We start from the raw sequence: 103,208 nt of genomic DNA, 5'->3' as shown, positions 1-103,208 counted from the left end.
AACAGCAAGCTTGGCCAAGGTACATCTGGAACATGAGGACCTGCCCCCACCCGTTCCTTCTGCTTCTAGGCTGATTGCTACAACTGCACCATCAAGAACTTAAGTCCAAAATTCAGCCTCACGAGATTTAAGAGGCGACTGTTAAGAACCTAAAGGCAGAGGGGCCCTGGCCTGTGGCAGCCAGAAGAGATATTTAAGCCTTCCATCTCTGTTCTATGCTGCTAACTGAAATTAGACTTTCTGCACTCAAATCAGCATTTTAAGGAAAACAGACATCCTTTAAAAATGTGTGTGTGCCCCACTGCTTTAAAATGCTAATAAAAGCATGGGGTGCCCAAATTGAATTTACAAAACTGCAAGGTTAAGCCATGAAATCTTCACGCATACAAAAGCTGAGTTCTGTTGTCCACTGTAGACAGCAGTGGCATTACAGGAAAAAAATGGACTAGTTGGATATAGATTGGATAAGATACCAACTAACAGTGCCATCCCAAGCAGAGTTGTGCATGTGTAAAATGCTGTCAAGTTACAACCAACTTACGGTGGGTGACACCATATGGTTTTCAAGGTAAGAGATGAACGGAGGTGGTTTACCATTGCCTTTTTCTGTGTACCATCCCCAAACTTTGTTGGCATCTCCCATCCAAGTACTAACCAGGTCTGACCCTGCTTAGCTTCCAACTTCTGATGGGATTGTATTAACTTGGCCCATCCAGGTTATGGCAAGTAGAGTTCAATGGCCTTTAGAAAGAAGAGTGTAACTGCTTAGGATGGTACAGTTAAGTTCCCTTGCATTGGCAGAGCCCCCTAAGCTACAAGGATCTATAATGGGTTGTGTGATGAACAAGGGAGTATGCCCTCCCTGGCTACAGCCAATCACCTTTAAAGAAGGGAGTGGAGAGAGTCTGAATGTAAAAAAAGAAGAACTGGAGGGGGGGGGGACAGGAGAAGTTGGATGGGAGAGGGGTAACCTGAAGTCCAGTAAGGAGGACTTCAGGATAAAATGGAGGAGAGGAGAACAACGTAAGTGGCTTCGGGGAGAGAGAGGTGGGGCACAACTAAAGTGAATAAACAGGTGTTTGATAATTAAGGGCTTGGGTGGTGTTCCTTTTAAAAACAGTTAAAAGAAAAAAAAATCTAGCTATTGACAAGAATTGACCATTTAAAGATATTGCCAAGATTGCCAAGTTCTTGGTTACATTTAAGAACTGAAGAGGGTGGGGGAGAACCCAATCACTCTTACCAGGTAAATAAATTTGTTTTATATGTTATCTTCAGTATTATGCAGTGTGCGTTGTTGATGTTGTTTATATCCCGCCCTGCCCGCAAGCGGGCTCAGGGCGGGTTACAACAGAAGATGAAATACACAAGATAAAATCACAATAAATTAACACAGCTTTCTAATAAAACCCCTGCTCAGCGTATAAAAAACATATAACATCTGACGGAGGTGGAGGTGCGGCTTAACCATGCGTGGTCGCTCATACGTTACTGGGGCAGCAGTCCTGTGAATCTAATATCCGTCTCTGTGAGAATTGGTTTGTCCAGAGAATATATCTTTACCACATCTCTAGAATTTATAAAGGGAGGGTATGGTTGGTGAAGTGGGACACCCCAGTTTGACCCTGAGGGGTTTAAGAAAGAAGTATTTTTCAAGTGAAGGGCTTTGAATTTGGTGTGGGTGATGCCTCTGATGAAGTCGTAATGTTAAGCCAGCAAAATACATATACATTCCCATCAATGAAGCCCCAAACTGTTGCTCCTCTCACCGGCACAGTTTCCACAGCCAGATAGGATACTGATGAACTCTGCAGTCAATTGTAGCACAACTTGCATCCTCTTGTTACTGCAGGTCTTTGGTCTAATTCAGTACGGAAATATTTTTTCCCCTATCAGCGTTGCACAATCTGTGTGTCAATAAGGACTGGGATGAAGTCATAGGTTCATCATTTGCACATCAGAGCCCTAAGTCATTGAGCAGAGGCTATGATGCTCCATTGCCTGTAGTGATCTATACATGCTGGAAAAGTTGTGCATGGCCATGTCCTACAAGATATGTGCAAGAACTGATGAGCATGCACACTGTAGAGTCAAGACACAACTACATCCATCCATTCAGAAAGATGATCCAAAGATGGATCTGAAGAATGGCAATTTTACACCCTGATGCTAACATTTTTTAAATGTTTTATTCCATAAAAGCAAAACGGGGATTTACTGGGGGCAGACACCAGAAAATCAGGCCTTGATAAGCCAGGTATGATTGGATTACACAGAATTGATACACATAGGGAAAGGTGAAGAATAACTCATGTGGCATGTGACTCCCAACGGAGAACTGCATGAGATTTTGAGGACTGCTGCCCTCATCAGTGTCTGTCTCTGGTGACAAGGGTCCCTTTGGCGAGCATTACTGATGCAGACTTCTGCAAAGAATTAATTCACAGAATTTGCACAACATCCCTGGTACTGAAGCACCTAGTCCAAACTGTTATAAATGGTGGCAGTAACAGCTCTTAAAAAGCTGCTTTCCTTCAGCATCACCAAACAAATTTGCATGTCATTTGCCATGTCAAATATACACTTAAGCCTCCTGAAGTGGGGTTTTTTTTTGGCAGCAGAGGGGATGAGGTATAGACGCACAGATCCATAACATGCATTGCAGCATAAGGAAACTGAAGATGGGTCAAACAGATCAGATCTGATGTTTAAAAAGCAGAGGCTTATCCTAGGCATCCATTGCTCTAATGCAAGGATCACAAACATACCAAACTCCACCAGCAAAGAAAAAGAGCCAGAATTTAGATGACCCTCAGGCAAGGAATTGTCCATGGCCCCTTTTAACCTGGAGGAACATCTGAACTAGCCAGTTCAGGAAGAGTGGAGCTATGGTTGCCAACCTCCAAGTGGTGGCTGGAGATCTCTTGGAATTGCAACTGGTCTCTAGGCAACAGGGATCAGTTCCCCTGGAGAAAATGACTGCTTCAGAGGGTGGGATCTATGGCATTAGACCCTGCTGAGGTACTTCCTCTCATAAACCCTGCCCTCTAGGCACCACCATCAAAATCAATAGGAATTTCATAAACTGGAGCTGGCAACCTTAAGGGGAGCCCATTCTAGACTCCAACATCTATAGGATCCAGGAAGACTAAGCACCTACTAAACAGAAATTGGGGATAACATCGACAGAAAACATTCCTGAACTTAGATCTGGCCAAAGCCAAGAATTTTAATAAATACCCCTTGACCCATGCCTGAGCGTTTCCTACATCACAGTACCATCTGATCAGAAGTCAACCTAAGAAAGTGGTGCACTGTACTTGTAGCATGGCTTCTCTTTTTCCCGAGCTCTGCTCCTGAAGCTGAGATCCTGACTTAATGCTTCCAGAATCATTGCGTCTACCAATGCACCAGGAAATGGGGGGAAAGGAGTTCTACTATTAAAAATGCTCAGGAGGTTACTGGTACAACAACTAGCTGCCTTCATACTTGATAAAAGGGTAAAGGTAGTCCCCTGTTCAAGCACCGAGTCATTACTGACCCATGGGGGAACATCACGACGTTTTCTTGGCAGACTTTTTACGGGGTAGTTTACCACTGCCTTCACCAGTCATCTACACTTCACCCCCAGGAAACTGGGTACTCCTTTTACCAACCTCAGAAGGATGGAAGGCTGAGTCAACCTTGAGCTGGATATTTGAACCCAGCTTCCGCCAGGATTGAACTCAGGTCGACTCGTGAGCAGAGCTTGGGCCGCAGTACTGCGGCTTACCACTCTGCGCCACGGGCTCTTATCATACTTGATACCATGTGGCTCATGTCTTAGTTTCAGGGCTAGACATGTGCTTTTGCCTGCCCGGATATATAAAGATGGGGGAATACAAAGGGTCGTGCAAGCTGAAAATTCTTTCACAGGGGTTTTGATCTTCTTGGGAGCTTTGGCAAAGTGAGATTACACATTCTGAGGTCTGCTTGGGATCAGTTGTCAACTTTATGGTCTCAGCAAATGCCTGACCTAACCACTCTTTGAGGCTACAACCTGCCAACAGGGAAGTAGGCTACATACTGACAGATCTTAAAGTCTTTGTGGAATGCTCACTGTGCAATGCTACTTCTTACAAAACGGAAAGGAAGTCATGCTGTTTTGCATGCGGCTACCTGTGGTCTACAGCTGTTACAAATTGAAGAGTGTCAGGGCCGGAGGTGGCTGAACCCAAATCTGCGCCTGGAGTGTGAGGTTTTAAACTTGAGGGTGAATTGCTGGGGTTGGGGCTTGAGCTTTGAAATGCAGAAAGTTCTGCTTTGTTAACTAGTTACAGGTAGACGGCTGGCTTCTCATATTTATACCTGAGAGCCCAGGGTAAGGTCATCTCTTGGATTTAAGGTTGCCATCAGGTCTGGAGAAAAATGCCCTGTCCCTCTAATACATGGAAATGGGCTATTGGAGCTTTTCATAGCCTGGAGGTAATTAACCTCACCTGGAATTTGCTGCAGATCAGTTAAACAAAGTTTAAAAGCTGATTTGTTCCAGGGTGGAAAAAGCATGTAGAAGTCTTCAGTGGTAAGTGAAAACACTTTTGATCAAATATATTTGTAAGCTGCTTTGAAGCCCAAAATGGTGGCAAGGTTGGATCCAAATCTTTAAAATAAATAAAGGAGTCTCCAGAAAGAGAAGTGGGACTTAAGCAAGACAAAGCTGCATTTTTTTTCTTTTGCTTCCCGGTGTAGGGATTTTAAAGTGAGGTGGGTTCAGTGTGAAGAGAAGTGCCAGGCAGCAAGACTTTTGTACGCGCAGAAATGGAAAGTGCAAGAAATACCAGCTATAGAAGATTGGATTTACAAATTGTTGTACATGGCAGAAATGGACAAAATGACAAGAAAACTGAAAGATCTTGATCCAGGAGAATATATTGCAGACTGGGGGAAATTGAAACAGTATCTAGAAAAAAAATGGGATGTGAAAGGAGGACTGTGGCAGTTTGAGAATTATTAACGCGTGATTTTATAAAGGGGAGAGAGAAGTAACTTTACCATTAATGGGGAAATTTAGTTATTAATCAATCTAAGCTAATATTAGTATTAAGAAGAATGTATTAAAATAGATAGGTTAAACAGGGAGACGTAGATTGGATATATTAGTAAATAGGAGATATAGAAGAATTTGAATATGCTTAGAAAAATTATAGTTAAGAGTAATTTAAATAATAAGATGGGCTAAGGGTTGGAAAGCTGTTGGAAGTCTATAAGGAGGGGGGAAAGGGTGGGGGTTGATATAATTTAGGTAAGATGGGGAATTTGTGTAATATTTTATGTACTCACCAATAATTTTTTTTTTAAAAAAAGAGAAGTGCCAGGCAGCCCCCCTCCCCCATAAAACAGCAGCCTGTTACAGCAGAACAGTCCAAAGAATGAAATATATGGAGAGGGCGGTAGAGCTGATACCGAGGAAGCAATGTCAGTCCTCGCTGATGTGCTGAAGATTCTTGGAGTTTACCCTGTTTTTATTTATTCTTTTAATCTGTTTCCCATTAAAAATGCATCATTGAGGAAATTAAGGGAAGGTCATTCATTAGGCAGGAATGGGAGGCTCCTGCCTAGAGAACAAGTAAAGATGAGGGTTTTTTTTAAGGAAGTCTTTTACATAAACAAGACATCCCCCCCCCCCCCAAGTAGCTTGTTTCCCCATTTGTCTTTGTTGGGCTGGAAGTAAAAGTGAGCCAGGGACGAAGAATTGGGGGGGGGGGGGCATTCTCTGATTTTGGTTCTGGTGGAGTAATTGCACTGCCTGCCAACTCTTAATCCAGAAATGATGCTCTAGTAGTTGGTGAAGCATTTCAGCAAATCTATAGAGCACACTCACAGAATCTTGTGGCAATTAAAATCACAACTTTAAAGCTAAGTACGGCTTTAAGACGCTTTGCTGAGATGGGCCAGGATTATTCATAGTGTTGTTGCTATGCAAAACAGGGCGGTGATCTTACTTTAAATCTTATAAAAGGGATTCAGTGAGTCTCTTTACACAAGACTTTTGACATGTGTTCTTCACATGTCAAGAGACACAATGTTAGCTGGGATTCAACAATGTTCCCTCTAAGCTTTGCAGTGCTGTGTGCTAAAAATCAACTTTGTGAGCCAAAACAACAACTTTCATTAAAGTTTTGAGTGCACCTCCTTTAAAAAAAAATTACAATCAAATTGTTTTGATTACAATCAAAACAATTTAACAATAAAAGCCTTTAGGTGAAAGGGCCACAAAAATCAGAGTATACTTCTGTATAAAAATGGATATGTCCATGCTGATTACAAAGGGGTAGTTGTATTAGTCTGTTGCTACAAAATAAAGTGGACACGCAATGGCACCTTAAAGACTAGCACATTTATTTCAAAATGAGCTTTTGTGAGTCAATGCTTACTTCTTCAGCCTCCTGCGCCAAGGCCAAGTTAAATGATGCCTTCACCATGGTGGTGGCGGAGGTGCTACCTCCTCTCCTGCGCTCTCTGGGGCTGAGGGGATCTTAGCGATTTCAGGCTGCATGGGTCAGGCCAGACCCAATCACTCAGCTCTGCTCTGTTCCCCAGTTAGAGAGCCAGCAGTGGCTGGAGGCACTCTCTGGCACCACTCTGGGGGCCAAACCAGCCACAGGCAGGAAGGGAGAAGTTGGATGAGGTTCCATCCCTGCTCCATCGCTATAGGGCCCACCTGCAGATGCTGGCTGACTGGGAGGACGGGGCCACCTGAGGGTTAGTTTCTGTGAGCTACATCTGAGAAGCTGTGAGCGGAGGAGTCAGAAGCTGTGAGCGATTGCTCACGTGCTCACATTAGCGGGAACACTGGCTGGGAAGCGTAGTTTTAAATGACAGAGCTGGCGGAGATTGCTCCAGAGGGGATGGCCCTCTGCTGCCTCTGGCATGCTGGACTGTCTACCTTTCTGGAGCCTTTGCCCTGCTGAGGCTTGGTTAATTCAAAGTTTTAAGCAGTGAGGGTGACAGAGCAAAGGTTCCAGAAGGGGAGACAGTCCAGCATGCCTGAGGTGGCAGAGGGCTGTAAAAGAATCTGTCCCCTCCGGAGTGATCTCCACCAGCTCTGTCTTTTAAAACTATGCTTCCTGACTAACATTGCATCTCCTGGCACTTGATGACCACGCGTCCTGGCATTTCGTGTACAAAGACTCTGTAACTAGCATTGATTGCTAGATGATGTTTGTTGAAGTGTGCATTGGTAGCTGGTGGATACTAACTAGTGGACCTGCCCCACCTACTTAGGCAGCAGATGGAAGAAAAACAGTTTGGAGGTTGGTACATAATCACTGAATGACTCCAAAGCCTGAGTTTCTGTTTCTGGCTTGCAAAAGATACTTGTCAGGTGTGTGGGAGGGGACACTATGGATCTGCTGTTGCTTTTGAGGAACTCATGTTGTCTTTAAAACGTCTGTTTGGTTCAGCTCCCCCATGTTCAATTTGTAATGTCTGTTTAGTTACCATTTAGAGTAATAAAAAAATATTGTCTCCAGTACACTTTCCTCACAAGGAAACTGACCCCATCAGCATTTCTAGAGACTGTGAAGCTGAGATGTAAAAAACAAACGATGTACTTAAACATGAGCATGCTATTAAGAGCTTTGTTGACCTAAAGGCCTGTAGCCACTGGAGGGAAGCTTCCGGCAGCTCTAGGCAAAGATAAAGTGGTCCAAGCAGGTCAGCTGGGCTCTGTCCCTTGTTTCTCTCCCTGTTGGTTCCATGTGTAAATGACCTTTCTGTAGATAGAGCTGTGGGTTTTTTTGTCTGATTACTGTGATGTGGTCTACCACTATGTGACACACCTTTGGACACACAATTGCTGCTGCTGTCTCCTTATAAATTAACCTTTTTGTTTCTGGTCAGGACAGGAGGAAGCCACAAGAGACATAGGGCCAAGCTACAAGTGACGAATGACACTTGAACGGCAAGTGAACAGTCTCACATGCATTCCTCCCTGTTCACTTGCACTCCACTTGATCAAATGTGAACAAGGAGGAATACATGTGAGTCTGTTCACTTGCCATTCAAGTGTTTTTTTGTCACTTGTAGCTTGGCCCTTAGGGATGCTTTTTGAGGGAAGAAACTTCCTTTGGGTGAGATAGACTCGGCTAAGCTAGTCTTTGGATGACCTCCCTGACTGTCTTTCCTTGGAATCATGCGGGAGAATAGTCAGACACTGCAAGGAAAGAGTTCCAGCTTGCAGACTTAGCATGCCGAAGTGGGGACCCCCCTCTCACAAAGACTGAGTTAAAGGTACAGAGTCAACAAGGAAGGGGGAAAAGAAAATGAAATAGAATCAAAAGCATTATCCGACTATATAATTCTCTTAGCGTCTTTCTGACGACGCACATTGACCTTGGTGCGCCTGCACGGGTGCACCAGGAAAAAGTGCGCCGTGGAACACCGCCTCTGGAGGGCACCGCTGGTGGTGGATGGCCCAGCGAGTCTGCCCAGCCCTCTGCAGCCAGGCTACGTAGCTCAGCTGGAGGAGGAGGGTGGCGCAGGAAAAGTGACGCGCCTGCAAGCCCCGGTGGAGCCCGGGCGATGGGGCAAAGTGCCTGGCGCCCTCTCAGCCTTACCAGAGCTGTGCTGCTCCGCTCTTGGCGGGGCCGGGGCAACGTGGCGGAGGCAAAGCACCCGGCACCCTCTCAGCCCCACTGGAGCCATGCCGCGCTGCTCTCGGTGGAGCCAGGATGCGTTGTGCCCCAGCTCCAGGGGGGTTCACAGGGCTACAGGCACATCACTCCCCTGCGTCTCAGCCCTCCCCAGACCCCTCCTGACTCTCAGCCCTCCCCAGACCCCCCTTGCCCCTCTACCTGCCAATCCTCCCCAGACCCCTCCTTCCTCTCAGCCCCCCAGCCCCCCCTTGCCCCTCCACCTGCCAACCCTCCCCAGACCCCTCCTGCCTGAGCCCTCCCCAGACCCCACTTGCCCCCTACCTGCCAATCCTCCCCAGACCCTTCCTGTGTCTCAGCCCTCCCCAGACCCCCCTTGCCCCTCCACCTGCCAACCCTCCCCAGACCCCACTTGCCCTTCCCCCTGCCAACCCTCCCCAGACCCCTCCTGCCTCTGAGCTCTCCCCAGACCCCCTTGCCCCTCCACATGCCAATCCTCACCAGACCCCTCCTGCCTTTCAGCTCTCCCCAGACCCCCCTTGTCCCTACCTGCCAATCCTCCCCAGACCCCTCCTGCCTCTCAGATCTCCCCAGACCCCCCTTGCCCCTCCATCTGCCAACCCTCCCCAGACCACCCCCCCATGCCAGGCCTCCCCAGCCCCAGCTTTCTAGAGCCGGTTGTATTTATTTGCACAATGGGCTTTGTTTCTAGTCTTGTCTATAAAGCTTTAATTCATAAGGTAGACAAGGACTGACCCATACTTTTCTATCTTTGATTTGAGACAGCTGGCAAGGGCAAAATGCTACTTTTTACAGAGTGTAGGGACCCAAGGAAAGGGGGCTGGTCAGGACTCATGTCCAATCAATTCTCGGGGTGTATATGTGGAGAGAAAGTCTGTTTCCTGAGTTGTGGTGGTCTAGTGTAAGCCCCCCCCCCAGTTGTGCTGTGGGATGAAACTGTGAATCTACCTTTGGGCAGAACCCATGCAAAATGGAGGGTCTGCCTATGGCTCACCAGTGACCCCCCCCCCCTTGCCAAGCACTGTGAGACCAGAGCAGTTAACATATCTGGGAGTTCCAGGAAAGGTAGAAAGGGTGTGAACCTCTTTATCATATAGAGAGAAAATTACTGCCATCCTTGGCAGGCAGGAGTAATTAGTGCACCATGGGGAGGCAGAGACATTGGTTCTCTCTTAGAAAAGAAGCAATGCTTAGCCCAGTTAATTAAATTGCCGCTTAGACTGGAAGATTGTGCTCAGTTTTCACTCTTACATGCTGGTTAGTGAGAAGGGGGAGGCTGGGTTTGGAGCAATGAAGGGGAGGGGGTGGCCATTTAAAGAACAAACTTAAAAATAAAAAAGCGCCATGAGAGGTGTCTGTACTGGTGGCCAGAGAAATTATGCTTGGTCCCACTTTAAAATATAATTATAAAGGTATATATCTGATCAAAGCATTAGTTAGTCTGAAGGAATTCAGGGACTGCAGAAATGCACTGAAAAAGCGTCAGAATAATTCTGCTGGCCAAACCTTTGACTTCTGGCCCCACCAGGCTCAACCCTTGATTCTTGCTGGAGATTGAGAAGACTCCAAGGGTACCTTCCCACCCTCTTTTCCAAAACACCTCCAATTTCATAATTTGTTAGTGTCTTGAACTTGTGTGATTGTGTCAATGCACATAACAATTGTTTCTTATTGCATTCTGGAAAATCGTCCCCAGATAGGTTGAACCTAGATGCGGCAAGTCTTCAGTATGGCATGTGCAGGCATTTTCGAGAAAGATGCTTTGTAAGCCATGGTATTTTTCTTTTAAGAAGTTTGATATAAGACATTTTATGACAGCTTATTTAGTTGAGGAAATAGCTCCAACCAGGGCTTTTTTTCTGGGAAAAGAGATGGTGGAACTCAGTGGTGGAACTCAGGACTGCACAATGACATCACTTTGGGTCAGCTGGAACAAGGGGGGGAGTTTTTTAAAGTTTAAATCACCCTTGGCGAAAATGGTCACATGGCTGGTGGCCCCACCCCCTGATCTCCAGACAGAGGGGAGTTTAGATTGCCCTCCAACTCCCCTCTGTCTGGAGATCAGGGGGCGGGGCCACCGGCCATGTGACCATTTTCAAGACCATTTCAACTCCGTTCTACCGCGCTCCCACTGAAAAAAAGCCCTGGCTCCAACCAGTCTGCACCCAGGGAGCCAAAGATCATGGAGCATGAGCAGTTAAGAAAATGGTGGTATCAGCTGTCAAGGTATCCTCCTTAGTCAACAGCCAGAGAGATGAGCTTTGGAGACTGATTTGAGGGAACTGCGAATTTCTTTATTGGCCCTAGTCGACAAGAAAGCACCCAGCACTGAGCAAGAGCAGGATGAGTCACTGCACAGGGGACGAAGAGGCCCTGCTTATCCTCAGGTCAATACTTTGGACTTACCCTTTCCCACCCACTATTGAGGATTTGTCTCTGTTCCAATGGTCCTTCCTGGAGGGTGCTGAAGACGTGCAGTTATGAAGTTTGCTATGTTCATACCAAGTGTGTCTTAATTACACATGTGTTGGTAAGCTGTCATGTTTCAAATTTATGTTACCAAAACAGGAAGGGTTAAATCTGTGCTTAGTTGTCGTGGCCGTTTCTTACACGCCCAGGGTAATGCCGACCACCACTTTGGGGTCAGGAAGCAATTTTCTGCCGGCTAGTTTGGCCAGGGATCCTGGAAGTTTTTTGTCATCTTCAGGACATAGAGCAAGGATCAGTGGGGGTGTGGTGGAGATAGTTGTGAATTTCCTGCATTGTGCAGGGGGTTGGACTAGATGACCCCTGGAGGTACCTTCCAACTCTAAGATTCTATGATACTGTATTGTATTTTTTCTTCTTTGAAGCAGCTTTATAGTTGCCCAGCAAGCCGCAAAGGATGCTGTCCTTTCTTAACTTGAACTGTTCCAAGTTCTCCACTTGGAGGAATTTAGGAGAAGGAATTATTGAGACAGGGGTCTGCGGGGTTAGAGAAGCACCTTCCCAAGCCATCTGTCTTGAATGCCAGGGTAAAATAAAGAAAGAGATGGCCTTGACCAGGTGCATATGACCTAACTCTTCTGACTGGCCAGGAACAGCCAGTTCCCTTGTATCTATTCCTGCTAACTCGCTGTTCTTGAGCATGGTTTGGAACATCTTGCTAAACTTTTTTTAGTGAGCCTTACTAGATCTGTCATTCTTCAGGGTTGAACTCCCTCCCAGGCATGTACAGAAGTTAAAATTCTGAGATGTATCTTGTCTCTAAAGTGCACACATGTAAAACATTTTGTCTACCATTTCACACCCCAATGAGGCTAATTTTGAACTGTTGTTAACAGATTGCAGACAATTATGGTTTTCCCCCTTAGCGTGTCTTTAATCTAAGGAACAAAGACTTTCTGAGCTTCAGAGCCTTCCATAATGTGTAAGTGATAGAGCGGAAGAGGAGTTCAGGCTATAGGCCTTGGCAGGAGAATAAGGAGACACAAACATGCACCTATTTCCATCTGAGAAGTGTGGAGAGGGGTGCATGTGCAGAATGACACGTTCTTACCACTGAATAGCCCAGGGCTAAATGATTTGCATCCCACTGCGCTTAATGCACCTGCCATGTAGAGCGGCCCCTGCGGATTTGATGAATTTCCCTAATTACAGAAAGTGTATAGAGAGAAACTTTTCTCCCATTCCTATAATAGTTGAACTTTCAGTAACCCTCTGAAACTGAGATACAGTTGACTCAAGACAGACAAAAGGATGTACCACTTCATACAATGAGTAGCTGACTTGTGGAACTAACTACCACAAGTGACTGCTGCTGGATTAGATGCACTTAAAAGGGGGGGTGGATTTATGGAGGAGAGGCCCATTATCGGCTATGAGAGCTGAACGGGGTCTCCAGATCCAAAGGCGTTCTTCCTTTGACTTTCAGGTGCTGGGGAGCAGTCAGCAGATTAGAGTTTCAGGTGGGTAGCCATGTTGCTCTGTAGTAGAACAGCAAGATTTGGTTCCAGTAGCACCTTAAAGTCCAACTAGATTTCCAGGGTATGAGCTTCTGAGAGCCAGAGCTCCCAAAAGGCTCTCAAAAGCTCATACCCTGGAAATCTAGTTGGTTGTTAAGGTGCTACTGGACCTGAATTTTTCTCAAGCTAGGGTTGTTGCCTATAGATCTTGTGGGCTTCCTTGTGGCATCTGACTGACCACTGTTGGAAGCAGAATATTGGATTAGACTGACCAATAGTTTCATCCCACACCTCTACTTTTATGTTCTTGCACTACCTGCTTAGGACAATAAAGAGGGATGATGGTGCTGAAGTGCCTGGCAGGCCTCCTTATATACACACAGTAGCCGAAGTTTGGTTCACAGAGAGAGGCAATACAAATCTGAGCAACAAACCAAATGCTTGAAGATCTGTGCATGTTCTTCCAGTGCATGTTGTGCTAAATAGCAGCTGTGAGGAGAGGATTTGGATCAGGGCTGCAACACGAAGGAGGGGGGTTAATACTGCCCCGTGCCATTTTTTTTCAGCTTCAAATGGCCTCCCAGAGTTGCTGTTGGCCTTGGTGGGAAAAATATGGAGGCAAAATAAGGGAACCTATGTGTTTACCTCTGGGGTAAACAGCAGGTCGAGCCAGACCATATGAGGTTGGGAAACGGCATGGGAGGAATGAAACTCACCCCCATCTCACTGCTATAAGCCACCCTCTCACTTCCCTGTGGCTGCTGTGTAGCAATACAAACCCTGCTGGAGATCTGTTCACAGATCTTTCCAGCATCTTGTACGCTTTGACCCTGAAACACACGAGCACAAAAGGGGGCCCTGGAAATATACAAGCCCTCGTACACCTGCCTATCAAAATGACAGGCCTTCGCTAATGCAGATCAGAAACAGTTGGATTACTACGATCACCATGTAAAATTGTTAAAAAAGCACAGCAGGTTGGATTGTTTAATAAAAATGGGGGAAAAAACACTCTGAGCTTTGTATTTAGAAACAAGCATATGATTTATTCCTTTTATTAGAAATGATGGTGAGCAATTCCCTCTGCCGACTGCAACCATAGAACATATTTGCTCTGTCAGGAACATTTTAAGCAGAACCAAGATTTAAAAATAAATCAAAACAAAACCCCTACCAGCTTACATATTCAATTAATCTTGGGGATGTACATATTATTTTAAACATCTTGGTAATTGCTTCAGCTGGGTCTCTGTCATCATAGCGTAGGCACTCTGTCTTCCTGTTTGAAAGACAATGGGATGAAGAAGGAGGCAGGAATGGTGACAAATGTTTGGAGACTGGCAGACATGAAGAAAAGGTGCCCAGTGCGGAAGTCCATGGTGGTCTTCTTGAGCAGGGACGGTCAGTATTCCCAGGATAGTCATGGGAGCACACTGTTTTCCAGAAAGCAGACCAGGTAGTGTTTTGGGCCATACAAACCTATGTTTTTATGTGAGTTCTCACTCTTCCTACAAAAGTCAGTACCTGTTAGTGGAAGGGCTTCACTGTAATAATAATAATAGTAACAACATTTGATTTATGTACCACCCTTCAGGACAACTTAACACCCAATCAGAGAGGCTTACAAAGTGTGTTGTTATTATCCTCACAACAATCACCCTGTGAAGTGGGTGGGGCTGAGAGAGCTCTGAGAGAACTGCGACGGACCCAAGGTCACCCAGCTGGCTTCAAGCAAAGGAGTGAGGAATCAAACCCAGCTCTCCAGATTAGAGTCCTGCTGCTCTTAACCACTACACCAAACTGGCTGTAATGAAACAATCAGGCCTAATTGGTCATTCCATACAAAGTCTAAAAATGGGTAATGCAGAATTGTGGAAGTGCTGCTTCCTATAGCTCAAAAAGCCTTTTCCTTAATAGTGAAACTATGGGTAAACATCTGACCATGCCCTTGATCAGAATTTGACAAAGTTGGCAGTAGCCAGGTTCAATATTTTTGGGAACCTCACCCATCCTTATGGCAGCCAGTTGGCCATCCTGGGTCTAGTTGACAGTAAGGGCCTGAAAGACATGTGTACAAATCCCCCATACGGCCCCCCACAAAAAACAATCCCCTAAATCCAGTTTACATGTAGTAACAGGTTCTTCACACATGGATCCACCAGGGAAGGTGTGTTAAGTAAAGGGGATCAAAGACTGCATCCAGCAAGCCAAGCACTTATTTTGTTATGTTATATATAGTCCTCTTGTTTCACTGAGACTCAAAGGCAGATTTTCCTGAACAAGATGTTCATTTGGCAACCTACACAGCTAGGATCTCTTTATTCATGCAAGCTTTTGGCTGCATCTGCCAGTGGATTGGAGCCCCTGAGCAATTCACCTTCAGCCTTCCCCATTGGTAAAAATGAGGCCCAATGGAGAATGTTAATTTGGGTTTATAACATAAATGGTCAATTTTTTAATGGTTAGTTGGGCCTGAGGCTGGAAATCTGGAGAGCAATGTACCTACACAAGGTACTCCACAGGATGTTACAATTTTCTACAGGCTTTAGGATCCAATCCAGAAGCAAACACCCACCTGCAGAGTTCTCCTGTAGTACTTAAATCCATTAGGCAGAAGTCTTTTATAGCCACAAGTTCCAAGGTGGGCTTAAGGGCCTGACAAAATACACCCTGGTCATTCAGAGGCCAACTGTCCCTCTCTGGCTAAAGATTCTCAAAGATGACTGAGCAGAAAGGACTTGGATTCCCTTCTCCAACAGCCATGCAAGGTGCACTGGATGGCCAAAGAATGTAGAAAATCCAAATGCTCTCTTATCCCTCCTCCATGAGTTAAAAAATATAATACATTAGAAATATGACCCCTTGCTCTTTAATGACGATCTCACCCCCATCTAAAACAGGCTGCATCGTGTTAAAGGTCAAGCTGGCCCTGCAGTTGCAAATGTGGGTTGCTGGATGCAAGTTTCGCCCCCTTAAACTTGATCTGTGCGCAGAACCTGGTTGTGGCATATGGACTGCTGCTCTACTTGGATCAGAGCATTTGTGTTGACAGGTTTTAGGCTGACATAAACAGCCCAAAATAGATCTCATGGTTTTTGTTTTACTGTGGATGTTCTCAACAACTGCACAAAGGCAACTTTCTGAAAGGATATTGGTCAATGCCAGCTGTCACCATGTGGGGGCATATTTGCCTCCTAAAACTGATGATTACTCATGGGATAACCGTGCTGGAAAGGAATATGAGAAGAAGGCCAAGAGAACGTTCAGTCCAACATCCCGCCCGCCCCCCCTCCCGGCAAATGTTCTGCAGAAAGGTCTGCACAGTGCAGTACACACCATGTCTTGAGATCTGGCCCTTTTTGTACTACCTGTTTGTGTATGTATGAGAGAGAAACTGGTTCACACGTGCATGTCCTACGCTTGAGCCTGCATGTATACTGACTTTACTGCACACAATAATAAAATTGTTTATATATAAACAATAGCTTAAATTTCCACGTGCTTCAAGTACGTAATTTCAGTAATCAATTCTAAGGTCGTTCACATTCAGAATGACAACCAAATATGTGAACAGAATCCACTGAAAAGCACTCAGGGGTTCAGGCGACTGAACTTCTATCTGTGTTGCTGATATCTGGGATCAGCTGTTTATATGAGGAAGTCATTGCTTGATGTTTGCAGTTATCAAGTGATGTTCATACATGTGTGAATCAACCCTTAGTGCCTGTCACACCATCAGCCTATGAATAGGCTTTCAGATATAAATACCACAGACTGAAGTAGAACTTTGATTCCACACATGTTGGATAATGCACTTCCAATCCTCTTTATAGATCATTTGGAACAGATTTTTTTGTGTGCGGAACAAAAAATCCACCTCAAACGATTGATAATGTGCATTGAAAGTGCATTATCCAACGTGTGCAGAATCAGCCATTATAATTGTCTGACATGCAATCCTTTTAAATGTGGCTAGTTCAGCTGCTGGTCATCAAGGGTAGATACGCACATTCGTCCCTTAATTTCTGCATGTTTCCTTACTGTATACCTGTTGACGAGCAGTTGTATTTGTGAACAGACCTAACTGAAAATCATGTCTGATGAAATGTGAGTGTTTTATCTGAGTATTAATATATCAGTGGCAGCCCATCCACATCATTTTACATGGCAGTCATCAGGGTACTGACATGCATGTATGAACTAGACATACGTATAACTAATAAACTGCAGAGAAATCAGACTGGCTCAATCAGGCATGAATGAATCACCCCTCTGTGTCTGCTAAGTCCTCATCACAAATGTACAATTTGTCCAAACAGAAGGTTCTCACTGACTTTCCTCCTCCTTTATCAGAGTTTTAGGGTTATAATTTTTTTTAATTGAAGAATTTGCATCATTCACACGGCCCATTTGTCAATTTCACCCAACCTGGCTTCTACAGGGCCCCCTCTCAAGCCTCCTTCACTTTGAGAACTTGATAATCAGATTTCTCTCAGGTTGCATGGGGGTATGTGTGCTACTGTGCAAATCCAGCACTTATTAAGGGGGGGGGAATTCAGGAGAAAGCAGGTGTGTGTAGGGGTGGGGGAGTGGAAACATGAAGACTGGTCCGGGACTGTGAAGCACAGAACCCAAAGCCCAAAACGATTGCTGGTCCAGATGTGCTTTCAAATTGCATGGCCTCTGAGAAAGGCATCCACTCTGCAATATGATCCTTCCTCTCCCCTCACATCCGCCCCAAGAAGAAAAGGGCAAAGAAAAGTGGGAAACACTTTGCAAGGGCAGAAAACTGGGCTTTATGCAGGTGGATAATGTAATAATAGGAAGTTTGTTCTCCAGCTCATAAAGCCATGTATAACCCACCAAGATCTATTTCCAGTAATACTTACAGTGCACACCAAGAATATCTATGCTACACCCTTAACTTAGTTTAATTGTCTTTCTCTCTCCTCAGGAAAATGTAATTCTTTGAGGGGGGCTGGGCTAAGGATCTCTACCAAAAGAAGTCTCAACACTCTCACTAAATAACAATTCCCTGGATCCTTTAGGAGAAGCACATCATGACATCTCAGTAGGTCTAAAATACAGGAAAGTCTGTGGTATAGATATGCCCAAATGATAAAAGCCTAAATTGTATTTCCTTGCTGTTCTTGAAAAACAACCAAAAACACTACCAGCAGAAAGTGCTGGTCAAGGCAGACCTTTCCTTCTTTCCCCTTCCTTCAGTAGCCCTCCATGAGTGCAAAACACTCAATGCCAGGAGGTAGGAGATCTGTGTGGCCAAAAAGCCATGTAACTCAGAGCCAAGCTACAAGTGATGAATTACACTTGCCTGGCAAGTGAACAGACTCACGTGTATTCCTCTCTGTTCGCTTGCCATTCACTTGCTTGATCAAGTGGAGAGCAAGTGAACGGCAAGTGAACAGGGAGGAATACACGTGAGTCTGTTCACTTGCCAGGCAAGTGTAATTCGTCACTTGTAGCTTGGCTCTATGATGGCTGCACTAAAGGAGGGGCAAGCAGGCAAAATCCCCTCTCCCTGCCTTTTATGCTGGTGCAGCCTCTTGTGCTGCAGATGGAAGAAGCTGGAAGAGGAGGTTTTGCCCACTTTCCCCTCCCCTGCCTAATGCTCCATGGTTTCCTGACCGGGCAGGTCCCCTCCCTGGTATCATCTTTCTGGCACTCACAGAGGATGCCAGGGGCAGAGAGGAAAGAACCATCTCTGCCAGCATCTTCTGACAGCAACCCAATGTTAGGTGCACTTATGCATATTTAAATAAATATGCATAAGTCCATCTAACTTTGTGCAGGAGAATAGCTTATGAGCACCTTTGGTCCATTAACAGGCTGACAGCCCAGTCATCAGAATAGACTGTGCTGACAGAAGGGGTGGGGGTGGGGGGCATAATTCTGTCAAGTACTAGAAGAGTAACTACCAAAAAAGCTCCTAATGTGGTTCTGGGGTTAAAATAGAGCAAAAGAAGATAACAGAGAAACAGTTAGCAGAGGCAGAGAACAGATCTTACCTCTCTGATGAGAATACAGCCAGACCCACCAGTGATCCCTTCCCACATCTTCAAAAAGGACATGCAGGAAGTGACAAAGGGTTATCAACATGAGCAGAATCTTTAAAAAAATGTTTAAAATATACCCCTGGAGTATATTGTTAATGGAAAGAAAGTTTGGGGATAGTAAAAGTCTCTTTGATCTAGTCATAGAATAATAAGAACCAACAGCTTACAAGTTAAAAGCTGGGCAAATTCGAATTAGAAATAAGGCACAGTATTTTTTTTTAAAAAAAAACAGAACAGGGAAAATGGCTAACCATTGGAACAGGCTACCCAGGAAAGAGATGAATTCTCCATCACTCAAAAATCTGTCCAAGGGACACTCTAGCCAGATACATGATACTGAGCTTGGTGAAAGGAAAATCTGCATTTTTCAAAGATGGTGGGCCTGATGATTTCAGCGGTGCCCTCTGACCTTTATATACAGTATGGTGACATCATGAGGAGATGGTACAGGGCACGACAAAGATGGAGGCTCTTTCGTCTCCTGGAACATTCTGGCCCAGCGTCCCCTTGAGGAGGAGTAGAATTCCTCCACACCTGATGTGGCCTGCCTTGGAATATTCACATGTAAGGTTTCCAATGGTGATATGAACAGCCACCGAGAGTGCACCAGAGGAGTGCTTCCTCCAGGCAATCCACCCTTTCCCGGTGCCTTCTATCCGAACAACCCCACATCCATGTAACGCAGGCTCTGATAAGCCCCTCCCTCCTGGACGGGGTGAGAAAAAGTGCATAGATGCCAGACAGAGCCTGCAAAGAGGAGGTCGGACGACGATACAAACAGTGAGTGATTTGTGTCCAGCCCTTGTTGTGTTGATGTCCATGCAACGCCCGAATCTTGGATAGAAAATCCCGACGCGTGTGTATTGCTTAACTGATTATTCGGTTTATCATAAATATATATATATATTATATATATAATATATTTTTATATATTTCGTAGGATTCTAATATCCGATTATAAAAGCACACAGTATTGCATCACTCAGATTGAGAGGTTTGGTGGGGACGGGGGGAGATCTCCATGCACTTTTACATGCTTTTAAAGTTTAGTTTAAAAATTCCACCATGCGGATTCTGGTGACTCCCCTAGCTGGGCTGAGTTGGATCTTCCCCAGGGAAACCATGCTATCTGCTGAGAAGACAGCTGCATCTCTAGCAAGAGGGGGGACCCCCTTGGAGATAGGAGGAAGGGGAAGTGAATTTATGGGGGTGTGCAGGAGTTTTGCCATGGAGGAATTACGATTTCCCCCTCCCCCACCCCTGACCCTCATGGCTATAGGTATTTATAGATATTTATAGTTTTTTTTCCTCTGTTTGTTCTTCAAGGAAGTCCATCTGTCCATCCATCCATCCATTTGCCCAGGCTACTTCATCCCACTTCTCAGCACCTGGTTGGCAGCAATCAACATGACGCTGATGATGAATGCAATGGCGAACGCACAAATGAGGCTTTTCCGGACACACGTCTGTCTGATCTGCTGGTTTGAACAAGCTGAGGAGGACGGTAGAAAGGTAGAAGGGGGTGCATGAGTTGGGAGGTGGTTTGGGGTTCGTGGGGTGAAATGAAGTGACAAACAAAGAGAAAGTAGAGGTTAGTGCTATAACTTTGGGCTAAATGTCTGGGAAGGTATGATGGAACTACTCAGGGGTCATTTTGTAGAAAAATAGCTGCAGGAACTCATTAGCATAACTCATTAGCATATGCCACGCCCCCCGACCTCACCTATCCTGGCTGTTTTGGACCCAATCCTGGCCATTCAGGGCCAAAATTGGGCCCAAAATGACAAAAAGGGGCTGAAAATGGCCAAAAAGGGGCCCAGAATGGTCAGAATTGGGCAGCTGATGAGCAGGAGAATGATCCACCACCTGTAAGAGGCCTGATCCTGGTGGTTTGGGGCCCAATCCTGGCTGTTTTAGGCCCAATCCTGGCCATTTTGGGCCCAATCCAGGCCAAAACGGGCCCAAAATGCCCAAAAGCCAGGTGGGCGGGACCACCTGACATGTGACCTCTTTGGAGAACTACCGGAACTGCGTTCCTGCATGTTCCCCCTCAAAATGAGCCCTGCATCTACTTTCCAACTATAGAGTGGTCATTCTTTGAAGTCCCCAACCTTGAGAACAGCTGCAGTTTTAGCTAGGAAGACTTTTCAGCACATGGCAGCCTCTTCCATAAACACTTGGATACATTTGAACAAGACAATATACAAACTATTAGAAACAGCTACTGTTTGGTTAGTATGGATGTTGTTTTCTTAAATTGCCAGACAAAGGCAGCCGATGGCACTGTCTTCAAATGCTCTTTTTGCTTTCCCACCCACAATCAGAAAAGCTAGAATAAGCCATGTAGAACTGTTGAAAATGCACAATAAGATCAGACAAATTGCCACTTTGCAGAAAGCAGCACTTCTTGTATGGAATTCGGGTCACTTTTGCACAGCGCTTAGTTTTTAGTGCACAGGGCATTTGCCACACTGTTCGCGCTTTGAAAGATACAATTTTAGCAAAAGAAGCTTAATTGGGATGCCAGAAAATGCTTGTGCCAGGCAAGTGCCCACGGTATGCCTGATATGGTGGCATACCCACTGGCAGAATCTGCTTTTGGTGAGATGCTCAGTGTCCATTGCCTGTGAAAGATGCAACTCCTGGGATTTCCTTTCTACTGTTTATTGACTGCCAAAACCACCGTTCAGTGGCATGGCATATCAAGCAGCACTTTCTCTGCCTGGCTCCATGCGGCCTCCTCTGGCATTAACATTCAAAGCAAACCATAGCCTAAATAGAACTGCCACTTTCATAATTAAGCAGCAAGAGACAGAGAGAGAGAGAACAAGAATGTTGGAACAAATAGCTTTTGTTGCCATCGTGGCCGTGCCGGGGCCAGGGTTATTTTTGCACGGAAGAAATACAACATTTGTCCCTACTGTCACTGTTTCACGTGACACACCACAACTAACTACCTTTTCTGCTCCCATCCCTGTCTCTGCATCCAACTGGGTCTGACGCAAATTCTTAGGTAGTCAGTCCCTTTAAAGCAGACAACTGGTTTCCCCTTTCACACTGCCCTTAGAATCAACCACAATGAACTGGTGAGAAGATGAGTTATGCTCTCAAATACAGGGCCAGCGCGCCCATTGAGGCAGGTCTGGCCCCTGCCTCGAGCGCTGAGGCACCGAAGGAGGCGCCGGGGGTGGAGGCGTGCGCCACGGAGCTGGCGTGCCTGGCCCGCAGCTGCTGCAGCTGGCCAGCCCTGCACCACCACTGCCGCCACCAACACACCAACACACGCCCCCGGCTGGGCGCAGCAACCAGGTGTCCGGGGCAGCGTGCAGAACCTCCCCTATGATCCGCCGCGCCCACACACAGTGACATCATCACACAGTCTGGGGGAGCGCACGTAGGGGCAGCTGCGGGCGCCAGAAACGCTGGCGCCGCCCCAGCTCACATAGTTTATGATCTTCTGTCTACAAAACTCCCTCTTCTTGTCAGTCCCATCTTTACTCACTTTAACAGCTTTCAGGCACCAGGAAAAAACATTTTTAAAAAATTGCTTAGCTTTTTGGGTCTTTTGAAAGAAGCTAATAAACTGGACATGTTACTGCTGTTTGTTTTTTGTCAATATATTTTAGAGTGTGTAAGTAATTTCATAACTAGGTTTTGCTGATATAGTTAGATTTTGATGATATATTATTGCAAGCCAATTTGAGGACTTATGTCAAAAGGCAGGATACAATTTTTTAATGCAAAGGAATACATAAGAGAAGGAGAAGGCAATAAGAGAGAGATTGTTCACAATCTAGCCAAGTGAATATTAGGTACATTTCAGCCAAAATATTTGTAGGTTGTATATATTTATTTATTTATATGCTGCCTCTTCAGGGACCTGCTTGAGGAGGCTCACAAAATGAATGACCAAAATCATAAAACATTAAAATTAACTGACATTAAAAACAGCCAATAAAACCCACAGGCATAAAACATGTGGCAGCTTAAATGATCCCCCTAACAGTCCTCAGGCTAGAAGCAGATCGTAAAAACAACTGAAGAGATCAAGCCCTAGTTATAAAAGCCTGGGCAAAAAGAACTGTTGTGGCGTGGCACGCCCCCCCCCCCCCCCGCCAAAAGTAGCGTAGAATCCAGGCAAGGCTCTGTTGTTTTAAATGTCAGAGTATGTATTTATTTAGGATATTTCTTTGTTGCCTCTTCAGAGTCTTCACTTTCTTCCATGAAGTCAATAGGACCTAAAATTAACTTCTTCTATATTGGGTCCATTGTCCTTATCCAACAATAATGCACTGAAGAAAGAGACTCATCAGATCAGGACCAATACCGGACATTTAGGTTTTCTAGACGGAGGCCTAACTTGCTATTTCCCCTCTTGGTGCAGCATTTCCCACAAGTTTCTACCGTTTCTGAACATGTTTTCAGGCGTGTAGCCATGCTGGTCTGTAGTAGAAGAACAAGATGCAAGTCTAGCAGCACCTTAGAGACCAAAGAGGTTTTTAGGGGTTAAGCTTTGAAAAGTCGTCAGATCTTGATCTGCACTTGAATCTTGCTCTGACTCTTGAAAACTTCCTTTCATGCCTGGATTTCTTTTGCTACTTCCAAGCCTTGAACTCAATCGCTAGACTTATCTATACCGCTGTACTTATCTATACTATGTGTGTTTGGTTTTTTAACTGGGGAATTTTTTAATTTTTATTTTGTAAGCTGCCTCAGGCAGGTTTCCTGAAGAATGCATAACATTTTTCTAAATAAATAATAAATAAATAAGGGAGGTAGATTCTTGTTGACTGTTGTGTACCCTGAGCCTGCTTGCGGGGGGCAGGGGGGGGCGGGATATAAATATGAAATAATAAATATAAATATGAAATAATAATACCCAGTGGAGGGTCTCTGTTTGGCACAAATACATAATTTCCCCTCTACGGATGGTCTGGCTTTATCAAGAACACACCATCTCCACAGTTTAGTGGTTGCACCCAGGCTTTTACATACATAGGTTTGGATCCTGCCTAAAGTTTTCTTAGCCTGTAGTCACTTTTTGGGGGAAGTTGTCATGCGGGCATAGTGAGAATGTGCCCAACAGCTCTCACAGCTCTGAATCCAGTGAGATGGAACAAAGGTTCACTTACTTTCCACATCCACCGGACACTCCTCCGTGGTCCCCATGTGGCTCTCCTCTTCGGTCATGATAATGTTCTCGATGTCTTTCATGGAAAGGTGTTCACAGAATGTGTCATAAAGCAACCGCTTCAGCTCATCCACTGTCAGCTTTTGCATGTCACACTGCAAAGGAGGAAGAGCCATTGGGGGGGTCAGGTGGTTTAATGTCATTATTTAGGGATTCAACTGAGCTGGGGTGCACATGCTCATATTCACTTAGTTCTGAACATACCAGCAGCACAGCACTAAGACCAATGTTCAGAAGTCACAGTGCTGTGGTTCCCCGACTGGGGACATGAACTGCAGCATTGTGGCTGCTGCTTACAATTTCCCTTTTATCTCTCTTCTGCCAGAGACAGGAAGAGAAAGGGACAGCAATGGAACATGGGCTAACATACTGTGGCATACTCATGGCTTTCTCCTCCTCCAGTGGCCAGAAACAGAGGACACCTCCCCACCGTAAGTTAAAATAATAGGCTTGTGGTGTGTTTTGCTATTTTTTTCTGTCCCACTCTTATCTTTTGTACCGCTTAAAACCCCACAAGCCAGAAGTGCTAGCAGAATAAAGGCTGTGCGTGAGCACTAAGTCCCATGAGTGCTATGCCTAATATTTCACATGGGCTGTTTCCACACGGCTTACCTTTTGCTGGAACACAGTGTGTTCTTGTGCAAAATCACGCAATAACAGCGTGTTCTCACGCGAAATCGCACGACAACAGCGTCTTCTTGGTGCAATTTTGCGCATGAAGACGCTGTGTTCCGGCAAAAGGTATGCCGTGTGGAAATGGCCATGCTAAGGTTGCTGAGGTTAATTTTCAACCCTAAGAATTATATTTTTACAATATATCTTTGACTCAAACAAAAAAAACTCCTTTGACTTTTTAGAGGAATCCAGCCAATGGAGGCCTTGCCAGTTTTCACACTGCCTACTGGCCAAGGAACATCGCACAAAGCTCCCGGAATGACAGCGTCTTCCTGGCATGATTTCGCCAGGAAGACTGCAGTTCTCGTGCAAAATCGTGCCAGGAAGACGCTGTGGTTCCGGGAGCTTGGCACGATGTTCTGTGGCCGGTAAGCAGTGTGAAAACGGCCCTTCAGTAACGTGTAATTGGAAGACAGAGAATTTGGGCAGTAATTCTCAGTATGAGAACAGGAACGTTTTAACAAGTGTGCTATTTCATTTGTGAAATGTCATAGGTTATATAATTATTCCAGAGTTCTCACAGATTGAACCGTTACTCTCTTTTTGAAGTAATGAGATTTAAGAACCTAACAAGAGCCCTGCTGGATCAGGCCAGCAGGCCACCTAGTTCAGCATCCTGTCTCACACAGTAGTCAACTGGTTACTCTCTTATTGCTTCAGCCACCTCCCATATTTCTTTTTCCTCCCTCTGTACCTTTAGCATGCATATCTCTTTTATTTTATTGCATACCATTTCTATATCAAAGTGGTTCACAACACAGAGAACAGTGACAATAATAAAAACATAATCAAAGCATAATTAAACACCAAGAAACAGAATGCAGAAAAGTTCCAACCCTTACATTAATTTATGTTTTGGATTTATATCTGGCTGTTTGGATATAAAGTCCTTAAAGAAGCTTTCACCATTTCTAAAATATCGTGTTAAATATTATGCTCTTCCACATCTGCCCGTTCCCAACATATCAGCCTCTTCTGATGGGTGTTGAATGACAGTTTCTGGGAGGTGTTCTCTCCGTCTCATCCTTGAAGTCTAGAGAACTTTATTGTTTTGAAAGCCAGGCAGGAAGGAGCCACATGCTGCTCTGACTCAGATGCTAGTCGGAATCTTTAGATTTTAAATTGAATTAATTTAACTGTTAAGCTTGAAAAAATAGATCTTATTTTCTTGCAACCACAAGAAGAAGAAAAGTTAGACGGCAAGTGAATATCCTGAGGTGAAAATCCCATGATGTTAGAGCAGCCACTGAAAAGGCTCTGTAGATGCCAATCAATTGACATATTAAGTAATAAAAAGCAAGATTTTGATAGGAAAATTCATGATGGGCCATATTTAGGCTTAGACACCATTTAGAACAGGGCTCAGCAATCTGTCAAAGGGCCCAGGGCTTTTTTTCAGCGGGAACGCGGTGGAACGGAGTTCCGGCACCTCTTAAAAATGGTCACATGGCCGGTGGCCCTGCCCCCTGATGTCCAGACAGAGGGGAGTTTAGATTGCCTTCGGCACGGAGGGCAATCTAAACTCCCCTCTGTCTGGACATCAGGGGGCAGGGCCACCGGCCATGTGACCATTTTTGCCGAGGGCAATTTAAACTTTAAAAAACTCCCCCCTTGTTCCAGCGGACCCAAAGTGATGTCATTGTGCGGTCTTGAGTAGAGATGGGCAAGATCCAAAAAAAATTAACGATCCAGCTGATCGTGGATCGGTGCCGGTGACAATCCCGAATTAACGATCCACACTGATCATCTCCCATTCCTAAACCGTGGATCGTGGATTGTGGAGGCCAAAACGGGCCACGCTGCTATTCCCAGCTATGTGGGAAGGTGGGTGGTGGTGGTGGCCGCTGGGCCTGGCGGGCATGGGGAGGTGGCGACGAGCTACCTCCCCTCAGGTCCCATTCAGCAACACAGGTCTGTGTTTGGCCATCAGAGCTGCCTATCAGGGTTTGCAGGGATGAGATTGGAGCGCCCATGGCTACAGAACACCCCCTTCCCCCTCCCTCCCCTGGGTGTCTTCTCCCAACTTGTGACTGCTTTGCTGCTCCGTGGTTGGAAGGAAGCCCTGCTGATCAAGGAAAGCTTGGCTTCCACTCAGGTTTCCAGGGCAACAGAAGGAGGGCAAACAGAGCTCAGGCTTTCCCCTGGCTCCATTGCCAGGGGAATAGATTGCTGGCGCCTGAGTGTCTGGATCCCCAATCTGAGTCCAAACACAACAATCCAGGCCTCTCCCGATTGCTGGATCATTGGCCGTGGACAATCACGATCCGCCGGGTCACAATCGCGCAATCACCATTATCGTGGGGTTTTTTTCAATCATAATGCGGATCGTGCCCATCTCTAGTCTTGAGTTCCACCATTGAGTTCCACCACCTCTTTTCCCAGAAAAAAAGCCCTGAAAGAGCCTATGTCAAAATTTAGAGCAAGAGATCAACAACAAGCCAGTATAAGAACCCCCATTTGCATTACTGAAACTATACAAATTAATATTACTGATAATTGACACATCCCTTATTACTAAACTGTAAAGTATCTGTATTCCAAGCACTGGTTGTTGTGAGTCCATTATGAGGAATCTGGCACACATAAGGTCTTACAATTTGTAACAAATATATATTGGAGCACCCTCTGTGATTGGCCATTTTCACACATCTTACCGGCTCCAGTACATCGTGCAAAGCTCCCGCAAGGACAGCGTCTTCCAGGTGTGATTTTGCGTGAGAACTGGGAAATCGCGCCAGGAAGATGCTGTCCTTGCGGAAGCTTTGCGCAACGTACCAGAGCTGGTAAGATGTGTGAAAACGGCCATTGTTTTAGTGCACTGGCAAAAATCTGTCCATGGTTTGCACTTAGATTACTGGCAATTGTTCATCTTTCTCTTTTTCCTTTCGGTAAATGATTTCTAAAAAACACTTTAGTCCCATCAAAATCTTTGCCTGCCATTATCATTCCCTTCATAGACTGGCTATTCTACCAACCCAACAATCCCTCCAATATGCCTTAACTTAAAGATATGATTTTTATTTTAACTTAAAGATATGATTTTTATTTTTGAAGAAACATATTTAGTTCCAAGTCACATTTTGGTCTGGAGTTGTGGTTCCCGAAGTGGACAATACTGCAGTGGGATTACCTGGGGGGATGCTAAGAGGCAAGGAGGTTGTGGGAGGCACTGGAGGGACCAGGCTACAGCCTAGAGCTAAACACCTTCCTTACTTCACTTTTCTACCTCTGCATGGTGCTGAAATCTGGTGTAAACTTTCGGAATTGTTAGTCAACACAGCACCAAAGCTCTCCTCAGACCACTATACCACATTTTGAGAAACTGTTGTCACTGTGTGTGTTTTTGTCTCTTTGTAATTTTTAAGTTTCAATTGTATCTTAAATTGTACCTTAAATTGTGGTAAGTCCTTAACATAATAGAATTTAATCATTAAATTATTTGTTTCAGAATAGAAATGGCAGAAGCAGAAAAATCAAAGAAATGTAGACAGTATTGTTTGGAATATCTGAAGTATAGATTTATCCCAGCATCAATCAGTGAATTAATTGAATGACTTAGGACTTAAAAGTTTTAATTGGATTTTGAATAAATGTGCAGTTAACGCACACGGCTTTGAATTTTATTGTTATTATCTTAGTGGGTTGAGCAAACCGCTATTTTCGATTATGCTTTTTATAGGGTAGGGTACATAGTATTGGGGGTGAGTTTATGGAACCCAGGAGGCCTGAAAAAATTTGGGAACCACTATGTACACAAGCTCATTTAATGGTTTGCAACAATAGGCACAATCAATCGCTTCACGGCCTTTTGGCTAAGATCAAGAGTAATAGTCACAATCTAGAACCCGAGAGCTGGTTAGACAGAAATATAGATGTATGTTTGAGGAATTATCACGCATAGTGGAAAATACAGGATGGAGATACAATTGTTTTGCCCCTCTTCCCTCGATACTGGCCCTGCTTGTCCCCTACACATCCACTGCAAAATCTATACAAGAGCCAGACCTTTAGACTGCTGGAGAAGGATCTGGGCCTCCTTACCTTCCAGAACACAGTGTCAAAGTCAGTGCCATGGAACTTCTCAGGGATGCCGGAAGCTGAAAGCTTGGGGCCAAGTAACGTCACAAACTCTTCAAAGTCCACCTGTCCATCCCCTGGAAATTAATTGACACCACCAACAGTGAAAGTGAGTCAGGGATGCAATATAGATAAAAGCATCGCAGGAAGTTTTTAGTGCCATTCTAAAGCAGCGTTATACTTTTCTAAGCCTGTAGCATGCTTAGAAGGGAGAGACTCTGCTAAGGCCAGCACTGTTCATTACGGAAATAGTTATGGTTTATTTTGTGAAGCATTGTGTGGAAACTATGTACCTGACTTACTAATTAGTAACAGACTGTTAATCATAGTCAGTTCTTAAATAAATCTTTATTTACCCAAGTAATTGGAAAAGTTGTATTTTTATTTCTTTATTCAAAATATTCATATCTTGCCTTTTCTGTTTAGCCCAAGGTAGCTTGCAAACTTGATTATGGGCCAAACCGCACAGTTAAAATACAATACTGATCCATTCTAAAAAAAAAATCCACAAAGCTTGCAAAGAAAGCAACATCAAATTGATCGCCTGTCAACAGAAGTTAATAAACTTGGCAGCTTAAAATCTGCCCCATATGAGAAAGCCTGCTGGAAAAGAACAGCCTTAACAGGCCGTGCAAAAAAAACTATCATTGCTGGTGCTTTCTGAACTGCCTCAGGTAATCCATTTCATAATACAAGGGCAGCAAGTGAAGAATCAGGAATGGACAGAGACAGAATGCAATTTGAGCAATTCATTTACTGGAAAGACTTATAGTTTCTTGAACATCATTCTGCGGCAACTGGCATGGATATTCTATACAAACTGGGGGTATTAAGCTTTAATTGAACGACTGGTTAGATTATCGATTAAGACTTTTTTGATTGATTGAAAAGGAAACCTTCAGTAAATTGGGCACAATGAAAAATGATAGCACATTTTGAAAAAACAAACCCACGTGCTTACAAAAGCCATACAGGGCAAGCATCGTCTTAGAAGAGGAATTCCTTCTTTCACACATAGAGGGAGGGAATGCCTCTTCTGAAATGATGCCTGCTTGGGACATTTTTCATTCAGAACTATTGTTATTATTATGCAAATATATGTAGATTTCATAGCTTTTCATAAGATGTTTGCAATTGGGTGAAAGTCCTAAAAAAATTATAATGGATAATGGAAGTAATGAAAGGTACACCGCCTTTCTTCATGAAAATCAAGGTGGTGCACATGGTACTCTTGGGAGTTCTCCCATTCAGGTGTGACCAGCCCCTACACCTGCCCCCCTTCAGCAAGGTTGCTGTAAAAGACCCTGGGACCCAAACTTGTGTATGCCACAATTCTGCATGAGCACAGAAAAACCACATAATGTAATTTATGATGCAGAATTTACTTCCCTAAGAACATCCCCTTTCATTTCAAAAAGGACAAGCCTTTATAGTTGCAAAGGTATGCTTGAAAGTGTATGGAAATACCACCTAAAATGGGGAATTTCAGCACTCCTTGACATGTCCATGGCTAACAGAACCAGAATATGTTAAGCAAAATAGTAAACAGCAGAATCAATTATGAAAGATAAACTACAAATATGGAAACAACCTTAACTTGCATAATTTATACAGGCAGCAGAATTGGCGCACAGAATCTGGATTCCCTTGGATAAAATTTTGTTTTAATATTTGATTATTTCTTTTATTAAAGTATATTTAATTTTTATTTAATATCTCCGGATGAAGAGCAGGTTCTAAATGAACTGGCTTTGTTTTATATTTCAATTCTTCTGCCTTTCCAACCACATATCGGGCCACTTTGGGTGAATTTTTAGGCAATGGATGGTAAGGAATTGGGAGCACGTGCTTTGAGCCAACATCCTCTGAATATCTGGCAGCCAAGTGCAAATTTACTCATGACTGGCTGGTAGGACCAGAGGTGGACAAGTATGCAAGATCCTTGGCCCCCATGGTGTGCAATAACCTATATGTTCATCCCAATCAGCTCTTGTTGGGTAATCTGAAATATAATAATAATATATAATATTTGATTTATATGCCACCCTTCAGGACAACTTAACACTCGCTCAGAGCAGCTTACAAAGTATGTTGTTATTATCCCCACAACAATCACCCCGTGAGGTGGATGGGGCTGAGAGAGCTCTAAAAGAGTTAAGATTGACCGAAGGTCACCACCAGCTGGCTTCAAGCAGAGGAGTTGGGAATCAAACCCGGTTCTCCAGATTAGAATCCTGCCGCTCTTAGCCACTACACCAAACTGGAGTAACTATAGTTACTTATGTATTTAAGTACATTTTTATCTCACCTTTCCTCCAAAGAGCTCAAGGCAGTGTACATCATTCTCCTGTCCTCTATTTTATCCCTACAATAACCTTATGAGGTAGGTTAGGCTGTGAGAACTTGACCGGCCAAGGACACCAAGCAAGCATCGTATCAGGGTGGGGATTTTTAAAAATTAACTATTTATTTATTTCATTTATATAGTCTGGCTTTCTTGCTGAGACTCAAGGTGGATTACAGAATTAGAAAACAATGCAGTAAAACAGTATAATCCATCCAATAAACAATACAAAGAGACATTAAAACTACAATCCTACTCCAATCTCCCATACATTCTAATCACTACACCACGCTGGTTCAAGTCTTTTCCTCTGGAAGGCATTTGTTGATAATTATTATATTGGATTAGGGGAAACAGCTTCAGCAGAAATAATGTTCAGACAAGTCCCAGCATCTTTAGAAATTCAACACTGATTGGATCAAGGATCTCCTTGCTGCTCTAGCCTATAAAAAGGTTTCAGGATGGTAAGGCACTGGGTGGGTCCTTTAAAAGAAATAAGCATGTGTTTGGGCACACAGACAGCCACAGATGTTCACAACCTGGCATTCTAGCAAATGCCTCCCCCCTGCATCACTCCTCAAAGGAATAAGGTTTCAGAAGTTAAAGAGCCCATTAGGGGAACGAGCTCGCAGATTACCATTTGGGAAGGAAGTCAATAACCTGGGAAATGAGATGGGGCTGCGGCCTCCCTCTGGGAATCTTATATCTACCCTGGTGATCCGGCAAGCATATCAGATGAGCCAGCATGGCCTCTGGATAATTATTAGGGGATGTCGGAGTTAATTATCTCTGTTATATGGATTGCTTTGCTCATTTGTCAGCGAGGCTTGCCCAGAGGCAGCTGCAGCAACTGAATATGCAACATGCTGTCAGCCTCCTGGTTCAGGTTAGAGTTCAGCGGGGCTCAACCACTACTCCTACACCTATTAACTCTCCCAGTTTGAGTGGGAGACCTACAATGGCAAAGCTGATGGCCTCCATTGAAATCGAATCAGATTTGCAGCTCCACCTTCATTTGGATTTCGGTTTTTTTTAAAGGAATCAATGAACAGGGTCTCCTGAAGTAGTAGATGTCATGCTCTCAGTTTCCAAAGCCTGAACTCTGCCATGGCTCAGTGGCAGAGCATCCGCTTTACATTCCTAAGGTTCCAGGTTCAGTCCTTGGCATTGCCAGCTGAAGACATCAAGTAATAAGTAATATGAAAAACCTCTGTGCCTGGGATCCTGGAGAGCTGCTGCCAGTCAGAGTAGTCAGTACTGACTTTGAGAGACCAGTGGCTGGACTCATTATAAGGCACATGCTCTTTAGGAGTAAATCACCAGGAGTCTGTCTCAGGGATTTTGCAGACACCAAACTGGCTTGAGGCCCACCTAAAGCAGTCTGTGAGCCACTTGCAGGATGCTTTGATGCTTCACTAGTTCCCTGGAGAACACAGGTTCAGATTCCACAAGAGAGGAACCACCATCCACAGCTATGCCATCTTACTAGCCGCCTGACCTCTGCTCCTCCCAACAGAGAGCTGGAGGCCACCTGGCAACAGTGTTCGTCTCCAAGTTAGGGCTCTGCCCTTTTGAATTCCAGATAGCTTTGATTCATGGGGCTCAGGCACTCAACAGATCTGCATTTGGTAGGATCATTTGCCAGGAACTATCCCAATTCTTCCACAGTTCCTGCCCCTAATAGCTACAGTTTGCTATTGGCTTCTCACGGTTAGATGATTCCTGCTCAAATCTCTTCCTGGGCCTTTCTCATTTTCTTATAGGATCACAACCTGGCAAGAACTGAACACTTTTGCTTGCTGGATCAAAGCAGAGGGTTGCAAGTCATCCAAGCTCCGATAAATGGCTTTGCAAGATATTAACCTGTTTGCTATATAACTTTGCTAAACCTGAGTCTGCTAGATTGCCCACATCTCAGATCTTTTGAACTGATCTCAATGTAACTGCTTAGCTCAAAGCATTACAGTTTGGATCATCTTAGACTTTTTGGGTTAGGGCCAAACAACATGGGTTTTTAAAGAGTTGGGTCCAGGAAGCCCAAAGGTATACTTGAACTCCAGTTCAACCACAGCCACACAGTAGCTGCAGGGAATGGCTTCTAAGGGAAGGGCTTCCAAAATAAAGGAGAGCCCAAACAGGCTTGGAATGCCACTGTTGGGGGAGGAACAGCTCCTGCCTTCTCTCTCAAGTTGTTTTCCCATGTGGAAACAGCGTGGGGGGATATTTCCAAAGTTTTGCTGTTCCACATGGAGTATTCTATGGATACGGAACAGCAAAAACGGAGAAATAACTTCCCCTCTCTTAAAAAAAACACTAACGTGTAGTGTGACCCTTAGTGCATGCAAAGGAATAGGTCCCCAATGAATGCAAACATCAACAGGCTTCCTTAGTTTTATTTTGATCATGGGTCAAGTTGCAAGGATAGAGGATGAATACTTTCAGATCTAAGGGAGGAGCTTATGGCTGCAATCCTAATGAACGTTCCTGGGATTAACCTCATTGAATAAAATAGCACTTACTTCTGAGAAGGCCTGCTTAAGATTTCTTCCTGAATCTTATACATATAGATTTTCAAAAGATCAGTTATCACTGAAACCAGTTTGGGAGGCAGGGAGGGAATCTGAGTTCCTTTAACCTGAATTTGCTTTATTTTTCTAAAATGACCACTTTCCAACAATCTCAATTATGGTAGACTTTCTTCCTTCTGGTTTCAAAGTTTTAACATAAAGCAAGACATAAAGGTAACAGAAGCAGCAGCCAGGTATCCTTTGATCATGCCTGGATCCAGGGCTTTTTTCTGGGAAAAGGGGTGGTGGAACTCAGTGGGTTGCCAGCACAGGGGGCAACTCTTGGCGGGTGGTGGTGCCCCTGGTACCACATGTGCGCACGCAAAGTGCACACATGCTCCCAGGGCCAATGATGTCACCTTGGGTCAGCTGGAACAAGGGGGGAGTTTTTAAAAGTTTAAATCACCCTTGGAAAAATGGTCACATGGCTGGTGGCCCCACCCCCTGATCTCCAGACAGAAGGGAGTTTAGATTGCCCTCTGAGCAGAGAGCTATCTAAACTCCCCTCTGTCTGGAGATCAGGGGGTGGGGCTACCAGCCATGTGACCATTTTGAAGAGGTTCCGGAACTCTGTTCCACCGCGTTCCAGCTGGAAAAAAGCCCTGCCTGGATCTGACTGCAGCTTGTCTCTTCCCAGCCACCAAATGCAATCGCTTAAGCCAGAAGGAGATGAGGCAGCAGCCAGGCACAATTGCATGGTGCCTGAACCAAGGCTTCACTAATGGTTTATTTTAATTGGTATTTATAATAGGTTTTAATTGCTGTCAACTGCTTTGAGAGCCAATCCTTTAGGATAAAGTGGGGGGACAGGCAGAGTAAATACACAGCAGAACAGAAGAAATTAAGAGCTGTGGCAAATGGTACATGCATAGAGCGCTGTGCAACATTTGAAAATTTAAAAAAACAAACTAATTACCTCACAAACCAGGTAATTCAAACCTCCCAAACTGAAAATGTGTGGGTTAAGGAGAATTTCAGAACAATCCCTAATTTAAAAATCCCTTCCCGTCACCACCTCCATCTTGCAAGCTTCTGAGCCGAGACCTGTGTTACCTGCTACTGTCCCTCCCCTGCTCTGCTGTGGGCCCAGGACCCAAGTCTGGTAGGCCTCCACTTTGGCTCCAGGACCAGCCTTCCCATTGCCCCCACCCCAAGTGTCCCCGCAGAGGAAAAAAGCCCTTCTGAACAATCCCACTAAGATAAATCTATGATCTGTATTTATTGATCCATCACCTTTTTTATAGAGCTGGGATAAGATTCTCAAAGGCAAATATTAATTTTAGTTGGGCACATCAAATCCTACTATATCAGAGGCAAGCCGTATTGGTGACAACTCACTTTTTATCCTCATGCAGGCACATTGCCGATGACTCTGGCCTCAAGGCTGCTGCAAAATGCCTGCTTGCCACTGGGGGGCAGGGGGGCGGTCCGCCAAATTGACGGCCCAAGCACTCCTCCCCACATCATCCCTCAGCGCCCTCCTGCTCTGGCCTCCAGGACACTGTGAATCACCCACTTGCAGCCGGGAGGGGGCCCGCTGAATCAGTTTTCTAGAGCCCGTTGTATTTTTTCACACAACGGGCGTTGTTTCTAATCTGTAATAACTCTGGCAACAGTTCTGAAGGAACATTAGCACTGGATGCAAGAGGGCAGGAAGGCACCCTGGTTAGGAGAAAAAAAGGATGGAGGAGCAGAGGGAGGGAGGTAGGAGAAGTAGAGGTACAATGCTTCCTTATTGCGCATCCGTACTACTGCCCCAAGGTTAGGGGAGGAATGCAGTTTGGGATGCAGTTAGGGTAGATGGCTTCTCCAGATATGCTCCGCTGTGGCAACTCTACTTATCCATGGCAAGCATTCTGAAGGCACCACCTTGCAAATGAATAAGGTTGACAGCTGCCCATGACCAAGCGCTCTGTGCTGTGAGTCCCACCAAGTAGATCAGCCTGCTTGACAAGGTCAGGAAGGCTCCCACACTCCTATCGTTCTGCAGAATGTAAAAAATGGAATTATTTAGAAGGGCATTTTTATAAAGTGGATACAGTTAACGTTAGTGGAATTTAAGGCAGTCATCACTGTCTAGATTACACGGAGTTTATTGCATTCTTTTCTAACTCTGTAAAGCAGCATTATTACATTGTTTATTGTATGCAATATAATGTTTCACTGGGTTGTTCTCCAATCTTGTAATTCCTGCTTTATTGTCTGAACTAAAGTCTCTCTACACAAGACGTCTTACACGGGGATGCTCAAGTGACTTACTCTCTGTGTGGTCTTATATTCAAGGGTACTCTGTCTTCCTAGCAGTGCATATGTATCCACAATGGGAGAATAATTGTAAGATTTCCCCCTTGAGTATCCCCATGTAAGATGTCTTGTGTAGAGAGATTCCTAGAGAGTGTTTTTAGTGAAATGTTCCCTAATTTTGTTTATAATAATTTTGGAGTAATCGTTGGTTGTATGTCTACACGCTTCTTACTGCATTGTTTTTACTTGTAATCTGCCTTGACTTTCAATGAGAAAGGGGACTATTAATTAAATAAATAACTAAAGATTTGGAAGCCCTCCTGAACAACTCCATTGAAATGAATTGGAGAAGCATAAGAAGATGTACACCTGTGTGGAAACAGACTTAAGGAAAGAAGTACTCTTTTTCTATGGAACATCCCTCTGTTCACTAGGAGAACCATTTTAAAAAAAATAACAGAAGTTGTCACATATTACAGCAGAAATCAGCTTGTTCCTAAAAATTCTGTTCAAAATGCGAATTTGTAATGTTAAATATTCTTTGCATGCTTGAATGTTTGCAGAATTACTGGACATCTGTATTATGTGATATTGGACAAGTTCCAGCATGTTGGCATTTAATATCTGACAACATTTGATGTCCCCATTGGTATTTAAGAAGGATCAGGCAAACCTCCGCCCCAAGTAATAACATTGACTAGAGAGACATGGCTTCCAGCAAGTGTAGAAGCGTTTCTGAACCAGACCCAGAATTGATTGATTCTGCCAGATTCTAGTTCCAGAAGAAATATAAAAAGGAGAAGATCCTCAGTCTCGGAGATGTAATACGGGGAGTTGGACTAGGATCTAGGAGACGCAGGTTCGAATCCCCACTCTGCCATAGAAGCTTGCTGGGTGACCTTGGGAAGTTACTCTCAGCCTAATCTACCTCAAAGGGCTGCTGTGGTGAGGATAAAATAGAGGAGAGGAGAATAGTCCTTTGGGTCCTCATTGGGGAGAAAAGTGGAATATAAACATCTAAATAAACCAGGAGAACAACCGACTAACCAACCAATGAACAGTCTACTAACAAAATAATGTTGATTATTCATGAACTGACTTCTGGGGCAGAAGTTATATAACAGCTACAGTTAATATGTTAGAAGATACACATCCATATTGATAGATATGCCACTGGAATCCATTTCTTTCTCTGGTTTGGAATTCGTCACATTTTCAGGGAGATGGAGCTGCTTCTCGGTTTTTGATATTCTGCATCTTGATGATCTGCAATTTTTTCCCACAGTAGTTTGATGAAGACATATGAAACAAGAATCTACCCAGGGTCTCATAATTATATTGTCAGTCATATTATCATTATATTCATAGTTGAGATTCTGATTGTATTTGTACTTGATGATAATTGTATTTGATGATGATGTCCTTTTGCATTTAATCAACATTATCATTAATACACCATTTTATGGTCCTTTGGTTGGCTGCTTGTTTGCTCAAGTTCTGGGTCCATTCTGGATGTACATGAATGATGAGTGTTGTATGGCTTGGGATGTGCCTCCTGTGCATGGTCTTTGGTGTATGTTGGGTGGAGATAATACTGTCAACTGCACATCATGCTGCATGCATCAGAGCAGACAAAGGAAGACTTGAGCTGGGGGTATCCTTGGGCTCTATTAAGCCTTTTCTCATTTGCTGAGATGCCATTGGCACATAAAGACTGTATGAACTTCCTTGGTACACAGAAATATAGTAAAGTGATAGGTGTCTCTATGCATGTCTACTCTGCCGAAGCCCATGTGGAGTTTTGGCAGAACAACATGGATCCATTCGACTCTTCACCAAAATGGCTTTTCAGTGAATTTTGAACATTTACACATTTATTCAATATTCAGTATTTACTGTTAGCATTAGCTCTGTTTTATCTGAATTGCAGTATTTGGATTCCAATTTTATTCAAGCTTTACCCAGTTTTATGAATGGCTGTTATTAACCCAGAGGATGATGTTCTTTGGTCATGAAGTCTAAGAGAGCAGTGATGGTTTAAGCAGCGCTATTTCTTCCCATTAACATAAATCTCTATAGAATGTTGGAATGCACCACTGGTTTTTTATGGTTTGGCATAAATTATAACAGGGTCCCCGTCACAGTTTTGGTGTCTCTAGCATAATGCATTCAGGACTTTTAAACAAGAATATTTTCTCTTGGTTCTTTTTCACTTTGTTTCTGATGAGAGCAGGGCACTTAAAAGTGCATCTATGCTGCAGACTTAAACTGATCTAACATTTTCACTCCCCAGGGAATCCTGGAAATTGTAGCTTTTGCACTAAGACCAATGATTTCTCATACTAAGGCTAAAGATTTCTCACAGAGAACCCTCAGTATCCTCCTCAAGCTACAATTTCCAGAATGCTTTGCAGGAAAACCACGATAATTAATTAGTTTGTAGCCTAAAGCAAAAAGGGAAGAGTTTGTTAAATGTTTGTGAGAATATGCCCCCCCAACAAAAAATTTGACTGATGAAGGATGCTGTTTTCATTCTCAACACATATTTTCATTTTCTAGCTACCAGTTCACCCTCCTTAGAACTGCAGCCCACAGCAGAAAATGCAGATGTTACAAACCCTGATGCACACAATGAAACTTGACTCCATGGGTACAATGCTGGGGACCCCCCTGGTTTATACTCATACTGTATGCATGGCTGACTGAGAGCTGGCATCATGTAGTGGTTAAGCCTGCGAGTGGGGAAAGTCCTGAATTCAAGTCCTGCCTCAGCCACAAAGGTTGCTATTGTGCTGGGAGTAAGCAGCAATGAAGAAAATGGGACCAACTTCCAAACAGATCTGTTTAGGATTGCTCCCACACTCTCTAAGTGGCCTTATAGCAAAAACTTAATGGAGAGAAAGGGATGTGTTTTGCACATATCTAATGCTCACCTATGGTATAGATTTATGTGAGGATTACTGAGATAATATACACAGAGTGCTCCCACTGAGCACCAACAAACATTCTGTAGATTCTGTATTATTTTTAATGTTACAGGTTGGAGGTCTGCAAGGAATCTCCTCCACTAGTTTTCTCTACGGTCTCATGGGCTTGAGACTGATTTCTCCTCCCCTCCTTTTCCCTGTTTGACTCTCAGCCACTCTCAATATTTTATGCCTCCTGGGGCATGCTCAGTCCTCACCAGATAGGCTTTTTTTAAAAAAGTTGAAGTGTCTTTTCCTTTGGTTAATTTACAAAGTTTGCATTTTCCTACCTATCTGGGAGAACCTCAAGCATGTTGATAATAATTTCCTTGTCTTTGGGTTTTGCTACTTTTGGGATTGTGGCTGCTTTACTGTTAAATATAAAGACAATAATGATAACTTCTGTTGTTGTTGCTGCTCCTAATCGTTATTATTGATGTCTCTTAGGGTTGGTAACCTCTCATTGTGTCTGTGAAGGGAGAAATCCCTTCTTTCCTTTGGAAAGTGAAACCAAAGACAGCCTTTCCCCCCCAAGCAAAGTGCCCTTCCGGGCTTTCCTCCAGTAGGAGGTTGTTCAGAAAACTCTAAGGTTGCTGCTAACAGTCCTGGAGAAAAATGTCCTGTTCCTTTAATAGAGGCTTAATGTGTGAAATTGCAGCCGAAGCTTTTCATGGCATGGAGGTAAAGAGCATCACCTACTAAATAACACCCCATTAAGCCTCTGTAAAAGGAACAAGACAGTTTTTTCCTCCAGGCAGCTAGCAACTATTGAAGACCCAACTAGATACTACTGCCTTTGCATCTGCAAGGAATGCCCAGTCAGAAGCAGCTGCCTTTTATCCCTGCAACAAGTCTGGTTAGGCAAAACACAGAGCAACTGGCCCAAGACTACCTAGTGACCTTCATGACTGAGTAGGGGCTGGAACCACACTAAAGTGCCTTGTAGAATATGTAGCAGTCCGGATGACTTAAGCAAGTAAGCCAGGTTGCAAAAGGAGGCAAAACGCATCAAGTCAGAATCACAAACCACTCTGACCTGCCATGGAACAAGGGGAATCTAGGACAATTTGAAGACAAAAGGAAAAGGAGCGCCCAGAGCCTTACCATCCATGTCCAGTCTCTGGATGATGACTTCCAGTTCTACCTCATTAGGCATGTAGCCAAGGGACCTCATTGCCGTGCCTAGCTCCTGCTTGGAGATGAAGCCATTGCCATCCCGGTCGAAGACTTTGAATGCCTCACGGATTTCTGGGAGGAGAAAGAAGAGGGGCTCGTTTAGGCAACTGGGGCTTGGTACTCTTGATCCATGACAAGCCAGCGACTTTATTCTGGAATTAGCTTCTTTGGCATAAACCAGGGCCCTAACAGAGGCAGAACCAGTTTTGCAGATGATGGCGTGCGGAAAGTATTTGTTTTGCCAGCCTCCCGCACAGGCCTAAGAGGTGTTTGCTTATGTCAATGCCAAGAGAAGGGAAAGTGGGCATGTGCTTATTTTAGCTGCTTTGGGGGAACAACAGGGTTTGCCTGATCTAGGGAGGCGGAAGGGATGTGTGATAAAGACGCCTCCCTAGATCCCAACTGTCTCTGTTTCCTCCCTAGGGAAATCCATCTGTTCTCTTCTATCTTTGTCTTCCAACAGCAGGTGAAGATTGTTTGGTTTGGCACCCTGTCACTGACTTCCTTCCTATTTATGCATTTTGTTTAATTGTTGTTTTCAGGGTTTTTTCTGGGAAAAGAGGTGGTGGAACTCAGTGGGTTGCCCTTGGAGAAAATGGTCACATGGCTGTTGGCCCTACCCCCTGATCTCCAGACAGAGGGGAGTTCAGATTGCCCTCCGCGCCGCAGCGGTGCGGAGGGCAATCTAAACTCCCCTCTGTCTGGAGATCAGGGGGCGGGGCCAACAGCCATGTGACCATTTTCAAGAGGTTCTGGAACTCTGTTCCACTGCGTTCCTGCTGAAAAAAAGCCCTGGTTGTTTTACCTGTTATATAGCGGGTTTTAATGTTTTTGATCGATCACTGCCATGAGGATCTGAAGTTGGGTGGCAAGGTAGCATAAAAACCTTTTAAATAAAAGAGTAAAATATTTACCAGGCATAATCCCAGTGTTCTGGTACCCATCCCTGACAAAATCTTTGTCCCTGACAAAGTCTCTACTTCGTGTTTTAGGGAGATTGTAGAATGCCCATACATTAGCTTCCCTCTTCTCTCTCCAATAACTACCACGTACAGACAGGGAATCTTGCTAAATACGTCTGAGTCAGCTATTCCATGATATGTACTTCTAAATCTAGTGTGAGATTAAACATTCATACGGGGGTGAGGGTTAGCAAGAAAACTGTTATAGCTAATGTACTTACATTCTGCAGAAACTAATGTAAAACAGGCAGTTGCAGAATAAATGAGTGCAACAGACAGCGGAAAAGAAAGAACCTTAACACTGGGCTGGAGAGGGGAGCTCAGGGTGTGAAAATACTAGTTGTGTCATATGTAAACACGAATATTTCTGTTTTCGTTCTGAAACAAGTCTCTCTATGAATGATCTCAAGTACTAATATAAATGCCATCTATCACTGTTACAAGGGAAACATGACTAACTCCAACACTGCTGTTCTTTCTCTTCTAAGTTACTGCTAAATATGTTATATATTCTTCGTTTTAATGTTAATGTATTATTGTACATTTTAAAATTTTATTCTTAGCCACCTTATGGGCCTTTTTGGCCAAATGGCAGCATACCCCCCCCCCAATAAATAAATAAAACAAGTTCATGAAATTAAGGGCAGAGATTCTGAACCTTTGAATCCCTAGGTCTTTGCTAGAGAGACCACCTGCAAAAGCTACAAAATAAAGAATAATTTAAGAGATCATAAAACAATGGTGCCTAACATGTGTCAGAAGTGGTGGCTAGAGATCTCCTGAAATTACAACTGATCTCCAGGCCACAGAGATCAGTTCTCCTGGAGAAAATGGCTGCTTTGTAGGTTGGACTCTATGGCATTATACCCCTTGAAGTTCCTCCCATCCCCAAACCTACCACTCTCCGGGCTCCAACCCCCAAATCTCCAGAAATTTTCCAACCTGGAGCTGGCAAGGCAACCCTATTGCCCATACACTTGCTTTTTAAAATGGGGGGGGGGGGAATGCCTGGAACCTCACATCTGAAGAACAGCTATATGTCCTAAATTATGTTTGCAATATCCCTTTGTTCTTCTGCATACATCATTGTTCATTATGTAAGTCTTCCTCCCCTTAAGGCATAAACTGTGAAACATCTCTGTGATAGTTATACCTGTCTATCCGTGTTCCAGAGAGAAGTAAGAACAAGCACACCCTGTTTTCAACCTGGCTTTTATTGGTTAATTGGGTAAGTTCACATGGTTAACAGAAGATGCAATAATGTATATATACCATCTAATTCTTTGTTCCCTGTGTTAATGTCTTTGGCTATAAAACAGGAGGTAATTGCCTTTGAAGCCTCTTGGACATGGGCCGTTTCCACACGGCTTACCTTGTCCCGGAAAACAGCGAAATCGCACGAGAAGACGCTGTTATCGTGTCTTCTCGCGCGATAACAGCGTCTTCTTGCGCGATTTCGCACGATAACGTCTTCTCGCGAGATTTCGTGCGAGATTTCGTTGTTTTCTGGAACAAGGTAAGCTGTGTGGAAACGGCCATGGACTGGACTTTCCCCACAGCAAAAAGCTCTGCTGAGATTGCTCAGTTCGTAAAATGACTTTTTCCTTTGTAAATCAGATGCCCTGTATCTTCTTGATGTAGAGAAACAAACCAAAACAAAGACAAACCAAGGGGGAGTTCAGGATCCTGGAAATCGGGTGGGTGGGGGTGGGTGGGGAAAGGCTGCAAAAAAACTGCTGGTAGGAAAAAAAATTGAGAAAATCTTGACTGCAAGTCTTCTCAGATCTCCAGCTACAGCCAAATATCTGTCTTGGGGCAAAAGTCTGCCACCTATTGAGTACCTCACATCTGTAAGACCCCCAAATCCTTTACAATATAGCCGTATCTAAAAGTAAAGTGGTTGGCCCAAGTGCCAATCACAGACAACAACCCACACATAAAGCAAGGGTCTCCACATACTCGGGAGACTACCCAAGCATGCAGGAAAAAATACGACTTTGTAAATTCATTTAAAAAGTCAACCCCTTCCTCAAACAACTGGCCTAATGCCGGCTGAATATGCTTCAATAGCACATGTTGAGAGCAGCTGAGAATAAGCTAAAGCAGGGACAGAGGAGATTAGGTAACGCTGGAAAAGGAAATATTGGGGAGAGGCTAAAATGGGACCTCCAAATTGTTCACCCCCTTCTGCGATTCCTTATCCCCCTTTACTTCAATATTAATTCATTTTGGTTTTGCTCTGAACGCCCATCGCTGAAATGACGGCCATTAATTGTCCTGGGTTCAATGCTGTTGGAAAGCAGGTGTTGAAAGCTTGTACCATTTTGGAATGATAAATTAGCTCAATAAAAAAGAACCAATTTCATTTCCTTTTGTTCCTCTCTTATGATTGGATCAGACCCAGCAGTCCGTTTATGTAGCAGATGCGTCTGGTGGTTGACAAGGAGGTTGTTAAGGTGATGCCCATCCCCTATTTTTGTTCCTGGCATCTGGTAAACATCAGTTTTAAATTTATAGGCAGTAAATCTTGTTGCTCTCAATTTCTGTCCAGGAAACTGGCATGAGATCGAGTCAGATGTCAGAAACAAAATTTTCACCTCTCTGTTAGAAAGCAGCTTAATTATACAAAGCCATCCAAGAAAAGTGACAATCTAGGACATATATTCATTTCCATTCTGTCCTATTCTGCAAGTTCTAGACAATTTGGAGCATTTTAAGAGACCTGAGTTTTCACCTATCCCATTCCACCTGAAGGAAAATTAATTCTGATACTTTACCTTCCTTTTTCAGTCTTCAGCCTCTCTCTCTTACAGACACAGAAACTGAAAAAAAAGTCACCAGGTCCTTTTTTTCTCCCCTACCCATATGGATCAGTCAGCACTCCAAAATGGTGTCAGTCTTAGGCTTGATTCACACATACATAAGAATGAAGTGAGAATAAGGAAGAACCCCACCCACATTGGGGTAGAAGGGGTAGGGGGTGGATTCCAGTTTAGAATGTTTCTTTTGCATCATCATCATCAAACAACAACAACTACAAACAGAAACTAGAACATCAGCAATAAATGTCTTCCTCTATTCGTCTTTTTGCTCACTGTGCAAGTTTTCTAATGGTGGAGAGTTTTTGATACAGAAAAACCTTTCAAAAATGGGATCCTGCAATCTGAGGTAGTACAGTCCATTCAATGACCTCCTTCTCCTTTAACCAGGCTTAAAACAGAGGTGGGACTGTATGTATGTATGTATGTATGTATGTATGTATATATTATTTATTTATTTATTTATTACATTTCTAGATCGCCGTCCCCGTCAGACGGGCTCAGGGTGGTGTATCAACATACAATTTATAACATATAGTTTAAAACAATAAAAACATTATAAATAAACATATATTTTAAAAATGACTTCTCTACTTGATTTTTTATAAGAACCCCCCCCCCTCATCTGGCATTCAACCAGGTCAGAGAAAACCCATTCATGCGGATGGAAAACTGGCCAGCTGGCACCCCTGGATACCTCAGCTATATCCCATTACCTCGAGTCCTTGCTACCCTGGCTTGCATCCCATAGTTTCCTTAAGCTAGTCCTTCCCCTGCTGATTAGCTGTATGGACTACTAGGTGGCCTTGTGCCTCCTGCTACTTCTTCCAAATGACTGTCCTATGAATTTGATGACGAACAATGCCTTTTATCACTAATGGCCTATATATATTTTTTTATCCCTTCTCCCTCCCCCCCGCTCGCCCGCCCCTTGGTTAGCTCCTCTCAGTGTCTTTATTCCATTCCTTATTTGATCGGCTTGATGCTAGAGAGGACAACAGGGAGCTCAACCAACATAGTCAAGGAGACAAATTGGCCATCAAAGATTATGCAATATAGCTATTTTAGTGTAGCTTTTATCCTAATGTGGAATTACATAATGTCGTCTTTGCAGTGTGGGATCTTTCAGCATGTTTGCAAAATTGTCACCTGAACACCATTTTGTTCAGAAGCTGATTGAGGGAAGGCAGCAGGCCAGGTGCAGTGGCAGTGCTGCTGTTTCTTGTCAGCTCCCTGTTTAAAGTTTCTGCAATAAATCACAATCGGCCACTGAATGTTGCTGAGGAGGGGTGGGAAGAGGAGGCCATCAGAGACATGCTGCAGTAACACCAGCCAGAACAGCCTCTTTTTTTTTTCTTGTATAGCTCTTCTGAACAGATGCAATCTATCTGAAGCAAGAACTTGGAATTTCAGCCTTAAAAGTACCCTTAAAATTTCAGTTATTCTTAATCAGTTTCTCTTCTAGTTCTAAAGCCATGAGAAGGTGCCAGGTGAGGGGCTGTAAGCCTACTCTACACATTGAAATATTTATACCATGCAATTATTCTGATCCAAACTACCCTTTTGCATCCCCTAACATACAATAACTTCCTTCTCATCCTTTCAGGGGTTTTTTCTGGCTGGACCTGTGTTTGTCCTTTGAGACCTTTAAAACTGGTCTAACACATACCACACCTCTTACAGCAACCTGAGGAGCTTCTCCCTGCATTTCCCCCAAGTCAAAGTCTTGTTGAGGAAAGAGGAGGCGCCTCTCCAAGGACCAGAGGAGATATTCCCCCGGGATCTCCTTCCCCCTTGCAAAGGTTCATGCTAGCTGCTTAGAATCCAAGGCACGTGAGTAGTAGAATATGCAGGCATGGCCACTGAATGCATGCCACTATAACTTCCCTCAATTACAGTTTCCATAACCATAAATGTCGATAAGAAAAATTGTGCCTGGCTCCTGAAGAACAAGTAATTCTTAAGCCAACTTACACCACAAGGTCTTTGTCTTAACTCTTGCCAACCTGTTTTGCTGTATGCAAAAGCTCGTTTGAATTTGTTCCCAAGCATTCTCCATTGGGAGCACAGATTACTCAAATATTTTCTAAATATTGACTGAATATCTGATACTTGTAGCTTATAATATAGGACAATTGATACGTGAGAGGCAGAGGTGACAGTTTAGAAGATATCTTATCAGATGCCTCCCAAAACAATTGATGGATGCCAATGAGTCTAAAGCACTCAGATTTTGAGATACGGTTTCATATTCTAAATGTAAAGTTCAGTTTTGAAATTATGCATTTAAAATATGAGCAGCAACATTCATTCGTTTGTTTATAAAATTTACACCCTTCCTTTCTGCCCTCATCAAGGCCAGCGAGGCAGTTAACAGATTAAAAACATACACAATAAAAACCTGTCTTAAAAACCATTAAAACCAAACACAAATATACCATTAGAACAATTAAAATTAAGATAAGATACATATGCAAAAACATAAAAACAAAAGAGAGGGCAAGAAGAGAGTATCACTGAGGGAATGCCAGACAAAACAAAAAAGTATTCACTGTTGGCAGAAGATGGCAACAGAAGGGGACAGGCAAGACACATTGGGGAGAGAATCCGTGTTTTGCTGCCATGCCCAAGGACACCCTCACCTGGATTACCAGTACCACCTGACTAATCTCAGAAGGTGAAGGCAGGGCTTTGGAAGATAACTTTAGGGGTCAGAAAGAGTCCAGTAGCACCTTTAAGACTAACCAATTTTATTATAGCATAAGCTTTCGAGAATCAAGTTCTCTTCATCAGATGCCTGATCAAAACTGGGCAGATACAGAAGAGGAGGGGGAAAGAGAGAGAAAAGGGAGGGGTCATAAATCACAAGAAGGCAGAATGCAATTAGCATAGAGGCAATCAAAACATTCCTTTGCTTGTAAATGTAAACATCTCCTTTTGGTGTGCAGTCAGTTTGTAGCAGTGAAGGTGTCCAATTCCTATGTAGTATAAGCCTTCGGTAACCACAGCTCTCCCTGCCAGTTGCATCTGACAAAGAGAACTGTGGTCCCCGAAAGCCCACACCAGGCGTCACTGGGCTCCCCCAGATCACGCCTCTGTAAAGAGAATCTGTTACCTGTGGTAATGTGATAACCATTCATAGTCTCTATTCAGTCCCCGCTTGACAGAGTCAAATTTGCATATGAATTCCAATTCAGCAGCCTCCCGTTGGATTTTGTTTTTGAAAGGTTTCTGTTGAACCACAGCGACCTTTAAGTCTTTGGTGGAATGTCCTGGTAGATTGAAGTGTTCTCCCACTGGTTTTTGGACGTTTCCATTTCTAATGTCAGATTTGTGTCCATTTATTCTTTTGCGTAGAGGTTGGCTGGTTTGTCCAATGTACAGAGCAGAAGGACATTGTTGGCACATGAGGGCATATATCAGATTGGAGGATGAGCAGCTGTAAGAGCCAGAGACAGTGTAGTTGATGCCATTGGGTCCTGTAATTGTATTCCCTGGGTAGATATAGGGGCAGAGCTGGCATCTGGGTCTGTTGCAGGGCCTGGTCCCTGTGCTGGTGACTCTGCTGGCCGATTCATGATTGTAAGTGAGAAGTCGTTTAAGATTGGGGGGCTGTCTGTAGGCAAGGAAAGGTCTTCCACCCAGGGCTTCTGAGAGAGAGGTATCATTTTCCAGGATGGGTTGTAGCTCACTGATGATACGTTGGATGGGTTTGAGCTGGGAGCTATAGGTGACAACCAGTGGTGTTCTGTTGTTAGTTCCTTTAGGTTTGTCCTGGAGCAGACTGTTTCTGGGTACTAGTCTGGCCCTGTTAATTTGTTTCTTCACTTCATTTGGTGGGTACTGTAGTCCCAAAAATGCTTGTTGTAGATCTCTTAAGTGTGAGTCTCGGTCGAGAGTATTGGAGCAGATACGGTTGTAACGTAAGGCTTGGCTGTAGACAATAGACCGAGTGGTATGTTTAGGGTGGAAGCTGGAGGCATGTAGATATGAGTATCGGTCTGTTGGTTTCCGGTATAAGGTGGTATTTATTCGTCCATTATGTAGTTGTACAGTGGTGTCCAGGAAGTGTACCTGTTGTGTAGAGTGGTCCAGGCTTAGGTTGATAGTAGGGTGAAAGTTATTGAAGTCCTGATGAAATCTCTCAAGGGCTTCCTTCCCATGGGTCCAAATGATGAAGATGTCATCCAGGAATCTTAAGTATAGTAGTGGTTCCAGTGGATGGGAGCTGAGGAAGCGTTGCTCTAAGTCCGCCATGAATATGTTAGCATATTGTGGTGCCATGCGTGTGCCCATGGCTGTGCCATTAACCTGTAGATATAAGTTGTCACCAACTTTGTGGGGACCTGGAGGCCTATTTTAGACGCCTAAGACTGAAAGAATTCTTCAACTACTCTGCTGGACAAAATGACGAACAAAGCACTGAACAGACACCATCACAGCAGCCTCAGCAGCCCCCACCCCCCCAACCCAGCAATACACAACCATCGTTACAAAACTCCAGGAAAAAGAATTCCACATGGACACCCCCTGAGGGCCGTAACTCCTCATTGGACTTTTACATTGAATGCTTCCGTAGACGTGCTCAGGCTGAGATAATTGACAAACAACAACACCTAAAGCAGAACCTCAGCCGTGGAGAAAGAGAGGCCATAAACAGCCTCCAAAATAATTCTGACATCGTTATCAAGGAAGCTGACAAAGGCGGAGCAGTTGTCATCATGGATAAACAAAATTATATACAAGAAGCAGAAAGACAACTCTCCAACACAACATTCTATAAAATACTACCTTCTGACCCCACTGAACAATACAAAAGGGAACTCAATAAAATATTAAAAACACTCCCCATGGACATACAAGAATGCATCCATACGGACACACCCCAGGAACCACGACCAGGAAGATTCTACCTACTACCCAAAATCCACAAAGCGGGTAACCCAGGACGCCCAATTGTTGCAGGAAAATGCACCATCACAGTAGGAGTCTCGGGATACATGGACTCTATCCTCAGGCCCTATGCCACCAGCACACCCAGCTATTTACGGGACACCACTGACTTCCTCAGGAAAATACAATCCATTGACAACCTACCAGATGACACCATCCTAGCAACCATGGATGTGGAGGCCTTGTACACCAATATCCCACATGCAGATGGATTGCAAGCCATACGGAATATTATCCCGGACAAAACCACAGCAAACCTCGCCACTGAACTTTGTCACTTCGTACTCACTCACAATTACTTCGAATTTGGTGACAACTTATATCTACAGGTTAATGGCACAGCCATGGGCACACGCATGGCACCACAATATGCTAACATATTCATGGCGGACTTAGAGCAACGCTTCCTCAGCTCCCATCCACTGGAACCACTACTATACTTAAGATTCCTGGATGACATCTTCATCATTTGGACCCATGGGAAGGAAGCCCTTGAGAGATTTCATCAGGACTTCAATAACTTTCACCCTACTATCAACCTAAGCCTGGACCACTCTACACAACAGGTACACTTCCTGGACACCACTGTACAACTACATAATGGACGAATAAATACCACCTTATACCGGAAACCAACAGACCGATACTCATATCTACATGCCTCCAGCTTCCACCCTAAACATACCACTCGGTCTATTGTCTACAGCCAAGCCTTACGTTACAACCGTATCTGCTCCAATACTCTCGACCGAGACTCACACTTAAGAGATTTACAACAAGCATTTTTGGGACTACAGTACCCACCAAATGAAGTGAAGAAACAAATTAACAGGGCCAGACTAGTACCCAGAAACAGTCTGCTCCAGGACAAACCTAAAGGAACTAACAACAGAACACCACTGGTTGTCACCTATAGCTCCCAGCTCAAACCCATCCAACGTATCATCAGTGAGCTACAACCCATCCTGGAAAATGATACCTCTCTCTCAGAAGCCCTGGGTGGAAGACCTTTCCTTGCCTACAGACAGCCCCCCAATCTTAAACGACTTCTCACTTACAATCATGAATCGGCCAGCAGAGTCACCAGCACAGAGACCAGGCCCTGCAACAGACCCAGATGCCAGCTCTGCCCCTATATCTACCCAGGGAATACAATTACAGGACCCAATGGCATCAACTACACTGTCTCTGGCTCTTACAACTGCTCATCCTCCAATCTGATATATGCCCTCATGTGCCAACAATGTCCTTCTGCTCTGTACATTGGACAAACCAGCCAACCTCTACGCAAAAGAATAAATGGACACAAATCTGACATTAGAAATGGAAACGTCCAAAAACCAGTGGGAGAACACTTCAATCTACCAGGACATTCCACCAAAGACTTAAAGGTCGCTGTGGTTCAACAGAAACCTTTCAAAAACAAAATCCAACGGGAGGCTGCTGAATTGGAATTCATATGCAAATTTGACTCTGTCAAGCGGGGACTGAATAGAGACTATGAATGGTTATCACATTACCACAGGTAACAGATTCTCTTTACAGAGGCGTGATCTGGGGGAGCCCAGTGACGCCTGGTGTGGGCTTTCGGGGACCACAGTTCTCTTTGTCAGATGCAACTGGCAGGGAGAGCTGTGGTTACCGAAGGCTTATACTACATAGGAATTGGACACCTTCACTGCTACAAACTGACTGCACACCAAAAGGAGATGTTTACATTTACAAGCAAAGGAATGTTTTGATTGCCTCTATGCTAATTGCATTCTGCCTTCTTGTGATTTATGACCCCTCCCTTTTCTCTCTCTTTCCCCCTCCTCTTCTGTATCTGCCCAGTTTTGATCAGGCATCTGATGAAGAGAACTTGATTCTCGAAAGCTTATGCTATAATAAAATTGGTTAGTCTTAAAGGTGCTACTGGACTCTTTTTGATTTTGCTACTACAGACTAACACGGCTAACTCCTCTGGATTTAGGGGTCAGGTAGGTTCATAAGGGAGTAGGCAGTCTTTCATGTATGCTGGTCCGAAGTCATGGTGGTGGAGAATGCAGTCAAGTCATAGCTGACTTATGGCACCCCCTAGTAGGGTTTTCATGGCAAAAGACTAACAGAGATGGTTTGCTATTGCCTGTCTCTGCAACCCTCATTTTCTTTGGAGGTCTCTCATCCAAGAACTAACCCAGGTGGACTCTGCTTAGCTGCCAAGATCTGGCAAGGTTGGGGTTGCCTGGGCTATCCAGATCAGGTAAGCCCCATTCCGTATAGAGCTTTAAAGGTCAACACCAGCACCTTGAATTGTACCCAGAAACAAATTAGCAGTGGCATACACCACAGCAGCCAAATCTTTCCTGCACAGGAAAGGCCACAGCTGAGTAACCAGTTGAAGCTGGTAAAAGATTCTCCTGGTGACAGCTGCCACCTGATTATTCAGCAGTAGCCCTGGGTCCAAAACACCAACAATCTACAGGTCTGTTCCTGCAAGGGGAGTGTAACCCCATCCAGAAGAGGTGACACCTTAAGTCCCAAGTCAGACTTTTTGCTCACCAGCAGTAGCAGTTCTGTCTCGTTGGGATTCAGCTTCAGTTTATTAGCTTGCATCCACTCCAAGTCTCCCTCCCAGCATAGGTTCGAGGTGTCTGCTGCCTCTCTTGGATTGACCAGAAAAGCAAGATAGAGCTCAGTGTCATCTGCATATTGGTGACCACTCAGCAGTCTTCCAGCACCACCTTCTGAAATTTACCCTCCAGGTAGATCTGGGACCACTGCAAAATTGTGCCTCTCTGTCCCAGCTGAAGATATTTGCAAATATTAGTTTCAACTACATTACTTGCCTTCTGGATTGACCATCCAAAAGTACAGCTCCCATCATACAATACGGAATGCCAGTGTGTAGTGAAGTTGATAAAAGGATAAGAGGACAGCACCAATCTTTTAAAATACAAAATTATTATGTTTGTGACATTCCTCTTTCCCGAAGGGCAACTGCACAAGGAAATTTCCCCTCCTGTTAAAGGGTATTGGACATTTTGGGTGTTTCTATCGTATCTGCAAGGTGGCGAAGGTGCTTTGAATCTTGATGAACTCAGAGAAACTGCCAAAGGTAGTAATGGATGTAGAGTTCAGTTTATTTATTTATTAAATTTATAATCTGCTCTCCCTGCAGGTAGGCTCAGAGTGGATCACATCCGTTTAAAAGACATCAAATAAAATAGATAAACCGGTTTCATAAAAAGCAGATACAATTTACAGATTCACCCTCAGCAGTGCACATTGCACAGTCCCAGTGCACATTGTGTACAGTCACAGTCGTTTTTGGCCTATGGGGGCCACTGGCAATCATCAGATGAGAACAACAACAACAACAACAACAACAACAACAACAACAACCAGAGAAGGGACATGCCCCCCCCCCCAGTAGGAGGCCAAATTGGAGGCCCTTTTGCCTCGACCACGAAAGGCCTGTTGGAACATCTCTGTCTTGCAGGCCTGGAGGAATTATAATAAATCCTGCTGGGTCCAAGTTGTCACAGACAGAGAGTTCCTCCAGGCCGGGACCAGGGCTGAAAAGGCCCAGGCCTGTCGAGGCAAGGCGAACCTCCTTGGGACCAGGGATGACCAGTAGACGATTGACTGCTGAATGGTGCAGCCTCTGGGAAATATAGTATCTCAGCTTTCTTTCTTTTTACAAACAAGTTTCTAGCTCTTATGGATTTTGAAGATACATAAAAAGAGTATGACAGTGTCTAATTAAATTAGTAAGATTTCCATTATGCAGCATACATTCTGCAAACCAGTAAAATAATATTGGTAAAGTAATAAGTTATGCAAACTAAATCTCACAAACATGTTCAATTTATTTTATATACAGGGATCACAGAATTTGGCATTCCTTGGCACAGAAATTGTTTATGTTATTCAAAGCCCTAGTTGTTGCCCTGTATGCACCTCAGAAGCAGAGGATATAGACAGGTTTGTAAGGCAGCTGATTATAATGCTTTGTGTCAGCTTTGGATGCTATAGGTAAATATAGTCCCTATAAGTAAGACCAATATACCAAAAGTCCAGCAGCTTCACATTTATTTCAGTATAAGCTTTCATGAATCACAGCTCACTTCTCCAGATAAGTACATGAAGAAAAGTCATACGGGGAATTCTTATGAGGAAGATTACAGGGGGAGGAGGAGCCAAGACAGAGATGCAAACAAAACCTTGTGTCAATTTCATCATAAATCAAACCAGTTTTGAACACAATGGGTTGGATCCAGTCAGCTTTTTCACTCAATCACACTAAATTCCTTTCTTTACTACAGACCCTGTCCTCCATGGCTTTTTTCCATGCACCTCCACATAACCTTTTTAGTGGTCAAAGGGGTCCCTTTCCTCACTTTTTCGATGGATGGATCCAACCCTTCCTCCTGCACTAAGTAAGGTTCTTTCTGTTGTCCCCTGATGCCCCAAGCAGTTCCTTGTGGGGTGTGAGAACAGTAAGAGCCCTGATTGTTTGTCAACATTAATATCTCTGAGACCCAGAACAACTGCCCTCATTACCTCCCCCTTTAAAAAGGGTCTGGATCTGGTAGTTCCCATCAGGACCAAAGTAAAGCCAAGTTGAGTGGCCCTTGTGGCACTGCAGGCCAGTCCTGCAGGGGCCACTCAGCTCAGTGGAGCAAACTCCAATACTTCTATCTGAAATAGGGTTGCCAGCTCCAAGTTGGGAAATTCCTGGAGATCTGGGGGGGTGAAACCTGGAGAAAATGGTGTTTGGGGAGGAAAAGGACCTTGGCATGGCATAATTCCATAGAGTCCACCTCCAAAGTAGCCACTGATCTCTGTGGCATGGAGACCAGTTGTAATTCTGGGAAATCTCCCAGCCACTACCTGGAGGCTGGCAACCCTAATCTGAAAACTGGCAGCAGAGTAAGAAAAGACAGTCAGTGAGCTGACACCAGTTTCCATCACCAATGAAGGGGCTGAGCCACATGACTTCTGAAGCTGTGGTTGGGTTGCTAGAGTTTGGTTATATTTGTTCCTGGCCCCCAAGGCAGTGGCCCATTAAAAATTTCCCTGTAAGTTAAATGGCCATCCGTCCCTCTTTCCTATGTTAGTTGTGATTTCTTTATTGAATTGTTGCCACTGTTTTGTTTTATGGCCATTTTGTTAGCCACCTGGTGCTTGCCAACCAAAAAGGAAGGATATTGATCACTCTGTGACTCCATCAAATAAGTATTTATTAGTGAAAGAGCTGCACTAAGAACATCTCCGGTGCAAGTGCCAGGGAAACTAAAAGCAGCAGCACAAAAACATGAGCAGTGCTCTGTTGCAGTTCATGACAACGGCGCATATGCGGGAGATGCTCCCAACAGATAGGTCTCAAAGCAATTAAGTGACCCGTGCAAGGTTGTGAAGGAGGCCAGGACAGAACAAGGATCTTCTGTGTCCCAGTCTGCAGCTTGAACTACATAACATTGTATTCCATCATGTTTTGTTGACGAAAAAAGCTCTTAAAAAAAAAAAGATAAATGAATGAAAGAAAAAGATTGTATGAAACACTGGAGAAATTGGCCCTTTGAACTAATTAGGAACATTAAACCAGAAACACAATAACTGCATTGGAAGGGATTTTGCTGTACTACTCAAAAGCAAATTCATTATTGGCAAATTAGGGCCATTTGGAAAATACTTGAGTACCAGCGCCAGTTCCAGGAATGTGGAGTCTTTCAGCAACGATCCATAGTAGGATCTGGATGAAGCAAGACGTGCAAGCCAGTATTTATTTGTTCATTCATTACAATACAACAAAATATCATTTGCACAGCCAACTGCAACCACCTTAAAAACACTAGCTAACCAGACATGTTTGCATACAGAATACAGCTGCCAACAAACAATTATAAGTCCAGGTCCCCAGAGAAAAGCCCTTTCAAACAGAACAGCTTTGTGGGCCTTCTGGACCACTTTTGGAAGTCGATTCCAAAGGATGGGAGCAACAAAGGAAAAATACTGTCAAACAGGCTGCAGCAGAATGTGCCAGCTGCAATGAGGGCAAACACGAAGGAATGGCTGGGTGGAAGTAGTTGGAACATGGATTCCTGTAGGGAGAGTCCTTCAAGTACATGGATTCTTTCATGGGCTGCTCATCATTGGTCATAGTGCTATAATTGCACTATAGCAGTCATCAGGGCTTTTTTTCTGAGAAAAGAGGTGGTGGAACTCAGTGGGTTGCCCTCAGAGAAAATAGTCACATGGCTGGTGGCCCCCACCCCCTGATCTCCAGACAGAGGGGAATTTAGATTGCCCTCGCGCAGTGGCACGGAGGGCAATCTAAACTCCCCTCTGTCTGGAGCTCAGGGGGCGGGGCCACCAGCCATGTGACCATTTTCAAGAGGTTCTGGAACTCCGTTCCACCGTGTTCCAGCTGAAAAAAAGCCCTGGCAGTCATTCACAAGAGCATTGTTCCGTGTGTACCAGACATTCCTGTTGCAAATACCACAGTGCAACAAGAGTGCATTGCTTAATGATGTGTGGATAGAGCCCTGCTGCCTGTAACCTTCACTGGTGCTCTGAGTGAAGCATGAATGGTGCTCCTGTCAGGGAGGTGGACTCATAACTTAAATAAAACAAAAATGAATTTAAAAAATTGCCAATCTTATGGCCACAATATATGATTTATAGACAATATATGATATATAAACAAAGTGCAAGAGCGACATGTGCAAATGACAATATATGTGCAAATCTATATATCACTTTCATAGTGTAAACTATTTTTAACAACCAACTATTAACAGACCATACTGAAAGTAAGCATTGCCATCTTCACAATATTTTCTACAGGATTTTTCCTTTTTTACAGAGTCCAACAACCCTGGAAAAAGTAAAACAAGATAACCTGTTTAACCATTTGGAATATATTGTTAAGCAACATTTAGTTCCTCTTTGCCTCCTAGAAGGGGAGGTGAAACTGACAAAGCCTTTGGGAGGCAAAGAGGAAATTAACAAACCCTCTGAGGAGTGATCTTCCCTGGCTCTGTAGAGAGGGGAAATTGATCAAGCCTTCCTATCTGTCTTTTAAAACTCCGCTTCCTGGCTAACATTGTGACTCCCTTCATGTGAGCATCCTCATGTAATTCATCTCTTGTAGCTTAGCTCTGATTGGAAGTGCTTAGTATCAGAGGAATTTGCACAGCAGAGTACCACTTCAGCAGTGGACAAAGAGGAGTATCAGCAGAATGGTTTAGCAGCCAAGGCCAGATATGTAATGTGACCCTGAAAAGAAGCCACAGGGGCCTTCCTGATATGGGTCAGAGGCAAAGCCTTAGAGCTGGGAAAGGGGAGATTAACTCTTCCTCCATCCCATCTCTCTCTTGGGCTTTTCCCCCCAGTAGGGAATCCTGTGATTCCTCCCCATCTCGGGAGCTTAATACACCATGGGGGAAGATATTTCTGATTTGAGAAAGGGCATGAGGGAAGACTTAACTCCCCCTTGTCAAATGCCATGCCTTTAATCTATATCGACACTCTCCCTACCACTGCTTTTCAAGCATGCCTGGAGTTTCGATCCTGGAATGCCAGCACTGGCAAAGGGCTGCTTCTCATTGGTATAGCGTCTGCTTTGCATGCAGAAGGTCCCAGGTTCAATCCCCAGCATTGCCAGTTAAAAGGATCAGGTAGCAGATGATGTGAGAGGCTTCTGCCTTAAGATCCTGGAGAGTCGCTGCCAGACTCAGTAGACTCAATATTGACCTTGATGGACCAATGGCCTTATTCGGTATAAGACAGTTTCATGTGCCCATATGTCATTTGGCTTCTTAACAACAGGCTGGATGACATTTAATTGCTGGATCTGGGGGTGGTGGTAGCAATGCTGCAGGTATGGGGGCATATCTTATTCTCTGTGAGTTAGAATCATAGAATTCTATGATGGAAGGGACCTCTAGGGTCATCTAGTCCAACCCCCTGCACAATGCAGGAAATTCACAAATACCTCCTCCTCCCACACACACTCCATGCCCAGAAGATGGCAAAAAACATCAGGATCCCTAGCCAAACTGGCCTGGGGGAAATTGCTACCCAACCCCAAGGTGGAGATTGGCCTTACTCTGGCATGTAAGAAGAGGCCACAAGAACTAAGCACTGTTGTAACTCTTCCTGGCCTCCCTCTCATGATCTTCCTAGATTCACAGAATAAGCGTTGCTGTCAGATGGCCACCTATCCATCTAGCCTCTGCTTAGGTGGGCGCTCCGAAGAAGGAGCACCCACCACCTCCCGAGGAAGCCTGTTCCACTGAGGGACTGCTCTGTCAGGAAGTTCTTCCTAATGTTTTGCCAAAAACTCTTTTGATTTAATTTCAACCCATGCCAGTCTCTCACCCTGATGTAATTGTGTCTAAAGGTCATTAGCAGTTCCAGAGGGGTTGCCGTATTAGTCTGTTGTAGCTAAAACAGCAGAAAGTCTTGTGGTACCTTAAAGACAAACAAGATTGATTGTGGCCTAAGCTTTTGGGAGCCAGAGCCCACTTCATCTTCACATTTATTGTTTTGTTCTGCCTCTCCGAAGCTTATGCAATGATAAATTGATTAATTTTAAGTTGCCAAATGCTCATTTATATGGTGTTTACAGTCAAGTCAGTTGTCGCTTAATTTTTGTATGCAACTACACATACCTGAGTACAAAACACACAGTTCCCCATCCACAGGCTGTAAAAGGATATTTATCTTAGGATGCTGAGCCAAATGTTCTCAAAAATAACATCCCCTCCCCCCTGTTTAATACCTATTCCTGGCAAATGTCTGCCCATGCTTTGGCTTTTTTTTTTGGTGCAGATGCTTTATTAAAATGCTGTCATTCTTCAGGGTTCGTATTCCTCCCCAAGTTTTTAGAAGTTTGCTTTCTAAATGGGGATATGGATGCATCATCTCTTGTGCCCATACGGATAGATACAAGTCTGGGCATGAACTCTAAGGCATGATATATTGCACAGCCTGCCATTTCACATACCTCAGCTGCAGAAGTATGTTCTAAGATGCTGATAACAATTATGTATTTTCTAGCACATTTTTAACCAAAAGAATCATCCCTCTCCTAGTTTTTAATTGAATTCAAGACAGTGCTATTGCAGAATAAATGGTATACAACACATAGTGGAGGCATTAGGGCTCACAAAGTATTGACTAGAATTAGAATAAGGGTGCTACAAGCACATCCATTTGTAACGTGTTGAAAGATGGAGAGTTCTGATTGCTGCTTAGCCACCTTATTTTGGAATCATTCATGACCGTCTATAAGGAGATCTCTCCATGTTAGTAGGCTAGCACATCAGAGAGCAGTTCAGTGCAATTCTACACTGAGTTACACCCTTCTAAGTTCTAATGCTGCTTAGGATTGCACTGGTTGATCCTTAAATACTTTCTTCTGATGTGTTATTTACAATAATGATAATATGCATGATAAATGCAACAGCCATGTGAAAAAATACAGCTATCCAATTCTTTCCAATGAACAGAAAAGAGTGAGAACTGGTTAAATCTACATGAAAAACTGTGCAATAATGGTCGGACCAGAACCAACGGCTTGACAGTAAATCAAAAGAGCTTTTGGCGAAACATTAGGATGAACTTCCTGACAGTTAGAGCAGTCCTTCAGTGGAACAGGCTTCCTCTAGAGGCGGTGGGCTCTCCTTCTTTGAAGATTTTTAAGCAGAGGCTAGATGGTAATCTGACAGCAATGCTGATTCTGTGAACTTGGGCAGATCATGAGGGAGAGGGCAGAATGGGTTATATCAGTGCTTAGTTCTTGTGGCCTTCTTACATGCCCAGGGTAATGCTGATTGCCACTTTGGGGGTCAGGTAGCGATTTTCCACAGCCCAGATTGGCTAGGGATCCTGGAGGTGTTTTGCCATCTTCTAGGGTCACTGGGGCAGTCCTGCATTATGCAGGGGGTTGGACTAGATGACCCTAGAGGTACCTTCCAACCGTATGATTCTATGAATGGTTGTCGTCCCCATTGGAGAGGACACAGTAAAGTGAACTATTATTTTCCTGGTTGCAACTTTCCAAATTGAACTTGTTTGATTATAATTTATCCTCAAATCAGCCGGAAAGGTCATTTTGACACAGAAGAGATGTAATAAAGGGAGCTGATGAAGCCAACAGATCCAGGAGAAGTTGAGAGAGGCTGATTAGGCTTCTCACTTGACCAGGATCTGAAACCAGGGTTTGAAGCTGAAACCAGGGTTTGAATGCTTAACTGTGATTGACAGGAGGAAGGAAGAATACAGTCTGGAAAGAGGTGCTGGGTGAAGGCAGGTCCAGTGCTGTTGACTTCTTGGCTAAGGGCTTGTCTTTACTTGATCTTTACAGGATCAAAACGAACTTTTTGGCTATTTTACGGAATATTTACAAACAGAAAACTTCCATTAGCAAAGGGCGAAAAAAAGAAAATATCAGCATATTCCTGTTAAAAAGTAAAAAAGAGGACTTTTCTTACAATGGCCTTTTGTTACATCTGCCCTCTCTTGTTCACAAAATATCTTATTTGAACAATCAATTTTTCCTCATTGGGAATACTGAGTAGTTTTAGAGCGACAATGTTATAGTTTATTAATCAGTTATGAATCAATTAATTTTCTTTTGGTCAATTAAAAAGGTTTCCGTGATTAATTGGGCAGCAGGTTTCAAAACAAATGTAAAATTATTTTGAAAAGCAAGTACTTGGAAATCTGAAAGAGGCAGATGTTTTCTTAGAAGAGGCATCCCTCTTTCTTTCTTATATAGAAGGGGAATACCTCTTCTGAGAGGGTCTTGTTGAGATATGTGCTGCAATCATTTCAAACAATGAATGTAGAAGAATGCATTTAGAACTATTGTTTTATTCATGCAAGTTCCATGCAGATTTAATCAGTTGATAACACATAAACTCCAATGAGTAATTGGCTCAAATCCCCTTTATCAAATAGCAGATCTAACTGGTTTACACATGCACATTTCTGTCACGTTTACAATTGGAAAAGTTCTTTTTGCACTGTTCTGCTCTCCATCCTGACTTTGACAAGCCAATGTTAACTATGACAAAGGACTAACATCTGTTGTTCTCCATGCACTGGCACCATTGTTGTCAGAGGGTGACGCAGGGAAATTAGCCAAAAAGAGTGATCCAATTTCCAAGCCATTATTTTTGAAGTCAACAAGGTTGTAGGGTGGTCCTAACATTTGCAGGAGACATTTCTAGGCTAGGCAAGAAAACAGATTTGCATAACTTCATGATTCAGTTGCTGCATCTGATTTCAGTCCCTGGTTGGAATATTAAGAGAGAAGCCTATTTCCAAAGTCTTGAAAAGAAGGGAGTTACGAGCAATTAAGCATCATGGCTGATAAAGTACAACCATTGCCAAGGAAGCTTGATTGGTGGTTTGTTAAATTAGAGTTGTGAAATTAATAGACAAGGCGAATGTGGTGGCACATAATACAGCTCAGTATTTAGGGAAGTGTTTTACACGGCAAGTGTTTCATGAAATCCTCTCTGTAAAATTAGTTTCACTTGGCTGGGGTGAGTGAACACACATGGCCCTTGTTGAAGGGAGAAGCTCTTGGTAGGCTGGGGAGGGGGGAGCTATGACATCTCTGCAGGCAGAAAGGTGGTCTGTTTGCGCTGATAGGTTAGGGGGCTGGGAAGAGGGCACATCCAATACAGGAGCTAGCTGGCTGTGGTAAGGGAATTAGAAGATCTTGCAACACTAAATACCAAATCAGAAGGACAAAATGTGGCAAATTCCAGCAAGGTAGGAGAAGGAATTAGGAGATCATTCTGGGGGAAAAATGGAACCTGGTAAATAAGACTGAGCAGATCTTCTTCCCTCCTACTAAAAATGAACCCCCAGTCCAAATTCTGTGCCAATAAAACCTGAAACCTGTGACTTGTATAAATTATGGGATTTGAATTAATTAACATGATTTCTTGCGTGATGTATAATTTAATCTGGTTTTGCTGCTGATGGGTAAGAAAGAACAAGAATCACTGCAGACTGTCCAATCTTATACCTACACCCCTGGCTTCTGTTATTTAAGCACGCAATGTCTATACACTTCTAAACTTAACTGCCATAAGAACTAGACACTTTAAAAAATCTGCTTTTCAGAAAGCTGAATACTTCACTAATTCTGTATGTTGTACTTTCCCCTGTACTCTGGAAGAGCTGTGACAAACCCTGCTGGAAGTCAGGGAAGGATACAGGAAAGGGGCAAAATCAGAGGGAGGAAAACAAAGTTTAAAGCTGATGTTGTAGTCTGGACTGCCATAGCTGGAAACCTAACCACAGGCATGCAGAGGGTTCGCTGCCAATATTTCCCCCATCTTCATATGGAAGAAAAACCTGGTGACCGTGAATGACATGCAGCTGTGTTCTACTGCCTCTTTCCTTGCTCCTACTATTTGAAATAGGAAATCAACCTTGCAGGGGCTCTTGGGCGATCTCTCAGAGCCAAGCTACAAGTGACGCCTTACACAGGTTGGACACTTGTCAGCTTCCCTCTAGTTTTGATGGGAAATGTAGGCATCCTGGTTTTACAGCTTAGCTCTCCATTACAGCTGCAAGACCAGGATGCCTACATTTCCCATCAAAACTTGAGGGAAGCTGACAAATGTCCAACCTGTGTCAGGCGTCACTTGTAGCTTGGCTCTCACTTCCTGGTAGGGAAAGTTTGGCAGGCAGTAGAGCACTAATTCTTCTCATGCTCCTTGTAGCTCTGCTAGGCTAAAAGAAGGACACAACAGTCATTGTTCCACTCCCTCCATGGGCTCTTCCTTCCGGGGAATTGCAGGGACAGTCTCCCCTCTCGGAGATGATATCCATTTCCCTAGAGGAGGGCTGCCCCATCAGTGCTTGAGATATTAGAAAAAAGCACAGGAGACCTCAATGACTTTATATTCTACCACTGCCAAGAGTTCGTCCCATCAGGAAATGGGAAATTGCCCCAGAGGCCCCTGCAGCTTCACTCACAGAGACAAAGAATAGCAGCATTCTCAGACCTGTAATTTTTGAGGGCTTTCATTTACACATTGCCATCAATGCACATGGCACTTTACAGAGTAACATCGTGACAGTTGCCTGCTCTGAAAAGTCTGCAGTGTGAAATCTGACACAAGGGAGACAACAGGGTGTTGGAGGGAGGGGGAGAAGGCAACAAGGGGAAGCAGAGGAAGAGTATGTTTTCCAATCACATGTCTTCAGGAGGGATGGGTCAAGAAAGCTTTGCACCCTTCTATGAAGAAAGGAGGGTTTTAAGGTGGGATTTGTTGCAAGATGGCCTCATGCATCTGTTCTGTGTCAGTTCCAGGCATAAGGGGCAGCAAAGAGGAAAACGTGAAATAGTTTGACCTTCAGGTAACTATGAATGGTAGAACTGGAGGAGCAGATGTTAGGAGCAAGGAGGACCCAGGACAGAAGTGTGGGGAAAGACGGTTCCTTTTTCTCTCTTGCTTAGTTCTGCTGCTGCTAAATTTCTAAACTGAGTGCCAGGCATGCTTCTGCCCAGGGAGAGAACTGCTAGCATTCCCTGAGAAGGAAAAGAATCAGATCATCAGCATGATCCTATAAGCTGCTTAGGAGTGCTGGCCCTCCTCTGTTCATGCTCCACTGTGTGCAGGTGGATCTATGGCCTCATTGCATGGAAGTGATCAAATCGAGAAGCAACCCGATGAGACGTGCTTCACCTCTGCGTAAGTCCCTGCTCTTGCCCAGTTGCTGCCACCACCTCCTCTTCCTTCAAATGGAATTGGCTTCCAAGTAAACATAGAAAAGAACAGACTGCTTTTGGAACAGGCTTGCCAGTTGTGGGAAAGACAGTGTATTTTATATTTGGTTAAATCCATCACAGTATTTAATGATTAAATTACAATTGGGCAGCTCCCAATTTGTTTCTAGGCCCAATTCAAAGTGCTGGCATTGGCCTTTAAACCTCTATAGTTTGAGGCCAGCATACCTTAAGAGCCTCCTTCTCTCATATGAACCTACCCATCTGCTCTAGTCCTCTTCGGGTGCCCCAGCCAACTGAGGCTAGATGGGCAGCAACCCAAGAAAGGGCCTTCTTGGTTGTGGTGCCAAAACTTTGGAACTGCCTCCACAGGGACATTTGTCTGTCTCCCTCTATAGTTGTTTTCTGTCAGCAGGTGGAGACTTTTTTGTTCTGTTTGGCATACCTGTAATCACTGTTGTTGGCCTTCTCCCTGGTTTTTGGTGTTGTATGTTTATATGTTTTTTTTTAAAATTCCTGTACCTATACTATTTTAAATGTTTTTAAAATGCCCATCAACTTGAGGACCCTATGTTGTTGGAAAGGTGGCATAGAAACGTTTTAAATAAAATTAATGAAATCAAATATGTATTACACCCTAAAAGTAATTTTTTTCCAGTTCCCAAATTATGAGGAAAAACATAGGGGGATCATACTGAAATCCACAAGAATCATACCCTGATTCTCTTCCATGTTTAGCCCCTCCCACTGGTCCCACTGGTGTTATATATATAATTCCTGCATCATTGTGAGCAAGATTTATGAGGTCATATGCACAGCAATCAAGAAAGTGCTTGAGAATTGTTTGTCTTATTCCAGGGCCCCAAATTCCTTCTAGAGCAGCAGGCAAGCAGCCAGGTGGTTAAAAAAAGCTCCTACCTGGGGTCATAACATGGATGAATTTAGATAGAATATATAAAGCAATGCACAGCTGGAGAGATGACAGCCCTTCCCATCAATTTAGCAAAGTAGTTAGTCCACATGTTAGGTAATGAGTTCAGTACTGGTAAAGGCCTGGCCTACATATGCAGAGAAACAAGGTGCTAGATCAGAAAATACGGTGCCTGGCTGGATCGGTGGTCGATTTTTGCCAGTATCCTATTTCACACAGCGGCTAACTGGTTGCCCTGGAGGGCCAATAAACCAGACAAGGTCTTACTCTGAAATTGCTTCCTAGCACTGGCACTCAGAGGATTACTACCACTGGGTGAGAAAGTTCTATTTAGTGGTCATGGCTTGTAGCCATTGGTGGATCTCTTCTCTGCAAGAAAGAATCTGGGTGTGTGAGGGTTCACTTGGGGTGTCCATCCATACTGCATCCTCCGCACCATCGTACCTGCTGGATGGCCTGCGACTGTATGGGGAGGGGGTTCACATCACCCCTCCTCCTCCAGACAGTTCTCTTTCTGGTTGCCCTGAGCTGCAAGGAAGGAATCCTCCTCAGTCTGGGCCAGTTTGGTTTTCATAACTACTCCCAGCCATACTACCATCTGGCTATGCTCCATCCTGTCCTGGCTGTTCTACCTGAGCAGATCCAATAGTCAGCATTTCTCTGCCAGTGGCCTCCCATGAAGGCAGGGCGTTGCTTCCATTTTGGCCTTGTCGCCCCAGCCTGAGGCATAGAGCCAGGTTTGATTATAAGGTTGTCAACCTCCAGGTGGGGCCTGAAGATCTCCCAGAATTACAACCAATCTCCAGACTAGAGAGATCAAAATGGCTGCTTTGAAAGGTGGACTCTGGTGTTATACCCTGTTGAGATCCATCCTCTCCTGAAACCTCTCCCTCCCTAGGCTCCACCCCCATATCTCCTGGAATTTCCCAACCTGGAGCTGGCAACCCAAGCTGTAGTTGCTTGGGTGACAGCCAGGCCTGCCTCTGAGGCTGCCCTTTCAAGGATCGCAGCCTTTGTGGGGCTTGTGGCTCACAGACAGTGGACTATACCTCATTAGACTGTAGGTGGAGGATGCTGTTTTATAGGGCTTTTTCATATAAATATGTCATGCCAGAAGACAATCATACTAGCAGGGAGGAGCATTAAAAAATATGAGCACAATTTAAAAATCAAAGTGGCAACAATCCATTCTATTTCTTCAGAACTCTCTTACTTCATTCCCACCTCATTGTGCTGAACATAGACATAACCATTTCTATTATTACGCAACATAAGCATTTACTTGAGGTCCCTCTGGTCAGCAGGAGCTCCTTATTAACCTCAAAACATCAGGATTTATTATTCTTTGTTATGCCTGTTTGAGATTTCTGAGCCAAGGATGCTCTGACTAGTGTTTGACTAGTCACTTATCTTTGGTGCTTCAGTGTCATTAGCAGCTGTAAATGGGAACTCTCTCTCTCTATTATTGTGTGTGTGTTAGTGTGAGAGACTACATTTGAAGCAGGCATTTCCTGGTTCGTGACTTAGTTTTGTAGTGTGAATACAGATAGGCCTCTTAAAAACACTTCATAATATCAGTTTGCAGCACAGATATGCCCTTGGAGTTTACAGTATTGCTCACATATATAAGCTCAATAATCCTTACAATAATCCTGTAAAATAGGCCTTTATAATTATCTATACAGACAGCTGAGGCTGAGACAATGTTGACTTTCTTATGAAATTCTCTATGCTTCTCTGTGGAACTGTGAACTCCTTTCTTCTGATACCCACTCTATTTTATGTGATGCCTGGATGAAATGGAGGGGGAGTCAATGTTGCTGACTTTCAACTCTGCATGATTTGTTTCTCAAATGTGTATGCAAATCACAGACTAATAATTTTAGATAACAAATCCTGTACGGCTCCTTGAGCTTCCTAGTTTGCTTGTTGGACTTAGTCCAAAGTCTGAATCAAGCTTAGCATTTTGAACCCAAGCTTAGCCGTTCCCCAAAATGCTGGATCCTGGTAGTCTAGAAAGATGGTCTACCATGATATCTTTTGAAAGACCCTTCTCCAAATTTTGTGTTCCCTGTGAACTCACAAGATGGTCTTGAGAAAACTGCTCTTTCAGACTCTCGTGTCTGCAATATGAGAGCAATATTGACTTGCAAGAAACTCTAGGTCATTTTTGGTAACTTGTGTTGCGCTGCATCTAAGGAGGATAAATAATGTACCATTGCATGGGAAAACACGCATGATTCGATCCCGGAACCAATAGATCAAGGCACCCAAGTGACCTGGTGAAGAAGGTGCCTTTGGGGCACCTTCTTCACCAATGATCCAAGATCAAACACTCCCCTGAACTGAAGCTGCAGAATGCCATAGGTGTATAATGCTCCAGACCACAGTGTGGTCCCTTTAAGAGCTGCACACCGGTTAGGATGAGCTTGCAAGAGTCCTCAGGGACTGCAGCAAATGAGCGCTGCAATTTGTTGGAGCAACTTGTTGCCTGCCTTGGAACTGTCCATGGTCCGTCCCAGCCTGTTTCTCAGTCAGACTCTGCTGTCTGTTCCCTCCATTATAGCCGTCCCAGCTGTCTGTCATCTGTCCCACTCTTGTGTCCTAATTACTGACAGTTGCTGCCTGTAGCCTCCTGTCTGTCTTACTCATGCTTCCAGTCTTTGGAAAATTTCACCCAGCATGTGTGAGCCTGACTGGCCAGTTTGATTATAAGTAGTAAATACCATTCATGGAGTTTCCCACTCCCTTCCTGCTGTAGCCCACTGAGTCCCCTGAAATGTTGTTCCTGGGGGGGTGTCAGGGTCCGAGCCAGAGCCAGCACAGGGGCAAAGTGAGGGTCTGCGATGGAAGGGGAACTCAACGGAAATCACTACATCCTTTCCCACAGATGGAAACGCTGTTCCATTGGAAGAACTGCACAGCTGGAGACATGCCACCTTGTTCAAGCCTTGATTAACTCATACCTCACTTTGGACTCCAGTCCACACATGATTCTTTGGCCTGCCCACAGCTTAGGAGGGCCTGTGGCTCAGTAGAAGAAAACCTGTTTTGCATGTAGAAGGTCTCCGGTTCAATCCCAGGCATCTCCATTTGAAAAAGGATCAGGGAGTAGATGATGTGAAAGACCTAAGATTCTGCAGAGCTGCTGCCTGTCAGAGTAGGCAATACTGACCTTAATAAAGCAATGGCCTAACTCATGATAATGCGGCTTCTTGTGTCCATGTGAGCTTTTCTAGTATGTGCTAGCTGATGGAAATCAATTCAGCCAGACACTGAACATGAACAGCGAACGTGCAAAATGCTTCACACAAAACTCACTGTCACGAGATATTGTGATAGTCACAGGCTTAATAGCTTTAAGGAATTCAGCAAATTTTGGGAGAAGGATTAACAGCTATTAATGGCTATAATAGCCATGGTGACTAAATGGAGCTTCTATGTTCAGAGGCAGCATGCCACTAAATACTAGATGCTGCAGGGGCATTAAAAAGGGGAGGGCTGTTGCCTTCATGCGCTGCTTGTGGGCTTCCTGGTAGGCATGTGCCAGGTCACTGTGGGAAACGAAATGCTAAATGGATCCAACAGGGCTCTTCTTACATTCTCAGTGTTTTTAAAGTTATCAAAGCTGTTGTCTACAAGGATATGCAATGAACACGGGGGCACCTTCAGGCTGCTGCTTTGGCCAAGGACATTCCTCTTCACAAATCAGCTGAAGCTAGCCTTCTGCAGTGCAAGAGAAGCAGGTGGCAGTGAGCAGACTGCGAGACCAAGCCGGAGAGGTGAAGAGATGGGACAACAGAGGAATTAATGAGAGGATCGATGTGGGTGTTGGAGCACAGCCAGCTTCTGAGATGTCCGCCAGAGTCTCTTGCCTTTGTCTAAATCCGTGAATGGATTGTCACGTATCCTCACAGAAGCTGCACAGTGGCTTGCATGCTCAAGTCCTGGGATGCACAGGTCAATGTTTGCATGTACTTCATTTCTGGGTGTGCCCAATTCTTATGACAAGAATGTATTTTTCTCCCTGGACTGTTGCCTGAAAGTAACTGTATTTATGCAGAAAGGGAACCTGATCTAATTTCTTGGACGTTAACAAGTCAAGTGATGCTTAGTGCTGAGTTTTGATGTAGTATGTGGCGTGTGAGTTGGGAAGACCCAAGTTCACAGCTTGCCTTTCCCATGGATTCACTTCATGGGAGTCTTTAGCGAGCCACTTTCCTCCCAGCCTCTGCCTTCCTACTCCCCCATACCGATGCATGAAGGATATTGCTAGTTCTGCCTTTCTCATTGCAAACACTGGGCATTCATAACCTACTTTCCGTATCCCACTTTTTAATCAGTCATGGCTAAGCCTTGAAAGGGAAGGGTCTTGTGTGGAAGTTAAGCTTATCAACTAGATCATCAAAAAGACCAGGCTCTAATCACACCTCCTGGGTGCTGATTCCATGCTCTTTTGGGGCTGGGAGGAACACAAGGTGCTCACCAAAGGCATGTTGCTGGCACCAATCTTCACCTCTAATAAACTAACAAACTAACAAGTTGTGTGTGGGTGTGTATTTATGTATGTATTAATGTATCTGATTTATCCCCCACACTTTAGCCACATGTTTACAGCAGCTTGCAAAAACATTCATATTTAAAACATTAAAATTAGCAATAGATTGGAGGGTGCAATTAAAACCAGTAAACGAACAACAACAAAAGACAATGTCATAAAACCAGTCTAAATTCACTACAACATCCATTTAGTAGCCACCTTCCACCAAAAGCAAACGAAGCCTTCACAGCTCACCTGAATACACTGGAAGGGAAGTCGGTTTCTTTCATCAGCGAATTCCATAGGAATGGGGCATAATTATAGAAAACGCCTTGCTTCGAGCCCTAGCTGACTTTCATCTCCCAGATTTAAGGGGGGCATGTAGGAGGATCTCATTAGTCAATGTTAAATTGGGGGGAGGTTAATAAGTAATAATGCAATCCTTCGAGTCTACTGGGACAGCAGCTTTGTGTATTCATGCTACAGGAATGGTGTGTTTCCCTAACAGAGAAAATGGTTCTCCAAAGCTGATTCAGGGTGGGAAGATGAAGCAGAAAGAAGGCTCCCCGCCCCCCCGCCCTCCCGCCACACACACTACAGTGCTGATACAAATCAGGTCCTTCAACACTTGATTTTTAGAGGAGGAAAACCCATTGGGGGCTCCATTCACAGAACTCCCATATTGTCAGCTTGAGGGCGGCGTCACAGGCCATGAACTGATCCCAAAACCCCAATACAAGCACATTTAGAACTACCTTTCTATTTCTCATGTATGTATTTCAACAGTTGGAGAAGGACTGTAAAAGCAATTCGGTTGTCATGTGTGATTTTGGTTTGTGAGAGAGCACACCCTTGAACACATTCCTGCCATCTCCTTGTTTCATTGCATTTCCTTGTTCCATTGCAATGCAGAACAAGCCATCTTTCAGGGAAGCTCACCGTTCATTCCTGATTTTCTTGTTGAGAAACACATGATAAGCTTCTGAGGAACTCCAGGGTTCTCAGAACACAGTTTGAAAGCCACCACTGTATGCCACTGGTCACAGCCCCTGTTCGTCCCCAAACCCCTCAGCAATCCAAAGGCAAGATTAAAAACTCTGATCTTCCACTGCTGAAGTCCGCAGGGCATTCTGCCAACTGCCTTGCAGAGAGCAAAGGAACAATCACCACCTGCTGACAGAAGTCAATCAAGCATCTGGAATGAACGGGACCACATCCCCAAAGCTGGTTACAGAAAGGGGCTGCAAGGCCTCCAAGCAGCTGACGCATAAAAAAGGCATGCATAATACATTCTGCCAGTGAAGGAGCCAGAGTATACAGGGATGGGGGAAACATTGGCGCTGCCTCTGGGGGTTCTTGCGGCTGATCATGACACTTGGAGATGATTCCTGATGTTTATGTTCCAATGTGAAGTGTACATTTTTATGGACAGCTGTGACAGTCGTACAGAATTTCAACATATTAGTCAACTGCAGACAAGAGCACTGGGCAAGAAAATATTATAATGGCTTTGTGAAATGAGGAGGTAACCTTTCTAGTAGGTTTCTGTTTGGCTAAGAGTGAAAGATATTTACTTAGTGGGCATCAGTGGTCCCTGGCCCATGGGACGTTCATCTGGCTTCGACTAGGGCCAGGTGGAACGCACTTCTGATTGAGATCCAGGTCCTGCGGGACCTGTTACAGTTCCGCAGGGCTTACCAAACGGAGATGTTCTGCTGGGCCGTTGGTTGAGAGAGCTAGCAAATTATTCCTTTCCCGTCCACAACGTTCCGTGCTCTGTCAGTGGCTGCCCTGTGCCTGTGCCACAGGTCCAGGTTTTTAGGTATTTTTTTGTAGCCTGTATTGTTCATGGTGCCAGCTTTGTATTATATTTAGCTTTTTAAATTTTTTGTGTTGTTTTTAGATATTTGTATATGGTTTTAATGGACGATGTATTTTCCTGTGGTTAGCCACCCTGAGCCCGTTCAGAGGGAGGGTGGGATATAAATATAATTAATTGATTGATTGATTAAATAAATAAATAGAAGATGCTTCCTCAAATGGCCTTGGATGTCTGGTGGCTGCTAGCTATGCTGGTTGGAATGCGGTCAATAAAGGAGACAGTTTTTGAAATTCCTAGGGGACTTTCAAGGAATGCTGTTTACTTGGGGGGGGGGAGGAAACTAATATTGCTTTGAAGACTAATATTGCCTGCTTGCATCCCCCAGGCTCCCCTTGCAATTTGTAAATAAACAGATATCTCCAATTAAAAGAGAAGTTACCTTGCAAAAGCCTACCTACGGAACTTCTTACTGCTCAGGGTAGGAGACTTCTGTGGACAAAGGTAGCACCATCTATCTCTGAATACCAGACGCAGGAGACAAATGGGAGGGACAGATTTTGGGTCCTCCTTCTTTTGCCATCAGGCTTACTACCTCTGGAAGGAGGATGCTTGACACAACGGCCTTTGGTCTGGTCCACGAAGGTGCTCTTTCTATGCACAGGGAGCGTTCCCCTTTCAGTTCCTCCCTTCCTAGCTGGGCTTTGGTTCTTCCTTGCCAAGCTTTCCTATCAGCAGGGAAGAGAAAGGCTGCTTTCTTGATAAAGTGGGAGAAACAAAGTCACTTTCAGATGTCTTCTGGCTGGGTATTGATGTGGCCGTGTGTTCCCTGCCGGGTGACCATTTGCCAAATGTTGACACTGATTGGTGGCTTTTGCCTTTGGCTTTTTGCCTTCAGTCATATTTTTCCTCACGCATTCAGCAGCACCCCCTTTCTTCCTCCTCCTTTGTCATCAGCAATTATTTTGATAACACTTTGATGTACATGGCCCTTCACAAATCCACCAGCAAAAAAGGAAGGTCCTTGCCCTGAGGAATTTACAATCTAGACTATGGTAACAGGGGAAACAACAGAGGAGGGGAGGGGGAAAGAGAAAGAAAGATGCCAGAATAAACAGGGACGAATGTGGTCCAGTTCACCAAGAGAGCTTGCATTTCATTGTGTTGTCTGTGAGTGGGAGGACAGAAGCGATGGGAAAGTGGGAAAGGTGGCTGGATTCAACCTCATTGCTTAATGATGAATAGCCATTGAAGGAAACATCCACACTCATTAGAGTACATTAACATTATTTTGTCATAGGCCCCGGGGAGATACTTCAGTAAATACAGTTGTAATCTTGATATGCTCAGCCAGCCAAGAAATGCGTCCTTCAGAAGTATCATAGGAAAAGTTTATGTCTATGTCTTTGCAGCAACTACAGGAAAGAAACATTTCCCATTCTTGTGATAATTAGGTCAATCAGCTCTGACATACCCTTGTTGATGTGCAAGAGCAAATGTGTATTTATCTGCTTTTCTCCCGAAGGGGGACCCAAAGTGCCTTACAACCCCATTCTCATCCATTTAATCTTCATGACAACCACCTTATGAGGTAAGTTAGGCTGAGTGTGCATGACTGGCCCAAGGCTATCTACCGAGCTTCCACGGCACAGTCAGGATTTGAACCTGGTTCTTCTAGATCCTAGTCTAACACGCTAACCATTAAACCATACCAGCTTTCAAATGTTTCTTGTTTTTCGGTCAGAGATACTCATGAGAGGATGATCCTGTTGCAGTGGACTGGCCATTATTCTTTGTGGCACAAAGTATGGGTTTCCCACTGGGATTCTTTGGGCTGTCGATACAAAACAAACAGGAATCAGCTGGAGCTGCCGAGGAAGCCGAAGCTTTCTGTTGCTCTCTTTCTCTCCCCTCCCCCATCTCTGAAACAGAAGGCAATCCATGCAATTACTTTTGAGGCTAACTTCCAATTCATGCCAAATCTTTTGACAGCCTAGACCAAAAATCCAAGTGGTGGTGGTGACCCCACTGTCTCAGTGCTCCAGAATGTACACAGATTAATTGATGGCCTTGGCTCAAATCCTTTGGAAAGGCACAACATAAAATCAGACTGCGGGATCAGACCAAGAATCTGTCTCGTCCAGTATCCTGCTTTCAAGAAGGGCCAAACAGATGCCTCCAGAAGACCTAAATGCAGGAATAAAGGTGTCGCCTGTTATTATCTGCCAGCATCTTGTATTCAGAAGTATGGTACCTCTGCATATTATTCTTTTTTATTTATTAACTTCATTTATACCCCAGCTAATGGGGACTTGATGAGGCTTACATTGTTCTTTTTTCCTGTGTTTTATCCTCAAACAACCCTGTGAGGTAGGTTAGGATGAGATTGTGTGACCGGCCCAAGATTACCCAGCAAGATTACGTGGCAGAGCAGGGATTTGAACCTGATTCTCCCAGATCCTAGTCCAAAACTTTAACAACTATACCACACTGGTGTGTGAAGACATCATTTAGCTGTTATGGCTAACAGCTGTTGATCTCTCTCTCTCCCATTAAATTTTCAGTTTCAAACTCTGCAGCATAATTTTCAAATATTCCATATGTTCTTTATTTACTTATTATGCAACAAGAAGTTAGCATCTAGTTGGCAAGGGTCAAAAGACGCATTCATAAATATAGGAAGGGAGGAGGAAGGGAGGAGACTGAATCTTTGGATGACCCTACAGTGTCTGGGATGTGAGACCCCAAACAGACTGTGAAGAGCTCCAAAGGCTCTTGTCAGTCTAGACGAATGGACAGGGCAACAACACAGGAGATGACATTCAATGCCCCTAAAGAGTACCTACTGGGGCAGAGAATTTTAACTTCACATATACATTGTGGAGGACTAAACTTACTGTAGTTAGGTTCCAAGCGCCATTTCTCTGGAATGTGAGACAAACTTGTAATATACCTTCCTCGCCAGCCTTATCCCATCAATGCAATTCCTGTTTTACTTCTGCAATGTCATAGGTCTCAGCCATCCTCATAACAGCATTGTAGGGTAGGCCATTATTATCAACAATGTGCCATTTGGTTCATGCTCTGGTCTTCCTCCCAGAAATTCAAAGGAAGTTTGAGTAGAACTTCCATGTTCTGTTCCCCTCTCTGTATACTCATCTCTAATTTGAGTGGAACTAGGACAAATAGCATGTCTCATTCTTTTGGTTCATTTACAGTGTTTTCTTGCTCTGTGCTATCAATGCACAGGTGTGCATTGAGCACTGCAAAAAATAAATGGAAGAGCAACAAACCACCTTGATGTGATCATAAATAAAACACTGCAGGGAAAAAAATCTTGAAGCAGCCACATGAAGATGACCTTTTATGCAGCATTTAATCAATGAGCACATGTGCACAGCTAATGCAGAGGGCAAAAAAAAAGGATGCACAGAAATGGAAGAAATGGGAAACTGTGGCACAAGGCAAATACGCAAGACTCTATACAAAACTCAGACATTAAAAAAAACAGAGGATTTCTAATGCATTACTTCCATTTCAGATACAACACCAGGGCCGTTTCCACACTACTCACCTTCATCTGGAACGGGGCACAACGTTGCAGAAGATAGTGTCTTCTTGTGCAAATTTTGCGCAACGTCACACAAAACTCATGCAAGAATATGTTATCTTCTGCGGTTTTTTCGCAATGTTGCGCCCCATTCCGGATGAAGGTGAGTAGTGTGGAAACAGCCCAGGAAATCTGACTGGTACTCCAAAATCTAGGGAGAAATCTGGATGACAACTGTCTTAGTTCACTGATGGTTCCCAGGTGGCCTGTGGTTAGTATTCCTTCCACTGTCATTGCACACGTGGCACAGGATCCAGGCAACATTTTTTCAAGGCAACTTTTCTACTTTGGTAAAAACAGTTTCCCAGCACTGACTTTCCGAACAGTTTGTCAGTGAAAAAATCTGAGGCGCCCCTCCCCGCAATGCCCCAGCTGCTAGTGAGTCATTTACAATTTTTTATAAATATTGTGGGCATATACTAGCTAACTCCTGTGCCATTACTAATAGTGAACACTGGGCTCTTTTGTGTGTAGTGGTTAAGAGTTTGGTGTTGTGGTTAAGAGTGCGGGACTAACTGGGTTTGATTCCCCACTCCTCCGCTTGAAGCCAGCTAGGTGACCTTGGGTCAGTCACAGCTTTTAGGAACTCTCTCAGCCCCACCCACCTCACAGGGTGTTTTGTCGTGGAGATAATAATGACATACTTTGTAAACCACTCTGAGTGGGCATTAAGTTGTCCTGAAGGGCAGTATATAAATTGAATGTTGTTGTTGTTAGTGCAGTTCCCTTCATTTCAATGACATTTGTACAGGAGAAATTCCCACTGGGTTGCGCCCTTTGCCAAATATACAGCCACAGTCCTTGGTCTTCTGTTTGCAGGAAGGGAAGGGAAGCAGGATATATATTATTTCAAATGGTGAAGTGCTTTTCCTTGTTGTGATTGACTCAGTGGAAGACTGGAGAAGGCTCATCCTATGCACAGGGAAAACAAATCTGCCGAGGAGTGCTTTTTGTTGTTGCTTTGATATGGCTCAGTTCCTGCCCTTGTTTTACAAGTACTTGGCTTGAATTTTCTAAGCACTGTTGTGGTGGAAAGAAGGAGAGAGCGAGCGGAGAGAGAGAGATGCCTGTTTCTATCAAAATGGCAGGCCCTAGGATTGCGTTGCTTTAAGGATATCCAAGGGTTTGTTTCATTTTTGTTCCCCAGAGACTGAATGAAATACCGCAGATGTGGAAGTCTTTCAGAGAGAAAAAAAAGTGGCAGCTCTAATGAAGGGTGCTTCTCTTGCCCCCGCCCCAAGTTGTTCTTTCCACTTGGTGCCATGGCAACTGTCAGAGGCCTAGTTCACACATGCTGGAGAGAATGAGATGGTAATGAGGGGACCAGGCTCTGAGCCGGTTTCACGTATGGTACTACTTCAGCCTACAGGTGGTGGATTCAAGCTCTGCGTGTTCTCTCAAAAAACAAAGAAACAAAAAACCCCTGCAAATAGAAAACTAGCACAGCAGGGAGAAATATGCTACCCATTCTCTGTGCTTTTTTCCTATTTGCAGGTTTGGGTTTTAAAAAAAAATGTATTTCAAAGTGTCTTTCTCCTCTGTGGTCTGAAATGGCACAGTCCATTTTATCACCTCACGCAGCAGCATGTGTAGACTTGGCCTGATAGGTGTGCTCTGAAGTATCAGCAAAAGTAACGGTGCAGTTTTCAAAAGCTCTGCCTTTCCACAGACTCGGCTGCTGAGGATGAACTTCTTGCTGCAAAGCATTTTGGAATACATTCTAGGAAATACACCTGTGTCAGGCCAGCCAGGCATCACCTTAGCACATGAGAGCCAGTGTGGAGTAGTTGTTCCAGTGAATGAATGGCACGGCCTTATCCTGATTCAGATCAGTGGTCCATCACCCTCAGAATTGTCTACTCTGCCTGATAATGGCTCTCCAGAGTATTTTAAACTGATTTTTCACGTCACCCAATACCAGTTCCTTTTAACTGGAGATGCTGGGAATTGAACCAGGAACCTTCTGCATGACAAGCAGATGCTCTAACACTGAGCCACAGCCCCTCCCCAAGTAGTATCTGAGAGGCTTGGGTTTAAATCCTCACTCTGCCACAGAAGCTTGCTGAGTGACCTTGGGCCAGTCACACATTTTTAACTTAACCTACCTCACAAGATTGTGGTGAGAATAAAATGGAGGAGAGCAATGTATGCCATTTGAGTTCCTGTTGGGGAGAAAGGCAGTGTTTGAATGAACTTAATAAATAAGTAAATGTATAATTAATATGGAGCCCAAGAAGACACACAGCACATTTCTGCAAACGCACACCAAACGGGAAGATCAGTAGCCATAGATAAGCTGTCTTTTGGGGATGCTTGTTCGCAATTGGTCTTCCCATTTACGGAACCCCTGAGGAATCCCAGGTTTTCCCTAGAACCTATACAAAATTGACCCACTGATGTAGGGAAAGCATGGTGAGCACTTGTGCTACCAGCATGTACACCTTGCTTCTTTCTATCGTTCATTCATCTTTTCCTGTTATCTCCTAGTCCCTCTCACCTTTGTTTGTCCTTCAGTGTGCGTCAGCAGAAATCCAAATAATACATTTTCCTCCTCAGCCCAGTTCAGGCATCTCCTACAATAGCTCCTTTGAGTCACAGAGTTACTCCAGTCTAAGCCCAGTGAAACTGATGGGTTTAGACTGGAGTACCTCTGTGTAGGAGTGTACTGTTAAACTCTGAGCTCCACAGCACTTCTTGCTTTTTGGTTCCTATGGATCTGGAGGATTACTATTCCACCATCTCTAGCCACTAGGTAGTACCGTACAACTACTCCCACAATTGGGGAAACTTCAAAGTATTTATACTTTGTATTTACATGTACAGATCTTTGTATACAGTGCAGACCTTTTATACAGAACAGATCTTTATGGTATGAAGGTCTACTATTTTAAACAAAACAAAATGGGTGTAGGAATGACACAGTAACAAAAAAAATATTCCTCAAGACTGGATAGCTGGTTTAATATATTCTCATAGCTTGTGCTATGAATCAGATTATTATTATTTATAATTTATATATTATTTACATTATTTATAGTCTGCCTTTCCTGCTGGAACTCAAGGCGGATTACACAGTGTGAGTCAATACAGATAATTCCAAAGACATTTCAATAAATAATGTAAATAGGTTATATAAAAATGAAAAAATTGCAAAGATTTATAACCAGCAAAAATCCAATTCAGAGTTGAAGAAATGCTGAAACAGCATAATCAGCTCTAAGACTGACATATTAAACTATCCAGTACTTACAGCAACAGACAGTACATAGAAAGGCGGACTATAAGTGACGTAAATAAATAAAAATAAAAAATAGTACTAACGTCTATAGTCCCTATCCTTTTACATATGCATCCTTCTGAGACTATTTCCTTGCAGTACGGCCCTCATATCTGCGTAAAAAGCCCTCTTGAATAATTCAGTTTTGTATAATTTGTAGAAAGCCAGGAGAATAAAGGCTTTCCTGACCTCTTCAGGTAGGTCGTTCTGTAAGGTGGAGGCTACCACAGAGAATGCACGCGTATGGGCAGCTGTTGATTTTGCCCATGTGCAAGGTGAAACCTGCAGAAGGCTCTCTTCGGATGAGAGAAGTTGCCATGACGGAACATAATGAGAGAGAGGGTCCTGTATAGGGTTGCCAGTCTCCAGGTAGTGCCTGGAGATCTCCCGGAATTACAACTAGTCTCCAGGCCACAGAGATCACCTGCAGAAAATGGGTACTTTGCGGGGGTAGACGCTATGGAATTATGCCATGCCAAGGTCCCTTCTCTCCCCAAACCCCATTTTCTCCAGGTTTCTCCAGGTTTCACCCCCCAAATCTCCAGGAATTTCCCAACTTGGAGCTGGCAACCCTAGTCCTGTAGATAAAATGGACCAAGGCTGTGAAGAACTTTGTGTATGATAGCCAATACCTTGAACTGAGCCCAGTAGCAGATAGGTAACTAATGGAGTGACTGCAGAATGGGAGTAATATTTATGCTCCTCTTAATTCCCAAGAATAACTGAGCTGCAGTGTTCTGCACTAACTGGAGTCTCAGAGTTAATTTAGAGGGGAGACTTATGAACAGTGCATTATAGTAGTCAAGTCTTCATGTTACCATGGCATGGATCCAGGTGGGCAGATCAGTTATGTTAAGGTCAGGGGCCATTTTCCAGGCCAGACTGAGGGCCAAGCTACAAGTGACGAATGACACTTGAACAGCAAGTGGATTGAGTGGAGTGCAAGTGAACAGGGAGAAATACACTTGCCGTTCAAGTGTCATTCGTCACTTGTAGCTTGGCCCTTAGTTTGTAGAAATCTCACTTCTGAATTCAATCACTGGGCAGCCTTAGTCAAACTTCACTGCCTCAGCCCTGCATCCTCAACATGGGAACAATAATGCTAACTCATCTTATGTTTTTAATCTTGATCATTCTCCAAAGACTGCAAGGGAACATATATGGTTCTCCTCACTTTGATCTTCACAATAACCCTGTGAGGTAGGTTAGGATGACAATAATTAAGTAAGCTTCATGGCAGAGTGAGGATACAGACCTGCGTCTCCTGCATTAGGTGAACCTATTAACACACCAGTGTTGCTAAAGAGCGAGCATGCATACTTACATACAGTCTCAACTCAGATTCAGATTGCACAAGGAGGAGGGTGGGTTTAAACACTCGGATTACACTAATCAAAACCAGGCTCCTTACACTGTCATTAGGTATTTAAAGGGGGGGAAGACTGGGCTTTTGAAGGTCACCTTTCCCCCCTTCAAAGTGCTATAACACTGTGGACAACCTGGTTTTAAAAAGTGAAACTGACCAAGGTTGAAAGATTCAACCTCTTTTCCTTGTGCAGTCCTGCATCCTAATCTGGATTGTGTGCTGTGCAATTTAGCTTTTACAGATAGATGGTGATCTTCATCATGTGTGTTTGTGCCTTTATGTAATAAGCGATAAAGACTAGAACTTGCCATGATTGTAGTTCGGTGCATTTGCAGCCAAGTCTTGAATGTACTGATTGGGAAATAACTCTCACTGTTGTCAGTGGGTTTTACTACTCAATAAATCCTTAAGGATAACAGTCTTAATTTCACACATGATTTTTCTGATCAAGTTGGTGGCCCTTTTTGTGCTTTTAAAGGGCAACAGAACTGTAGTAAGATTTGTCAACAACGGAAAACAAGGCTCAGTTTCCATCCACTGGCTCCAGCTGTCTAGGGACTGCTGGAACCTGCAGTTCCTCACCATGAACGCCAGATGTAGCAAAACACTTTTGAACTGGCCTCAGTCTATCTTGTCCTTATTCAAAGCAATTGCCAGCAGCAGAAAGAGCTCCCTTGGGCATCCGGCAATGGAGATATTTGTTCTGTGTAATGGGATTACGGGAGGTGAAGAGCAATCTAGATGCTAGTTCTGTTGCTCAAAGCCAATCTGCTGCCTGCCTGGGCTACTGAAGGCTACAAGGTGATAGGAGTGGCTGGGGGAAACCACCTGTGGGTCATTTATTTATTAACAATATTTGCACCCCGCCTTTCTGCCCTCACAGGGCCGCCAAAGCTACACGGAAGGAAAGAACATATGGAGGAGGAAGGAACAGAGAAAGCAATGTCCAAATGCATCTCTTGAATTGCTTCCACACAGGGTTTTTCTTTGAATAGGCAGTGGAAAGTCCTGCAGTATTGGGGATAATCCAAACAATGAGATGCCCAATCTGGACATGATTAGTTTTACTATGGATTAGTTTCCCCCCTTTAAGGCAGATTAAAAATAAATTTATTTTGGATCAAAGGGGAAAGTGCGAGATGGCTGCAAGTAGAACGTGTGTCTGGATGCCACTATGGGGAGGTAACAGGATGAAGGTTCACCGTCCGTCAAAATGGTGCAGTTGAGCGCCATGCCTCCCTCACACCTCCCTTTAGTCCTTTAGAGGGCTTCCCCCCTCCCAGTAGAGTAACATTACATTTTGACTGTAGCATTACAGTGTGGCTTGGCAGGGAAAGAAAAGGGGGGGGGAGTGAGGGTTTCAGGCAGTGACCACAGCAGAGATGGGTAGCTGGGGACACCATTCCCACCTATTTCTCCTCTGCTGTTGCTGACATGGCAGGGACATATTTTTGTGCCTCCGTGTGGAAGCAGCTGTGGTTAGGGTTCAATTATCCAGATGCAGGATGGCCAAGCAATGCAATAGTATGGACAGAGGAGAAATGTCTGCCTACATCTTCCCACACCTCATCCCAGCAGGAAGACTCTTTGTTGCCAGGAACATCCTTACTGTATCATTTTATTGGTCCACAAGGCCGTTTACAAGAAGGAAAACATTATTAATGGTTTCATTAGATCAAGCTGCCATGGACTAAATGCAGCAATCAAACTCAATGTTGATGTGCCTGCAGACCTGCCACCTTTTCCTCTCATTCCCAAGCCATAAGTACTTCATCATTCTGGAGAAAGAGGGAATGGGGACTCACTTAAGCAAGATGCTGGTGTGCAGAAAGACACCTATGCAGTCTTGCACAGGCTGAGCATCTTACTGAAACTGTGCTGCTGCACATGCAATTTAGCACACAGCGTGATGCCCGCCTGGCATATGAATCTCTGGCAAGCTAAATTTGCATGTGAAGTAGTTCAGTGCTTGGTCTGAACACTGGGTGTATAAAATATCACACAGGTAAGATCTTCTTACCTGCTAGCATCATATTTAAATCAACCCTGAGCACGGCTCTCATTTTAAGTCTTGTAAGCAAAAACATCCTGCAACCTGGCTATTCTCAAACTGTGTGGCCTCCTGGAAAAGCACAACACCTGGAGGAATAGGGGTGCAAAAATGTTAAAATCACAGGTTTGATATGTACAATTGGACGTAAAATTGAGGTAGGGCTTGGAAGGCTAAAACAGCAAGGATGAGGAATTCAAAAGCACCCCTACTTAAAGCTCTGTGGCTCAAAGGCATTCAGCACCTGGCACAGTCAGAGACACATTTTTCCCCTAGTAGCAGAGGTTTGGCACTGCAGCTCTCCAAACTGCACTGCTAACCTGCAGACAGTGCAGAGAGGTAGGGAGCCTGCAGGAACTTCTGGCCACACTCAGTCTTCCTGCCACTGTTTTTAGTTGTCTGTTTTTCAGACAGCATCTGAGATCCCTTGTCCTAGTATTCTTCTAATGCTTCTGTTGGATTAGGGCTCCAGTCCACAAATCCTTAGTCTAATACTGTGTCTCTGATAACCCTGTCACTGGCAGTTGTTTAACATAAAAGGATCATACAGCACAGGGTACTGAACCTTCCCCTATTCCTTGATTAACTTCCCTGTAGTCAGGTTCTCCGGGAACTTTTCTCTGCTCCTGGCTCTGGTCTCATAATCTAGCTGGTAGCCACTAGCCTGATCTCATCAGATCTCAGATCTAAGTAGGGTCAGCCCTGACCAGAATGGGAGACCGTCAAGGAAGTCCAGGGTTGCTATACAGAGGCAGGCAACAGCAAACCATCTCTGAACATCTCCTGCCTTGAAAATCCTATGGAATGTCGTAAGTCAGCTGTGACTTGATGGCACTTTCTACCACCAGTGGAGAAAAGGAGTTGGAGCAAGGGGCTGAAAGACATTAAGACAGAAAAAAAAAAGGAATCTGTAGGATTCACTACTCCCTTATGGAGAGGGGCTGTGGACTACCGGCACAGCATCTTCTCGGCATGTGAAAGGTCCCCTATTCAACCTCTGGCATCTCCAGTTAAATAACCTGGCAGTAGGTAATGTGAAAGATCTCAGCCTGTGACCCTGGAGAGTTGCTGCCAGGTTGAGCAGACAATACTGACCGATAGACCAATGGTACCTCAATGGCTTTTAGCAGGATGGACTTGCTGCAAGGGGACTGGGGGAGCTGCAACAAGGGTGGGCAGTCTTGACTTCGTTGAACTCCTTCTATGTGCATCTGGTTGGCCACTGTGTGAAACAGGATGCTGAATTAGACGGACCTCTGGAGTGGTCCAACTTGTCTGCTCTTGTGTTCTCATGAAAGGGATGGTTAAATGCCCCTTTCCTGCACACCCCTTTTACTGCTGAAAAAGGACACACACACCCATCCACATTTTATGAAAAGAAACATGTCAGCCATGGTCACATCCTACTTGGATACTCTGTGAAGCGCTTTGCATACTTAAAAATTGGATTGCTAAAGTTCTGTATTTTCTCCAGCCCTGCCATAGTCTCCTGCAATGCAAACGGACACGGATCTAGCCTGGACTGAACCTTGAGTCTTTGAGCAGTGAGTCCAGGGATCAGTTCTGTTAAGAACTATCTCCCCTCACCTGTGAGGTGGTGCTTCCTTTGTCAGGTATAACTCAACAATGGTTTTCTGCCACTTTCCGTGCTGCAGAGATGAGATGCATTTGCCGAGATGCAGTCACTGTTTGGTGGTGGCGGGTCTTTTGAAATGCTTGCAGAAGGTAAGCATGCACTATAGCCAACATTTCTATGCCTGGGATCTGCCACAAGGTCCTGCTGACAGTAGGATGGGCTACACATCAACTGAGTCATTCCTACAACCCATGGAACTGACAAAGGCTAGTTCTAGGCTTTGGAGGCCTTTGGTGCTGTCCAGCAGGCCCCCATCCAAAGCACAGTCTTGTGACACAGACAGAGAAGGTAGGGAAGTGAATGTCAGTGGCTGCTACTAATTACCGTTACTTCTTGCTGATTGCCTTAGGTGAATTAGCAGCTGCTGTTGCCAGGAAGACAGGCTCCCTGCTCATTCACCTGTCCTCTCCCTCCAGTTGGCAAAACATCTACTGCTCCAAGCAGGTATCACTGCTAGTTTGGTCAGGAGAAGGCCCGATCAGACAGGACACTGGAGTTCTGTGGCTGGGACTTTTGGTGTTTTTAAAAATTCCAATACCAGTAGTACAGGTAGGGTAGAGAGATTTGGACTGGGACCATAGTACAAGGGGGAACGGAAGTATAACCCTTTCTCCCCTGAGCTTTTTTTCCTGACCTAAAATGGCCCAGGGAGCCTCTGTTTGCTATGTTGGGGAAACATGTAAGTTCTGATATCAGTACCTGTATGTTTGTACTACCAGCAGCTCCAATAGGCTGCTCTAAATTGGGAAAATTTTCAGTCCTGGCCCCAACCTGGTGGAACTCTCTGTCGGAAGACACCCGGGCCCACCAAGATCTTATATCCTTTTGGTGGGCCTGTAAGACAGAGATGTTCCGCCAGGCGTACGGTTGAGGCCAAGCTTTGATCGCTTAGAAGCCTCCCTACTGGTCTCCCGCCAGGGGGGCAACGTTATCATCTGCCTCCCTATAAGTGCAGTCACCGGATTATCATAAACTGTGGCCCCACCTCGCCCCTTCTGTTTTGCTGTTTTATATAATAATTGAGAAATTGGAGGGGGGGCACCATCCGAAATTCTTGTATTTATGGACTTTTTAGTTTTTAACTGTATTTATATTGTTTTAATGGCTATTGAGCATTTTATTGTAACCCTCCCTGAGCCCATTCGCAGGGAGGGAGGGCTATAAATCGAACGAACGAACGAACGAATGAATTAATGAATGAAATGATGCAGGGAGAAAGCTAAACCTTCATGGTCTCAGTCCAAATCACACCATACCCGATAATGGAATTTTTTAAAATGCATGGAGCTTGCTTTAGCGATTGAAGTGTTAGGTTAGGATCTGGGAGCACCAGGTTAAAATCCCCACTGCGCCACTGAAGTTTGCGGGGTGACCTTTAGCCAGTCTTTCTCAGCCTAATCTACCTCACAGTGTTATGGTTTTGAGGCTAAAAGAGGGAAGGGGAGACCAGTAACATGCCACCCTGAGCAGGTAGGATTCCCAGAAGATAAGTATGAAATCAACGCCTCACTTTATCCAGAAAGCAAAGAGGCCTCATCAGGTAGTTTCTTTGGCAACTGAGCCCGAAAAGCATCTTCTTGCTGAGGAAAGTATTCAGGATGCGGAGAAGAGCACGGATTCTATCCATGCAAGCATTTAGCATCCCAGGGTACTCAGCTTCCATACCAGGCATTTGAGACGTACTAAGCCCATTGCAGTCCATTAGCTCTCTATTGCGGTGCTTGACAACTGCTTGGTTTTGCAGCACTGAGCAAGTAATCGAAAATGGGGGTGATTGGGCCTCTCTTGCCAAAAACGGATGGTTAGCTACATCCCGTTTGGTAAGTCACAAAGAACTGGATGTGCCTGGGCCCCAGAGTGGCAAGATCAGTGTGGGAGGGAGAGCTTTTATTTGTGTGGATCCTGCAAAATGCCTGCAGAAAGAGCTGATAGTCTGGGATCTTCCCCCAGGTGGCCTTAGATATGGGGAAGCCAGGCAGCTGTCCCAGTCTCTGCGCTGGGGTTCCCCCTTACTGCTAAGCTGCTTTGCTTCGGAGCCCCTTACTCACCTCCAGCCTCCCACAGCAGATGATGATGGCAAGGGGCTCATAGTGGCAGGCAATCAGGGGTAATGCAGTGGAAGGCGGCTTCTGCCACCACCCGACGACTGACTGGATTGGCTGTAGTGCTGTAGGAAAGCCACCCCCTGCAGCTCATAGCAGCTTCCTGCCTATCTGGCAGTCCCTGCAGCAGCAATAATCTGGACAGCCTTGAGTGGGGACATGGGGCTGTGCCCTGCCCCTGGTCATTCTGGGGCCTCATCCTTGAGTCTTTCCCAGGGCTCCAGAATCACTAAGACTACCTTTGATCTTCCCCACCTCCCCTTCCCCATGGAGCTCTTTTGGACCCCAGGGAAGTTTATTGCTGGAATCGAGGGACTCCTGTGTACTAATAGCTGGACTGGGTGGGTGGATGAGGTGGGGAGGGGAGGGGAAAAGAAACAAGCTCACCCTTTCTGCTTCTTGCATGACTGGAGCTCCATTCACAGAAAAGAAAGAATGAGTGCTTTTGCCCTCTTCCTCATCCCCATTGCAGCTGCAGCTATTAGTCCAAGCAAGCCACTCAACCTGGCAGTAAACTTTTCCGAGGTTAGAAAGGGCTCCAGGGGGAGGAGAGTTGAAGTGTGTAGCCGTGTTAGTCTGCAGTAGAACAGCAGGATTAGAGTCCAGTGGCATCTTAGAGACTAACAAGATTTTGAATGTGTAAGCTTTCTAGAGGCAGAGCTCCGTTCTTCAGACATGGAGAAGGAAGGAGAAACTCCATGAACCTTACCTCTGCATAAGATGGGATCCAACTAATTGTGTTCATATATACACTCTTGCATCTGCCCTTGTTTTCTGGCATTTGTTCCAAGTAAATTACCACCCCCATCTGTGCCTTTTTGTGGATGGGAGGTAAAGGATGCCAACTACCTGGAGAAAAAAATGTCCTGTCCCTTTAATAGCAGCTGGGATGTTATAACTACTTTCCCTTGCCTATTCCCACATATTAAACCTCTGTTAAAGGGACTGGATATTTTTCTACAAGCCTGTAGACAACGCTGTGTGGAGTGGAAGAATGGATAGTTCAAATTTTGTTCGTCTGAGATACTAAAATTCTATCTTGCACTTTTTTAACCCTGTCCATCCTTCAGCAAGCTCAGAGCAGCATACATAGTTCTTCCTTCTTCCTTTTATCCTCACAACAACACTGTGAGGTAGGCTAGGATGAGACAGAATGACCCGCCCAAGGGGAGCTTCAGAGCTGCACCAGGATTTGAGCATGTGTCTCCCAGATGCCAGTTCAACACATTAATGGCAATAGATAAGAGTTGTCATTCTTCAGAGCTCAGTCATCTCTAGAAATTAAAATCTCTGAGTAGGGAACGGATCTCTTGTCTCTCGTGTTCTTGGGGGTAAATGACCATGCACAAATACTAAGGCTACATATGATACTGTGACTACTGTGGTATGTTGTGAACTGCTGATCACACTGTAGAATGACTATATTTTTTCCGGGCGTCTTTTTAACCAGAAAAACCCTCTTGGGTTTGAAATCAATGGAAGAGTGAGCTTTTTACTGAATAAATAAATGCAGTATACAATGCATGAGTAAGATTCAGAGGGGTGGAACTCTTAAAGTGACTCTAAATTGGAGAGGCACAAGCTTGTTCTTTTCTTGATCTGTGAAATGTTGTAGGGAAAAAAACCCATAAAAGGAAGTGTCTATTTAATAAGGGACTAACTATAGGTGGGGGGCAGGGGCAGGGGCCGCCTTTCTGTTATCTTTACTCCTAAGCAGTGTCACCAGGAAGCCTTCTTATTTATGTCTTATTTATGGCTGCTGTGCAGGTCTAGATCCGGCGAGTTCAGATGCATGACCTCAACCAGAGAAACTCTGAAAGTATCTGAACGAAATACAAACACAATGCTATAAACATTGTAAGAAAAATGGAAAAGGATTGCATTTCTGGGTATACATTTCATTCCCTTTCCCCCTCCAGCTACAAACATTTTGCTGAGCTAAGGGCATAGTCTTCCATTCTGAACAGTGAAGATCTGTGAAAGACGGCCCCACCCTCGGGGTTTCCAAGAATTCTCATATCTCTTTTGCTTTCTGTTGCCTCAGGCATATACATTTTTCAATGCATTTATTGATTCTGTGACCTATTTTATCAGGAACCCCACTTCAGTCAATAGATTTACTCTCAGAGTAAACCATCATGCAATTTCTCTAGGTATCTTTGAGGTCCCTGTAAAATTTAGGATAAAAAGAGTTCAAACTCTCCATTTTTAAAAAAATTAAAAATTAATTTCTAGTAATGACTCACAGTCAGATTTCATTATATTTGAGTATATATACATATTCATTAATTAAGTTGGACTAGTTAACTTCTTTAGTAAACAACTCTGATTTTGATCTGTGTTCATTTCAAATTCATTCATTCATTCATTCATTCTCAAATTAATTAATTCAGTCAAACAATACAGTCCCTGCATCAGGTACAAGATTCTAAGTGACCTACTAGGAATCCGGGATGTACAGATCTTACCTGAGCAGGAGTGAATTGGCTGTTATCAGGGCTTTTTTTCTAGGAAAAGAGGTGGTGGAACTCAGTGGGTTGCCCTCAGAGAAATAGTCACATGGCTGGTGGCCCCGCCCCCTGATCAGGGGGCAGGGCCACCAGCCATGTGACCATTTTCAAGAGGTTCCGGAACTCCATTCCCCTGCGTTCCCCCTGAAAAAAAGCCCTGGCTGTTATAGACACCAAGAAATCTCACGAGGCCCACTGTTTATGACTTTGGTCATGAAAACAGTAATTAACAAGAAGAAAATCCCGCTGGGCTAGTGGTTGGGGGGGGGCACATCTTCTGAACCCCTCCACCCAGTTTGGGAGGTGAAAAGCCAGAGAGGACACCACCATGTAAATACTTTTAATCTATTTTGTAAGCCATCTTGAACAATGAGAAATGGTGTGGTAAGAATGTTTTAATTTTAATAAATAAAATAAACATACCACCATGCAGAGGCAGGTGGTGTGGTGACTGGCTTCTATGGCACCTGCCTGGCCCCATTGTTGCCACCTTGTCCTAGCCTGACTGACTCTATTGGCAGTCACTCCTGACTGTACCAGCTATAGGCAATTGTTGATAGGCTGATTGGGCAAGGACTAACCGAGGGAAGCAGGCAGCTGCAGTTTTGAACAACTGGCCCTGGACCTCCATCAAGTCCCAGGGGCCGGGCCATTTTCCAGGATCAGTTTAGACACCAGTCTGCCTGAGTTCCTGAAGGAATCTTTCAGCATCCATCAAAATCCCCCAGATATTTAATCTAAGGAAGAACATCTCTTCCCCAACGAATTGCTTCAAATGTCACTTTTGGCCAAATCTCAGCAGCAGCTCTAAAGGAAATGGTGTAGCTGTGTCTTTTTAACTGGAAAAACCCTCTTGGGTTTGAAATCAGTTTCACAGAGGTGTGATACAGGAATCTGTAGGTTTGTCTCAGCCAAAGATCTACTAGGAGGCCTTAGGCAAACCTGTTCAGGTGTAGGGTTCCCAGGTGCCCAAAGGTGGCGAGTAATCTCCTGGGGATTCCTGCCTCTCTCCACTGCTCGCTGGTGATTGGCCGGAAGAGGCAGGGCCTTGGAACTTGCCCACCATCACCAGGCAGGCCTGGGAAATGGCTGCATGCACACTCCTGCACATCGGCCCAATGGCTATGTTTTGGGCCAGTTCTTTAAAATTGCATTGCTTCCAGCTGCTCCAGAAGTGACATCATCATGGGCCCCACACAGGCGCTCTAATGCATGAGGCAGGAATTAAGAGAAGTGCCTGCCCCCGCAACCTCCAACCAATTGCCAGGAGGACCTGTGGCAACTCTATGGCCTAGGCACCCGTTACAAAATCCTCCTGTCTCCATACGGCCACCATGAAGACTTTGATCAGATACGAGCTGGGAGTTCTGTGCTTGGAATTTAATTCCCAGGAGCCTGAGAATCTGGTTTGGATCATGACTGTGGGAAGAAGCCATTTTGCCATGCCATTTTCTCAACCTGAAGTAGCTCCGGGAAGACACTATTTGCCCCACTGGGGAAATTTATGTGTACCACCCCCAATCTGCAATGCAGGAATACGATGGTCATTCCTGACAAGGTTGTGGTTGATTGCAACCAGATACTGGCCATTTCCACACGGCTCCCCGCTGCTCATAACAACCTGGAAGATCGCGCAAAAACCGCGGAAGATCGCGTTTTCTCACGCGAGATTAGCGCGATGCGATCTTCTGCGTTTTTGGCGTGATCTTCTGGGTTGTTACGAGCAGCGGGGAGCCATGTGGAAACGGCCACAGTTAATGTACTACTTTGAACCTTATTGAACCAACAATGTATGAACTTGTAGAATTTGAAAATGAGGTATAGCATTTGAATTTCTAAAGCTTTGTCATACACCTTTGCTGTAGTGATTTTTACAATAAAGAGCTGCTGCTAATCCATCTGCTTATAGGGCTTAAGTTCCCCAAGCAAACACTTTACGCTCTGCCTTTTCATTGCCAAGAGTCCACTTATATGATGACCTTAGGTTTGGTCTAGACATGCAGTAGAATGAGGTGGTAATGAAGAGGCAGGGTGCTGGGGCAGTAGAATGGTCCACACCATTTCACACACCTTAATAATTCTTTGTAAGCAGAAAACTAGCTCAGCATGTGACGGCCTGCACTATGACATTTTTCCCTGATGTGCTAAATTTTATTTGTAGAGGGATTGTTTTACATGGGGAATACTACAAATGTGACCTTCCTCAGCTGTACTCTGAAGTGGAACAGCCCATTCTACCCCCTCAAGATTCTGCCGCCTCATTCCGCTGCATGCGTCGAGAGGGCCTTACCCTTTTCGTATCTTATTTTGTTAGACAGTATGCCAATGACAAGGGCTTCTGTTTGTTTATAATTTGTACAGCACCTAGCATGATATTAGGAACAACCACCACTGCCATTGGCCAACACAGTTTGCCTCTGTACATCTCACCCGGCAAGCTCTATCTTGATTACAAGCTAAGCTAAATTTCTATTTACTTGGCTGTGATATATTGGGCTTTGATCTTCTTTTATCTCCTGTGGTGCCTAGAGCTGTAAATCACCTCGGCAGGACCAACAAAATGCGTAACAAAGTAGTTTTCTTTACTGAACAGTGAAATGCTTTTAATAAGTACCGTTGGGGATTGGCAGAAAGGTGGTGAATTGGTGGCCCGGCAGGGACAGCCATAGGGGTGGAAACGGAACATAAATAAAAAGTTGGATTTCCCCTTCTCCAACTCTTTTCAAAAATGTTCTCTGGTGATGTCATTGTTCAGTATTGGTCAGACATTTGAATATTTATTGCCTATTTACCAGTTATTTGATATCTGTGCCTCTTGACTTCAACAGATAATTTGAGATTATGAAATTTAGTATTTGCAGATAGTTTATAGCATTTCAAGTATTTGGTACCAGTCCAAATTAAAAACACTCCATAGTCAACATGGTGCAGCGGTTAGTGTGTAGGACCAGGATCTGGGACAGCCAGGTTCAAATTCCCACTCTACTATGAAAGCTCAGTGAGTAACCTTGGGCCAGTTACGCCCTCTCAGTCTAACCCACCTTACAGGGTTGTTGTTGTGAGGATAACATGGAGGAGTGGAGAACAATGTTATAACAACAACAACATTTGAGTTATATACCGTCCTTCAGGACAACTTAATGCCACATTCAGAGCAGTTCACAAAGTGTGTTATTATCCCCACAACAATCACCCTGTGAGGTGGGTGGGGCTAAGAGAGCTCCGAGAGAGCTGTGAGTGACTGACCCAAGGTCATTCAGCTGGCTTTAAGTGGAGAAGTGGAGAATCAAACCTGGCTGTTCAGATTAGAGTCCTTCCGCTCTAACCATTACACAAAACTGTAAGCTGCTTCGGATCCCCATTGGGAGAAAAGTGGGGCATAAATACCTAAATTAATTAAATAAATATGTGATAACATCTAAAGTACTGGAATGTATGAAATATTACATTCAAAATGTACTCATTTACTGGAAAAATGAACATACCACATCTTGGATAAATTTAGGATGGTTTACAAAATTATTTGCAATACACAATCAACAATAAAACTCAAAATAAATCAATGGTACAAGAAAAACACAAATGACTACAGAACCCACATCAAATCCCCCAAAGACTTCCTGAAGCCACAATGTTATGTACTGTATGTCCTTGGAAAAGAGGCCAGAGAGGTAGATCTTGGCACCTTCATTGACAGAGCATTCCAGAGGAAGGGACCGCGAGCTTGCAGCAAGCAAGGTAATGACAAGACATTTTTGGTGTGCTAACCTAAGATATCACAAAGGTACATATCAGGAGAAGTGATCCTTTAAAATGTGATCTAAATTCAGCCATCTTGCATTCTAAGTTTTCTTTCTGGAGCAAGCAAGGGATGGGGGAGGTTGGGCTATTTCCAGATCTCCGTGTCAGCTGCAGATATTAGTTCTGGGGGTCTGCTGTAAATATGGAAGAGAGGAGACCCCCACCTCCTCACTTCAGTCTTCTACTTCCTTTAGATAGCCATTCCAAAAGGCCTTTTCCCTGTCACTCCACTACTTCCCCTCTTTTCTATTTCAGCCATTCAAAGCAAGTACAATGTTTTGCCATCTATGGATGAACATCTGCAGAGAATGTGGGCTTGCCAACTCCAGGTTGGGAAATTCCTGGAGATGTGGGGTGGAACCTGGGGAGGGTGGGGTTTGGGGAGGGAAGAGACCTCAGCAGGGTATAATGCCATAGAGTCCATCCTCTAAAGCAGCCATTTTCTCCTGGGCTACTGATCTCTCTAGTCAGGAAATAGGCTATAATTCAGGGGGATCTCCGGGCCCCACCTGGAGGTTGTCAATTCTTAAGGATTCTCTCTCTCTCTCTCTCTCTCTCTCTCTCTCTCTCTCTCACACACACACACACACACACACACACACACACGGTTTGCAAGCCTCCACGTGATGGCTGGAGATCTGGAATTACAACTGATCGCCACAGAGATCAGTTCCCCTGGAGAAAATGGTTGCCTTGGAAGGTGGACTTTATGGAATTATACCCTGTTGAGGTCCTTTCTCTTCCCAAATCTCACCTTCTCTAGGCTCCGCTCCCAAAATCTCCAGGAATTTCCCAACCGGGAGCTGGCAACACTAACACACACACCAGGGCAGATTCCCAATCACATGTATAAAGCCTGCACATATACATCTGAACATGCATGGGTATTTTTGTGGACGTTTGTCTGTGCACACAGTCATCTAGGAGCTCGGCTGGCGAGTGCAATCCTGCTTCCCTTTAGGTCCCTACTGTTTGCCCTTTGAAAGACTGCACGTGCTTCTCCTTTCCTCAGCCGTATAAATTTCCTCTTTTTCTGTCTTACAAGAAAAGAGGGCTGGCTTATACAGCTGGCAGAGTCAAGTGGCAAAGCTCTTCCTGGACCATGCCATTTCAGACTGTGGATGTAGCGAGATGCTGTCTGTTTGACCACTACCCCATAAAAACAGCTCGTCTACATACAGAAAATCAACTTGTCCAAAAGCAGGGTTTGTTTCTACTTTGGCCATGACAGATGGCTTGTTTTTAGGCACAGAAGTTTGTTTTTCTGGTACAAAGGGAGAGTTAAAAGATGAAATACCGCCAGCCCTGCCACTTGCTGCAGCCTGAAATGGTATGATCTGTTGGTTCTGCTGAATGTATAAACTGAGCCTCAGCTTTCTTCATCATTAGCAGGGGAACAATACGGACCCTGATAAGGGAAGACACAGCTCCCACCCCATTTTTACTTCTTGTTTTTGAAATTGTCCCTTTTTATTACCAGTTTTTCCTTGCATTTAAGCGGCCTGGCAGAAGAAAGAGTCGAAAGCAAAAAGAGATTAGTGAGAGCCAGTGTGGGATTTTGACTTTAGGAATCCAGTCCTGTCTCTGAGATCCATCACTGGGGGCCTGGCCAAGGCAAATCAATCATCGTGTTTCAGGCTCAGATCCCTGTTAAACTGAAATATTATTATAATGGTTAGAATTCAAGTATGATTATAATTGGCTTATGGTGAGGGCAAATATCTCCCATGCACTAGGAAGTTCCAGAGACAGTAATTTACAATGCTGTTCTCCTCACAAAATCAAAAAGAGTCCAGTAGCACCTTTAAGACTAACCAATTTTATTGTAGCATAAGCTTTTGAGAATCAAGTTCTCTTCGTCAGATGCATGATACAGAGACTGGTCAAATATAGAAGAGGAGGGAGGAGAAGGGGAGAGAATTGCATGTCATATAATGCCTTTTGTTTTTGGTTCACAAGCAAAAGTTAATTTATATCAGGCTTGTGATGCTCAAAGCCCTTCATGTACATTTATTTTCCTGCAGTCTTTTCAAAACCCCTGCCGATTGGGGTGGGAGATTTGGAAATAGTCCACGGTGTATGAGCCCCAAGCAGTATCAGTCCATCATCTAGATTCCTAAAAGTATATCCTGTGGCCTTGAGTTCTACAATTTAACCATGCACTGTGTGTAAAAGTACTTCCTTTTGTCTGTCCTCTCCCACCCCTCAGCTTCAGTGGATGTCCCTGGATTTTAGTACTATGAGAGAGGGAGAAAAGCTTATCTCAGTCCACTTTCTCCACAACATGCATAATTTTATAGATCTCTATCATGTCTCCCCTTACCTTTTTTCTAAGCTAAACAGTCCTAAGCATTTTAATTCTGAAGTATGATAACTCTACCATCTTGAAATAACAATTGTTTTAAAATTCATTGTAATGAGCTTGGGATTTGTGGATGATTCTGAATTGTAGGCTTCTCCTAAAGACATATGCCTTGGGGCAATCAGAGTTCATGATAAAAGGAATGGTAACGCTTCTGAGCAATTGCAGAGATCCCTATCAATGGGCCTTAATGGATTTGGTTAAGCTGGAAAGCTTGGAGGAATTCTGTGCTAATTTGGTTGGTCCAATAAAAGATATTACGTAGATTTTTTCTTGTTTCAGGTCAAGCAGCCCAAAAGGGCTAAAAGGAGATGACCCACCCCCCTTGATTGAAGGGTATGTGTATATGTATGTGAGTGAGACAAGGAAGTGCAGTTCAGATGCTGGGAGAAACAAGGCCAAACGAGATGTTATGGCATCCTCAGGCCTGACCTGTGGACACAGCTGCCATTTTAGATTTAAAAATTCCATGAGGCTGCAGCACAGCAGGACTGGGAGATCTTGTTTCTCTTTCCCAAACCTTTTCAAGTGCCAAACCAGGGCTGTTTCAGCACTTGGAAATGCAGCACGGGGATAAAACTAGATTGCCCAGTTCCACTGCACTATGTGCCCAGTCAGGATCAGGCCCCCATAGCATTTTTAAATTGCCTCAGTTTAACTCTAAAATGGTGGCAATGTCCACAGGTTTGCCCTGGGGACGCTGTAATGTTTAGTTTGGCCCACAGCGAGAGAGGCAAACTGACTGAAGTAGCTGGCTGAAACATATTAGGGTCTCTCTCTCTCTCTCTCTCTCTCTCTCTCTCTCTCTCTCTCTCTCTCTCTGGGGACAGAATGGGGTGGTGAGTCTGCTGTCCTGCAGCAGTGCCTTTTTGCTTCCACCTGTGTTCTACTTGTATATTTGAATATAAAGTAAATACTACAAAGACACAGTGCATCTACAGTGCTTCCCTTTCCAAAGGTAACTAACCCAGATAAGTGCTAACACCTGAAACTTTTCTTTTGAAAGTCCCTGGAACTTTTCACCACTCAGGGAAATGGGGCATCTGTAACAACAACATGCAAGACAAGAATAGGGGGAAGAGGCACAGGAAGTCATACAACTGGCCCATCTTGCTCAGTAGTGCCTACTCTGGGCCATGTGGTGTACTGGTTAGCATACTGGACTGAAAGACATGGGTTCAAATTCCTGACCCACCATGGAGTTTGCTGGATGAATTTGGGCCAATGACAGGGCCAAAGCGCTTACACTTGTTGAGTAACAACATAGGGACTTTGCATCAAATGGATAAAAATATCTAATATTGGCAGCAGGTTTTCAGGGTCTCAGGCCATGAAAGGTCTTTTGCAACCGTTCTTTAACTGGACTGCATCTGGGACCTTTGTGACTGATCCACAGCACGTCCTGAACATGATTTTTTTAGGGACAGGTACCAGAAAACAGAGATTGTCCCAGGCAACTAGGGTCAGTTGGAGCATGCAAAATATAGGGATTACAATTCACCATGGACAAATTCCAGAAAGTTAGAGACGGGCGTGTTTGTGCGATCACTGATTTTATATTAGGGAAAAGGCATATCAGGGAAGAGAGATTGAGGTTTCCCAAACTCCACTCCATCTGCTGTCCTGGGACAGCTGCCAGATGTCTCCCGTCTTGCTGCACAGGTGGCTGATTAAAGCAAAACGGGAGAGCTGAGGATCGCTTTCACAAGCATCATTACACAACCCAGAAGAAAGGGCCTCCTGCCACTTCACCTGCCTGATGCCATTTTGCAGCCATTGCCTTCCCTCCAAATATCTCTCTGCACGTGGGATTTGATAGAGCCAAAAACATCGTTTTTAAATCTTGTGAAATTTCTGGGTCCCAGTTCTGAATTTCAAACATCACCAGAGTTCACTTTTGACATTTGGATGTCAGGCAGTGCAATCCTAATTGGAATCAATGGGCTTAGATGGGAGTAACTCTTCTTAGGATTGCACCGAGGGACACTTGAAAAACAAAACAAAACAAGGAGAATGAAATAAAAGTTAAAAAAATGCAGCTAGCAAATCTTCCATTGCAAATTGGCTTTCCAGACTGTACTTAGAGAAGTAATTGTAGAGGAAAGTTCCATCAGTAGCCATGAGAGCAAAACGGAGCCTCCAGTTCTGTGTAGCAGATGTTGAAGGTAATCAAGAGAGGACGGGTTGCGTTCATGCTCTGCCTGTGAGATTCCCAAACACACATCTTGCTGGTCACTATTGTAAACAGGGCACTGGACTAGATATATTTTGTCTACTCTAAGAGGGCTCTTCGTTTATTCTTGATCTGATTCAACAGGGTATTCTCATGCTCTTAAATGAAACATATTTCAAATATATGATGGTATTATAGAGCCAGTGTGGGGTAGTGGTTAGACTGTTGGATTATGATCTGGAAGATTCAGGTTCAAAGCGCCACTCTGCCATGGAAGGCCACCTTGGGCCAGTCACACACACACAGCCTACCTCACAGGGTCACTGTGAGGATAAAATGGAGAACAATGTAAACCCACTTGGGGTCCCCATGGGGAAGAAAGGTGGGGTATGAAGGAAGTAAATTAATAACATAACGGAGAATTTCTTTTGGTAATCAATCAAACTGCTGGTTAGTTTGGTCCTTTATGTGTGGCTTCCATAGCTTTATTTTTGAAATGAATGAAATGACCCAAAACTCCCTTTCTGCCATTCAGCTGTCATTGTCTGCTTGTGCATTGGTTGAGTGGAAATCGCTGAAAAAGGCAGGTTCTGAATAAAGGCCAAATTAGGTGTTACTGGTTTTTTAACAAGTCAGATATGTGTTCCCTAACGTAACTCACATTTGCTGCATCCAGGGAGTTAATTGCTTAAATGCCTCAAGGGTTCAGTTCTGATTAGGACCGCAATGCATGGAGGAAAGGGTCTTCAGCCTTCCCCCTGCGTTGCTTCCTGACCCAAAATGGCCTGGGGGTGCTATTTGCCCCATGAGAGGGCAGCACATGCGCTATGAGCTGCGCACACAGCCTACCCAACTCAGCAAATGTATCAGCTTCAGAACTGGGAGCCATGCAAGACAACAGCAGATGAGATCGCACTGAAAGGTTCACTCCTACAGGAATACAAATATTGTATTACTCTTACCAGAACAAACATTGATCTAAGTCAACTCTCTGGATTATTTGCAACAGAGGCCAGTCAGATAACTCTGGGCAAACAATGTGTGAAGCAACAGCCTTCCCCAGCATTTCAACTAGACTGCCCTCGACCATGACGGTGGTGGAACAGCCCCACGGACCTGCAAGCACTGTCCTGTCTTGTCTTCTGATGCATCTGGGTGGCAGTCCAAGTCTCTGCCTTGCATGTGCCACCCACCTGGTTCCTTGGAGGGGCTTTTCTCTCTCTTTCTGGTACCCACCATTGCCACTTGGTTTTTGCGGGCATTGACTGCTGAAGCGACCAAGGCTGCCAGCTCTCCTGCGTTGGCTTGTCATCTAAGGACCTGCCTTGTGCTGAGTCTCCTGATCCCTCAATGTCTGCTACTGCAGGGTCTGGTGCAACGGAGTAGGTTTAGCAATTTGCCAACAAAGAACCCTCCTTCTGGTGCCCATTTCAAAATACCATGTTCGAGCAGTGGAAGACTATGTGGTACAGAAAACAGCATTTAAGAATTTAAAAGCATTTATTAAAAACTATGTGTTCACATACATACTTTCAAGCACAGTTATGCAATGATCAAGAGGTCCTAAAGAAACATGTAAAAATACAGTTCATTGGTCCCTTGTCCTATATATGCCCTAGCCAGATCTTATTCTAAGGCAGCTCTTTACTTTAGAAGGATACAGCTTACTGAGAAGTTCCCATAACTTGTAGTCCTGGTTTAGGCTTCCAGCCCTCCGTATAGCCAATGGTTGCTACCTGCAAAGAACCCAAGTTTCTGGAATCACCAAAAGAGAGAGTTTCACTTCTGGGCCAGGGGATTTTATTATCTCCAGTTGCCCTTCCTCTGGGAGGGGTGGGGGAGGTCAAAGAAATATTTCCTGAAGTTTTCAGGAAGGGGCTTGATAGCAGTCTCTTCTTTCCAAATCTCTCTTCCCAACTAGATATCTGTGACTCCTCCCTTATGTCCACTTTTAGCAGAAGGTCTGAGCTGACAACTGTCGTTGTCTTTAGCCTGGTGGGCAATTAGCATTTCTAAAGTCATGACAGGGGCTGTTTCCAGATGGCTTACCTGAAGCCGCTCCATGCCGCAATGCTGTGGATCGTGCCATGGAAAACGCGAAATATCACGTTTTCTCGCGCGAGTTTTGCGCGACGTCGCGCAAAACTCGCGCGAGAAAATGCGATATTTCGCGTTTTCCCCGGCATGATCCATCACATTGCAGAATGGAGCGGCTTCAGGTAAGCCATCTGGAAACGGCCCTGGAATGAGCAGAAAGAGGAGAAAACATGGGAAAGAGGCACAGTTGAGCAAACCTCAGAGCATATTATTGCAAGGTCCAGGGTGAGGTGAGAAGGTTTTTCCCAATTAACTTGGTGACCTGGAACTCCAGGCCTGTTGCTTGTAATTTCTGTGAAAAGAGCTGGCGCTGCCTGTAAAAACCTGACATCTGATTGACAGGGAAGATTTTTAGAAATGGAAATCTGATACATTTCTTTTTGTCTAAGGCAGGCCTTTCAGAATAGAAATCGTGACAGTCCATCAACACCTTGATGGAAGCAGAAAATGTAATTGTGGCACTACAGAGCGCTTGCTTATGGGATCCTCACCGTTGCCGTTTGGGGAGGAAATGGATATGACTCTTCTACGCACCCTCTCGGGTCTGAGTCCTCACATGGTTATTCCTCTATAATTCTAGCAAAGTATACCTTACACACCAATTTTTAAAAAAGAAAGAAAAGCAGCATCAGAAGACTTTCAGGGGAGTAGGCAAGGGAGAAGATACTTAGCCTTTCCCCCCACTGACTCTTCAGCCGCTCCAAATTGCTCGCCCCAAGCTCCTTTAACCCTCTGGTTTCAAGAAGCGTCTGGAAATGAATGCTACTGAGAAAAAACGGAGGGGAGAAATTTTGAGCAGAAAAATATCTGGTAAAGAAAGGAATAAGCACCCCTCCTGCTGCTTTGCTGGCTTCTTTTCTCGGAATCGCAGCTTCAGGGCTACTTTTCTTTCTTTTTCTTTTCTTTTTTAAAAAATGTGGATTCATTGCATACATTTCCACAATGTATCCTGCATTTTGCACCCGCTTGAGTTTACACACCAAGCTTGAAGTCCTAAGAACATCTTCCTGGGAGTATGCCCAATCGAGTGAAATGGTACTTACTTCTAAGCAGCAGACCTGCTTACGCATAAAGTGTCCAAGAAACAATTAAATGGGTTTCTATCCCAGTGATTCATGCTGAAGACACAAATCCGTTCCCTTCCTTGGAAAACAATTTTTAAAGGCTAACTGACCTCTGTTGCTAACTGTCCTACAGTCTTTTTTAGAAAAACAGCCACAACAAATGTTGTTAAATGGGTACTCTCTTTTCTTTCTGTTGGGTCTTACGTATATCCAAGAGCAGGATTATAAACCTGGCTGTCTTCCCCTCCCCAGCCACACATACAACCAGAAAGCTGAAATGGTGCCACTCGAACAGAGCCCAGGAAAGACCCGCGTCTTCCCTTGAGTTCTTACAGTGACACGAAACACAAAAGCTGGCTTGGGATGTCTAGCAGCACCGAAGAGCACCACAATTAGCAAAACATTGTCCAGGTTATTGGCTTCTGCCAGCCTCATATCATTGCAACAATGAGCTGTGATCAAAAGAAACTCTTGCCCCCGTATTGCATTGTTCTGACAGCTGGGGACAGAAAAACGCTCACTTTCATATCGCTACGACATGAATTGTCACTGCTGTTAGACCACAACAAAATCACAGTGGCAGCTCAACAACATTCATGTTGGGAGGTTCCTGAAAAGTCAGCTCCAGTTTGGTGCCATTTCACGCCAATGCTTCATATCATACCAACAGAAAGGACCCATGAGCAGAGATGGCAACAATCAACACTGTGTCCTCCTGATCAGGCCTGACCCAAAGGCCTAAGCAACCCAAATGGTTGTTTAGGGACACCAACAACGCTATGCCTGATCGGAGATCCCTTGCAATGTCGCAGAGGGCACCTATGCACACTGTCAATACATGGTTGGAAAATGTGCCCCCAAGAGGGCCCAGAGAACTCGTTAATTAAGGTGTTGCAGGGGAATAACAGCAGCTTCCCTGTTTTAGCCAAAGGGGACCTTTGTTCGGCAGCCCTGCCACCCAGCATTCCCTGTGACATTGCAGGTGACCTTGGCCCATACAGCTGCCATAGTATGATAAAACCAGTTGGGACAGGAGCAGCATGTGATGTGACCTCATAATAAGGCCAGGATGGATGGGTGGATGGGTGGCTGCCTATCAGTTGCACCCAGTTCTCTTGTACATTTTTTCTGGGCTCCAAGAGTTTGGGGGGATTCTTGGTAGTATGCTCCATTATTAAGGAAATTTGTTTATCTGGATAGTTATACCTTGCCTTTCCCCCCAACGAGGACACAAAACGGCTTACATCGTTCTCACCTTCTCCATTTTATCCTCACGAGAACCCTGTAAAGTAGCTTAGGCCGAGAGAGTGACTGGCCTGTAGCCACCCTGCAAGCTTCAACGGCACAGGTGGGGATTCAAATCTGGAGCTCTCTGGTCCTGGGCCATTTCCACACACGTTGGATAATGCACTTTCAATGCACTTTCGCAATCCTTTGGAAGTGGATTTTTTGTTCCACACATGGAAAATCAGTTTCAAATGTTCACTAAAGAGTGTTGAAAGTGGATTATCCAACGTGTGTGGAAGCAGCCCTGGTCTGGCACTCTGATCACTACACCACTCTGCACAATTGCTTGCCTGTCTCTTTCTCTTGCAGCAGTGACATCATCTTCTCCAGCAATCTGGGTTATTGACCTCCTCCACCTATCTATGCTGAGCCATAGCTGAAGAATGGTTGTGTCCCATAGAGAGAGTATCACCAAACCTGTCATCTAACAGCTGAGTGTGGGTCATCTGAGGAAGTGTTGACCACATGGGGGTTTCTATACACTCTCGGTTCAGTGCTGGACACCAGCAACTGAATTAGTGAACTGGAGTGGCACGGAAAGATACCTTGAAGAAAAGGTATGACGCAGTGGCAATGATGGGTGAGGTATTGTGCAACCACAGCATTCATTCCTCCAGATGGACTATGCTGTTTTGCCTCCAAACATGCCAAGTGGATAGTTGTAGGATGGGTGCAGCCTGTGCATGGATGCTGAGTGGCTTGTGGATGGAATGAGTTAGATGAAGAAGACTCCTGACATCCTTGAGGGGGGCACATGCCTATAAAATGACCAAACGAAGTGGTTGGTGATATGTCATGTTTGATGGATTTAAAAGGAGTTTAGACAAATCTGTGGATGAGACATCAGTCAACATCTGTTATCCATCATGACTGGGAACACTGTGCTCTGAGACAGAACACCTCTAAATACCAACAGCGAGGGTGGGCAATCTCGAAGGAGGGGCCTTCAAGTGCTGCTTGTGGGCTACTGAGGGGCAAGGGGTTGGCCATTGTGGGAAACAATGCCGGATTTACATGGACCTTTGCTCTGATCCAGCAGGGTTCTTTTTTGGTTGTGGTCCTGCAACGCTGTGTGGTAGCTGGTTGTTGAATGAGGTGTTTTTTTCATGCATTTCACAAACTGATAACACTTGTTGTGGGATTCGATGCATGTGCACATTGTCAGACATGATGCATGAGCACGTTCTCCACTGAGCGTGACATGTGACAATTTGGCAAACAAAGCCTAGCTTTACAACCCAGTTCCCGACAGCTGAGCCTATGCTCCTGATATTCTGCCATGCTCTAGTGTGCTCTAGAAAAACAAACTAGGATGGTGCTATGCAGATAGGAACTGGCATGGTTTGCAATGGCTAGGGGCGCCAGGACAGAGTGCTGGTTTAGCCCCCATCAGTGGTGCTCCCAACAGCAGCTTTTTACTTTTTCACTTACAGACTGATAGTTTCCTGTTTGGTCCTATGAGCAAAGTGTAGCACTGCACATGAGTGGTCAAAATCTGCCTTCCAGGTCTGCCACTTGGATAGCTTAGCCTCATTGACAAGACTCTCCCTTGTCTTTTGTTTTGCTTTCCTTGGGGACCTGGCAAGACACAAGCCATTCCTCCACATAACCATCCACCTTAATCATGGACAGCTGCTTAGTAGATAGATATATGTGTATGCAGAGGAAAGCCATGACTGACCATAACTGATCAGTGTGTGCACACATGCGGCAAAGCAGATGCATATGTTCAGCAAGATACCAGGGGGTCTGTATGCAGATATCCGGCACAGAAATTATATCCTTGTAGGCAACAGCCACATGGAAAGGAGGTTTGTCCAGGAAGTGGCTTCTCGTGCTGCTGCTTTGGTGCAGTCGTTCCACAGCAGTGAGCATGGAAATATGTGGAGAAAAGCAGCAGCTTTTCCATACACCTCAGCTGTGAGGTCAGGAGACTAGCCATGTGTAGACTGGCCAGCCCACACTGTTCTAGTGCCAGCCGAGCACACTGCCTAGCAGCCTGGACAGGGGTAGCATTTCAGAGATTCCAGTGCAGGAAGGGGACAGCCACTCCTCAGTAGTGTTCCTGAGCATGGGGCAAGTGCTCACCTCCCTGGTGTCAGAAATGCTGGCTGCTGGCCCAACATTTCCCCTGCTCCAACATACAAGCTGTAAGAATGAATCCTAAGTTCTCAGTTTGCCTGATATAAACCTGTTGATCTGCTGAGCCATGCAGATGCCACACACACACCCCATTGCTGACCACTGGTCCTGGCCCCTTCCGTGCTGTCAATCCCTATTCAAAGAGATTATAAAAGCCACACACTCCATGCTACTCTCTGATGACTTTGGCAAATCAATAGATTGACTGAAAGACGGAAGGGGAGGCAGCTAGGCGGAGAACAAGAGAGAGAGAAACATCTCTTCTGCCTTGCATTCACCCAAACAGATTGGATTCTTAAAGAGACACGAGTGGAATTTCAATAGGGGAGTGCAGTGAATGGTCGGAAGCTCTTGGGGTGGGGGGAGATTCCCTCTGCACATCCTCAGCCCGTACATCTCTTTGATACAGCAAGTGCACAACCCTGGCTGTGCCAGTTCCCCCCCTCCTTCATATTACACCTGTCGTGACCAGACGGGTACCAGTGGCAAACTGGAAGCTGTGGGTGGTTTCATGGAGGAGGGGGGTGTTTCCCATTAAGGAATGCAATACCAGGGGCATTCAGAATGGGAGGGGGGAGGAGGATAGAGAAGGGGGATTTTTTTTCCAAGTTACAACTCCAGGTCAGCACCTGCAGTGAGTGTTTTTCTTACACACAGACGCATGGGGGACCCCAGCATCATCGATGGCTGCCTGGAGCAATCTCGCGCCACTACCTGTTCCACAAACACCGACTGCAGGAAACCTCTCTTCCCAGAGAGATCATCGCACTCACTGAGGGAGGAAAAGAAACCCCCACCTCATGGCCTTAATTAATATTGGCTTGGCTCTCTGCCACCCTGCCATTCCACGTCTTGCCTCTGTGTCCCTTCATTCCCCACCAAACCCCCTTCTTTCTGCACCTTCCCTTACGCTGCTGTAGTTTCTGCCTCACTTTGTAGCCTAGTCCTGACTTGGCTAGTCTTCTACTCTTTTTTCTGTCCCACACCCCCAGTCCCACCTCTCATCATTTCCCCTTCCTTTCCTTCCACGCAGCTCCTTCCTTTGTCCTCCGAAGTGACACTGACAGTACAAGCACACATACACATGCACAAATACACAAGCCAGCATATGCTTCCATCTCCCTCTGGATTTGGCGTACTTTGTACCGTGACACATCTTACATGTGATTTAGAGTCCCCCAGCACTGAAATCTGGTCTCCAGGCTTGCTTCCTGCCTCCACTCCCCTGCAACCTGGTTGGGAGTAAAGGAGGAAACCGCTGCCCCCCCACCCCCGCTAAGAGATGCACCATCTCCTTCTGTATGTGCTCCATTGCCCAGGACCACTTAGTAGCACAAGAAGCATTTGATGCCAAAACAGACTCACCTTCCAGCTCATCTTCAGGTATGTCAACAGGATGCTGTTCTGCAAGGATGTTGGGGATGGTATAAATGCCCCGGTACATCAATGCGGCGGTCACTGGATGGAAAGGCATCTTGGCAGCTCTCGAGAACCCAAACTTTAATCCCAAATTTCATAGGAAGCAACCTGGCTGGAACCGGAACCCAGGAAAGTGAGACGGGACTGGCACCTGCCACCAGAGCTACCTGCGGTCCTGAAGCTCCTTCCTTGCTCACCACGAAGGGGTTCCGTGTCTCTTACTTTGGGTTATGTTCTTTAGTCACGACAGGTTCCTTGCATGGCAGATTCCAAGCCACTCCGACTCAATCGTAGTCTCAAGATTATGATGGAGAAAAGGTTACGGCCACATTGGCAAGATTCCCCCTTTATCTTTGCACCCCGCGAGACTTTGCTTAGATTCTGCATCAACACTGGAGGCAACAAAATGATTTCCCCCAGTCTAATTTCCAGGTACCAGCTCAATTGTTCCTCACTCCAACTCAGTCCCTGGCTTGGCAGTCTGTGGCTCAGGCACACAGGGAAGCATCGGTCTGCATTCCTTTCCTAATTCTTCAGCCGGAGAGATTCAGAAACAAGAGACCCTCGTGCTGCGCTGCACAGCATGGCTCTAGGCCAGTCCCCTAAGGTTGTCCGTGGGAAGGGGGGAG

General features: G+C 44.6%; 1 protein-coding gene across 1 annotated transcript; it reads right to left on the bottom strand.

The window, feature by feature from the left end:
• Positions 1 to 20,036: 20,036 nt before the first annotated feature.
• Positions 20,037 to 102,634, bottom strand: CABP7 (calcium binding protein 7). The gene is made up of 5 exons (XM_054997024.1): positions 102,526 to 102,634; positions 39,841 to 39,984; positions 28,580 to 28,692; positions 23,805 to 23,958; positions 20,037 to 20,164 (listed from the first exon to the last, which is right to left on the bottom strand). Exons 1-5 carry the CDS (start codon positions 102,632 to 102,634, stop codon positions 20,037 to 20,039), a joined length of 648 nt encoding a protein of 215 aa, XP_054852999.1.
• Positions 102,635 to 103,208: the final 574 nt, after the last annotated feature.

This window comes from Eublepharis macularius, chromosome 13 (assembly GCF_028583425.1).
Source record: "Eublepharis macularius isolate TG4126 chromosome 13, MPM_Emac_v1.0, whole genome shotgun sequence".
NCBI classification, from domain to species: domain Eukaryota; kingdom Metazoa; phylum Chordata; class Lepidosauria; order Squamata; family Eublepharidae; genus Eublepharis; species Eublepharis macularius.
Note: the sequence above shows the minus strand (reverse complement) of the source record. Positions and strands in the feature narration are given on the sequence as shown.

Coding starts and splice junctions, on each gene's coding strand:
- CABP7 (XM_054997024.1), bottom strand. CDS start 102,634: ATGCCTTTCCATCCAGTGACCGCCGCATTGATGTACCGGGGCATTTAT. Junction 23,959..28,579: donor TTGACACTGTGTTCTGGAAG/GTAAGGAGGCCC, acceptor CCTCCTTTGCAG/TGTGACATGCAAAAGCTGAC. Junction 20,165..23,804: donor GTGTCCGGTGGATGTGGAAA/GTAAGTGAACCT, acceptor CGTCCTCCTCAG/CTTGTTCAAACCAGCAGATC.